Source organism: Acartia tonsa, chromosome 1 (assembly GCF_053477335.1).
Source record: "Acartia tonsa isolate MP-2025a chromosome 1, ASM5347733v1, whole genome shotgun sequence".
Lineage (NCBI taxonomy): Eukaryota > Metazoa > Arthropoda > Copepoda > Calanoida > Acartiidae > Acartia > Acartia tonsa.
This window is the reverse complement of record NC_137260.1, coordinates 44,600,093-44,716,652: the sequence shown is the minus strand read 5'-3', so window position 1 is coordinate 44,716,652 and position 116,560 is coordinate 44,600,093. Positions and strand designations below refer to the sequence as shown.

At 32.7% G+C, this 116,560-nt stretch overlaps 5 protein-coding genes and 2 long non-coding RNA genes across 8 annotated transcripts; 4 read left to right on the top strand and 3 right to left on the bottom strand.

Moving 5' to 3' along the window:
* Window positions 1-7,050: 7,050 nt before the first annotated feature.
* Window positions 7,051-77,922, bottom strand: LOC145321421 (uncharacterized). The gene is made up of 19 exons (XM_080162878.1): window positions 77,889-77,922; window positions 31,738-31,840; window positions 31,149-31,205; window positions 30,788-30,819; window positions 29,757-29,813; window positions 29,368-29,457; window positions 28,952-29,048; window positions 28,576-28,642; window positions 27,231-27,278; window positions 13,633-13,737; window positions 13,249-13,343; window positions 12,886-12,932; window positions 12,584-12,635; window positions 12,014-12,078; window positions 9,632-9,698; window positions 9,405-9,454; window positions 8,562-8,639; window positions 7,893-8,027; window positions 7,051-7,513 (listed from the first exon to the last, which is right to left on the bottom strand). Exons 2-19 carry the CDS (start codon window positions 31,831-31,833, stop codon window positions 7,441-7,443), a joined length of 1,311 nt encoding a protein of 436 aa, XP_080019004.1. The 5' UTR covers window positions 31,834-31,840; window positions 77,889-77,922; the 3' UTR covers window positions 7,051-7,440.
* LOC145328234 (uncharacterized) lies at window positions 35,688-43,908 on the bottom strand. Its single transcript, XM_080172208.1, has 18 exons — window positions 43,847-43,908; window positions 43,540-43,620; window positions 43,202-43,236; window positions 42,780-42,869; window positions 42,351-42,467; window positions 41,980-42,051; window positions 41,332-41,471; window positions 40,841-40,967; window positions 40,455-40,518; window positions 40,129-40,204; window positions 39,762-39,848; window positions 39,153-39,228; window positions 38,811-38,847; window positions 37,729-37,758; window positions 37,261-37,292; window positions 36,995-37,059; window positions 36,237-36,352; window positions 35,688-35,821 (listed from the first exon to the last, which is right to left on the bottom strand). Exons 4-18 carry the CDS (start codon window positions 42,826-42,828, stop codon window positions 35,788-35,790), a joined length of 1,122 nt encoding a protein of 373 aa, XP_080028334.1. The 5' UTR covers window positions 42,829-42,869; window positions 43,202-43,236; window positions 43,540-43,620; window positions 43,847-43,908; the 3' UTR covers window positions 35,688-35,787.
* Window positions 66,061-66,639, top strand: LOC145327677 (uncharacterized). Its single transcript, XR_013882221.1, has 2 exons — window positions 66,061-66,174; window positions 66,487-66,639. It is a non-coding gene; the product is annotated as an uncharacterized LOC145327677 (long non-coding RNA).
* Rint1 (RAD50 interactor 1) lies at window positions 71,357-116,339 on the top strand. Of its 2 annotated transcripts, none has more exons than XM_080162872.1 (21): window positions 71,357-71,388; window positions 104,630-104,720; window positions 104,998-105,092; window positions 105,505-105,571; window positions 105,813-105,897; window positions 106,227-106,304; window positions 106,681-106,737; window positions 107,381-107,515; window positions 107,789-107,930; window positions 108,279-108,400; window positions 110,008-110,085; window positions 110,599-110,695; window positions 111,792-111,882; window positions 112,089-112,177; window positions 112,391-112,521; window positions 112,987-113,252; window positions 113,936-114,053; window positions 114,782-114,904; window positions 115,106-115,173; window positions 115,326-115,434; window positions 115,764-116,339. In XM_080162872.1, exons 2-21 carry the CDS (start codon window positions 104,632-104,634, stop codon window positions 115,941-115,943), a joined length of 2,220 nt encoding a protein of 739 aa, XP_080018998.1. In that variant the 5' UTR covers window positions 71,357-71,388; window positions 104,630-104,631; the 3' UTR covers window positions 115,944-116,339. The 2 variants fall into 2 exon arrangements, with proteins under 2 accessions (XP_080018998.1, XP_080018999.1); XM_080162873.1 differs by having other exon boundaries at window positions 108,279-108,403; window positions 110,011-110,085.
* LOC145320850 (uncharacterized) lies at window positions 81,776-95,863 on the top strand. The gene is made up of 7 exons (XM_080162838.1): window positions 81,776-81,892; window positions 87,177-87,246; window positions 87,443-87,532; window positions 87,663-88,123; window positions 89,241-89,297; window positions 94,217-94,272; window positions 94,500-95,863. Exons 1-7 carry the CDS (start codon window positions 81,881-81,883, stop codon window positions 95,779-95,781), a joined length of 2,028 nt encoding a protein of 675 aa, XP_080018964.1. The 5' UTR covers window positions 81,776-81,880; the 3' UTR covers window positions 95,782-95,863.
* LOC145321438 (tropomodulin-like) lies at window positions 96,563-104,629 on the top strand. The gene is made up of 9 exons (XM_080162880.1): window positions 96,563-96,752; window positions 97,682-97,806; window positions 98,839-98,960; window positions 99,076-99,296; window positions 99,410-99,526; window positions 102,129-102,218; window positions 102,639-102,788; window positions 103,112-103,234; window positions 103,372-104,629. Exons 1-9 carry the CDS (start codon window positions 96,726-96,728, stop codon window positions 103,594-103,596), a joined length of 1,200 nt encoding a protein of 399 aa, XP_080019006.1. The 5' UTR covers window positions 96,563-96,725; the 3' UTR covers window positions 103,597-104,629.
* On the bottom strand, window positions 108,514-109,586 carry LOC145321508 (uncharacterized). Its single transcript, XR_013880268.1, has 5 exons — window positions 109,451-109,586; window positions 109,214-109,269; window positions 108,972-109,029; window positions 108,827-108,888; window positions 108,514-108,652 (listed from the first exon to the last, which is right to left on the bottom strand). It is a non-coding gene; the product is annotated as an uncharacterized LOC145321508 (long non-coding RNA).
* Window positions 116,340-116,560: the final 221 nt, after the last annotated feature.

Below are 116,560 nucleotides of genomic sequence, written 5' to 3'. Positions count from 1 at the left end.
AGTTGTTGAAACTATGTATGGTAATAAAGGACGGCAGATTCTGCTACAATTCGTCCATTGTCTGCTAGAAAAATCTATCCATTTTCTTTTTATTCTTCTTTTTATGTGTATCATTTGATTAGTTAGGTTGGGCAACTTATGTCTACTCTAAGTTTAAATATGGCTTAGACGTACCAATTCAAGTTTTATTTCATTTAAAGACTGAAATATTTTTTAATTACCTACACAAATATTTATTACTAGCAGCTATGCCCCTAGCATCTAGAGACTCTAAAGGACAGAGAGGGACTAGAAAATAACATAAAACCATCCCAAGACTTAGATCTGAAAATAGAATAGCCTTCCTGAAATAGATTATGATGTCCTCTCATAAAGGGAAACTCATAGCTGGCTAAAATGACGAAAACCCCAATCCACCAATAATTTATGTCAAAATAAGCAACCTAAATTGACCACAATGTTCCTCTGTCATAATATCCACGTACATTCTATATCCAAATCCATTCCAATACAGTTTACTAAGATCCATGGATTGGACATTTAACTGATTTTTAAAACCTTCAAAATGTATCCTTTATAATCTCATGTCATTTGGTAATTATTAGACGTAAAATCCCCTCAAGCACCAACAAAAAATAAGTTTATTCAGCTTGTGAAAAAGTATCCCCTCTAATGTAGCATACTATCCTTTTTTACAAATATGAAGTTTATATGAAGACTGGAGACATGGGGACAAATGGAATCAGATAAAGAAGTGATATTACAGATTGTGAAAAGACAAACTGGTGCGTTCCCTCAAAGTACCTACCGGGCACATAAAACCCCCTCCTCTTACATTTTTAAAATAAGTCAAAACCAAATGTGGGGGAGTCCTAACCCTGATTGGATACCTTGTATCCAACGTAAACCAAACTGGAAAACTACCCAACCTTATTTTTAATTTATTTCTGTGCTCTACAAAGCACTTAGATGGGAACCGGTAAAAAGCTTTCTTATTAAAAATGTTTGTCTGTCCGTCTGTCTTTCTTTCTATGTGTCTGTACTAAAAGAAAAGATCCATACTGCTTTACCTATTTACAGCTGCTGGGAAGGTTTTTGTTATTTGTCGAGTACATCCACCATTGAAAGAAATATAACCCTTAAAAAATTAACCCCCCCACCCCCCCGAAAAAAAGTATTCTTTTTATACTAATTTAAAAATCGAGGGTCAATCTGAAACTAATCTTACACATAAATGAAGCTTTCTTGAAATTTAGATTTAAGAAAGAAAATAAATTTAGATAAAGCAATATCTTCCTTTAAATATATTCTTTGACCTAAATGTTTGGAATGTATATTAATATATATGAACACTTTTTTTCTTGACTCTTTGTCTGGGGCAAGATAGATTCAACATCTTCAGCAATTTAACATATCATTAATAAATAAATTAACAGGATGTCTATCTGTCTGTGTGTTTGTGTGTTTGTCTGTATGTTTGTACCGAAGGATCTCTCTAACCCCTGAATCGATCGGGTTCTCCTTTACAGGGTAGCTTCTCAACGCCACCAGAAAAATTTTTTTTTACTTTTTCTTTTTAAAACTAAAATAAAAAAAATTGGTTACTAAATTCAACTCTTTCCTCATGAATAGACCCTAGAGGCCTCTAGGGGCGTAACCGCTAGTTATGTATTAAAGTAACAGGAAGTCTATCTGTCTTTCTGAACATATGTTTTTCAAACAAGATCTTATAAACTGTAGGACTAATTGTAGCACAATTCTGAGGAAAATTTAATATGGCCACAAGAAAACATTTCATAAAATTTTAATTTTCAATAAATTAATGCAAATTGCTTTTATTTATACATTTAACTTAACCATATTTAAACTTTACAAGTCGTGCACCTTTCCACATCTTAATCGTTCGGAGAAGGGGGTGGGGGGAAGCGTTGAACGCGACCCCTTATTATCTCAGCTCCTATTAGAGCTAGAGGGCTCAAATCAGTCTTTATATAAGATTTGAGTTACAACCTAACTAAAAAGATTCTAATTGAATTAACTCTACTTGGTGGTCTACACTTCACGTGTGTGTATATATTTCCATGTAACCCAGATATGACAAGAAAATAAATCCAAACTCAGGGATATTAGGGGATAAGACATTGGATATCCCAATTATTATATCATTTGTATTTTGAAATTGTTTGTGGAAAATGTAAACAAACACTGCCTGCTTGTAACTAACCAATCAAACTTTAATAAAAGTCCCCAAAGTTTCTGAGCGAACGAATAAGATAACGTGGTTATAAAATTTTAGATACCTGTGTAAAATTACTGTCCAATGTGCCCTCCCTCCCTGTTCCCAACTAGATAATTTATATTCATGCTGCCAGCTTGCAACTTTACACTCAGAAAATACTCCAAAGGGCAAAGATAGGAAAATGGTTTTCTCAGACAAAATCTTAGGGGATAAAACAAAAGTCTATAAAGTGATGTACATTGTACAACCCCGATTATGAAAACAAAATTATGAAACTTTATTGGTTGAAAAGATTCGACACAGACTCACAGTAAGCTTGGGCATAAACCAGCAAGGTTCTAGGCTCCCCAAGGCACTAGTCTCTAAAATTTATTTGTAATATTGTCTTATAATGATTTAACTGTTAATCTATAAAGTGTGTTACCTTTTTTATGTTTTATTATTATTTGGCCACAACTTGGTCAAAAATGCTCACAAATCAGACCTTTTTTGACAGAAGATGCTCAAATGGTTCCTTTACAAGCCCAATAAATCAGTTTTAAGATATCTTTATATTTCAAGGAAAATTGATGAAAATACTAAAAAACGGCAAATTTGGGTGTTACCTTTTATATGCACAGATACCATAAAATCAACAGAAAAAATACTTATTTTTACTTTTCTGTCATTTTTAAAGTTTGATTCTGTTAAATTGGCTATTCTTGAAGGGATTTATGCATTGATTATACTGAAACATAATATTGGACAGAAATTAATGTATTTCAAAGAAAGAAATTTTGGAAAATAAGAAATTTGACCTCTATCACTTCAGAGGACAGCTGCCAACCTCCAGTTGACAGGATATAGTTAAATACTTGTTAGCAATAATAATTAGCCCAAAAAGTAAAACAAAATTTTTTTAATATGGTAAAAAAATGATAATCTAAATCTTAATTTTGGGGATGATGATCTTAAAGACGCTCTTGCTGTTGGTGATGATGACCCAGATGGTATCCAAATACATGAGCATTATGACAACTTATCTATTAAACTATGGTCCGGTTTTTGTATTTGTAGCATTCTCCAATCAAGAGAAATCCCAAAACATACAATCATGGTTTTTAAATTCTCCAATTCATAAGGTAAATATAGTAGTTTTTAAAAGATGGTTATATTTCTTGTTACAACTTTTAATTGGAGACTGCTACAAATACAAAAATTGGACTATAGTTCAATAGATGAGTTGTCATAATGCTCATGTACTTGGATACGATCTGGGTCATCATCACCACCAGTAAAAGCGTCCTTCAGATCATCATCCCCAAAATTAAGATTTAGATTATCATTTTTTTACCATATTAAAAAAACTTTTTGTTCTACTTTTTGGGCTAATTATTATTGCTAACAAGTATTTAACTATATCCTGTCAACTGGAGGTTGGCAGCTGTCCTCTGAAGTGATAGAGGTCGAATTTCTTATTTTTAAAATTTTCTTTCTTTGAAATACATTAATTTCTGCAAAATATTATGTTTCAGTATATTTCAATGCATAAATCCCTTCAAGAATAGCCAATTTAACAGAATCAAACTTTAAAAATGACAGAAAAGTAAAAATAAGTATTTTTTCTGTTGATTTTATGGTATCTGTGCATATAAAAGGTAACACCCAAATTTGCTGTTTTTTAGTATTTTCATAAATTTTTCTTGAAACACAAAGATATCTTAAAACTGATTGATTGGGCTTGTAAAGGAACCATTTGAGTATCTTTGGTCGAAAAAGGTCTGATTTGTGAACATTTTTAACCAAGTTGTGACCAAATAATAATAAAACATAAAATAAAGTAACACACTTTATGTTAATTTATATTTTAAAGTTGTTGTACAATTTTATTTATATGTGCAGTTCATCCCAGGGATCTGGAGGTATAGGACAATTTTGGGGGGGTAAATACCCCCCCCCAAAAAAATAAAAAATCTATAACATAAAAATTTAAATTACCCCCCCCCCCCCAAAAAAAAATTTTACCCCATTGTAAACTTAACTAATAAATAAGAATGCTTGTTTACAAAACTTTTGGTACCAGTATAATTTAATGTCCAATGTCCCCTTCCTGCCTAACATGATACAATAACATCCAGATATTTTTAGACGTAAGACTTTTGTATGAATGAATGTTCTTATATTCTATCCTATATTCTTTATTATATTCTTTCTTTCTAGTTTTAGTAGCGAAGCTACTCTATGATTACCTTTATTTATCCGTAATGTTATATGATTATGGAAATGCCGATTTGTTGGTCATTAACACCTTACTAAAAATGAATCAAGTATACAACTTGAATAGTCTATCAGATTATCGGTCATGCTAGAAAATACCTATTTATTCAGATTTCATCATTTTTATTGTCGCACACTTATCTTTCTCAATTTCATCAGTTTTATACCTTTCTTTGTCCATCTATGATTTTTTTGTGCTTCGCTTCTTAAGTTCTTATGGATGCTGTTGTCATCCTTGTTTGTGTGTTACTGTTTAAAGTAGTCTAGAACAATATTGAAAGATCACAAATGCCCGGCCGTAATTTTTTTTTTTGTATTTAATTTATGTCGTTTTCCCTAAAATAATTTTGATTGAGATACAGAAGTTGCTTCTGTTGAGACAGAGATACGTTTGGATGTATGGATATAACCTCTGTGTATGGAGTAGCTGCGTGACCTGAAACCTGGAAGATAACTGTAGCAAAAACACTCGAGGAAGGATTAGAAGAGAGATTATGAGAGCAGCAAAAAGTTTGTTCGTTCTTGTCTGCAAAAAGTCTTTTTTTTAACCAAAAACATCAGATAAATTAACTATAAAAATCAAACACATCCTTTGTTTTATAAACAACAACAAAATTAGGCGAGAATAGTTATTTATTACATCGTATACAGTGGAAAATTGTCTGTTATATGATGTTTTTAGCATAGCTAGGAAGCAGTTCGACACCTGGGGATATTAATCCGTTTCGAAGACATTTCCGAAACTCCTTCAAATAATGTGATATTTAGTACATATTAGTTTGGAGGAAAAACATTTTTAGCAGACGTGATAAAACATCGCAAAAAAGTTAAAAGCTGAAGAAACTGGGTCACACTAATAGACAATAGAGTACACACAGACAAACTATTGGACAATAGAGTAAACACAGACAAACTAATAGACAATAGAGTACACACAGACAAACTAATAAACAATAGAGTACACACAGACAAACTAATAGACAATAGAGTACACACAGACAAACTAATAGACAATAGAGTACACACAGACAAACTATTGGACAATAGAGTACACACAGACAAACTAGTAGACAATAGAGTACACACAGACAAACTAATATACAATAGAGTACACACAGACAAACTATTGGACAATAGAGTAAACACAGACAAACTAATAGACAATAGAGTACACACAGACAAACTAATAGACAATAGAGTACACACAGACAAACTAATAGACAATAGAGTACACACAGACAAACTAATAGACAATAGAGTACACACAGACAAACTTATAGACAATAGAGTACACACAAACAAACTATTGGACAATAGAGTACACACAGACAAACTAGTAGACAATAGAGTACACACAGACAAACTAATAGACAATAGAGTACACACAGACAAACTAATAGACAATAGAGTACACACAAACAAACTAATAGATTTAGAGTACACACAGACAAACTAATAGACAATAGAATACACACAAAAAAAACTAATAGACAATAGAGTACACACAGACAAACTAATGGACAATAGAGTACACACAGACAAACTAATAGACAATAGAATACACACAGACAAACTAATAGACAATAGAGTACACACAGACAAACTAATAGAGAATAAACCAATTTCATCCTTAGAAAGTTTTCTTTATATCTTTAACCTCAAACTTTGGAATCCCTCATTTTACCCCCTTCAAAATTTTAAATTATACAATAGTTTAGCCCCCTCAAACTTTTAAAACCACTCAGTTTTTCCCCTCAAAATAAAAAGCTTGGACGTTACCAGAAATATTGAATCTTTTTTGCTATTATCTTTTCTTGGCAGAATTTTTCTATTTAATTACATAAATCATCAAATTTAAAGTAAAATGTACTTTAGAATATATGCGGTCTATGTTGGTCTAATGCACTGAAAAACCATGTAAAAAAACTTAGAAACTGGGTCATACAAATAGACAAAAGTATACACTGATGAAATTTATGGTAAGGTCAATCTTTTAAAATTTTTTACATTCACTAGCGGCTACGCCCCTTGATAAAGTTAAAACTCCTTATTGTCTACACTCTACTTTCAATTTCACTTTTCAAAAGAAAATTTAAAATATTCGGCGCGGGAGACTTTTTTTGGGGCGATTTTTCTTAAAGAGGTGGACGGTACCCATTACCCTCCCCAAAAGAGTTCACTAAAGAACCATATAAGTTCAGCGGTTAGCGTAATCATTCGCTACACACAAATAGAAAGAACATATTCCTTTTTCTTTTGTATAAGGAAAAATGATGATGAAACGCAATAAAACATTTGAACCCAAACTAATATAAAGTTCAGGTGATTTAAGAGATTTATAGTATAGATGTATAACCAGAAAACTACCTGGATCTTTTTCGTCTGCTAGCGAATTTTTTTCTGCTGTGTTAATATTCCCGACACAATGGGTTGATTTAAAAAGACCCGATTGAGATTCGGCACTAGGTCCATGGGATGGGGACATACAGTTATTCAACCCCATCACCATCTATTATTTTACTCTAACATGCAAATAACAAAATATTGAACACGAGTGAGTAATGAGTATTTATATACTAAGAGTAAACAAATATAATTTCAAACGGGTATAAATAAAATCACATATCATTTATATTTTTCCAAAAAATAAAACTAAGTATGAAGATAATCAAAATTTTTACTTCAAAATGAAAATTTTTTAATTATTATTTATCGCATCATATTATAGACAGCTTTCTGCCCCTAGGGGCTCTTCATTTTATGATTTTTATTTTACTATTCGTGGAAAATTGTCTACAATACGGTGGTTTACATGATTTTTCAGTTTGGCTGAGGGCCGGCTCTAATCCAGCGGATATCAATCAGTTCAGAAGCCATACTGAAAATGAGATTCATAAATTTGATTATCACAATACATATGGGAAGACACACTTAGGAAATAATTTTTATAGCTCATCTTTTTTGTTAAGTTTGCTTTGTCTATACTCTTCCCTGTTGTAGGTATATTCTGGGTCTTTCCTGCAAATAATAAACACATTAAACTGACGGACTAACAAAGGTATAGAGGAGGTGCTCTGCAGATATATAATCTTCACAAAAAAAAATTTTTTGTCAGATCGAAGAAATATCTTGTGTGTGCTCTGAGAGATTGGTGATATTGGACTGGATTTTTTTATGGTACCAAATTTTTTTTTAAATACGCTCTCTCATTTGTTTCCATAAAACGTTGGGTACTTTCATTGAATCTTGAAATGTTGATTCAAACAAGAAGGGTCCAAACTTTTCAATCATTACTTTAAATTTACAGATAGGGTAATGTACATGACTTTTATCCTATCTATTAATATAATTGATACTAGACTTACCTATCTATTAATATAATTGATACTAGACTTACCTATTAAATTCTGAATTTGGTTTATCTGGATAAGATCTGTTCTCCTCGGCGTAAAGCTTCTCCTTCTCCTCCTTGGTCATCTTCAAGGGAATATCCTTTCTCACAAACAGATCGTCATTTGTGGACATAAAAGTTCTACAAAAAAAATAAACTAGGTACATTTGTGGTTGGTTATTTGTGTGCTTTAGACTTTGAAATCGTGTTTGATTGTATTTTTGTTGCTGGACCAAATGTCACAAAAAAATCAGCCTCATGACGTCTTAAAATGAGGGATTATACATCTCTTTTTTTAGAGGTTTTCTTTCCCACTTCTCCTCTCGTCTCTCTCATTTTTATGACGTCACATGGCTGATTTTTTAGACACTTTTCTTAAATTTAGGGTAAAGAGATGGGATCTAATATTCATATATGACACTAAAAAGTTATTCTCCAAACTGACAAGCTTGCTGAACGCCATCAACGCAGATACTAGCAGGCAATAAAGTGCAATAAATTTTATTCAGGTTAAATGCAATCTAAGGGTTACATTAAAGTAAAAGAATTAAGTGGGTATGGTAAACATTTTTGTATCAGCCAATAGCGTCGGAAAGATTAGAGGACCTATAAAAGAACAAAAAGATATTTGCTAACAGAAAAAAAAGTGTATCTGCCAAAAAAAAAAAAAATTACCTTTGCTCATTTGAAATTGTGTGTCCCCAGGGTATGATTTTATAACCAACTTCATCCATAAACTGTATCAGCTCTTCCCTACAAAGTTTTCATCATATTAAAAAAAATATTATGCCATAAAAACCACAAACCGGTAGCTGTCTATTGTGCCCTACATATTCTATTGACGTCAGGAAATACCCTATACCCCATATCTTTTCCAGAAGGTTTCTTTTCCCCTTCCCTTTTTCTTTGCCTATACTATGACGTCAATAGAATAGGTAGGCCAAAAGTAGTGACATCTATGCTATCCCAATTTCCCTGGGGTACTTAACACAGCTACCACAAGCCAAATGACGAAGCCCATTTTGTTCCGAATTTGTATCACTTTTGAAAAGTGCGACTCCAGTTACGTCATATTTTTCTTTCCCGAAAAAAGAAAGGGGGGAAGAAAATCTCTTCAAAAGAGATGGGGAAAACTCCCTTTTCTCTCATCTCTTTTTTCTTCCCCCCTTCCCTTTTTTTTCTTTCCCCCTTCCCTTTTTCGGGAAAGAAAAATATGACGTAACTGGAGTCGCACTTTTCAAAAGTGATACAAATTCGGAACAAAATGGGCTTCGTCAAGCCAAATATTTTAAATGAAACGATGACAGAAAATTAATAAAGCTCATGAAAACTAATGCTTTTTAATAAAATGAAGATCAGTTTTTTTCTAATTGTTATCAATAAGAAACTTCTAGAAACGCAAGCTGATTAGGTTTAAATTTGATAAAGCTATTAATTCAAAAGGACTATGCAGTCATTTTTATTATTTTGACTAACTTGCAGCTATTTGAAAGAATTTTTAAAAATGTTAAATTATACCTTGTTCCTGGAAAAATTCTGTTCAAAAGATGGGTTTCAACACTCAGCGTCTAAAATTGATTAATTATTTCATTAAAAAGGATTAATTTCCAGTAAATTAAAACTTATTTTAGCCTTATCTAAATACACGTATCGTATCGTTTTCTAAACAGTTATCCGCGGATAGTAAAATGAAAAATAATTGTCTTCGGGTCAACAAATCAGAGATTAGTAGCTATTGTATGCACCTGTATGTCAACCTTGTCCCAAGGAATAGTTCGTAGGATAGCAAATTCAGCACCTTCCACGTCCAAGCTGAAAAAAAAGATTCATTTTTCAAATTTGTTCGTCAACACATATCTTAAAAATGTGTGTAACTAAATGTACAGTGTTTTTCTTTAAAGGAACAAAAGTATTATCTAATTTAACCAACTTACCGTTGGCAGAAATCAATAATCAATATCTTATTTTCTTCATTGGGCATTTAAATATTTCGCATTTTCCACCAATTATACCCCAAAAACGGTCCTATGACAAACGTAGAAGTCCTAAACGCAGGAGTGGACACTTAACCTAACCTAACCTATTTTAGACCTTCTTTTAGGTGTTTTAATGCCTAACAACTGCGGGGGGCTTATTTGTACATTCATATCTTAACCTAACCTAATTTGTATAGAAATATTTAATTAAATTGATATTTTAACACTCCTGCGTTTGTCCTGGAACCCCAAAAACATGTTTTTCAATGTATATGATTTTCGAAAAATTAATGGAATGACAACAAATTCTAAAGTATTTGTTCTGACTTTAAATGCAGCCAGCTCCTGGAAGCAGAGTCTCTTAATAAAAAAAAATAAGATATTGATTATAAATTTATGTCAATGGTAAGAGGATTAAATACAATACTTTAAATAAAAGCACACTGTAGTTCTCACTGTCTATCATTCATAATGGATTCTGGTAACTTTATCATGAAACCTAGGGCCCTCCAAGGGGGAGGGTGGGGAAAAGTGTGATTGCCCCCACAAAACAAATTTAGTGGTGTCTTAGTTACCCATCAAATTTTTGAAATTTTAGATTTTACCTTTCCCTCCATAAAAAATATACCTCTTAGTTTAGAGGGGCCATAGGCACCCCCAAAAGTTTTTGGAGAGTTTATTACGATACCCTTTGAAGCCCTTCACAAAAAAAGTTTTGGCGCTACAAGGTTTTAATGTTTTTTTTGTTATTTTTGTTAATGTAAACTCTTTTATAATTGAAAATAATTGTAAGTGAAAGGAAATAACATTGCAATTTTTATTTCACATCATACACACGAATACAATTTTGTTTTCCATTTTCTACAAATTCAATTTACACATTAAATAAGATGATTACATCCATTATTTATCAATTGTAGCCTAAGGTGTTCACATAGGAAAATAAAGAAGGAAGGGGGAGGGGGCTTCATGTTCATTTGTGGGAGATTTATCCCTCTCCCATCCTTCCTAAAAAAGCTCCAGAGGGAATATGTTATCATTCATAATATTTTGGTAGGAATGAAAACCCTCTTCAGAAATCCCCGCGCCATCCTCCTCCTTAACAAATAACAAGAAAGGGGGTGGGGGGGGGGTGGAGTTAGACCACTTGCAAAATATATAATTTTGTTGATAATACATAACGTCAGTTTTACTCAGCAAATATATGTCTTTATACGTATATACGAGCAAAAAATACAATTTAAAGAAGAAATTTCATTCTATTGAAGAAAAAACATTTTTAGAAAAAAATAACCAAAAATACAATATGAGTTAGAAAATTTAATTTTATTGAAAATACTTATTTGAAAAAAAAACAAGAACAAAGATATATAATATAAATAAGAAATTTTTATTCTATTAGAAAATATTAATGCATCAAGGACAATGTTTAACATTGAAACGTGGATCAAATATATAGTTTTGAAATATAGTGGTTAAAATTAAGATAATTATTATGATTTATTGAGTAATTTATGCTCGCTGTGTTTGTTGGGTGGTGTATGTGGGTCTGTAAAAATGCAATTGATTTGCGTTATAGAAAGGGTTGCAAAAAAGAAATAACATAAAGACAGTTTAAAAAAGAACTTTTTTACAACTTTGCGGGGCCAAAAAAATCAAACATTATTTATCTCAATGATCTTTTTATTTATATGTTGCCCTAAAATGATGGTTTTATAATGCATTAACACTTGTTTCTTAACTATAATCCTATTTATGTAGTAAGTTTTTTTTGTCTGAAGCTTAAGATTTCGATAACTACAGAACAGATTTTAGGGAAGGTTTCATAGGCAATGGAATGGTTTCACGCTATTTAATTTTAGATATAAGCCAGGGGATGGTATTAGAATATTTTTTTGCACACATCTTACCTCTTTGAAAATCTAGTTCTTAGATAATAGGGGCGTAGCTGCTAGTAATATATATTCCAATTTAAACTAAAATATCTTCAAATTGTTAGAATATTAATTTAATTAAGTACATATTTCTATAAGCTCCCGCAGGGGTTAGGCATTTAAAAACCTATAAAATAGTTTAAATAGATTAGGTTAAGTTAAGTTTCCACTCCGACGTTTGGGACTCCTGTGTTTGTCCGAGGACCAAACTTTTTACCTGAAGTGATGAACAGTTGGGTTACCCATGGCCATCAGAATTGAGTAAAGAGGCATACACTGCATCTAAAATAATTATAACTAAATTTCAACAATATATATTTATGTATTAATTATTAATTTAAGTATGATAGGTGTTCCAAATATAATATAAATAGGGTAGATATGTTTTAAAATTACAGGTGCATATAAATGAAATTAATATGAGTCTTCGGCTCTCGGGGTTAACAAAAGTGCTTTTAATCTTATAATACTCGCGAAAAGCTGCCTGTAATAAGTTAATAAGTTGCGATAATAGTTATTTCTCGCATCTTATTATAAACAGCTTCCGCGGATATAAATGTTCAATTTAAGATTAAAACCAGTTTTTTTAGCCCCGACATGCAGAATTCAATCTTATGATTGTACTTTTTTATATTTGTAGAAAACTGTATATAATATTATGCGAGACATAATTTTTCAGTATGGCCGGTTTTAAACCACGTGCACCGGATATTAATCGGTTTTAAATGAATACGAGAAATGGCTATTCTGACACATGGGGGTTGCGTGAATAATAACAAGCACTAACCTTTACATAATTGTCATCAATTGGATTTAAAGTAATTCCCATCATGGATTCCCTACATAGAAAAATATCATAATCAGTAAATCTAATCAAAATTCAAATAGAATTAAAGCGTAAAATAAAATTTATTGAAATTTTCATAAAAAATGCATTAAGATTAAATTTGTTATTTTTCTATTTAAAAAAGGATATAAATATCTTTAAGTAGTGAAACTTAAAAATATAAAATCGGTTCAGCGGTTACAGAGAAACTTCGGTCCAGATAGACAGACATAGATCGTATTACTTTTATAAAAGAATTATACCTATGTGTTTCGTTCCTCACACTACCACTCAGATCAAAGTTCACAACCTAAAACAATTTAATAAGAATATAGATATTGCTTCAAAACTAGGAAGTTTCAAAATCAATTAATGCACCAATAAAGCTTGGCTGAAGAAAACACGCGTAAAAAAAATCTTTTTCGCGCGTTTATGTGCGCTGCATGACAACTGAGTGTTACTAATTATTTTGGCAATTCCCGATTATTTTTAGGACTTCTTGTGTTGGTTAAAATTTGTACTAAGACGTTTGACCGCTAGCAGCCTTTAAAGCTCACCGAGTTTTGTAGATAGTCGTTTCCAAGAACATTTTACCATGAACTGTACTAGATTCATTGCATTAATACCTGAGGTTTTGTGTCTGTAGAAAGACAAGTCTGAATAAGCGTAGCATTTCTATTGCGGGCCTTGATTTCACTCATAGCATAAGGATGAGGCTCAACTAAACATATAAACTTTATTATTTCTATTATATAAAGCACTAAGTCTTTTTTGTTTGGTTCTCTCTTTAAGAGGCTCAATAGAGGTCCTAAGATGGTTTTAGTATATTTTATTTTTAATGACAACATGAAAAAATTAAAGGAATGTATGGGAAACATGAATAAGGTTCAACACTTAAATTTACAAATGCCATGATTTAAATGGATTGAAGTTGATCCACATCCGGCCGTTAATTTCTGGCCGTGTTAAAATAAACTAAAAAAATAGTTAAAAACAACATAAAAACGAACCTAACAGACCAGTCCATCCATGATTCATTTCAAAATACAGGGAATCAGAATTAAATTCTCCATCAAAAGCACCGGCCTCCAGGAAAAATCCGTTCTTCAATTCCCCTGAAAAAATCATGATAGTTATTTATCGTATTATATTATAGAAAGTTTTCCGCAGAAAAAGTAAAAATTTTAAGATTAATTCCAGTTTTGTTAGACCCGCGGGGCCGAATTCTCGCGCCAACAAACTGGTGTGATGTATAGTCCCTTTCTTCCTGACTTAAGAGCAATGCATGTATTTTGTATTTTAGCTTTTAGTTCTTGTGTCAACCGTTTCGGAGCAAGACATTGCTCTGCAACACGACACGAACATAAAAGTGAATAGTTGTCTTAATATTTAATATTATAATTGTATGTTTGTCTTGTCTTGAATTAATACACTTTATAGGAATATTTAGCTGTTTGTTCTTGCTATTACTATACGTCATTTTGGCGCAGTAGTGTAGTACGAATCTATAGCTCAGATTTTCTTTTAATTGTATTATTTCTTCACTTTGTTTTTGTTCAGGAATTTTTGTGAGCGATGAAGTTGGACGTTGCTCACTTCAGGAAGCTGTCTCTGGAGGAGAGGCTGGAGTACATCTTCGAGGCGATAGCCTCGTTGCAGGGTGATATATCCTCGATGCAGGGTGATCTTGGGACTAAGCTGGATAATTTGACTGGGCGAGTGGAGCCGTTGGAGGCGAAAGTTCAGGAATTGACGGATAATATTGATACTAATAGTGCTGCGGTTACTGGACTGGCTACTCGGATGGACGATTTGGAAGATCGTCTTAATAAGGTGATGGAGCCTAGTGTTGATAATGATATCAAAACTGAGAATGTGACAGTTGTGGATGAGTTTATGACTGGCCAGCAGCGAATTCTTGATAAGATTGCCCAGCAGAATAGTTTGAATGACCAGCAGAATGGTTCGAATACCCAGCAGAATGGGTCGAATAAACAGCAGAATGGTTTGAATAACTCTATGCCGTGGCAGAGGACGGCTGGTGGATCTGGAGGATTTGGAGGATCAGAGGAGAAGCCTAAATTGTTTGCTAGTGGTTCTCGGCCTATTTTTGGTGGTATGCAGGGAAATGAAGATAAGATCATAAAACTTTGGGAATTGTCTAAGGTTGATGCTGTGGATAATATCTACAATGGAGTTCTCATGTGGTGGCCAGCCCTTTCTGAGGTTAATGCGGAGGATTTTAATACGCTCAATTTTTTTGAAGCTGGACTGAGTGAATCGCAGGTTAGTTGGTGTAAATCTCTTGTTTATGTACCAGATAGATCTTTGTATGTTTCGCAGGGGGAGGAGAATGTTCATAGGTACAATGAAACGTGTGCTAAACTTGATGATCAGTTCAGAAAAAATGCGCCTGAATTTGCGGTTGACGATGATGTGATTTTCTTTGATGATTATTTGGAGAGATTTTGGATGACTACTAGACGTTATCATATGACTAATCATCAAGTGTGTAAGGAAATTTTGTTTGATAGATGTGTGGGTGTAAGAACCGCTTGTGGTTATACACTAAAACCTGCTGATATTGAGAATAGACAATTAACATTAAAGGGGTACTTGTGTAAGATGCGAGAGACATTTTTACCACCCGACATGAAAAATGTGTGCAAAGATGCGTATTTGAGTGTTAAGCAACATGAGAATGATAAGATTGATGCATTTTTTGATAAGATACTATCTTTCTGGAAACGTGCGTATCCGAAACCAACTGATGATATGTTTATGGATTTCTATTCTCAAGTGTGTAATGTGGTCTTATCTCCACTTTTGGCTAATCAGATGCGTCAATTTGCGTTGGATTTGGAGCGTGACGGACAAGTGCGAATGATAACGAAGTTTCGGACAGAGTTAATAGTTAAAGCACAATTGATTGTTAAAGGGCTACAATTTAACCAAATTTCAGGGTCAATGGCTAGAGGATGTACAACAAACCAGATGGCTTTGGCTAAAACGATGGTTGGTGGCGTTGGTTCCAAGTCAAATCCTGTAACTATTGATCAGGTTAGTGATGAAGATAATTTGTCATATGAAATAAATCAATGTGAAATTGATTTAGCTGATGAATTTGGTGGACCAGCTGAACTTATTCCTTTAATTGGCGCAATTCAAGGTGGTTTTATTTGTTATTATTGCAACAGGAAAGGTCACATGATGAGGGATTGTTTTGATATTAGAGATAAAAAGTTGCCTAATCCTAAAGGAAAATACTTTTTGCGGTGGGGAAACAAGCCTTTTGTTCCTTATAAGACGGGGAAAAAGAGTTTTAAAAAGAATGAAAATAGTATTGATAAAAAGAAATTGGTTGGTGAAATTGAAGGAGAGGTGAAAGAAGGGGAGGATACGAAGGAAGTGGCGCATGTCGATGGTTTAGGGGCAAGTGATTATGAAGACGATCTTGTAGCGGAAGTTGAGGCATGGAATAATGCTATTATAGATGACATTTTATGGTATTAATGTTTTGTATGTATTATAATCATTAAAACCTTATTCCATTTTCTACTTGTTACGCGGCATTGTTTTGATTTATGCGCATTGTAAATAAATAACAACAAAACAAAATTAATGATAAAGAGTGAACGAAGCAACTCTAATTTTGTGATAATTTATTTTGATGGTTTATTTTGAATTATGAAAAGATAACATATTGTTTATAAGCGTATATGAAATTATGAGATTATGTTATAATGGAAATCAAAATAATTAATTTAGTTTTTGATTATGTTTTGTTGAAATTAGGAAAATTCATTTTTGTTTCAGACTGTTGTGGGGTCTAACAGAGATAAGAATAATAAAAAGTGAAAATGAAAAACGAATTAGGAATACAATTTTGTAAAATTGCTATTGAAAAATATTAAATTGAATTTTAAATTGAATCAAATTTGATAAAAATGTGAAATTAGATATTTGAAAAGTATTAAATTTTGATGAAATGTGGAAAATTGTTTTAAAAGTTGAGTCAGTTATTGTGGTTTAAAGTATTCGATTTTAAAACAATTATATTGCGATTTAGTAATGTGGATTCAGCAAAATTTTTTATGAAGTTTAGAATTTCATGAAGCAAAATTGTTATAATGCATTAGATATAATCGTGGAGTAGTCTCTCTCTATGAAGGAAGGGAGGGGTTGTCTCTCGGAGTTGGTATGCGCAAATATGGTGGAGCTGTCTCTTTTGTTGGAGGAGAAAGGGGGAGTGAACATATTTGCAAAGAAGTTTGCACTATCTCTCAGAGTTGGTATGCGCAGATATGGTGGAGCTGTCTCTTTTGTTTGAGAAAAAGGGGGAGTGAACATATTTGCAAAGAAAATTTGCACTATCTCTCAGAGCTGGTATGCGCAAAATGGGGTGGTGTAGAGAGGTAGCTGCAATGATTATCAGGCGTGGGGCGCGCCATGCGCAGAAAGTTGAGCTGCGCAGAGAAGCAGAGCTGCGCAAGAAGGTGCTCTCAGGTATTGAGATATATAGTTAGTTGAATTTCGACTTTTAAACCTTTTATACATCTCAGTTTTAATCTGACAATAATAGTTTTGTTAGGTAATATTTTATTGAATCACAAAAGAATTGAACTTATGGTATTTGGAAAGATTAATTTGATTGGTGATTGATAATATTTGATCATGTCATATTTCTTAATACAATTTCTTTTATTGTATTGCAAGTTTATTTGTTCAGTGAAAACATTTAAATATGGCATCTAAAATAATTGTATTTTATTTTAGATTGGCTGAGAAGAGTATTTGTGGTGATTGGGAGATACTGTCATCATTATTTATTTGATGGTGAGTTGTTAAGATTTTGTTTTATGTTGTTAATATTTGATTACCATTATATATATATATTGCTGTTCGAAAAGTAGTCTTGCAAAAATTTGTTATATATATATATATTAATATCGATATTAATTCTTATTTACAGTGATTTATCCATCAATTGGCATCTAAAAGTTTGTAATATTTTAGATTGGCCGGAGAGAAGTTTTACTGATTGTGGATTAAGAGATATTTTGGGATGTTTCTGTTGGCCGGAGAGAAGTTTTGTTGATTGTGGATTAAGAGATATTTTGGACGTTTCTGTTGGTGGATGAAATATTGTCGGTGAGTGATTTGTTTTATTCCGTTATTTTGTTATTTGTTGTAGACAGATAGATAGTTAATTGATAGACAATTGGATAGTTACAACCTCATAACTGCTGGTGTTGGTTAGATAGCTGTTTCTAAGTTTCATGAAGATTCTGAGATGGCGGCTGGAGCGGCTGAAGTCTACGTTCCAACGAAGATTGGTGGCATGGAAATCCTGACCTTAATTGATAGCGGCAATGCACGAGGCTGCCTGATATCTCAAGTGTTGGCTAGAAAGCTTGATTGTATGATTGAAGAAACGGATTCGAAAGCAACAGGCGTGCAGGGTTCCAGCATCAAGATTGATGGTGTTGTTCGGAATGTTGAATTTCAGATTGGAGGACACAGTTTTCAAGAAGATTGCTTTGTTATTTCTGGCATGACTGTACCTATGAATCTAGGCAGTCATTGGCTGAACAAAAATAACGTGAAGACGATATTTGCCAAGGACGGCAACAGGATTGAGATGCATGGAATCAGTGTGAATTTAGTAGCTAAAAGAAAAATTGTAGTGAAGAATTTGGTTCATACGGTTTTGGAGAAACTGGAGAAAGCAAGAACTAAGAAACCTGAGATTAATGTAGCTGAATTACAAGACCAAAAATGGATTTGTTCATTGAAAAATCGAATAGAAATTCCAGCATTAAGTACAGTGGTGGTAGAAGTTTCAACTAAGGGAAATATGCCTGAAGGACAGTTGTGTTATATAGCTCCTAGACAAGGTTACTGTAGCCGAAACAACTTGTTGATAAATGAAGGAATTACTGAGGTGGGAAAAAACGGTAAAATTATGACTAAAATCACGAATTTTGAAACTGTTAAGAAATCTGTTCCTGCTGGTACTTTGGTTGGAAATTTGTTTTTGGCGGAGAAGATAGCGATGTTGCAAGAGAACAGAGTTAAAGAAGATGTGTCAACAACATTAAAGAAGATTCGTTTTATTAAAGATAAATTGAAGTTGGATAAAGTTCCGTTTTTAAAAGATAATGTTTCTTTGAAAGGAAGAATAGTTGGTTTGTTTTTAAAGAATTTCAAGGCGTTATCGATTGACCCTACGGATATTGGATCTTGTACTTTGGAGGAGTATGATATTCAGTTGGTTCCTGGAGCTCAACCTTTCAAAAATAGGATGATTAGACTCAATCCTCATCATGCAGAGAAACTAAAAGAACAGATTGATTTATGGTTGGAAACAGATGTGATAGAAGAATGTAATTCACCGTTTAATTCTGGAATTTTTGCTGTTAAGAAGAAGGTTGGAAATACTAACGAGGTAAAAGTCAGGTTTGTCCTGGACTACCGCTCGTTAAATGAGATAACTGAGAAGATCTGTTACCCTTTGCCTAATATTGGTGAGCTATTTGACAAACTTGGAGGAAAGAAGATTTTTACGTCTATTGACCTTACTTCGGCGTATAATTCAATGCACTTGAAGGAATCTGTCAGGAAATATACAGCGTTTTGTTCTAATGGACGGCAGTATTGCTTCAAGAGGCTTCCGTTCGGATTGACCAATGCTCCAAGTGCATTTGTAAAGTTGATGGATAGAGTAATGGATTTGAGTCCTGAATTAAGGGCATTTTGCCTAGTTTATTTGGACGATGTTCTTGTATATAGTATGAATGTGGAGGAACATCTGGAGCATTTGAATACTCTACTACGAACATTCTGTGAAGCAGGCCTCAAGATTAATCTTGGAAAATGTACATTGTTTGCAGAGGAAGTGAAATTTCTGGGCCATATTATAAATGCAGAAGGCATATTTATGGACCAAGCATATATTGAAAAGATTAAGAATTGGCCAGTACCTGAAACAGGTAAAGATATTCAAAGATTTACTGGTTTCATAAATTATTATGGTTCATATTTCAAGAATTTTTCTGATATTACGGCACCATTGAACAAATTCAGAAACAGTAGTAAAATAGAATGGGATGAAAAAAGTATGGAAGCCTTTACAAAGACTAGAGAATTGTTCTGTGAAGAAATAAGTAAATCATTCCCGGATTGGAGGATGGAGGCTGAACCATTTGTGTTGGATACAGATTGGTCATCTACAGCTATGTCTGCGGTGTTAAGTCAAAAACAAAATGGGCAAGAGAAGATGATATCGTGTTGGTCACGTGTTTGTTCAACTCATGAAGCCAATTATGCAGCGCATAAAGGAGAATTATGTGCATTAGTAAATGCTGTTGAAAGATTTGAATGTTATTTGAGACACAAGAAGTTTATCGTGAGAACTGATTCAGCTGCACTGAAACATCTATCTACTTGGAGGCAGAACGGATATTTTGTTGGTCTCACCATAAGGTGGATAAACTTTTTATCCACCTTCAGTTATGAGGTTGTACATAGGCAGGGCAAGATGCATACTAATGTTGATATATTGTCACGTACTGCATTAGAGGATAGTAAAGATAGGATATCTAAATTATCGACGGACGAACAAGGAGAGTTAATATTGGATACTGTATATCAATTGGAAGATCCTAAATTGTGTCTTATTGCAGGAATTGGAGCAGAGACGGCCAGTCAAATAGCATCCAGATTGAAGGCGAGAGAATTTAGTCGTAGCCTGGAGAAGGATCCTGTTTTAGTTGAGGTGAGGGAATTTATTGTAAATAATGTAAAACCTACGTCCAGAGAATTGTCTCAAATGCCTTATCGTGGTAAACAAATATTAAGATTTTTTGAACATTTGAGTTATAAAGATGGTTTAATTATCTTGACTTCACCTATGCGGCTCCAGAAAGAATTTCAATTTATTGAACGGGTAGTGGTACCTATTGGAATGTACAATAAAGTTTTCTTGTTAGCTCATGCAGATGTTACAGCGGGGCATAGGGGTTATTTGGAAACTTTGAGCAGGATTAATCGTCACTTCATTTTTCCCTATGTGTCTAAATATGTAGCGGCGGCAGTTGCAAATTGTGTCATTTGTTTGAATAGACGTAAAAAACCAAAACATAATCATAATATAGAATTTTCTCCTTTGGCTGGAGAAGCTATGGCAGAGTTGGCCATAGATGCTTTAGGTCCTTTGAATGAGTGTGAATATAATGGAGTCATTTGTAAGCATATTTTAATAGTAGTTGACAGTTGTACTAGATATGTGTGGTTGTTTGCTATTGAGGATGTTAAAGCTGAAACAATTATTGAATGTTTGAAGTTTAATTTATTTTCTGTTTGGGGATTATGCGAGAGAATCAGGACTGACAATGCACAAAGTTTCAAATCAAAAGTTTTTAGGGAAGTTTGTTTAAGGTTGGGAATTGAACAAATATTTATCCCTCCAAGATCAGCAAATTCGAATTATAGTGAAAGATACAACCAATCGGTGTATTCGTTTCTTAAGACTGATTTACGTTTTTAAGATGGAGATTGGGCTCATAAACTTAAAGCTACACAATTTTGTATGAACACTTCTTTCAATCGGAGGTTAGGATGTTCCCCGTATTTCAAGATGTTTCTACGAAACCCTAAGCTTCCGCTTGACTCATTTGATCCTTTAACCCGCTCGAAAATTAAACATATGAATTTTTCAGAGTTATTGGAGTGCCTTGACAGAAATTGGAGAACTGGACAAGAGAGAACTGAGAAGTATTTACAGGTAGAAAATACAGAAAGGATAGGTCGGCCGATAGCTATAAATTCCTATTGTTATATTTACTATGACGTCACAACGATTGGTGTAGCTCGTAAACTCTGCTCACTATGGGTGGGTCCGTGTCTAGTGACAAAAGTAATTTCTGACAGTTTGTTCGAGATTCAACCCCTAGAAAAGTGTAGATTGAAAGACAAAGGGGTAAGAATTGTACCAAGGGATAAAATATATGTTATTGAGAGTACTTTAGACTTGACTCCAGATGAAAAGATTGACTTAGTGATTACAGATGAGTTTTTCTCTGTGGATAATACCTTGAAAGTAAACTATGACTTTCCCAATACTTTAAGAAATTTAACTTGTTCAGGCGTTTCTGAAGAGGAGAATAGCTGTGGCGCTAGTCCAGAGGTGGTTGGAAGGCGGAAGGATGGACAGGTAACACCAGATTTTTTGGAGAAATCTTTTTTGGGTGTTGGGTTGTCACAGCAGAGGTCAAATGTATCTCAGGATAATGAAAATTTAGATGATTTAGTTGAGGATCTTAGTGATACTTTGGAAAGTACTCATATTTCTGACAGTGTAGATACGAATGATACGACTGACAAAACTAAGTTAGACTCTACATATTCTACTATTAGTAAGGATAGTGTTTTTCATGGAGATTATGCCTCTGATAATAGTTTAGTAGACAACAGTTTGGGTGTAGAGGATGTTAACATGGAATCTGCTAGAGAGTTAGAGTCTCGGATGAGTATTTTAGAGGACACTTTTCCAAAACTGCAAAGTAAAATTGTAAACTTGGAACAACGAAGGGGAAGTGTTAAACGAGGTAGGGATGTTGAGGAGGATGAATTAGATAGATCGTTAGATAATGCAAAACTGCAAAAAATGTCTGAGACTATTCCTGTTAAAGGTCGTCCTAAAGGTTCTACAAATGAAGTACAATCACAAAAATTGGAAGAGGATAGACAAAACAGAGATAAAGACAGATTAGAACGTTATTCAGTAGCAGATGTAGTAACTAGGAACCTCGCAAAATTGATTAAAAAATAATATTTGTAATAATTTGTATAATATTTGCAGGAGAAGAGATTACCACGAAAACCGTCGGGAGCGTGATGACAAGAGAGGAAGCGGCGGTGGTGATAGACATGACCGGAATAGACGAGATGGAGATCGTGGTATGCGAAAGAGGTCGCCTGACGCTTGTAGTTCAAAGAGTGGACGTGCTGGACCAGTACCTGTGAAGAAATCCAAGGATGATAGAGGAGTCAGGTACTTGGATATTTTGTTATTTGTTGTTGTGATGCAGACCTATTGTTTGATTATTGTTGGTGGTATGTATACGTCACAGGATCCACGGTTAGCAGCTTATGATTGTTCTCAAATAAGTGATGTTGAACTTAGATCAGCTGCCTGTTTGCATGATAGGATGGAACCGGTCAGATCTGTGGAATTATTGGGGTTAGCAGAAACCGATTTTATACTGTCGGAAGCCATTAGTTGTGAGGTTAGACTAAAATTGGAGCGCTGGTTTTGCGGCACCGCGAGTCATGTGCACGTATTAGACGTGCCACATGAAAAACAGGTAGAGTTGAGTATGGATGAATGTAGAAGGATTTTTCATTCTGGCAAGTATCAGCATGATGGTATTAGTTTTAAAGTAAACATAGACTTGCCAACTGTTCACAGTTTCACGGTTAATGGAACATTGTCACCTTTCTGGGATGTTGGTGGTGAAAATATTCAATGCAAGACACTGGGAATATACGCGCACAATATGTGGTTCAATTTAGGTTTTGCTATTGGGACTTTGCATATTTTAGTAAAAAATACACCCGTTTTGATCAAGGGAAATGTTGTTATGGATTATGATAAAAAGACGATTGTGGCGAATTTTGAAGAAAATCATTTGTGGGCAACATCAACTTCACCATATTTTCCGTATGTAGTACGAAAACCGGCCAGTAATTTTAAGGTAGTTTTTCAAGATACATTTAATTTAACTACGTGGAATGAACAACTTTTTGTTTCTAACTTGGAAAGGAATATTTTAGTTAAAATTATGGGAACAGAGAAACTTACTTTGCAGCATCTGGATTTCAACATTTTTGTAACAGAATTGGAGGGTATCAAGTTTTTAGAGGAACCGAAGGCGGCTGTTAGAAGTTATTTTGGGGATTTGTTAAAACAAGAAGCTAGATTTGAGTTGAATGCTATGTTTTTGGCTAGTAGAGAAAGGAATGAGAGGATGATGGAACTTTTTAGTATTTCTAGATGTGCTCAAACAGAAGTTAGATCAAATGTACAGATGCATCATGGGTTCAGAATTATATACCTGGGAGAAATTGCTAAGTATGAAAAGTGTACAGCGGTTGAAATTCCAGTAAAGTTAGGTGTGGATTATGGATGTGCAGTAGGACATTTGCTGGTGGAATATAAAGGTGAGACAGTTGGAATACAAGAATATAGTAGAATGATTGTTGCAGTAGAGGACATAAAATTGTTAAATTGCTCGCAAAGTCCGGTATTTTTGAAGTTGACAGCCAATTTGTTCCTTGGGAATCAGGGGCAGGGACTCGAACTTCTGCACATTGCCAATGAAAAATCTGAACATGTGGGACAAAAGATTTTTCTGAACGATGAAAAGGTGTTTATTGCTGATTTTAATAAGACTATTAAATATCAGGGGTTAGAGGATTTTGAGGATTTTAATGGACAAGCTTCTAAGTTGGATTTTGTTGATCATAAGTTGTCATTTTTCGAACAGGTTACAGGTCCTTGGTTTGGTTTAGAACATTTGTTCAAAGATATACTACCATTGTTTGCTAAGTTTGTTTTGATTGTGTTAATGTTGTTGTTAGGTATAATTCCTATGTTGGCATTTTTGTATTGTTGTTGTTCATGGTGTTATAAAAAAAGATTTACTGAGGAAGAATTTAATGCTAGATTTTAAATTCTGATGCTGAAATTTAATTATATTGTATTTTTGCAGGTTGGTTACGGCGGCAACAATGAATCAAAAGTTATTGAGCAACGAAGAAGATGGCCGCCACAAACAATCTGTCAATGAAGGAAATCAAGTCAAACCTGGTCTACCGGTGTCTGCATTGGTCAGCAACTCTGCATCTCGGCTGGTGTTGGTAATGTCGCGCGTTGAGCTGCCCACGTTGAGTGTGGGCAGGGCGACGAAGAACATATTTTTGAGCAGTGAGGACATGCCACTGGCAGATTTAGCTCGTCTTATTGATAATGAACCAAGGTTTAAGTTGAATTTAGTAAACATGCTTTCGGTGCAGTTAGAGATGGGGAGATGCATCAACTCCATAGACTGGCCTGTGGACAGGATCCCTATCTTTACCAGCCAGAATTCAAGACACCTCAACCTGATGGCGGCTGGTGAGCATTCTAAAGCTATAAACAGAAAGTTGTCATGGAATGAGACAACTAGTTTGAATAAGTTGAGTGCAACCATATTTCTCTCTAAGCTTGTTTGCGAAATTTTACCAAGTTTGGTGTTGCTTGCTAAGATTGAATACCTGGATGGAGATGAGAGAAAAAGCTGTCAAACGTTGGGCGAATTGTTACCCATAATCAAACATATGGGGGAACTTGATGATTGGCATCAACTTTCAAAAATTGACGTCATACCTGCAGATGGGCGAATGAGCCTTCAGACGGTGTTGAGAACGGTGGGTAATAGCGTTGATCTGAGGTTGAAGACGCAGGTTGTGTCAGCTATCCGGCTCCTGGCACATTGGAAAGACGTCGTGAATAAAGTATCCTTTATTCTGAAGCAGATGCCATCCACAACTTTGTTCGAGTTACAGAAAGATTGGCTTGATGGAAAGTCTGAACAGGATTTGAGTGCTAAAGTGTTTATTGACTCTATTCAGGTGAATGAATACATGAACTTATCGGTCTACATTCCACGCATTGTAAATGTGAATTCGGTGAGTTTAATCACCAGTGGAGAGATGCCAGCTGAGATACGTTATGTTAGATTGGATGGACAAAGAGAAATAATTGATAACCTGGTGAGTGCTACATACGCAGGTAGTCTGGTGAATGATAAAGTAGACGCAAGAGTTTTGACCTGGGAAATGCAGATGCGCTGCAAGCGTCTCCGTCCGACTCTAGCCAAGCAGATATTGTTATGTGATCCAGATACTACTTTAGAGAATGTAGTAAAGGAACTTAGATTGGAGTTGGATGGAAAAGTTTATACAAGTTTGTTGACAACCAATATTGAGTGGAAGTTTAATCCTGAACACAAAGTAAATGAGTGGTTCGAGGGTGATTTCAAATTGGTTACTCGGTTTGGGGATCCTGTTTGTGTTCAGATGGATCAGCCCTTAAATCCGAACATTCCTGTTTGTCTGGACCTTGAATTGTCAGGTCAGCAATGGCGTGTTGATGAACAAGCGAGGGAGGAAATGAGGATGGAACACACGCCTGGAATATTGATGATGCTTGATAAATTTGGGGAGGAGGTTAGTCGTAAGCATCAAAAGATTTTGGATAATCAGGAGGAGGTTGATAACGTTGCAACCTCGATTTCGGTTGCGGTTACTAGTGGATTTGAAAGATGTCTCCATATGCTTGGTGATACTGAGGCAAGGATGTCTCAAGACGGCTTGTGTGATGAGACCGCAAAACTTGGAGTGAATGATGATGAAGCTATCATGCCTATGGATATTGAAGAATCTGGCAAGAAGAGCAGAACGTCTGGAAAAAGAAAGTAATAATTATAGTTTATGTGTATTAATTCATATTTTATTTTATTTTATGTATTTAATATTTGTTGAGGCAGTAGTAGTCTCGAAAAGGTTTAAAATTAATGTTTCATATTAATGCTCTATAATACCATGTTTAAATCTGATGGTTATATGTTAACCAGTGTTATTTTTATATCATGCATTTATGATAACTATGTAATTAATGCATTATGTGTTAATCAATGCATTTTCAATGATTATATGTTAATCAATGTTTTTTTTAAAAAAAATATTAAAAAGAAAAAAAAACACATAAAGAGAAAAGGAATATATAAAAAAAAACACAAAAGAGTTCTAATGAACCAAAATAATAAAAAAAAAATGTATATGAAGTGTTTAAAGATCTGGAAATAAAATATATATAAAAAAAAAAAAATATGGCAGGTGTCATACCAGATCAATTATTATCTATTTAATAAGCGTTCAACGCTACTCATAATATATATATGATAATTAACATGTAAAAACCTATTGTTATATTTAATCTGAAATATTACAGTTTGAAATCCAGGTTCATGTTAAAGCCAGGGAGAAATGTGATGTATAGTCCCTTTCTTCCTGACTTAAGAGCAATGCATGTATTTTGTATTTTAGCTTTTAGTTCTTGTGTCAACCGTTTCGGAGCAAGACATTGCTCTGCAACACGACACGAACATAAAAGTGAATAGTTGTCTTAATATTTAATATTATAATTGTATGTTTGTCTTGTCTTGAATTAATACACTTTATAGGAATATTTAGCTGTTTGTTCTTGCTATTACTATACGTCACTGGTAATAATTTTACGATTTTATTTTCATGGTTGTAAAATAAAATTGTCTGTAATACGATAATATACATGAATTTTCAGTATGGCTTAAAAGCGGTTCTAATCCAGCGGAACCAATACTGGAAAATAGTATCTACATTTTTTTCGACTGTCAAAAACCGCCTGTTTATTTGCTATATCATATGCTTAGATGTCTATTATGATTTATTGAGTAAATGTGTTTCTAACCATTGTCTTATCCCTGCCTATTATCTTATTTCTAGTAAAAAAAAATATATTTACCTCCAAAGACAATTCTATCAACATCAAGTGGTTGACCAACTTCACCATCTAAAATCATTTTTGTAATTGTAAGATAATGTACATTTTGTGGCAGTTTAGGTTAGAAAAATACTTAGAGATAGTAACCAGAGAGGAAGGGAGCGGACAATTAGCAATTAATTCAATTAAGGAGTTTTTGCTAAAAGGTCATGAAAACCAGATTAATCCAGAAAATTTGAAGAAAATTGTAAAGTGTATGGTATGGTCATCTAAATTAGAAAACTCAAAATGAGAAAGAGTTCTAAGAAAAATACATATACTTATAAATTGGGTTACAATTACATCACAATGAAGTAAACATTCTGTTATTAATCACTAGAAAAATCACTCTTAGAACTTCTTCATCCCTTCTCCTATATTATTAACTTCCACCAAAATTCAAGATAACACGAAGGGTTCTTAGATTGTTTATTGCACAAACATGAAATAACAGACAAAAGCCCAAATTGTGTTAAAACTGTATCAAAAATGATCCATGTGACGTAATATAAAAATGAGGGATAATCCATCTCTTTTTTAGGAGTTTTCTTTCCCACTTCTCCTCTCATCTCCCTCATTTTATAATCATATTAGAATTTGCATCTACATGTTTTTTATTATCAACAAGGATGACAACATCGATAAAAGAAAAGCTCTGAAACGGTAGGACAAACGAACATTAACACTTGTAGAGTGTCCGAAAAGAAAAATTAGAACATAAATGTATAAATGTCGAATCAAAATTGCAAGTAGATTTGTTGAAAACTGCTTAAATACAGTATAATGATCAAGGATATAATTACGTTTTTAGTACTTGATTATAGAGATGCTTCGCTTATAGCATTGTACTTTATTGTCCTAGAATTAAGTACCTATTCCAAAAATCAGATCAATCGGATAATTTTATCACATAAAATTTTTTGTTGAAAAAGTTAAAATCAACATGACCCCAATTAAATAAAAGCTTCGCTTATAACAAATATTAGAGCACTTTGAAATTGTAGACGTATATCCAAATGTAATTTTATAACAATATTGGCACTTTAAATGTTTTTTTGTTCAAGTCTCTAGGATACCTCTCTATGTTGCGTTAAAGTCTCCTAAATATTTTCGATTTTTTTGTGATTTCTCTTAGGAGGGTGGTGGTACCCTTCCCCAAAATAGTTATAAACCTTCTCAGGACCTATAATAAGATACCCTGTTAAGGAGAACCCGCTCGGTTCAGCGGTTAGCGAGATCCTTCGGTACAGACACACAGACAAACACACATCCTGTTACTTTATTATAAGTATATTAGAAAATAATCTGATATAAATAAAGATCATACCAATATTGTCCTCTATTGGGTTAGACAACTTTAAATCTTCGCCATTTGGAGATATCAGCATTTCTTCCTAAACAGGTGAAAATTATCAACCCCCTTATTTTTTTATTTTTTTTGGAGGGGGGGGGGGGTTGCCTGTGTATGAGATGTCAAAAATGCACATGTTTCTAAAAGTTAATGGCTTGAATCTATGCGTAAAGTGCGAAACATAATTTATTTTTTTTTTATTAGGGGGGGGGGATGTAACATCTCAAAGTTGTTAAGAGTAAATTTTGTTATGTTGTGGGGGGAGCTAATATAACTTATAAAAACTTGAGGGGGTGGATATTACTCCTTTGAGCCACGCCCCTTTGTGACTGGGGCATTGACAGAAACTTACCTTTATATGGTTAACTAATAGTGGATCATCTTGATTATAACAGTTGAAATGTTTGTGATAGGTTATACGTTCATCTGGTTTTCCTCCCGCTCTTCCACTAGAAAATGAAAGAATAACAAGTTGGGCAACATCCATGAAAGCGAAGCTCTGAAACGGTAGGGACAGACGAACATTAAATCTTTTAGAGTGTCATAACTGAATATGCAAAATATGAATATAAAAGTTATGGCAAAATTATACGTAAATAAAGTGGCCTAACTTTTGTGATATTTTATTAAAACAGCTAGTCAGTGCTTTCAGTGATTAGTAGATGTAAAATGATCCATAGAATTTATATATGCAATCGGGTTTTTTTACAGCCCAATGTCCCCTCCATCCTTGATTTAAACCTCAATTTTAAGTATGAAAAAACTTACGATAAAACAACTCCATCAGTGTCGATGATTACTGTCTTCTGTGTCAGAATTATTCCAACTTGTTCACCATTTCTGTTCTTGGTTATATACCTGCATAAAACTGTCAGTTAACAAGATTAGTTCAGAGCAAATGCCTTTTGTAAATGAAAATAAAGATAACTGGTTTTAATCTTTATCTTTTTTTATATCCGAGGAAAGCTGTCTATTATACGATACAATAGTTAACTATTAAAATCTGATAAAAATTTGCAAAATTTAAAAAAAAATATGAATGGAAAAAAATCCTCAATTGCCACAAAAAAAATAAGGTTGTAAACTACTCCTAGCTCTCTCCTTTTCTTTTTAAGGTTCCCCTTAAAGCCCGCAGCCCTTAGTTGGATAGAAATTACCTATAACCAGTGACTTTAAATCTTCTGTCTTCACACTCTGCATCTACTTCTACATCTCTAAAATAGCAAGAAAAAATAATGAACAACTGCAATGGAACTTTGAAGTTGACATAAACATACAATACGTTGCGTTAATCCCTTCATATTAAGTAGTATGTTAATTTTGTCTGTAACTTATGATTTCGATAAGGGGGGGGGGGGGGGGGGTTAATGCAACCATTTCGTAATCAATAAGTAAATGCCACTTAGAATTCAAATTTCGATCTGAAATTTTGCATGAGTAATCCTTGGTAGGTCTATTTTCCCTAAATCGAAAAAAAGTTGGAAAAGTAACGGCTGGCGGCTCAGACGTTTAGCCGTTTGTTGCCTATTTTCAGGGCAAATTCATCATTAAATACGTAGGAATCAACTTTTTAAAACATATTTTTGGTTTAATTTTAATAACCATTTTTAAAATTTTTAGTACCAACAGCTACCGGCTAGAACCGCTTGATAACGTTTTAAAGTGGCAAAGAGTATTATGTGGAGATAGGTTTCGTGACTAATTTGCCCTACAGATAACCAAAAAATGGCAAAACGGCTGAGCCGCCAGCCGTTAGCCGTTACTTCCCCAAATTTTTGTTCGGTTTAGGGAAAATAGACCTACCAAGGATTACTCATGCAAAATTTCAGATGGAAATTCGAATTCTAAGTGCCATTTACTCATTGATTACGAGATGGTTGCATTAACCCCTCCACCCTCCCCCCCCCCCCCCTACATTTGCTTTCTCTAATTTAGGAAAGATTCATATTAATAATTATGGTTTTAGGCTACTTTAATTCTATATTTCAGTCCTATGAAGGTTTTTAATCTATTTCATCAAATCAAATCAAATGACAAATAATAGGCCAATACACATACTAAATCATCAATGGCAGGCCAGTATACATACAGTTTAATTGATCAATGGTAGGCCAGTATGACGTTATTTTTTAAGGGGACTACTAAAAGCTTCTATTTTAAGGTATTTTCATGAAATGAAGATACTTACTCGAATTCAATGGGAAGATTTGAAAAATCAACCTAAAAATATATAGATAATGTAAATTTTAATTAACCACACAATCCTCCTCTAATTTGAATAAATTGAAAATAAGGGGAGTATTTTGTCAATTCACCTAACCCCTGCGGGTGACCTAACCGTGCGATACTAGCCTAACCTGACCTAAAGTAAAAAAAAAATGAAATTGTGATACCCCCGCCCCCCTCCCCACTTTTCCTCAATTTGAGCGCTTTAAGAGAAAACACTAAATTATCCTTCTTGCGGTTTTTCTTAAGTTTACATATTGAATCAAGTTCATTTCAAAACCATTTTTGTATCATTATTTTCTCTTTTCTAATTGTATACTTACTTTACTAAGATCTTCTTCTATTAATGCCTCTAATTTACTTCCATCATTTCCCAAGTCCTAAAACATAATAAAAACAATCATGACAAAAGCGAAGCTCTGAAACGGTAAAACAAACAAAAATTAACAATTGCAAAGAGTCAGAACTGAATAAGCAAAATATAAATGTGTAAGTCTTAACAAAATTGTAAGTAATTTTTTTGCAAAACTGATTAGATGCAGGATACTGTTTAATGACATACTAACATTTGGTTATAGAAATGCTTCGCTTTTAACATTGTACCTTGTTGTAATCATTCAAATTTTTTTTGTCTAAATTGACGAAAAGATCTTACGAACGTACGGACGGAACGAACCTAATTATGGAAAAGCTTCGCTTTTAAAAAATACAGTTACTGTGCGTATTATATCATTAAGATTAAAACCAGTTTTGTAAGCCCTGAGGGGCCAAAAAAAACCAGGCTAACAAAACAAGAATTAATTTTATGATTTTTATATTAATATTCGTGGAAATATGCAGATTTTTTAGAACCGGTTCTAATACAGCGGTTATTAATCGGTTTTGAGGTCATACTGGAAAATGTAAACAAACCTCAGGTTGAATATAATCACCCCAGTCTATTTTTGACAAAGAAGGTCCAATTAAGCACAAAAGCACTGCAAAAACTCGACATTTTATAACCAACATTTTCACTGAAAAGATAAAACAATAAAATTAACAAATACATAAAAGATTTTATGTAGTTTCGCCCACAGTAACTTTAAGGGGGAGATGGGTACATAGCTTTAAAGCACAAAAATTAATCTAAAACTGAAAATTTGATCATTTAGACAGGGAGAGTTCCATGAAAAATAAATTAAACTTCACTCTTTTCTTTCCATCTATATTTTTTATCTACTAGAAGTAGAATTTCTCGGATATTGATTGGTAAGAGAGGTTTTGTACTGTCTATTTTCCTAACCAAGAAGATAATTATGGTAACGCTATTCTCAAAATGTCATTATTGAAATCACCATGATCATGCTGTTATGAAAACAACAACACACAAGTTTTATAGGGTAACTTTATATGTTATTATATATCTATGTATGGTCTGGCTCCGAGTTATTTTATTTTATAGTGTACAGTTTGCTTTAATCATGAATCATAAGGGATAAGAAAAAGGGTACTTATGAGTTGATGTACATTCCAATTAGAAGAAACAAAAAGTACTACAAATTTCAGACTCTGTTAGTTTGAACCAACCAATCAAGATTTACAGTCCAATGTCGCCTCCCTGCATTTATTGCTTTTATAATAGGTGTAGAAACCAATCGAATGGGCACACAGCAAACACATCCAAGCAATAATAGTTAATTAATTTCTTTTAGAAATGGATATACAAATATACGTGGATATTATGCTAGAAAAAAATTGTCGTCAATTTAGGTTTTGAACAAGCAAATCACTTATTGGTCAGTTCCTTCGTCCAGTAGGAGGGGAGTGGATGGGGTAGGGGGAGACTGGGAAGGAATCGTTATTTTAGCCAGCTATAATTTTCACTTTATTAGAGTAATTGTTAATCTGGTGTAAGATCCAAGGAATAATAAATCCATTGTTACTCCCCCTCCTCCGTCTTCCACAAATCTCTCATCAGGGAGGGAGGGGATATTGGACTATAAATTATAATGCTCCCCAAAGTTTTATAAACACGATTTCTTAAATTCTCATTTTTTGAGTTCATAAAGTTAAGGACTATCAGTAGATCTAATAAGTCAGCTCCGAGCAAATATATGCCATAATAATAATTTGTCAGCCATGAAATATAGTCGACAAATACCAGAGAAAGGGAAAAGTAGGTTGCGGATAAAATCCGTAAAAGTGTGTGTTTTAGGGCTTAAAAATAGTAGTAGAACGATAATATTTACTAAATATGTGTATTTCTTATTGAAAAGAACTATAGACAATTTTTTTAAGTTCAGGTAAATTTTTATCGTTCTACTTATGTTTTTAACTTAAAACACTCAACCATTACGGATTTTACCCGCAACCTACTTTTCCCTTTGTATGTCAGTCACAAATCACAATTAGCTAACGATTGTAGGAAATTTATTCAGTGTTGTAAGTCAACGCTGTTACATTTATACCTACAAAATATTATAATAGTTATTTATTGCATCGTATTATAGCAGAATTCTGCAGATATTCAAATAAAAAGTTATAAGATAAAAACCAGTTTTGTTAGCCCCGAGGGACTGAAGACCCAGGATACAAAACTTGTATCAATATTATCATTTTTAATTTGATATTCGTTGTATGGCTGAGAACCGGCTCTAATCCAGCGGATATTAATCGGTTTGGAAGCCTTACCTACTGGAATAGTTATTTCTCGTATCCTATAATAAAGCTATTCGCGGATATAAAATGTATATTTATAAGATTACAACCAGTTTTTTGGCCCCAAGATGTAAAAGGCACAGGATAATAAAACCGTTTTTTCTTCTTGTGATTTCACATTTTTATATTCGTAGAAAAATGGCTATTATATGATGCTATACATGATTTTTCAGTATGGCTGAGTACCAGCTTTAATCCAGCGGATATTAATCAGTTAATCGAAGCCATACTGGAAAAAAACGTTGTCATTAAGGACGATTATATATATTGCACTTATTAAGGAGCCGTGACAATAATGATGATTTTAAAAAATAAAAAGCGAGTTTCACTTTTTCACTTTATATTGTCTATTATTTTATAACAATACTAGCGGATTCGCTCCTAGCCTCTAAGAGCTTTGCCCAAAGAGGTAATTTATTTTTTAAATTAAGTATTTCTGGTGCTGCCTAAACAAATTTTTTTTTTTTTTTGGGGGGGGGGGGGTTTGGGTGTCCCACCCTCCAAGAAAATAGCTTAAAATCACCACAGGACCAGTAGGTATATTCCCTGAAGAGTAGAGCCCAATCGGTTCAGTGGTTACTGAGATCTTAAGCTTCAGACGGACAGACAGACATAGTTCTACTTTGTATTATAGATATAAATTAACCAATTTTGTATAACCTATTCACCCTCCTCCACAAACAATGATTTATAATTTAAAATTATTATTCTTTTTTTATTTAAAATTCATTTATATAAACTTTAACTTATATGAATATTAACATTTCATTAATATGATAAAACACAATATAACAGAAGAAATCACATACGACTACCAAGTATCAGAGAAAACAGTCAAAATTGCAAAATGCCTTGTCATGGTATACTTACAATGTAGCTAAGAAAACCATTTATTTGTTGAATATTTGTTTATTTAATTCAAGCTTAAATGTAACAATTTTGTTATAAAGCAAGCAATTATTTAAATTTTTTATATATTTTTTCTGTTTTTTAATGATAAACGATAATCATAAATTATATAATTCGTGGGTTTTATATGCACATTCATAATACCCTTCCCCCACTACCCTTCATTAGAGTTCGACCATATACATTTGGTTTCTCCCATACGTGTTTGTGTGCGTGCGTGCGTGCGTGCGTGCGCGTAGTGGTTCACTGGTCACTGATTTTCCCCACTTTCCCTTTTGCGCCAACCTCCCCTCCCCCTCCCCTCTTCTTTTTTTTTCATTTTTTAGAGCATAGATTTGTATACGTTTAGGTTGCAAACGGATGGCTCTTTTGAACCTGGAATATTGATTCCTCACTAATAGAGGCATTTTTGAAATCCTCGCAAATCTGTACCATATAATACGTACGTTTATCTTAGACATTTTTTATATTTGGCTCTGAATGGCTTTTTTGAATAACTAAAGCGAATAAGCTCATAACATCTTTGTGAGGGAGGGGATAACAAAATAGTCTAAAGCTATCCAAAGACTTAAATTCAAAAACAAATATCCTAAAATCAAATCAGAGCCTCTATGAATCTAAAATGAAGAACTTAATTGGTTCAGTTGTTTGTGATATTTGAACAGACCAACAAACAAAAAAAATAATTCTTTATATAATAGTAGTTTTATGTTTTTTTTGATTAATTAAAATTTTAATCTATGCTATTGTGTATATTATCACCCTTGCTTATCCTTAATTTTTTGCGTGGCTTTCTACTTACCATGATTTTCAAATTTTAAATATTTGTTACTAGCCGCTGCGCCCCTAATGTCTGAAGACTCTGTATTTGAAGTATAGGAAAAGCAGAAAAAATGGTTTTAAACCATCCCAAGACTTATTTAAAAATCACTAGCTTGTAACCATTTCGGGACCTTTGTGGAGGTTCTATTGAATGAATAAATCAGTTCAGTTGCTATCGAAATCTTAAGCTACCGACTAAAAAACCTTACTACGTTATTTAATAGGATACACATATATGTTAAGATCTTGTTAACCACTGCACTGATTTAGTTTTCCATTTTAGGGGGGCTAAACATAGATCTCTTGATGATTTTAGGCTTTCATATTGGAAATTGAAGTCTAGGGGTGTTTTTAGGCCATTTCTTTTCCCTTCCTCTATCTTTACAAAGCCCCTAAATGCTATGGGCGCGTAGCTGCAAGTATATGTTGAGTTATTTCTTTAAGATTTATTAAAATACAAGATAAATAGATTAAACAAATTTATATTTTTTAACAATATCAAAATAGAATAATAATAAATTTTTTTAAAAGTCTTTAAACTTTGCAACTGCTTGAAGTCTGTGTGTACCTGAAGATAAATTTTGAAATTATTTCCAGTTTGCCTTCGAGACCGATTAATAACCGCTGGATTAAAACCAGTCTTCAACTATACTGAAAATCATGTATAGAATCGTATTACAGACAATACAACGAATATTAAAATAAGAAAACATAAAATCAATTTTTCATTGCAGAAAGCTGTCTATAATACAATGCGATAAATAATTATTAAAGAAAAGCTTTTCTATTTTACGGATTTAACTTAGTTACAATTATCATCCGTAATAACATTTTTGTGTAATTTTAAGACCTTTTAACACTGTATTTCTGTTTTGCTAATACTAAATCTTTCATCTGGATGTTGTTTTCCTTGTTTTTTAACACATTTTAAGTGAATCAAGAACACATATGTACAATATACATCCAAAAAAGTGATTAATTACCTTATTTTAAATCCAGGTTTATGATGCTCTGGTATATATTTTCCAAGAGTATTTTCAGAATGAAATTCCAGAGATATTATACTTCCAGTTATGGAGGCCACCAAACCTCGACTTTCCTGAACAAAATAACATAAAGCAAAAAGTACGATAATACTTCACCTCTATATTTATAGCTCAACTGACCGCCACAGAATCTATCTATCTATATAGTATCTGTATCTATCTATCTAAGTTTCCTGTACCTTATCTCCATGTTTATAGCTCAAATGACCACCACAGTATCTATCTATATAGTATCTGTATCTATCTATCCAAGTTTCCTGTACCTTATCTCCATGTTTATAGCTCAACTGTCTGCCACAGAATCTATCTATCTATATAGTATCTGTATCTATCTATCCAAGTTTCCTGTACCTTATCTCCATGTTTATAGCTCAAATGACCACCACAGTATCTATCTATATAGTATCTGTATCTATCTATCCAAGTTTCCTGTACCTCATCTCCATGTTTATAGCTCAACTGACCGCCACAGAATCTATCTATCTATATAGTATCTGTATCTATCTATCCAAGTTTCCTGTACCTTATCTCCATGTTTATAGCTCAACTGACCGCCACAGAATCTATCTATCTATATAGTATCTGTATCTATCTATCCAAGTTTCCTGTACCTTATCTCCATGTTTATAGCTCAACTGACCACCACAGTATCTATCTATTTAGTATATGTATCTATCTATCTAAGTTCCCTGTACCTTATCTCCATGTTTATAGCTCAACTGACCACCACAGTATCTATCATGGGTTACAGAACTAAAATCTATATAAAAAAAATATATTGACTTATAATTACGGAAATCGATCTACATACCTGTCTTCCCCACCCCCCAAAAAAAAAAATATTAATAAGGTTAAGACAAGAATTAGTTAAATTTATAAAACTTAATTTTTACATTTAAAAATAGAATATTTTTATAGTATTGTTAAAAAATGCTATATTAAAAAAAAAATTGAATCTTACCCTGTCTCGCACAAGGTATTAACAGGAAATCTCTAAAAAAAATCATACAAATAAAATAATGCCATTAATTTTGTAAAATTTAAATGAAAGTAGGTTGTGCGTAAAAACCAAGATGACAATATCCATTTCACGTTTTGACATAAAAAAAACAGCCTTTAATCTTTAATATTTAAAAGAGAAAAAACTCATTCTCCCCTATAAAAAGACTTCTAATGCAGTACAGACATACTGATGAATTAGTGAATTAGATAAGATGCTCATTGGTCTGGAGTATTCTTTAATATAAAGAAATTAGCAATCAATAATAAAAGCCGAAAATAATATAACCGTCAGAGCAATAGCAACCGAAAAACCACGTTTCCCCCCTAAACGTATCTTACAGACAAACGGGCGGACATACTTACATTTGCAATGAAAGAGTAGCTTCGCTACTATAAAAATCTGATTGATTACATTAATGTATTTTACCTTACACAGTAACTTGAAGTCACCCCAGCTCTAAAATTAAGAATTGTATAGATGTAATTTTTTTAGTGTTTAATAGTTATTTTTCGCATCGTATTATAGGCAGCTTTCCGTGGATATCAAAATTAAAAGATTTAAAACAGTTGTGTTAGCCGCGAAAGGCCGAAGGCAAGGGTTTACATACCTGGTATTAGTTTTTTCAAATTTATTTTAATATTCGTGGAAAAATGTCAGTAATTCGATGCCATACATGATCCAAAAGATATTAATCCGTTTAGAAGCCAAACTGTAAAAAGTACTTTTTACAGTGTATGAAAAAGGAAAATTGAATTGTATAGGAATTGTAAACTTTTCTAATAAATACCAAAACTTCCATTGCTAATTAATAATATACATATATGTATGTATCATGTATTGGATAGGAATAAGACACAGAAAATAAATGTTTTGTCTCAAACTTTGCCACCGATCAAAAAAGTAAAGCTTTGGTTAATAGGTTATCATGTTGATAAATCGGCAATTCGACGAATGCAGCAATATAGTAACTATGTTTTAACAATGAACCACCCTAAGAGTCACAGTAATTGTATTTTTGCTCGTTGTAGAAATGGCAATAGCCCTTGTAGAATCATATTTGTGTGCTGTAATGAACTGTTATTTAAATCTAGGAAAATAATTGTATTTAGGTGTTATATCTCTGTCCCCTATATTTCAATATTAACATGGATGCTAATATTACATAGCTGCAAAATCTAGTTTAACAAGGACAAGTTGAGTATAGTGTGGAAATAAAAGAAAAAAAAAGAAAATAAAAAAATCTAAAATTCACGAAAACGTTGGCGGCTTGTAATACGTAAGTGTACAAACACACTCTATTTATAATGTAGTTGTGTCACCTTTAAAAAGCTTGGACGCCCCTGGTCCTAACGTCTGTCTCAAGTTTACTTAAATGCTCTCTATTTGAAGGTAGATTAGAAATAATTAATTTTGAAGCTTAATTAGTCGACGATGTTATTCCTTCTTGCAGTATGACCGATATCCAAACACATAATTGCATCAGATAAAATAGAATATGAAAGATTTACCTCGTGAAAGGAAAAGTTTTGAAATTGCCAAACTTTTCTGAAAAATATACATAAATATTTACAATTTTTATACATTAATGTTAAAAAGCAACAATTAAAACAATTATAAGTAGCGAAAAAAGTTATGGACAGACTTAAGGCCAAAGTGATTTAAAAAGCAGATGTTTAGTGGTCAAAATTCGAACATATTTTGATGTAGAAAAGCACGAAACATTTCACTTATGTTTATAAATGCTTTGAGTATCTACACCAAAAAATAGCTGTCTCTCTTAAAAAGCAGACAATAGTCTTTAGCATCTTTAGTATTATACAAATAAGTCATACTATTAATAAAAAACCTACCTATCATAAACGGGCCATCGGCAATGAAAACAACATCACAAGCACTTTCAGCTGATTTTATACAGATTCGGTAATGCTAAAAAAAATATCAATACATAATCTGCCATGAATATTGTAAAACAACTTATTAAAATACTTAAAACAACCACTAGGTGTCAACCTGTTATATATTGTACATTATGTCAATACGCTATGAAGAATTGCGCCAATACTGACTATCTAATACTTAAAACAAACAACAGGTGTCACTGTCTAACCAATCTACATAGAATAATCTGCCAATACACTAAGAATGGCTTCAAAACTACCTGTATTTAATACTGAATACTACCACTAGGTTTCTACCTGATCTACATGGTATAATGTGTTATAACACTAAGAAGAATGGCGCCAAACCTGTCTTTGTGAAGTACAGAAAACAACCAATATGAGTCTACCTGTTCCACATAGAACTAAGCTGAATGGCGCCAAAAGTAGGCTTTATAGGGCTTAAAAATCACTAGGTGTCTACCTGAACTACATAAAATAATTTCTATAACACTAAGACTAATGGCCAATAGCGCCAAAACTGTCTGTGCATAGTACTGAATACAACCACTAGATGTCTACCTGATCTACATAGTATAGTCCTCCATAATTAAAAGATGAAATAGCGCCATAACTGCTAGGATAGTACTGGAAACAGCCGCTAGGTGCCTAAAAGAAAAACTGTTTACAAACAATCTTTAGAAGATGATCTTATATTTCAGTAACAGTGCTTTAAAAAAATTAAATAGCAACAATTTTAAGTCAGCAAATGTTATGTTTCCCCAGTTGTAATTCTACTAAAAATGAATTGAAATTATACAAAGTAATTATGTAAATTATCAAAAGACATTTGGAAGCTTCAAGAAAAATAACTAAACTAGTACAGATATTTCAGATATCTTGTTAAACAGACAGCCAGTAATCCTGTTACTTAAAATGAATATCTAACCTGATACCTTGATGATCCATCACATTTGATCTGTGTAATCCAAAGACCAAATTTAAAAGGTACAGTCGACGATGACCTTAAAGCATACAACGATGTTCGTTTTTAAAGAATAAAAATATTCTTAAAGACAAATATAATGATGCATTATTTAGAAGGTTTTTTTTTATCAGTAATCAGATATATTTTGTTATTTCTACTCTTCACATCCTCCTCTCATTAGAGTTTTAACCCGATTTAACCCCCAATGGATGACCAAAGTTTGGCCAATTTCGAATTGAAATCAATTGTTGAATCATATTGCCTGGGAGAAAAGGTAAAATTACTACCTTACAACAAAATAAACTCTTCTGCTTGCTTGTGATTCTTTCATTTCAATATAGAAGTGTTGTCCTAAAAATAAAATTTCACAATATCTTTAATATTTTGTATAAATTCTGAATTTGTTAAACAAGGCTGCAGATTGTCCATAGATGCATCAGGCACACGGCTCTAGTTATCCAGTAACCCTATTATTGTCAAAAAAAACTTAAAAATAAGAAAGACTAAACAAACACTGGACCTATATGAAACCCTAAATGAAGAACTAAATCAATTTATTTGTTATCTGGATTTTAACATACAAACAAACATAAAAACTTACTTAAAAGATGAATATGATTCATGGTCAAATCTTTAAGTATGAAAAATTTCTTCTTGTTCCATCCATTATTACCTGAATTGTTACCACAAAAGCTTTTGACCCCCATGGGCCAAATATCCCCTCCAACAATAAGTCTTTGATCATTACACACACCATTCACAGGCTGGGATAACTCGGTGTCTACAAAATCTACACGAACCTGATAAAAGAGGTCTGAATCTTTTTATGTTAATTAGCAATTAATTTTACATTTATCTACCTATATCATTATTCAATTACTCAGGATTTTTTTTAAAAAACCTTACCATCGAATTATCTATCTAAACATTGATTGATTCATTTTTCTATCGATATATCTATTTACTTACCTGGAAAACGACAGTATAATCCTTAAAAGTATACAATCCCCTTGTTGGCTTGTATGTGATAGATAATCAGGATTCATACAGTTGTTGTAAATCCTTTTTATCAAATATCCATCTCTATTTAGTTTTGACTTGTAAGGGATCAATAATCATGATTTATAAAGTTGATGTTGGTCCTATCTACCAAGTATCCTTTACCTGACAAACACCAGTCTGAACCTCAAGAGTCAGTATACAATCCCCTTGTTGACTTGTATGTGATGGATAATCAGGATTTATAAAGTTGATAGTTGTTTGTCCTGAAGTATCGCCACAAGATGTCACTCCTGTTGTTTGTCCTAAAAATAACCCGTAATTAGTTATTCTCGTATTCATTTAAATCCGGTGGATAGGAACCGGTTTTCATGAATACGAAAAAACTATGTCTAGCATCGTATTATATCCAGTTTTCTACGAATATAGAAATGTACAATCATAAGATTCTATATCCGCGGAAAGCCGTTCATAATACGATAAGAGAAATAACTATGATTGAATTCAAATGAGAAATATTTTTGAGACCTCCATTAATATTATAAACTTCTATATCTATGTAATGTATTGATATTTATTAGCAAAGCTACTATTTAATTGTTTTTGTCTGTGTTGTGCAAAAAATGAAATCTTGGTCCGATTTTTATGAAACTTTACCACTTGATTATTTGTTATTGTTATTGGACTAGCTGGTGAGTTATTTAAATAAAAAAGCATCACTTCCCTGGATGGCCTTGATTTTTATGAAAATGAAACTGAGAGCAAAGCCACAAGTGTAAGCATTAACAAAAAACTAAATATAGTTTAGCTTACTGTTACTTGTTGAATCAGGATTATTTACTGGGTCAATTGGTGTTTCTAGGGTTGTTGTAGTGGACTGCTGGCCTAAATAAATAGATATATAAATAAATTTAGACACGTCTAAATAATCTACCACTTTTATTCTGACCAATATGAACACAGTGTAGGAACAATACGACGAGACTATTGGTTACAAAGTGTAAAAATTGTCAGTTTTATTCAGACAGACAAAAGAGAAGTGGAAAATCTGCAGATAACTAGATATATATACATATATATCATGTAGTCATAAAATTAAATAGATATATTTGAATTTAGAGAAAATAGTTAGATGTAAGGATAGATAGATACATAGAAACGTCATAGATAGATTGAATGGTTACCTGTCTGTTCCTGAGTACCAGAGTTAGGAGGTACTGGATCTATGGGAGGTAGTGTAGTAGCCGGGGTAGTAGTTCTTTTGGGTGGTGACGTGGGGGCACTTGTTGTCAAACTTATACCTTAAAATCGTCAAAAGATTATTTGTTACCCAGATCATGCCCTAATAATACAACTTTTTTAGCAGCTTTTGTACACAACTTTGAAATTAGAAGCTTAGTAGGCAGATAAATATCCTAGACTAGACTTAAGAAATAAAATAGCCCAAATCCATCACCAAACTTTTAAAGTTTTCATATAATTGATAACTTAATGGATTGGTGTTTAGCAAGATCTTAACTAACAACAAAAAATACCTCACTACTTTATATATTAGGATGTTTAATTTCAGTAAGTTTTCATTTAATTTATGAGATCTCAGGTATCAGTAGTACCTTCAGCTAGTTGATTATCTCCACCATACATGCCTGAACTTCCAGTCATTGCTCCTGGTAGGCTAGGGCTAGCTGTTGTAGTGCTGCTAACTAAATAAGCAAAAAATTTAAATCTGAAAGGATTATTACATAGAACAATTCATGAAAATACTATCAATAATATTATCTATCACGTCGTATTATAGACAGCTTTCTGCAAATATTAAAATGAAATATTAAAGATTAAAATCAGTTAGCCCCGAGAGATAGAAGGCCCGGGTTAACAAAACTGGTATTAATTTTATTATTTTTATTTTTATATTTATGAAATATTGTCTGTAATTCCATTCCATACATTATTTTTCAGTATGGCTTAAAAACAGCAGATATTAATCGGTTTCGAAGCCATACTGAAAAATTTGATACCAGAAAAAGTTTTATACCTTGTTCTCCATTATTTGTTACTGGCGGACACGTCCTATAAAAGATAGAAATGGATGATATGAAATAAAGCAGGGATAAAGGGATAAGACAAAATTGCTTTATTTAATTTACACCCATATCTTTCTCCTAATATTAATTTGCTACCAAAATTAAAACTCGTATTAAAAAGGTAGGGATTCTAAGATGAATAAAATACGCGTGAAAAAAAGGATGTACCAATGCAATGGAATTTTAAATCTGTAAGGTTTCGTGATTTTATATGGATATTTCTTCATAAAAAAAAACTATTTTTTGATATATTTTGATTAATATAATATATAATTCAACAAATTTTTACTGTGTTTGATTGTTTGTAGATGGCGCAACTGTGGCCAAAAGTTCAGGATTCAGAGACAATAACTCCAGAAATCCTTGTATACTAAAACAAATAAATGTTAATTTTAATGAAAACCCTTTATGTTCATTAAAAGCGAAAATTAAATTTTTTAAGCGAGGATTCAATTGAAATTGTAGCTATAATTGTCTATTTCTGTTTACCTATCGTTAATGTCAATATCTATAAGAAGTAAAAATTTATTAGATGGAATAAAGTTACAGACATGATTGTATGCATATATTTATATCTATCTATCTATCTATCTAACCTGTCTATAGGTAGCAAAGATTTATTTGATGGAATAAAGATATAGACATGATTGTGGGCATGTATTTCTATCTATCTATCTGTCTATCTAACCTGTCTATAGGTAGCAAAGATTTATTTGATGGAATAAAGATATAGACATGATTGTGGGCATGTATTTCAGCAGCAAAACTTTGGGTCTAAAATGAAATACAAAAATTAGCAATTCTTATATAAGCTGAAGTCAAATGTAGGCCGTTTGACAGCCCCCCTTCACTACACTTGTGAATGTGATAAGAAATACGTTTTATTCTGTTTAGCTCACTAGTAGCTTTACCCTTGGTTTCTTTGGGCTTCGCCTCAAGAGGTGAGTGTGGAGTTTTCCACCCCCTCCCCATAATTTTTTTGTGTGCTTTTGATAAAAGAAAAAAAAATAAGAATGTTGAATGATCTGTCCAACTGTTCACGAGATCTTGGCCGACAAAAATACATACAGGCAGCTTTTTTAAAAAAGAATTTTTTAACCTGTTCTTGTGTTTGACTTTGATCTTCTTCAATGTCTAAATATTCAAGCAGCTCAGGTCCTATCTCTTCTGATATATCCTAAATAGTTTAAATTTTGTTACTTTTTAAAAGCGAAGCTATTCCTTAATTAGGGTTGGTCTGTCTTCCGTAACAGATAGCTCTTATCGTTAATTTAGGCATGTTAGATTATGTAGTGCTTTTCAAGTGATGACACTCTAATGTTTGTTAGTCTTACCATCTGATTTTGAAGTTTCTCTTTATGGATGCTTTCATCCTTGTTTCGTCTAGAAATGAGGTGCGTGTACAGAATATTACGGGTGGAGAACCTTTAGGTTGTAAGAAAAGGGAGAAAGCAACTATTCCGAGTTTTTGTCCTTAAATGGTGAAGACACCCGTCTTCACCTTGCTATCGCACGCCCCTGTCACTATATTTATTAATTAGGTACAAATCATTTATTTATCAAATATAAGTCGGTCAGATATAGATATTATTTACTTATTTAAAGGATAACTAGCGGCTTCGCCCCTAGCCTCCCTTTTCTTTGCCCCAAGAGGTATAATTACATCTTTACTACCTGGAGATGCCCCCACTCCACCACTATTTAAATAATTTTTTTTTTTTAATTGGTGGGGGTATTTTTTGTTTTTTGGGGGGTTGGGGGTGTCCCAACCCCCAAGGAAATAGCCTAAAACCCCCACAGGACCAGTAGGTATATTCCCTGAAGAGTAGAATCCAATCGGTTCTGTGGTTACCGAGATCTTAAGGCACAGACGGACAGACATCATTCTACTTTGTATTATAGATAAAAAAGGAGGAGAACATACATAAGTAGCAAAGCAAAATAACATAGATGGTCAAATGGACAAAGTAAGTTATAGAGCAGATGTTCAGTGGTTACAGAGGGAGAACAATAAAAAACAGAGAAAATGGAATAAAACCTCAGTTTTATTGAACAGAAGTTGCTCTAAGTATTCATAATCATCCACGTCTAGTATTGTGTTCTCCTCCTAAATTAACAAATATTATTATTTTTCTAAAATTCAATGATCTTGTATTTTTCTCATTTCTAAATGCATTTTCGAAAGGTAGCATGACTTTAAACGGATCTGGACCACTGCACTGTCAACCACCGTAGTTTTTTTAAAAGACGATTTTTTATGCATATTTTAGGTTAGGTAAAGGTTAGAAGATCCCCTCAGGGATAGTATCCCGAAGTACAGGGCACCTAAAAATAAGGTGTGTTGGGGTCTGGTGGTAAGAAAGTAGATGAGTGAAAGTACCAATTGTTTTATGAAATTAATTTAAAAATGTTCACAATATTACCTCATTCTCCAAAGCCGCCAAGAGTTTTTCAAGCTCTGACTCACTTTAGTTAAAATTAATTTTATTCATTTCCTTTGATTCGATTTAACTTTTTACTATTTTTATCCGTGATGAAAGCAAAAGTAATGGATATAGAATGTACATGGATATAATAACAGGGGAAAAATTGTCGTCAATTTAAGGTTACTTACAAGGAACTCATTTATTGTTCAGTACGTTCAACCAGTAGGAGTGGGTAAATTTGGGGGATCGTTATTTTAGCCAGCTATAAGTTTAATTTTATTAGAATATATATGATAATCTGGTGTAAGATCCAAGTTATAATAAATCCATTTATTACATATAGCAAATTTAATTTTTGCCGTTTATTTGACAAAAACATTAAAACTACTGGAAAAATATATTTTACAAAATAAGGTTAATGTCAGTTTTACATTCAAGACTGACAAAAACACATACAATTGTCGGCCAAATTTACAACCAATACTGGCATTTTTTACAAATGTGTTTTTTATCTTGTTTTCAATATTTAATTAAACAAATTTTCCTCAGATCTTGTAACAGAGCTAGATCAACTGAAAAAAGAAATATAAATATTTTTTGTAAGATTGGAGTAGAGAAGCTACTCTATAAAAAGGGAGGAATTTTAAATATAGACCCGTCCGTCTGAGCATTGGCATGTTCAAACTTGCAGTTTACATACTTATCGAACAATTTGAAACTACAGAATGGGTAAATTTAATTACCATCATTGGAATGTACATCCATTTTTCGTTCATTATCTTATCCCTTAAGATCCCTTGGTAGTGGACCTTAGACTGAGCAATGAGCATACGTCATAATGGTACCCAAAGTTTTATAAATACTTACACATATCGTTGGGTTAAAAACTATAGGCACGATTATTAAATCTTGATTAGTTGGTTCAAACTATCAGTATCCAAACTTTTCGACTAATAGTTTAACCTACAGAAGGGGTAACTTTGTTTATCATTATTTAAATGTACATCTATTTATCGTCCATTGTCTAATCCCTGTTTTAAAAAATGCTACTTACTGTTTTCTTTTAAAATTTTAGTTTCTCTAGGTCCCAGTGAAACAACTGAGAACTTTTCATTGCTACTTGCATCAACAAGCCATGCAGTTGTACATAGTAGAATTAGAAAATTAGAAATAGTTAGCCACATGCTTGCTTCCAGTTTACGTGGATTTTTTACGCTTTTTCTCTATTCAGACTTCATCTCTCTATCACTCTATCTATCTATTATAACTCTATTATTTCACTTTCGTTCACAACTTCAAACTGTTTTATTAAAGGTATGATCTTTGATTTTAACTTATTTGCTTATTAATTTAAATTAATTTAACTTAATTTAACTTAAAAACTATAGATATATTATGATTAAATATAAAATTTAGAAATAATTCTAATCATTATACAAAACCCTATACTAGAAAACGCTTACCCTCGGCCCCATATTTTCAAAATGATTTTTTTACATTGGGGTACTTTTTCCTATGGCCAATCCTGAGAACTATTTTTCCGCAACACTTCACTCGAAACACCCAGCCCCTCAAAAAAATTTAAATAATAAGCTTGAACGCCAATTATACCCAGTTCCCAATAGAAGTTATAAAAATTTAAGTAATGGAAGGATGGGGCGGGTTCTGTAAATTAACCCGTGTGCAATATATCATAACATAGAAATATACTAATTTTGGAGAACAACGAATTAAGCAAATAAATTAAAAGTCAAGTGTTCCCTTTTCACAGTATGTAGTATATTAGTAAGTAATAACTAAGGTTTTCACACTTTCCCGGTTTTGTTTTTACTAATAATGATTTCACTAGCCCAGCCTATGCTATAATAATTCTGGCAAAACTATATACATGTATGTTTATACAATATTGCGGAGTTTTAAAGGAATTATAATATAATATTCTCCCCTCCCAATCTTTAGGATTATTATCACATGAAGACGGGATAACATATATATTATATACATATTTAATTAGGGTCGGTCAGTCCGTCCGTCTGTACGTCCGATCATCCTTAACGGATAGCACTGATCAGTATTTAATGCATATTCGAATTGACCTATCGATTTCAAACTAGGCCTGTGGATTCCTATAGCAAGCGTAACAAATCTATAATCTAAATATTTTGACAATACTTTTTTACATGACAAAGTTTTCCTGCTATCATTATTTTTTAAATGATGATTCCTAGGACGATTAGATCCATGTAATAAACGATACAAATCAAATATTTGCGATTTTAAATAAACTCTAACATAGATAATTTAACAGGGTTATATAATTACAAATTTAATTATCTTCTAACTAACTTTAAAATTGATAGGGCATTTCAACTATTTTACTGCTATATATTACAAATATATCAAGATTGTAACAAGGATTATTTGGTCCATTAGTATCTCAGTAACGGTACAGTAAACAGATTTTTATAACTAATTACTGATTAAACTTTTAGAAGCAGCTTTTCAGTGGTTATTACCCTTGCACTTTTTAAAACTTGCGTACATTCTCGGTCTAATTAGTGTTTGTTATACTGTGATTTAATGTGAGATTATTGCGTACTCAGTTAATTTGGAGTACATTCTTAGATGTGAAATTGCGTAGACTACGTACAATATACAGATAGTATATATTATATTCTTGTGACGGGTCTACTGTAGAACGTACTGACTTACAGATATAGAGCAGCCACGCATCTAAAATTAATGATTGGTTTTTTAAGCCAACAGAGTTTTGTTCTAATTTCATAATTTAAATGATTACACTCTAAACTAAAATATTTTTGTTTAAGTTTTAACTAATTTAGCGACTGAAAAAAAGATATATCCTTTTAAATTATATAAGCAGTAAGTATAGTTTTTTGTCCTTTTTTTAGGGAAGCTTTACATAGGTCCTAAATTGTTCTTGGCTGTATATTCAATATAGAAGTCTTGAGATAGTATTCGGCTATTTTACTGCCCTCGCACCTCCTGCATGTTATTTTTTAATTTCATGACAGAGAAACCTCAAATGGTAGTGATCATATACATTAATTTACATCATATTATAAACAAGGATAACAAAATTCCTATATGCCAGGCTCAACAGATTTCATAAAAACATTCTTATGCATATAAAGATAACAGGATGGCTGTTTGTCTAAACAAGGTAACTCGCTGCTTGTTTGAAAATTAAGCTCTCAGAAGGCGTATTTTTTTTGGAGGGGGGGGGTTACTTCTCTTCTCTCCCCTTCCCCGCTGTATAGATTAAAATCTTTGCTGGACCAATGGAAAACTTCACTGAAAAATATATATATAATTGTAACTGCAAACTTTAGTATAAACCAGAAGCTTATAGTAAGACTAACGGATGGTCACACTTTTATTGTAGAAAAGCTTCACTTTTAATAAATAAAATGTCCATATAAGTAATTCATGTAAAATGTTGCTTATTCTAAAGCCAAATATGGAAAGAAATTGATCAAATTTTAATAATATGAAATAATATCAAGTGCTATGAGCATCAGTTTACTAAATGCGAAGATTTTCTATAATTACGGTTGGTCTGTCCGTACATCCGTAAAAGTAAGCTCTGATCGTTAATTTAATTATGTATGAATTGTCCCGTCAACTTTAAACTTGGTATGTCTATTCCTATTTCTAGCAATATAAAAATTTACAAACTGTATCGGCCATATTTTAAAATATGACTTCAATATTGAATAAGGAAATCTGATACTTTTTTGGGGGATATGATACATTTATTTGCAATATCAATACAATAAAACAAGGATGAAATCATACATAAATTTCGTTTCTGTGTAAGATTGAGTAAAACTGTAAAACGAATCAAAGATTTTTAAAAAAAAATTAAATTTTTTTTATAATTTTGATAAATCAAGGATGACAACGACCACAAAACGAAGGTTAACATATTAGCAAAGTTGCTTATATTTTTAGCTGAACAAATGAACATACAGTCAATCTGATAAACAATATTGAATAGCTACGCTTTCTTATATATTTTTAGCTGAACAAATAAACATACAGTCAATCTGATAAACAATATTGTATAGCTACGCTTTCTTAGTTTTATCAAACTGTTATAGGAATCGTTTGAAATCAATAGGACATTTCTAACATGTCAAAATTTAAAAAATGAGCTATTACGAACGGACACTCCAAAAAAGTAGGAAAAAACAATCTATTAGAGGCGAAATAGTTTTTATGGCAAAGAATATAAGCTCATCTTTAGTTCTGGGGTCAATTTTCAAGGGGAAGTTTAAAAAAATAAAAAAAATTCATTGTTACCGTTATTTATGTTGCAAGTGTTTTTAAAATGTTGCTGATTTTAATCAACTATTTTATAATTTTTTTTCTATGATTAGGGTCAGTCCGTCCGTACGTCCGAAGCGAAATGGCATTTTTTCGTTAATTTAGGCATGTTAGAATTGTCTTATCAATTTCAACCTTGCTTGGTGATTCCTGACGTCCGAAGCGAAATGTTTTTTTTTCGTTGATTTAGGCATGTTAGAATTGTCTTATCAATTTCAACCTTGCTTGGTGATTCCTGAAGTAGTTAAATTATTCAGTTCTGACACTATACAAGTGTTGATGTTCGTTTGTCTGATAGCAACATGTTTTGTTTTCTTTATATATTATTTAGGTAATTATAATCATTATTATCAATGGCGGAAAATTTTTAGCAATTCACATTTGCCATTACAGCCATTCTCCGATTTTGAATTTACCTCCAAGAATTTGTTACGATAATAGAATCGTAACAACACTATTATTTACATTTTTGCTTCTTTTCAGGGACGCTACCGTTATGTTATGTTCTGGTTGGTTGAGGACAATTTATGTTGTGTTTGAAACTGCCGAAAATTTGAGTTGGGATGGCTGACTTACATTTATTCCACTTGGTCACTTGACAAACATTAGAGTTAACTTAGAAAATCAAAAGAAGGATTTTTGGTTTATCCCATTATATATATAGAGATATGTGGATGGTTTTGTGCTATCTCTAGCCCAATATCTTCCACTCTATGTTTCAAGGCTCTGTAGAAAGCAAATGACATAAAAAAATCTTCCCAAAAGTCTAAAGAAATTTTTCCCTTATTTAAAAACTGATTAGTAAAAAAAAGATTACCTGGGTCTATAAAGTAAAAAAAAAACTGTTTAATGATTGGTCTATAATAATTATGTGGTACAAAGTCAGGTCACTCTTTCCCCTTATCTCATACCAATAATCAACAAGGGCATAGGCAGGATATTAAAACAAGGTCCATAATAAGGATAGCATCGATTTTGTAATCAGAATGAAGAGAAAAAAATTAAGGTAATTTTTTTATAATAATAACACACCCTCCTGGGAAATAAAGTAAAAACCCAACCAAACCAATTTAATGATCGTCTAAAAACAGCAAAATACTTAACTATAGTCTTTTTAAATCACAGTCAGACAGATAAAACACATATATCCTATATTTGGAATATAAGATTCCCCTATATGCTAAACCCGCAGCCCCTAGTTTTAATATACAGGAGCAAATCTTTAAGGGGTATTTTTAACATACTTAAGATAAAAATTTTGCTAAAACAATTAGGAATTCCTTTTCTTATCATATAGGGGCTATCTTAATAACGTAAATTAGGTTAGGTCATTAGTAGCACTACTATTATATATGTCAATCGTCCGTCGGTCTGTTGAAAGAGGCTCAAAGATAGCTAGTAAATTTGACCGTAACTTTTTTTTGAATCTGTATCTCTTCCAAAAGTTATAAGGCCATTACATTTTTTATGAAACTTAAAGTATAACCCTTTTTCTCACAGTAAATCTAACGTCAAATTTTTCTAAATATTCAAAAATTTTACATTTCCTTAATAGGTGATGAAATTTAACTATATAATTAAACAACAGCCAAAAATCTTAAATACTGTTAAACAGGGCTCGGCAGCCAGGAATGTCCAAGCATATTATTTTAATGTGGGTAAACATCGCATCAACCCAAACCTCGGACGTCTATGTCGGCACCCGTAACTTCAACCGCGCGGCTGCAGCTGTTTTAAATTTTGTGGCTGAGGCTTGTTATAATTTAGGCGGCTGAGATTGATGGTGGCTGTGACTGTGACTGTGGCTGCCGAGCCCCGCTTTTGAAAATGCAAATTTGCTTGTCTATAGAATGTAAGAACGTAAAACAGAAAAAAGTAGGCGAAACGAATTTTGACCTGAAATTAAAGAAAAGACTTATACAGTTACGTCAATAGATTTATTATTTCTTGGACGTTGCACCAGATTTTCATGTACTCTGATAAATAAAGTAATACTCGCAGCTGACTAAAATAACGATACCCCCATCCACTCCCTTTACTCCACCCCCTCCCCTCTTACTCGATGAACGAACTGACCAAAAGATAATGTACACATTAGCAAGCTAAATTGTCGACAAATTTTCCATGTCAATATATCCATGCATTCTTTATCTATTATTAAGTCGTTGATAACATTTCTGATCAAAGCATTTCTACAATTAACCTAGTTGATACTCATATGGTTTCAAATGGCGATATTTTGGTTCATACAAATAAAAGACATTTTGTATTGTATATGAATTTCAATTATTGCAACAATAATAAAATTATCATTCTATTTTGTGAAAGAAAAAAATAAGAAAAATGATATTCATGCACTTTAGTTTTATATACACGACTTCAAGTAATATTGAGGAACAAGAGCAATTATGTTCATGAGTAGCGCAGCTTTAACAAGCATACAAATATGGACAGTAATTACGTTATATTGGTGCTTTCACTTAAACCATTATTTGGACCACTGAAACTAACTCCTGATCAATTATTTAAAATCTTTAACCCTATTTCTAACCATGCAGAGCTCTTCTATATTACTTAACCTAACCTAAAAAAGGCATCAAAAAAGTTATTTTCTTCTATAAAAATTCGGTTGTGGTTCTTATACTTAAGAGGGGAATCGCCCTTATATTCGAATTTAAAATAGTTTAAAGTTGTCTGGCATATGAAAATCTACTCTATGCACGACATGGTTTACATGTACAATAGCTCCGATACTAATAACTCAGCCACTTAGCTTTTGAATTTCTATGTATATGAAAAGAATATTTAATGATATTTGCCTATAATAATATTCTTAGCTTAATACATTTTCAATGCCAAATAGCTACTAGTGAATGTATTATATGCAAAGTGACACTCTAAGAAATGTATCTAAATTTTTAATTAGATATTTTTAAAAATAAGACCTATTACCTACAGCTTTAACACAAATATATGCTTTATTTTCCTTTATATGTTTCTTGTATATTTTTTTATTACTTTAATTTTTCAAATTAAGATATAACTATTTAAAAATTAAAGTAATACTCTAAAAAATGGCTAAAACTTACCGATAAATTGATGTACATCCTCGATGATGATTCACAAAATTGCCTCGTTTAGGATTACAATTAGGGGTTTGGACACTTAATCTATCAACCAAATTCAATTAAGTCCCCAAAGTTGAGAAGACAAAGAAAAAGACAAGGTTATTATAAAACTTTGGGGACTAGTATGATAAACAGCCAAATGTCCCCTCCCTCCCTGCTCTAACTTAACTTTCAATTTTTTTTTTTTTATAGTATCTCAAAGTGTCCATCCTCGTAAAGTTAGAAGCCTTGCTGTCTATGCTCGTCTGAGTCTGGTTAATGGATAAATATAAGCATGAATGTAGAGTTTAATAGCATATATTCAATTTTCTTCAATTCAAATATCTTTTTGAACAGTGAGCAATACATTTAGTCGTAAGATTTTCTTAATTACTTCCCAATCATACCTATTTATATTATTAGGCTTCACTATTTTTGCATTTTAATATCCTTGCTTATTTACCAAATTCTTGAAGTGCTTTATCCATCTTATATTTGCAACCATTTATTGTAAAGTTCCATGTGCTAATGTTGTTTCATTTTATTACTTTTTCTTACCCCCATTTTTATGCTTAGGGTTTCCTTAAAATGGTCACTTTTATTGTGTTGCTTTGCCTATGCTCTTCTAATACTACTAAAAAGTAGAATAGCACAATCATTTTTAGTAGCAAAGCTACTCTATAATTCGAAATGTCTTGGGGAAGACATGATTTTTTGGCTTCTATTGAATATACATGGCTCATTATTTATATTTACATTCCCTTCATTATGGAGCATTTTGAGACCTATAAAATATCTATGGCGGTCCGACTGCTTTTGAGCAGCTTTTGTCTTTTACAACTTTTACTTTTGGATGTTGTTTGAAAAACAATAAAAACCTAAACAGAACCTATAAAAGCTTTACTAAAGGATTACATGTAGTTTGTTAGATTTTGGCGGTCAAGTGTAACCTTATATAGAAGTATTACTCATCTTTTAAAGTGGTAAGCTTTATTAGATAAGAGGAGCTTTCACTAAAATCTTTATCTTGACCTCTGACCTACCTCCCTTGTTATAGAAAAAAAATATTATAACCCTGCTGAGCCCTTTTTCTATGGGGCTCTTAAATAACCTTTAAATAACTTAACTTAACTTAACCTAACTTAACCTTAAAATGAGCGTCAAAATATGTTTTTATTAGAATATTTGTTTTTGGTCGGATGCAATATAAGCTAAACTGCTACATTGCATTTTTTACTTTTCAGTAATAATGTAATTCTAAAAGCACTTAGTTTTTTTTTACAATTATCCTTTTTATGAAAACTTCAAATATGCATTATTTTGCCTTGTAAATGAATCAATAATAAAAACTTTTCAGCTAAAGCGTTCATATGGTCTTATATCCTAATACTATATTGAACATTTAATCGTCCTTTTAAAAATTTAAAAAGGAACAGTTAGCTGTAATAAGTTGTACTTTTGCTATGTATGTTTTGGTTAGATACTAAGATATGTCTTAATGGATATTCTAAAACTTGTCTTCAAAAACCCATAACACATAAGGTGATTCATAACAGGACTTATAGAAAGTCTAAACATTCTTTCATTATTAGTAATGTTTCTTAAATAAATCAACCCATGAAAAACCTTGGAATTATAATCCGTTAGTCGTAATAAAACAACAAGAACAATTTTATTAATTAGAAGCGCAGCAGCAATAAATAAAAATACTCAATGCCTATAACAAGTAAATAAGGCCTAAAGGAAAAAACAAGAACAAGGTAATGCAATAGATGTATTATTACTTTGATCTTACACCGGATTTTCATGTTCTCTTATAAAGTGAAACAGCGGGCTAAGATAACGATTCCTCCTTGCTCTCTCTTTACCCCACCCCTTGTCCTCCTAGTAAATAATTAACGGACTGACCAATGAATAAGTTCTAAGTCAGCAAGTTAAATTGACGAAAATTTCTTCCCTGTCATATTACCACGTATATTCTACATCCATTGTAAATGTTTGAGCTTCTGGTGGTATGTAAATTATTGTTAAACCAGAAAAGTTGCGCTATATTTTATTTTAAAAAGTCTTTCCGATATGCTTGTAAAGAACCAGGGTTCGGAAGCCGCGCTATCAGCCGCGCGGCTGCGGCTGAATCCTAATTTGCGGCTGCGGCTGCGGCTGATGTGGCTGAGGCTTATAGTTCTGGAAGTGGCTGAGAGTGGCTGAGGCTTAGTGCGGCTGAGAGTGGCTGCGGCTGAATGCGGCTGAGGCTTAATAAGAATTGGGGTGGCTGAGGCTTACAGTGGCTGAATTGGAATTTTGTGGCTGAGGCTTCGAGCGGCTGAGGCTTACAGTGGCTGAGGGTGGCTGAGGCTTACAGTGGCTGAAGGATTTGTGGCTGAGGCTGCGGCTTACTGAAAGCCGCGCGGCTCATAGCGGCTGCGGCTTACAGTGGCTGATTGGAAAATTAAGCCGCGCGGCTGAGTGAGGCTGAGGCTGAGAGTGGCTGATAACATAATTAAGCCTCGCGGCTGATTCTGAGGCTGCGGCTTACTGAAAGCCGTGCGGCTGAGGCTGTGGCTGAATTAAATTCAGCCGCGCAGCTGAATGCGGCTGCGGCTGAATACAATATTAAGCCTTGCGGCTGATCTTATGGCTGATTACAAAATAAGCTTTGCAGCTGAGGCTTCGGCTAAATTGAATTTTTTAAATGCATTCTAGGACATTTTTGGAGAGTTGAGGGTGGTTAGGGGTTGTGAGAATAGGAGTGGAGGGAAGAGGGGGGAGGACAGCAGGATTTTTTCAAATGTTTGATTCAGAATTAGTACCCAAATTTTATACTGGTACCCAAAGTTTTATACTGGTACACAAAGTTTATTCTGGTACCCAAAGTTTTATTCTAGTACCCAAAGTTTTATACTGGTACCCAAAATTATATACTAGTACTCAAATTTTATTCTGGTACCCAAAGTTTTATTCTAGTACCCAAAGTTTTATACTGGTACTCAAAGTTTTATACTGGTACCCAAAGTTTTAGTCTGGTACCCAAAGTTTTATAATGGTACCCAAAGTTTTAGACTAGTACTCAAATTTTATTCTGGTACCCAAAGTTTTATACTGGTACCAAAAGTTTTATACTAGAACCCAAAGTTTTATACTGGTACCCAAAGTTTTAAACTGGTACCCAAAGTTTTATACTGGTACTAAAAATTTATACTGGTACCCAAAGTTTTTTACTGGTACCCAAAGTTTTATACTAGAACCCAAAGTTTTATACTGGTACCCAAAGTTTTATACTGGTACCCAAAGTTTTAAACTGGTTACCAAAGTTTTATACTGGTACTAAAAATTTATACTGGTACCCAAAGTTTTATACAGTTACCCAAATTTTATACTGGTACCCAAAGTTTTCTACTGGTACCCAAAGTTTTATACAGTTACCCAAATTTTATACTGGTACCCAAATTTTATACTGGTACCCAAAGTTTTATACTGGTACCCAAAGTTTTATACTGGTACCCAAAATTTTATACTAATGCCTAAAATTTTGTTTTAATATTGGTACCCAAAGTTTTATACTGGTACCCAAATTTTATATTGGTACCCAAAGTTTTATACTGGTACCCAAAGTTTTATACTGGTACACAAAATTTTATACTAATAGCCAAAAATTTATTCTGGTACCCAAAGTTTTATAATGGTACCCAAAGTTTCATACTGGTACCCAAAGTTTTATACTAATAGACAAAAATTTATTCTGATACCCAAAGTTTTATACTGGTACCCAAAGTTTTATACAAGTTTTTTAGCAGTAGGAATTTATTTCAACATCTTTAGTTATGATGCAGTACAAAGCCTATCAACTCCCAGACGACGAGCCAATGCGCTACATGTTGAGCCACGGTCGAGGGTTTCTATGACATTAACTCAAGGTCCAACAACCCTGGATAACTAAGGGGAATTATATCTTTCCTTTGCGCCTGTTTATGAACCGAGGAACTTTTCATGTTGCACACCTAGCACCTAGGAACCATTTAATGTCTTCAGTTATAACGCAGTGTCTGGACGAGATTCGAACCTATTACATGATGCGCTACTTGTTGAACCTTGGGGAACCAATTCTTTCCTTTTCTGTATTAGTTTAAGTAACATCTATCCAGCAACCAACTTTTTTTTTATTGAACTACCTGCCTGAAAGTTTTATGGTAATGAGTTACGCCTGTTTATGAGCCAAGGAAATCCTCCTACTCCAACTTTACATGTTGCACACCTGCCATAGCAGCAGTACGAACCATTTAATGTCTTCAGTTATAACGCAGTGTCTGGCCGAGATTCGAACCTATTACCTCCCTGATGACAAGCAGATGCGCTTCTTGTTGAGCCATGGTACGCAGGTTACATTTGTCTTAAAAATAATCGTCTTTAAAATGCTTATCATATGTACACTTGCAATAAATGTATTACTAATTTACCTCTTATGAAAAATGTTTTTTTTTACAAAAGTGCTTTTTATTACAATTATTCATGGGTATAATTTTTATGACAAACTTTTTATGTCACATAATCTTAATGACAAATGTAATTATGAAGTTATTACAAAAAATACTAAACAATAGGTACTGGAAAAAGAAGAACTGAATTAAAATAATATTTTGGGGGGTAGGGTGATTTTTATTGGGTGGGGAGGGCCGGGGCGAGTAAATCCCATTTTTAATTTTGGGGTGATGTTTAATTTTTTTTCTAAGGCAATTTTTTTCTGGTAGTGTGATGGTACCCTCCCCCACAATAGTTGTAAACCTTCCCAGTACCTATAAGAAACTACCCTGAATAGGAGCACCATATAGGTTTAGTAGTTAGCGAGATCCTGTAGTACAAACAGATAGACAGACAAACAAACAGACATCATAATACTTAATGATCTAAAAATAAGACAAATTTTCATCTTGAAATATTTGAGCTCTGATAGCTTTTTGGTATGGTAACATCTTTGAACCATCTATCATCCGGGTTCGAATCCCAGAAGAAAAAAAAATTGGGGGGGATGAAGGGTGACTTTTATTAATTTTTTATGGGAAAATAGGGGGGAGTTTGGTTGATTTTTTTTTTTTAAATTCAAAAACTTGGAAAAGGCAATTTAAAAAGTTTTCATTAGTTCAGTAGTTATCGAATTCTTAATCTACAGACAAAATAACTTAAAAGATTATTGGACCCGGCCAGCTGCTAGCAAGAATATGACTGCCCCTTTTTATTCTGTTTATTTCCCTTGCCCCTACCTCTCTCCTCCCTTCTCCCCGTCTGCTACATTCCAAACTAACACAACGAGTGTTTATTTCCCTTGCCCCCACTTTCCTTATCCCTTCTCCCCGTCTGCAATATTCAAAACATACATAACGAGTAGCGGCATTTCATGCGCAAGTCCCCAAACTCAGTCAGAAACTGCTAAATTCTTGCACATTCCCTTTAAGCCAGTCCCCAAAGTCTGAGACTCCTAAAAATTGAATATTTGATCCATTGTCCCCTCCCTTACTCCCTGTGCACTAACCCTTAGAACATAGGTGTAAAGCAATTTTATATTAAAATTTAGTTAATAATATTACAATTAATGTAAGTTTACCTAGAACAAATCTCCTCTAATCTTTTTTTACACATTATATCCACCCTCCTTTTATAATTTTTTTTCAACTTGAGAGGAAAATAACTAAATATAAATGAGAGGAAACAAAAATTATTGTCCATTGTCCATAGCAGAATAAAAACTTTAATCACATTCAATTCTTGGTGGAATTGAACCAAGAACCTTTCCAACACACGACTGCCACACTAACCCCTAGACCAAAGATGACAGAAATTTTGAAGAAAAATTTAGGTCTAAATATCACAATTATAATAAATTATTGGGTGCTAAATTTCATAGGTATAACTCTTATGTACATACTTTTAAAACCTGTTTTAATATGTAATGAGTTAATGGTTAAAGGATACTAGTGGCTGCGCCCCTAAAACCTCTAGGAATACTTAAGGGAAACAAAAATAATTTATTTTGAGGGTCATCTTTTTTTGGGAGAGAAAAGATACATTCCCCAAAAAAATTATAAACCTTCCCTGGATCAATAAGAAGCTTCACATTACCACTTACATTACAGGTTCAAACTTTTTGTAGTTGTTCGAGATGGTAGTTTCTATGTTGTAATTTAAAAAAAAAATTAAGATAAAATTTTTATAAAAGAATATAAAAAAATTTAAAAGTATAACATTTAAAAAAAAATACATTTAAAAAAATTATTTTTGGGCGATGGAAATGTCTGACCCCCACCCCAAAATTAGCTCAAAACCATCCAATGTCAATATATATATAACTAGCGGCTACGCCCCTAGAGGCCTCTAGGGGGCACTTGAGGAAGAGAGAGTCAAATTTAATAACCCAATTTCTTATTTTAAATTTTTAAAGAAAAGTAAAAAAAAAAATTTTTTTGGGGGGGGGTGCCTCCCCCCTCATTTTTAATTTTAGTTTAAAAAATTTAAAATTTTTTTTCTTTTGGGGTCGGGGACACAAAGACATCCTGTTACTTTAGTAAAAGGATTCCTGAGAAGGACAACATTGTCAGTTCAGTGGTTGCTGAGATCTTAAGCTTCAGACGGACAAAATTAAATGAAAATTAAGCCCCGCGGCTGAATTGACGGCTGAGGCTTGTACTAATTTAGCACCTGCGGCTGCGGCTGGGGCTTACAATATCTCAGCCGCGCGGCTGTGTCAAAGCTGCGGCTGAATTTAAAAAATTAAGCTGCGGCTGAGGCTGCGGCTGAGGCTGCGGCTTACAAATATCAAGCCGCGCGGCTGCGGCATAATCATAACTTTGCAGCTGCGGCTGAGGCTTTCTTGAAGCCGCGCGGCTGAGTGCGGCTGCGGCTTCAACTTATTAACAGCTGCGCGGCTGAGTGTGGCTGAGGCTTCCCCAACTATAAGCCGCGCGGCTGATTGCGGCTGAGGCTTAGAGGGGTGTTGGCTGAATGAGGCTTAGTGCGGCTGAGGCTTAATGTGGCTGAATTGGAGTTTTGTGGCTGAGGCTTACAGTGGCTGAGGCTTACAGTGGCTGAATACGGCTGAGGCTTACAGTGGCTTATGTTTTCTTTAAGCTGCGCGGCTGCGACTAAGGCTGAGGCTTATTGGGTGGCTGAGGAAGCCGCGCGGCTCATTTTGAGGCTTCTCGTAAGCCGCACGGCTGATGGTGGCTGAGGCTGAGGCTGCGGCTGCGGCTTCCGAACCCTGTAAAGAACATACGGACATTCTATACTATTATTTTCAAAATTTCCTCTGAAGTTGAGAAATGAATCATATTTGTCTACTTCTTTAATTACTTTTGAGTTACAGATACAAATTATTTTAATTTTACATATACAAATTATCACTTGAGGCTAAAAAGGTCAAAATATGAAGGGTAGAAGGATTTTTTTTGTTATTAAAAATTAATTAATAGTCTTTTCTACAACTTGCCTGTTGAGCACTGTCCAACTCCCCCTCCCCTATTGTGTATTTTCAAAATAGATTTGAAATAGGGGGAGGGTGGTTTTTTTCCAAATTGACCAAATTCTGTGGTGTCCCCTAACCCTGCTAGGCCTATAGAAAGAAACCTTTTTTTAAAAAAAACCCTTCCCATCATTTTGTATATTACACCCCTCAACCCACTAATAAAATGTATTAAAAACCTTGGTGGAGATGGTCCATAGGAAACTGCCACACAAGGTCAATTTGTTCATCTAATTGGTACAAAGCAGTTTTATCCGCCTGGTTGGTTTCCAGTTGAATACGCATTTGAGCATCAGTTCTGTTTTCAGCAACATCATGAACTAAAACTTAAAACGTAAGCAATGCATGCACAATTACAAATACAATAAACTGAATTTTCCAATTTTCTGATGCAACAAGAAGGAATACAGAAAAAATAAGGGGGGGGGGGAGTTCTGACACTTTTGCGTAAACAGTGATTATAGACTTTGTCTTTGGACTGAGAAGATAGGTTATTAGGGATAAAATCATTCTTATATGATGAATTTCCCCCAGATTTAAGATTTTTTGGATAGGCCTCCAGGTTCCGGAGCTCCAGGCCTCCAGGTGGTCTCTGTACAGGTAAAAATAAAAAAAAAAATTTTTTTTTTTGAAGAGTTAGAGGTTAACTTATGAAACAAAATATGCTTTTTTTTGATTGTTATTCACAAATTTGAAGAAAAAACATACATATTTTGTCTCATAAGCTGACATCTCACTCTTAAATTTTTTTTTTTTTTCATTTTTACCTGTACAGAGACCACCTGGAGGCCTGGAGCTCCAGAACCTGGAGGCCTATCCAAAAATTCTAAAGGGGAAATTCATCATATAAGAACGATTTTATCCCTAATAACCTATCCTCTAAGTCCAAAGACAAAGCCTATAATTACTGTTTACGCAAAAGTGTCAGAACTCCCCCCCCCCTTATTTGTTTGTTAATAGGATGATAATGAGATACTAGTGCAGTTTTTTTATTGAAAAAACACTAAGCAGCCGTATACAGAGGCAACAAAGCAATGGAAGTAAATTTTTCCTGTTTGAGAACAAGCCATACCTGGTTCAGGAAAATCAAAATTTTGATAATGAAACAGTCTTAGCACAATGTATCCAAACTTGGTTAGATGTCTATAACCAACCTGAGCCATCAAGGTAAGACTAAGTGTAAACTACTGAGTCGATCACTCCATTGGACAGTGCGAGGATGTTTTTTTGTAGCCAGTAATGAAAGATCTCGGTTTTCGGTCATATGCCTAAGGATTCTTATTGTCTTGTCCTCTTTTCGAGGAAGCTTAGTTTTTCAACCACAAATCAATACCTAATCTTATTTACTTATTCTCCTTACAGAAAATTACATTAATGCTGGGGGGAGGGGGAATGTGTTAGCACTACAAATCATTATAATCAGACTACTACAATTGTTTTCTTAGGAACATTGGTGTAGGTATTGTGGATATAGAAAATCTTGGACCTCCTGAAATCCTGAATGTAAAAGATTTGAGAATTAAACTCATATTTTTCAATGTGTACATTGAAGATTATGAAGGGGGCAGTAAATAATTTAATGCCCACAAATGCAATATAATTATGAATACTTAAGTACTTTAAAAATCTTGATCTTATGAATAAACTAAATGGTGTGCTGAAAAAAACGGGCCTTTTGAATTAGTACAATTCATGTGCTATATGTAATTGAAATTAAAGTATTAAAGTTTGAAGTCAGTTTAAAGATTTTACCACCTAGTTCTTAAAATATTTGCAGCACCCTTTAGTAAGCTTTTTGTCTGTAAAGAAGGATCTTGCTAACTGCTGAACCGATATGGTTCTCCTTTACATTGAGGCTTATCATAAGTTTGTTTTGGGACATTACTTTTAAAAAATTAAGTCTTGTTAGGTAATAAGACTAATTTTCAGACCTTTCATTTCCTTCCCATGGGTGCAAATGATAGTATTGAACATATGAGAATAAATGTATAGTTATTCTGTCAAAATATTTTAATGGTTCCTATTTTGTTTGTAATTTTGATAAATCTTGTTTGGCAGCTAAAAGTAATAATCAAAATTAAAAGTTGAAAAAAATTATTTACTTAATTGTTTTTGTAATGACATGTATTAATATTTTAATCATATTGGAAATATATTCCAAATATGATTGATATTATATTTACATTTCCAGATTAAATGCATTAAGAGGACTAAATGAACACCCCAACAAACGCCAAAAATGAAAATCTCAATTATGAGACTTATTTTTCTGCCAAAAGAGCACTACAACCAAGCAAAAGCATATCTGGACCATCCACACAACAAAAGAAAGCTATTGTAAATCGGAAATTAGATTTTCAGATTGCCCAGGTAGGAATACATAGAAAGGATAGTTGCAGGTAGTGCATTGAACAAGTTGGAAGTATTAGTTAAAGTGAACCTTTAAATGTTTTTGTAGGATATGATAGAAATACTGGTTAGCCATGACAATATTCAGACTAAAGTAGGCTTTTAGCAGGCAGTTTTTGTGAAAATTATAGAACAGGAAAAAAATATGATGTTCGTTAAATTCAAGTTTAAAGGCATTACATCTTTTTCAACTTTACAATTAACTTATATTATTAATGGCATCGTAAAAACCTGTGGGGGGGGGGGGGTAATGCAACCATCTTGCAATCAATGCATAAATGGCAACTAAAATCCAAATTTTGTTAAGAAAACTGGCGTTGATTACAAGATGGTTCCATTACCCCCCCCCCTCCCCCCTTTTTTACAGGAACTAAAAACATTGCATATCAATAAACATAACTTAAATATTAAGGAAGTAAGGAAGAGTTTGCCTATGACTCAATTGGAAGACAAGATTACTAAGGTACAAAAAGTTTACAATTGTCTACTGCCATATGGACGGGTAGCCACTATTTTTGGAAGCATTTTTGAGCTCAGCACCCTTAAAAACCTACCCCTAGACACATCACAAGCCCTATGTACTCATTCTACTCTTGGCCTCTGGCAGCTGCCATATGGATGGGCCGCCACTATAAGAAACTTGGCGTTGATTATGAGATGGTTCCATTACCTCCCTTCCCCCTTATTTACAGGAACTAATAACATTGCATATCAATAAACATAACTTAAATATTAAGGAAGTAAGAAAGAGTTTGCCTACGCCCCAATTGGAAGACAAGATTACTAAGGTACATAAAGTTTACAATATGGACGGGTCGCCACTATATTTGGAAGCATTTTTGATCTCAGCACCCATAAAAACTTACCTCTAGACCCGTCACAAGCCCTATATACTGTTCATACTCTTGGCCGCTGGCAGCCATTTTTAGTCAGTTCAAGCCGTTTAGGAGCTGGTACTAGAAATTTTAAAAATGGTTATTGCTATCATTTACCATGAATTAAACCAAAAATACGTTTTAAAAAGTTGATTACTACCTAATTAATGATGAATTTGCCCTAAATAGACAAAAAACGGCTAAACGGCTGAGCTGCCAGCTGTTACTTTTCCAACTTTTTGTTCGATTTAGGGAAAATAGACCTACCAAGGAATACTCATGCAAAATTTCAGATCGAAATTCGAACTCTTAGTGCCATTTGCTCACTGATTACGAGATGGTTGCATTAAAAATCCCCATTTTATGTAACTTTATCTTTAAATTAGGAAAATTCTTAAAATTCACTGAATTAGGTAATACTTATTTCTTGTATTGCATTGTAATAGTTTTTTTCGTGTGGTTGAGAACTGTTTCTAATCCCCTGGATTAGAATTGGATTCGAATGAATACGAAAGAGAAGGTTTCCATAGATAATAAATTGGATATAGTATTCTACACAAATTTTAATTGTTTTAGATAATTAACAGTGCTGTAGACATTTGGAGGAAGAAGATGAAAATAAATGTACCATTCTGCGATTAAAAGCAGTTTGTTTTTAACCCCACATTACTGAAGGTACTGGATAAAAATTGGTTCAGGGGTGTTTATTCTGCACAAGATTTATTTTTTTTCCTCTGCTGCAAAATTTTTTTAGTTTTTTTCCCGCTTCAAGTTTTTCCCAGCAAGGAAGGGCATAAAATGGAAAAATATTTTCAAAACTCTTTATTTTATTCATATTATCTCCCCTCTCACATATTCTTATATTTTTTTCTTTCACCAAAGAGGGGTGAAAAGTGGGAATAAAATACTTTCATTCCTCTTAATTTTTACATTTTTTTCCCCCAACCACATATTTTTTTTTATTTTTTACCCCCCAAATAAAGGTACTAAGAAAGAGAGGTAATGTCTGATTGAGCCAATAAATGAATCGCATCGGAGCCTACATGAAATCTCATTGGTTGAATTAAACTGAAGTTTTCTAGTTTTTCATTAGAGTTAATTAGAGCTGTTCTTTCAACTTTTACTCGAATCAAGTCCATCACATGAAGTACTGCCTTCATATTGTTGTTTCACATCTATGTTTTATCTGTGCATTACTAATAAATATGCTTCATCTATTGCAATCGTTGTAAAATAATAAAAATCCTTTTATGAATTTAAGTTAATAAAATCATATTTTTTTCTTGAGTTTCTGTTAAAACAAAAAAATAATATCTCGGACTTCAAATGTACTTGATTTATAATCTTTAGTTCGTAATTCGTATCTATTATAAACATTTAAAATACATAAATTCATAGTTTGTTTCATGTTTACCTCGAAATAAATTATATAAAAACAAAATAACAACAAATAGCAATACAACAGTACGTTCGTTACGTTTTCAACAGGACCTGTACACATATGGGTAAGAGGAAAGGGATAATTTTTTCATTTTGTTAATATGAAGAGTCAGCTGTATATAGTTGCATTTCTTAAGATAAAGCTTTTCTCGCGTGAATTATATTGTGTTAAAATTTATTGTTTAGTATAGTGTAAAGCATATTACAAATCCTTTAATAAGTTAGCTATGAATTGTTGAATTCCTTAATATAAAGTTAGCTTTCTAGAAATTATATACTTGAAAAATTTTAAAGTTTTTTTTCAGCTGGAGGAGTTCCTTTGTCAGATTTATGAAAAAGGGGTTAACACTACAGTTCTTCTCTCCTATTTCTATTACCCCTCACCCCCTCAGCCAGGTCAAATTTGCAGAATATACACTCCTGAATGGGTTTTGATCTTATTAATCGGTTTTTAAGCAATACTTGAATGAATATTCTAGACTAGATAATTTGGCAATGTTTGAAAAGTGCTGCGAAATTCTTTTTATTCATGTCTCCACTTGTTGTTAAAGTAATGGATATTGCAATCAAAATTTTAAAAAAGTAATAGGTACATTGCAGCATTGATTACAATAAGAAATTATGTTTTTGGTGAGTGTTCCAATCAAAAAATAATGAATTTATTGTTTTATTATTTCTTAAGCCTCCCTGCTTCGTTACCAAACAGAAATGGTGGAAAGCATAACCTCAGTCTCTAACAACAGACGAAATGATATTAAAGAAGAAATGACAAACTTGAAGACAAACTTAGACGATTTATGTCTTGATATGGTAAGTTATAAAAAAGTTTCTAGGTAAGAATTAGGGTCCAAGGTGATGAAATCTAATGTTGTCTAAAATAAGGTGAAGGTTGTTAGGTAATTTAATCTATTGTAATTACAACACTATTTTTGTTCTAAATATTATTTCATATATTTAGGTATCTTATTAGGAAATAGGTAGCCTAAAAATAATAATTACCATGGCCGCAGAATGGCCTCATAGCATGCCTAACCGCTGGCACTTAGCCTCCTAGCCTAACCTAACCTAATGGAAAAAAATTGGTATTAGTATATTGTTGTAACGTCCATTATTATTTTTTAGAGTACAATGAAGGAGATGTTTGGTGAAAATTTTAAAGAAGCACGGGAAATACATTCAACAGAGAAAAAGGAAGAAGTAAAGTACATAGATGAGAAGGAGGATATTAACATGAGAGAAAAGTGGCTGTATCTCCTACAAAACATTGAGAAATGAGAATGCGTGGTATGTATTGACTACCCTTTTTAGTAGTAAAGCTACTCTATAATTCAAAATATCCGTTCATCCGTTAGAGAAGGGGAAACATTTTTACTATGGATTAAGTAAATTTTTATGTGTTTTAATGTATAATAGACATGAAACATTTTTATGGTAATTCATAGATATATTGTAAAGAATTAATTTTTAATTAGTTTTGATAGATAAAATCAAAAAACCTAACTTTACTGTATACTAGCATACAATATTTATGAAGCAATATACTCTAAAAGCTGAGTATTTTATCCACAAAGGAAAGAAACATCACGATTCAGTAAAATTGATTTAATTCATAGTAAAAAATAAACTTTAAAATCCTAATAAAAATCGATGTGTTCTCATTTTTGGCTTTGCAGTTTGATTCTACAAGTGTCAGAGTATATTTTTGATATACCTTTCTAAAATAGGTTAAAAACAGTTTAAAGGATTTAGCAGGTTCTGAGCGCACATTTGCCGCGTAACAAGTTATTATCCTGGCAGACAAAAATCAATGAAAATAATTCATAACCAACGAAAAAGTAAAAAAATTGTTATAATAAAACTTAACTAATCGTCAGCTTATTTATGTTTTTACTTCTCTACACCCCTGTGTCTTCAATTATTCTGAAAAAATTTGGATTAAATATTGGATGTACATTTTAGCATGAATCCTGGATAACAAAATTAATAACCAAACAGATGAATGTGGACTCCTTAGTGCGAGAAACTCTCTACAGTGATGGAAGTAAGAGCAGATTTCAATTAGACTCCTGGCTTGAAGACATTGAACATGAAGGTAAATAAATGTAAGCTGGCGATGCAGCTGACTAGCTGTGTTTGGGCTCTTTTAAAGCAAAATTAGGGATAATGATAATAATACACTTGTTAAAAAGAGAGAGGGTGGTTGTGACCCTTTTTGATACCAAAACTCATTCTAAGTGCCAATTGCACACTGATTACCAGATGATTGCAATAACCCCCTCCCCTCTATTGTTATTTTTGTCTGAAAAATGTGGAAGTTACTCTAAAAACCTTGACATACAATCACTGCTCAAAGGAATCAGACCAGAAAAGCATCACATAGCCAAAGATCTGTGTCAACATGAAGAAGCTGCAATGAAACTAAAAGCAAATAATTTACCCAGCAACATTCGGCTAAAAATCCAGGGAAATTTGTTGACCCACGAAAGTGTGTACAATATTTTAATTTGGAAAATGAAATCCCACAACAAGCGCAATCATAGAGTTAGGTAAGTGTTAGTTAGTGTATTATATTGACAAAATATGTGGACATTAAATACACATAAGCTTCATAAGGGATAAGACAATGGCTTATAGATTGATGTACATCACCATTGATGACATCCAAAATTACCCCTTCTGTAGACTAAAATTAGTGGTTGAAATGCTTAAACACTCAAAAAACAATCAAAATTCACTGAAGTGTAGAAAGTTATTAGGCCAACAAATAAGGAAAGGTTATAAATAAAAACTTTGGGATCTACTGTAGTTCACGGTAAAATATTGCTGGTAACGAATATTGCTAAAAATCTATGAATTTTAAAGGCTTCTAGCTGCCAAACGGCTGAACATACAGATTATACCCGCACACTATTTTAAGCGGTATAAGAAGCCTACAAATAATCTGGAATAGCCAAGATCCAATGATGCACATGGAAAGCTTCACTGAAGAAAAAAACGCGTAAAATAGGCCTTTTATGCGCATTTCTCTGCACTGCAAGATAGTTATGCATTATTGATTTATGGCTATTCCAGATTATTTGTAGGCCTTCTTATGCTGCTTAAAACAGTGTGCTGGCATGATCTATACGTTCAGCCATTTGGCATCTAGCAGTCTTTAAAATTCATAGATTTTTGGCAATATTCGTTACCAGCAATATTTTACCGTGAACTGCAGTAGATCCAAACTTTGGGTACTAGTGTAATAAAAAATCCTTTGTCCCCTATCTCTGTGAATATTTACCCTTGAATAAATTCTAGGGCTAGAAGATCTAGGGAGAGCACTAAAAGAACATATGAACAAACAGATGAGGCTGATTCTAGCAAGCGAGTGCTGGCGACACTAGAGTCAAACTTCTTAAATAAACAATACGTGAAATTCTACAATGATCATGTGAAAGCACCAAAGCTCAACAAAAAGCCTTGGTATTCTGACACGAATACTACTGCTAAATCTTCAGGTATTTTAAACTTATTGTTTTCTTTCACTAAGGAATGGTTTCCAGTGCCAAGGCATGCTAAACAAAATTGCTGCATCTCCTTTTTTAAAATTGAGTACCTCTGACTTTTAGTTTTGGTAGCAAAAAGTGTCACATCTGCTATCTGTCACATCCCTATTGTTCAGAAAATATCTTTGACAGTGATGAGTAATTAAATTGTTTATCTTGTAATACATAACTTTTTTATTCTAGTCCAGACACAATCTTTAGGAGAATAGATTTTAATTGAATTCTTAGTTGACAAAGATGGAAGAACTACAAGTGTATCCCTGTATGACTTGCATGGTAAGAAGGGGGTGGGGGGAGGAAAGAAATGATATTTTAGTATAATATTTAGGACTGAATTATGTTTCAACTTTCATTTAGGCACATTACTTATAGGGGCTTTTAAGCTCAGAAGTTGTAATTTTTATAGTGTTTTGGGGGGAGGGGGGATTTAATAATATTATCCTCTTAGGATATTTTTTCTCAATTTCTTTTAAATTAATACCCCATCCAGACCCCGACAGAACTATGAACTCTGGACGCTGCGCTCAGCACTATTGCCTGTCTAGCTGCAGCGCTCGGCCCTCTAGCATGCCTAGCTGCTGGTTCTCATCCCCCTAGCCTATAACCTAACCTAATTTTAAAAAATTTTGTTCTCTGCCAGAGTCATAAATTTTTTTTTAAGAGTTAGAAGTCAAATTATAAAACAAAATATGTATCCTTTTGAATGTTATTTACTTATTTTAAGATAAAAGATGCATATTTTGTTTTATAAGTTGAACCCTAACTCTTTAAAAAAAAAAATTTCATCTTGTCCAGAGACAATCTGGAGGCCTGCAGTACCTGAAAATAGGAAAACTACATCCAAAAAATAAACTTTATTGTTAAATGATCTATCCTTTGACTCCAAAGACAAAGCCTATGATCACTGTTTACGCAAAAGTGTCAGAACTTAATCCCCCCCCCCCCTTGATATTCAATTGCAATTTTGCGTGTTCCTGGCATAATACATTGTTGCATGTATTCTAGTAATATGTGTACTAAATTAAGAATGTACAGGATGACATTGAATTTGTTTTGTTCCAGATTCAAGTATTGTGGACACGGATCAAGGTGTCATGGACTGTAGTACAATATACTCCACTCAACTTACTGGAAGTACAGAATCCATCAATTTATTAGCAGGTGTGTATATTCTGCACATTTTCCCCATTTTTCCCCATCCAGCAAAAAAATATTTCAGCCCCCCAACCTTGTTTCTCCCTCAATGATTAGTTAAAAATGAAAATATGTTTTCAATACTCTTTTTCTTATTCATTTTTTCCACCACACACATATTTTTCTTCTTTATTCCCCCTGAGGAGGGGAAAGAGAAGGAAAAAATGTTTTCAGGACTGTTTATTTCTCCATTTTTTCCCCCTTCTGCAGATAGTTTTATTTCCCCCTCCCCCCTTTAGCCAGAGATCTCGTGCAGAATATATACCACTGTATGTTAGAAGAGGAGAGAATGGAAGTGGATGTTGGGAAGGGTGTGGGACAACATGTTCAGCTTGTGCAAAAGTTCTTCCATCTAAATAAATAGAGAAACACTACAAGAAAGAACATCCTGGCATAGAATTAATCGGTTAGTAATTTTATAACTTTGCTTTACATAGTAGTTTAAGTTTTCCTTAGCATAATCTCATAGTTTAGTGTTAATGAGTGTTTTGTTAGGACCCAATAACCTTATTTTTTTTTATCCATATTCAGTTGCAAAAGTTGAAATATTTGATATCCTCAAATTACCTTGCATTTTTTAGATGCTCAAAGTCAATATGGTCCAACAATGGATTTTTTTCAAGATAGAGAAAAAGGTATTGATCTTAACTTTTAACATTTTAATGTTTGGTCGTTGTTGATCTCTAACTTAGTAACCCTTATACCCAGGTTTTGAATATGACCAAGAGTTTTTAATTTGTTTTACCCCATGACAACGGGCTTTTATATTGTAAGTTTTAACCACAACCACAGGGTTTAAAAAGTAAGAGTACTTGAAATTTTATTCTGAATCTTGAGGTAATCCCATCATATGGCAAAAGTCAAGCCACAAGTTCAATAACAAACAAGTACCAGAACGGGAAGTTGAAAGAAGAGTCAGAATTCTAAACTAGCTTCCATCAAGATTTAAAGGCTGGGTGAACCATGTCAGCCAGCTAGAATAGAGGTCTAGCTATATCAGGGTGGAGAGAGGTACCCTGTTTAGTGGACAGTATTATGAGGCATACTTGTTAAAGTTGAAGGGTAGGGATGGTAACTTCAACGTCTTGAAACTGGATCAAGAAGTTTAACAGGTGGATTGACAGGAGAGAAAGTTTTAGTGAAAGAAATTTGAGGGCTAAAACATAATATTGCTTAGTCAAAGGCAAAGTCAGATAGATTGAATCATGTTGAAGCCAGGTGAAAGCCTATGAAGGCCAGTCTAAAACGACCAAGCTAATATTGCTTGATTCACTTCTACAAGAGAGTTACCCTGCCCAAAGCATCAACCTCCCTGGTATTAGGGAAGGCCCTAAACTTTGTGGACGTCAGCTGGCTGCACGGGTCCTGGTACACGAGCCATCACTCGCCTGGCCCGTCACTGTACCCTGCTGCTGAGTGCATCCTTGAAAAGTGCGGTTATAAGGCTGGTTTCGGCGGTGGATCCGGTTTAACCTCGGGGCAAACAACGGCAGTAATGGTTTCAACAACGGTGGCGGAATTGGCGGTCAAGCAAGCCAGATTGAAAATCTGGATTGAGTCCGAAGCAAAATACCACTGGAGACGGACGGGGTGGCAGCTCCAGCTGCGGATCCGGAGCCATAAGGTTGCAGGCACAGACTGGGACTGGCAGTACTTTCTCAGATTACATGAACAATGAACAATGCAGCACAGTCAGTGTTGCATAGAAAGAAAACAAGATTTATGAGAAGGAAATTGACATATGTCGAAGTAAACAAATTTATTCAGACAATGTTTTGGATATGCTAGAAGAGTCCAGGGAGTAAGGGAGGGGACAATGGATCGAATATTCAATTTTTAGGAGTCCCAGACTTTGGGGACTGGCTTAAAGGGAACATGCAAGAATTTAGCAGTTTCTAACCAATCTTGGGGACCAATTATGAATGACGTCACGCAAAATCATGCATAATCTCGCGGCAAACTAGCGCGTCAACAAAAAGATAAACAATAACAAGCAGACAGAATATTTTGATTTTGAAAATTATTTTGTAAATTGAATCATTACATTTTTTATATCTAATTCTTGTTTAATGTTAATTCATTCCGATTAGTGCGTTGTAGAAAGAAATTATATTAAGATTATTAGTTATTATGAGCAAAGCCTTCCTATAATTAGGTCCCGCACATTTGTACGTCCGTAACGGTTAGCTCTTTTCGTTACTTTAGACATGTTAGATGTTTCTTATTGATTTAATGTTTTTTGTCTTCAGCTTAATATTTCTGTAATTAATGATCCGATTAATTTCAAAATTTTAGGGAAAATTCACGAAGTCCTGAGTTGTTCAAGGTTTGTTTATCATTAAAATCTCAAGATGGTGTTATTTTATTTTCCTGTCCTGGATGCTAGGAGCGCAGCTACCAGTTATCCTAAGATATGTTACTTAAACCTTAAGATCTTTCAAATTAAGATGTACTTATGTTCTCAACTTTTTTATTTATGTAGTATCAAATTTTGTCGCAAGGTATCTCTTTTTTATTTCGTTAAATGAAATAACTTGAGTTAAAAGTTCTGTAGGAAGGTAATTGTTTTAGTAAGTTTTGTAATATAATTATTTAAAGGCTTTTTCATGTCTAAGCTTTTTAATAAATACAATAAAAAATTAATAAAATGGTATGTTTTCTTAATTTTCCGAAGTTTAGATAATAACAATTATGGAAATGAATTGTAAACAAGGGTTTTGATATCTAGAATCAAAGGCTTGTAGTAAAGCATCAGTTTAAGGATGGTGCATTTCGAATTAAAAACAATTCAAAAAGTCAAAAATTTCCACTGAAGGTTGCTATATTGCAAATACTTGTTTTATCTGGAAATATCTGGGTTTTCAACCTGAAAGGGTCACAACTATAAAATTGAATTAACTGCCCATTGTCCCCTCCCTTACTCCCTGAGAAGAGTCCCAAAGCCTATTCACACAGGAGATTGTCAATGGGACAGACTGTACTCTTTGTGACAAGAGGATACAACCTAACCGTATAGAGGATCACTATGAAGAGGAGCATCCCAATTTTAACATATATGATGAGCAGGAAGTGTATGCCCAAACAATGAAAGAAACTTCTGAATACAAACCAAATAATTCCAGTGCACATTGGGGCAAATCAACCAAAAAGGGGATTTAATTATTTAGTACCCTTAAAATTCATCTCACAAAAATTTCATTTTATACTTTTTTGTAAGTAATTTAACAACAAACAAATTTGCTTTTATGTTTTTTTCTGTCATTTGAAAGGAACATGGAGATAAAGGTCATTTTATGAAGGTAGATAGAAAATTACCAGATTAACCCGTCCCGAAAATAGTCTCCCCTTACCCTATCCATCTATCTATCCATCAATCTATCCATCTATCTATCCATGTATCAATCCATCTGTCTATCCATCTATCTATCCATCTATCTATCCATCTATCTATCCATCTATCTATCCATCTATCTATCCATCTATCTATCCATCTATCTATCCATATATCTATCCATCTATCTATCCATATATCTATTCATCTGTCTATCCATCTATCTATCCATCTATCTATCCATCTATCTATCCATCTATCTATCCATCTATCTATCCATCTATCTATCTATCCATCTATCTATCCATCTATCTATCCATCTCTCTATCCATCTCTCTATCCATCTGTATATCGATCCATCTATCTATCCATCAACTATTCATCTCTTTATCCATCAACTATCAATTTATCCATCCATCAATCTATCCCTCTATCTATCCATCCATCTATCCATCTGTCTATCCATTTACTTATCCATCTATCTATCCATATATCTATTCATCTACCTATCCATCTATCTATCCATCAACTATCTTGAATTTCGTGTTTAAAATGTCTAATTAGGGGTTTTGGTTATCAGAGCAATATGAGATTTTTTTAGTAGCGCAGCTACCCTATCACTAGCTTTTTGGGCCCTTTAAAGTGTAACTAGGTTAATTGAAGTCCGATTTTAGTGTTCAAAGTGTCAAATTTGGGGTCATGGAATTCATTTCAGTAGGAGGGGAGGGGATGGTGTAAATGGGGGTGGATGGGGATCCTTATTTTAGCAAGCTACAAGTTTCACTTTATTTTTATGTTTAATAAATCCATTATAAATGTGGGCATGATTAACATAAATTTTTATTAACTAATATCTATATTCATAATGATATTATGATTCTTGTTTACTGTTTATATGTACACTAGCGGCTTCGCCTCTAGGGGATTTGCCCCAAGAGATAATTAAACAAGGATGACAACATCCATGAAAGAAGCGAAGCTCTGAAATGGAAGGACAAAGGAAATTTAACACTTGTGAAGTGTCAGAACTGAATATTAATGCATGTCTATACAAAATTGTAATTAAAACTGATTAAATACATGTTACTGTTTAAGGACATACTGACGTTTTTAGGACTTGATTATAGAGATGCTTCGCTTATAACAATAGACGTTATTGAAATAGGAATCAGTATTCAAAAAATCAGATGAATAGGATATTTTTAACATTCAAAACCATTATTTGTTGTCAAAAAAGTAAAAATCAACTTGTTATAAATGGATGTACGAACTTTCTGGTAACGATTATAGAGTTGCTGTGCTTTCTAAGTCGTACCTAACTGTTGTAGAAATCAACATGAAAAGTTTGAGATCGATAGGACAATTCTAGCCTGTTTAAGTTAAGTAAAAGAGCTAACTGTACTAGACGTACGGACGGACCGACCCTAATTATAGAAATATGAAAAAATTGAGGGGGATTTTTATTTTTTTTAAAGATCTTTAAACAACCACATGACCAGTAGATATATTCCCTGAAGAGTAGAATTCAATCAGTTTAGTGGTTAGCGAGATCTTAAGGGATGGGCGGACAGACAAACGGACATCAAGCTACTTTGTATTGTATATTAACACCTAGGGATCTAAGGAACAAAACAATAACCGATTAATATGTACATCCCCAATATTGATACATATTTAATAAATACATATTTAATAAATTATATTACAAAATTATTTGTCTGTAGATGACAATTAGTGGTTGAAAAGTTTTGACACTCATCTTAATGAACCAACCAATCAATTAAATTTCCTGAAGTTCTTATGCTAACGAATATAAAAACGTTATTATAAAACTTTGAAGTTTGGGGACTAGTGTAATTAACAGTCCCCTCCCTTTCTAAATAAAACTGCTGACTTTAAACATGAATACCCTGTAACTACATAATTTAAAAACAAAGCATTACCAATAGACAGACAGAAGACTACTTGCTAATTCCAATTTAGAATGATTATAAGAACCTCACGTTATTTGCATAATAACTTTATCTTTCCGCAGTGAGGTAGGGGACATTGGGCTGTTTATAACACTAGTCCCCAAAGTTTTACAGTTGTGTGTTCAAACGTTTTAACTACTAACTTTAATCTACACAAGGGGTAATTTTGTGTATTATCATTGGGGATGTACAATTTATTGACCTTTGTCTTATCCTTTTAGATCCCTGATATTTGTAATAATCTATAGAAACGATTATTTAGTTACATTAAAACATCAAACATAAAGAGGTTTAGATTTAGGTTTAGCCCCCCCCCCCCTCTCCTCTCCATCATTTAGTGCAATAGAACTTGAAAATATTTATTATTAACTTTAATTCTAAGTCATAATAAATATTTCCCAATATGTCTATGTTTTTGTGTCTTTTATTTATTTGAATTATATCTTAAGTTTTGACTTTAAAAGCGCATTTAAACGCCTTTTCTTACAAGCTTTTCGTGCACCAACGTTCAGAAAACGGGCTAAAAACCCCTACGGGGGCGCGGGGGGGTAAATAAAACCAGTACTGGCGATTAAAATATGTCTTTGGGTAATCAAATATCGTTATTTTAGCCGGTGGCAACCGGTGAAAACATGTTTCCTCTTACTGATTTCTTAAATGTTGATTAAAAAACAAACAAATAAAAACTAAAATCTTGACTTCAACTAGAATTATTTAGGACTAATTTCTTCAATTTGTGTTTTTTTCTTTTATACTGTCAAAATATATGTAATGTATGACTCATCAGAAGTTATTTTGTCTAATTACGTTAATTCTAAGAGATTTTATAATACTTTTAAAATTGTTGGTGAAACACAAAAAGTATGCCTTTTTCTGTAAGAAAATTTTTGCATTTCTTGACTTCCATGCATTAGAATGCTTACTTAAAAAGCGTATTTTTACGATTCCTTTGAAATCTGATGTACATTGGGTATGATAATACTCATAGAATGTTTAAAACTTGATTTGGGGGTGGTGAATTGTTGCCCCTTGTTGCCCCTATGTGCAGTGGCAAAAAAAAAAGAGGAAGACTTGCTGGTTCCAAAAATAGATTGCCAAAGAAACAAAAAATTAACAACAAGGTTGAAAGAGCTGCTAAAGGGCTGGCAACCTTCACCATCAATGAGCAATATGCCTTAGAAAGTGTTTAGTTGCAGAATTTTTAGAAAGTATTGCTAATGTCTGTTATATGTTTGAATGTCCATCTGTCTGTCACATATCTTCTGTATTTATTGTCTTCCATGTCAATTATTGTCAAAACCTTGAAAAAAAAAAAGAAGCAGTTCTGACGTGCATATTTATTGTTGAACATTAAATCAAAGTAAATAACTCTTACTCAATTTCCGACTACTAATCTTATTCCATTAAAAGATCTTGTTATAGGTGATAGCCCAATCTTCAGTACAGCTGTTACTTATACTTTTCTTGCCTAAATTTAGCCTAACTAAGCAGCAAATGTAAGAAAATTGAGATTTTTTGGGGGGGAAAACTAAGAAATTTTGGGTAAAAAAGTAATTTTCAAAAAAATCCAATAAAATGATTAGCTGTAATTTAACGAAAGTCATGTACTGAACCATCATCATCTCCCGGTCATGACTACATAGGTCTTGTGAGGCGTATGTCAAAAAAAACCTGTTTCCTATCCAGGACACCGGTGCCAGAGCTCAATACCAGCTGAGTATCCACGAATTCCCTAATAGTAGCTGAGTATCCACGCATTATTCCCAAGAGTAGTTGAATATCTACACTTTTCCCCTATGGTAGTTGAATATCCACAAAAGTTTCCTATTGGTATTTACATTATATACTTTTGTAATGCTTCTCATGACAATAAAGCAAATTAATGCAAGCAATTTACATTTTTCATTACATTCAAATTAGATATCTTCAAACTTATAACAAATAAATATCTTTTAGATATAAATCAATCCATGTATGTTTTTGTCTTGAACTTATTATGTATAAAGAAGCCGAAAAATATCCACCCACTTAATGCACATTGCACAAGGATGACAAAATCATTAAAACATTAAATCATTTTAAACATGTTTAAAATGGACGTACGGACATTTTGATAATGATTATAGAGTTGCTACGCTTTCTAAATCGTACTTAACTACTACATGAGGAATCACCATGCAAAGTTTGAAATCGAAGGGACAATTCTAACATGCTTAAATTAACGAAAAAAGCTATCCGTTACAGGCGTACGGACGGATTGACCCTAATTATAGAAAAGCTTTGCTTTTAAACAAGGATGACAACATCAATAAAAGCGAAGCACTGAAACGGTAGGACAAACGGACATTAACACTTATATATTGTCAGAACTAAATATTTTAAAGTTAGTATGTTTTTCAACCTATTTTTAAAAAAATTACACTATTCTAAGACATGAAGATATATTTCGATTTTAGCAATCATTTTCAATTCATTTTGTCTCTTGTAGAAGTGAATCAAGCAATATTAGCTTGGTCGTTTTAGACAGAACTAAATAATCAGAATATCTACATATAATACAAAGTAGCTTGATGTCTGTCCGTCTGTCTGTCCCTTAAGATCTCGGTAACCACTGAACCGATCAGATTCTACTCTTCAGGGAATATACCTACTGGTCCTGTGGTGGTTTTAGGCTATTTTCCTGGGGGGTGGGACACCCCCAACCCCACCAAAAATTAAAAAACCCAACCCCCCAAAATTTTTTTTTACATTTTTTGTAAAATCTCAGTAACTGCTGATCAAATTGGGCTCTACCCTTCTGGGAATATACCTACTGGTCCTCTGGTGGTTTTAAGCTATTTTCTTGGGAGGTGGGACACCCCAACCCCCCCAAAAATATAAAAATCCCCACTTCCAAAATTTTTATTTTTTTAAATTTTTGTAAACAAAAACCAGTAATTGGGGTGGTGGAACCCCACTGCAACATGGGGCGAAGCCCCCATGAATCCCCCCCCCCCCAAAAAAAAAAAAAAAAAAATATTTTTTTTTAATTTAAATTTTTGTGTATGCGAACAACCTAGGTTTAATTTTTACGAATTGAAATTTTTGTGTATTCGGCAAACAAATTGGGTTAAATTTGTACAAATCAAAATTTTTGTACATAAAGCGCACAAGCTGGGTTTGATTTTACCACAGAGTAATTAAACAAAGAATAATTTTTTGGAATATTTCTATTAAGAAGGATTGACTTCCCATAACTTTATAGGGCGAAGCCCCTAGAGGCTAGGGGCAAAGCCGCTAGTAAATATATAAGACTCGAAGCAAAATTCTAAGTAAATTTGTTGAAAAACTGCTTTATACATAATAATTTTTATGGACATACCTACATTTTTAGGACTTGATTATAGAGTTGCTTCGCTTATAACATTATACTTTGTTCTCCCAGGAATCAATATACCAAAAATCAGACCAATCGGATGATTTGATCACATAAAAATTTGTTGTTAAAAAAGTTACAAAAATCAACATGTTTAAAACGGACGTACGGACATTTTGTTAATGATTATAGAGTTGCTACGCTTTCAAAATCGTACCTAACTATTAAAGGAATCACCATGCAAAATTTGAAATCGATAGGACAATTCTAACATGCCTAAATTAACGAAAAAAGCTATCCGTTACGGACGTACGTACCGACGGACCGACCCTAAATATAGAAAAGCTTCGCTTTTAAAAAGGTACAATAGACTAGGACATCTCTAAAATAAGAAAAGGATAATAACTAGGATACTGACTAAGAATCAGGGAAAGAATAGTAGGTAAACTTGCAATCAAATTTTTTGTTTATAAATTTAGTAAATAATCTTCTATTTAAAATGACATATTTTTATACACTATTAAAAAAAATAAAGTTTTATTAATAAAATAATTTCTTAATTGGATTAAACTGAAGTAAAAAAAAAACATACAAATTCTTATCTATAAAAAATACAATTTTAAGCAACGAAAAAATTTTACATTATAAAATAGTTTGTTTTTCTTCTGTTGTAATACCTTTTATAAAAATATTTAAGCTTAAAATTATTGGTAACTCTTATTTACTAAGTATATCTGCAATAACTTTTATTTAATGAAATCTTCCAATTTTTAACATGTACAAAACGGCCTGCTTAATTGCTTCAAGATCCATGTCAGATCTATATAGGAAATAAATGTCTATAATCGAGCTCAAATTTTAATCCATAATTAACTCTCATTGCCCAGAACGATAAGACCCATTATTTTACTTTATTAAAAATAAATTCATTTTTTTCATTTCATGTTGCTATTTACATTATACTGAAGTATTTAATTTCTAATCATAAAAAAGAAAATTTAAATTTATAATATAATAAATTTAAGAAAACTCTGTTTTAAAAGAATTCGATAGTGGCGACACTTTGTGTGTTCAAATATTAAACTAAAATTGTAATCATATTAACCCTTTGGCGATGGTAATGTAAAAAAATATGATTTAAAAAATCTTTTTTAAAATCATTTAAATTATTAAACATTTACTTTCTTTTAGATAGTAATGCCGGGTGAGGAAAATAGGTTTATTGAGAAATATATATGCATATAGAAAACTAGCCAATTGGGAGATAGTTATATCGAGCCAACTCTAGTTATGCATATAACCATCAATTCTTGCCTGAGTAATAGAATAAATATAGTAGATCTAGATCCCTAATCAGTAAAAAATTAGACCAACAAGAATAAAGTAAAGGAACAATCTGGCCATACAGTGGCGTGCGGTAGAAGGTGTTGACGCCCCATTAGAATTAAAATTGGAAAGGTCTTTCTTCTTTTTTTAACCTTAATGATTTTATAACCACCTGGTGGGCAAAGCCCCTAAGGGCTAGGGGCGAAGCCGCTAGTTTATTATAAGTCAGTTATAAATCGTGTAAAGCTTAATTTCGGGAAATTATATCATCCATAAATAAATCTTCACCTGCTAGAAATTCCTTGGAAAGTTGGATAGGGTATTGGGTCTGATAGCCCATCTAGAGTAATAAATCTAATGTTCACAATGTGTGGGCTAGAAATAAAACTGTGACCATCTAAACATTCATCTTCTTTTTTCCAAAAAAAAGTGACTAATCATTAAATCACATCTTTTACATCTAGAATCTTTTTTTTTTCTTCCTCATAAAGGTTATGAACATTGACCATTTGTATTTAAATACAATTTTAGATATAGTTTTTTATCCTTAATACTTTTAAATACTACAGCCGCAACCGCAATCATCTGATCTACTGTCTCAGCTGCAACGGCAGCCATTCCATTATTTTCTCTTCTTCAATACACATAATTATTTCTTTCTTTTTCTACTTTTATTTTGTTATTCCCTTTCTTACTGTCCTGTGTATTTAACAATTTTTGTCATTAATTAAATCATATCAAATTTTCTAAATTTTAATATTAATCCTTTGTAAATGTTCTACACGTGTACAGGTTCCCTCTCGATTATTAGCATTCACTTTTCATATCTTTACCCAGGGAGGGCGAGGACATAGTCCCTTAAGTTTTTTAAGAGTAACTTTGGGGATTTTTTTGAATTTGGATTGGTTGGTGGTTCATTAAGCTGGGTGTCCAAACGTTTTAACAACTTATTCTAATAAGCAAAAGGGGAAATTTTGTGTATTCTCAATGATGATGATCAATTTATCGGACATTTTCTTATCCCTTTAGATCCCTTATATTTACCATATAGCATTCCTAAAATTTCTTATTAAACACACACACATACACACACCTCACACACACACACACACACGCACATACCGTATAAACCATTAAAATGTCTCCGACTTGACCTGCGTTGTGGGCCGTTTACAAAATTTGCGTCCATAACTCCCCCATTTCCCCTTATTTTGTGTCTCTTTAATTCATACTTCCCTTTTCCTACATATATGTGCTGTTGTCCCTTTAAAGCATAGATTCAGGGATGGATAATTGGAAGATAAACTAAGCAATGAATCATTCATCCGCCCTTCCCCCGAAAAAAAGTAGATTTTTTTTCTAAGATAAAATTAGTATTATTTATTATATTGGGTTAGATAATTGATTTATCCAACCTTTGCCTATCCCTGCTTCCCTGAATAAAAGCAACAGCAATAATAGAACATCTTCCCCCCGCCCACCCGGCCCCCCTCTTCTGTTATCAGCGGACAATTGAGGCCAACAACAATACTGTTGTAGTAGCTGTTGCTGTCGTGAAAAGAGGGTTGTTGGGGCATTGAAAAGGGTAGTTTTGGGAGTGATAAAAAGTTGGGGAAGGTAGGAGAAGAAAATAGCGGGAGTAGATAACTCAAAGAAGAGGTCATCTCCGCAAGAATACCACCACTGCAGTTGAATTTTATTCGTTGACGCCAGCAGACGTATGCTAAATTGATTACTGTTGACTTTTTCCGTATTTTTTTGGTGTTTTGTCAGTTGTTAAATTGCACAAAAAATGATTTTGAAGGTAAGAAAAATAAGAACATACAAAAATTAAGTCTTCGATGAAATTTTGAAAATTTACGTGGATATTTTATTTGATATAAATGTAAAGGACATAACAAAGTGTACAAATTTTTTCAAAAAATATTTATACAAAGTATAAATATGTATATAAGTATTTTTTTGATAAATAATATATGGAAGGGAGACAGTTTTTAACTTATTTGCTTATTTTTTTAGGTTAAGTTAGGTAAATTGGGCACTTAGTAGCCATGGGGGATCAGTTAAGGGTTAAGGGGTAATGCATAAGGGAAAAAACTAACCCTCCCCTATTTTTCAATTTATTACAAAAATTAGAAGTGAAAGCACCAATATCAATATTCTTATTCCAGAAAAAATTATTTTGATGAAAAATTTTGAGGCAAAAAGTTTTTAAAAAGATAAAATGTCCCGCATTAAGAAAAGGAATTTTTGATTTATGATTTGGGTCAGTAAAACATAGTTTAAAAGCCTATAATCATTTGTAATAACCCTATATTTCAAATCTGTGTTCTGTATAAATTAATATTTTGTATTACTTTAGCCCTGGGGCATTCAAAACAAATTAACCCTATTAGTTTTTAATTTTCAACATATATGTTTTTTTTTACAGTTAAGTAACTGACATAGAATAGATGGACAAACTAGATTTAAAAGTTTCATAGATATGTTATTTGAATTATTCTGCTTTTTGAATTTTTTTATTAATTTTTTTAAAGTTTTTTTCCTCAATGTGCCTAGTCGGATACAGACCAAATCCCCCCCTTCCCTTGTTTCGAAATAAATTTAAATTTAATATCTCAAATAAAAAAAATGATTTAAATGAATTAATATAAGTTTTCCTTCTTTGGACATAGAAAAAATATAAACTTAACATTCTTTTTGGTATTTTTGGCCCGAACCTTTAATTTTCTCTTATATTTAACGTGGAACAGCCCTCTAATTTGTGTAGATATCAAACTCACAGTTTTTTTAACTTCGCCATTGCATTGTTTGTGAATATTATCATCCTTGTTATGTTGATTGTATAAAAATAAATATTTCTTTACAATATGTATTGTAAAATAATAATATACAAGTTCAAGGCAGCTAGTAATATCAAAATATTAAAACAAACAAGAACAATTACTTTCATAGCTGGGTTGTCAATTCTTTAGATAATTAATTACAATGTTTTTAAGGTAAAGGTTATGCACATGTAGTATATAATAATACAGACTATCTGATAATGAATATAAATATAAAATTGTACCTATCCGTTACAGGTATCATCATGTCAAGTTTGAAATCGATTTTAACATGCCTTAATAAACGAAAAAAGATATGAAAATACGATTGTATTGACCATTTTGAGAAAAGATTCACTGTTAAAAAAATGTGTCAAATTGAATATATCAAATTATTGGTAGTGAGAAACATTGACAGATTATAACATGATATAGAGCCGCGAGCTATTGGAATTTTATTTTGGGCTGCCTGTCCCATAGTGTTTGTCAAATCAAACGCATGTTTATTGTCCACCACCAATTGTAACAATCAAAAATTAATTGTGTTCGTTAAGATCTCGCTAACCACGGGACCAATTATTTTTTTCTTTTAAGTAAGCCTCTCATAGTTTTGAGTTGGTTTTGGGCTATTTTTCTGACCCTTCCCAACCCAGTTGAACCCTATATGCTAGGGAAGAGCCGCTGGTTTCATTAAAAAATACTTCAATATTTTAAATTTAAAAATATGAATTTAACTATGTTAACTAGAATTCTGCTATTGCAAATGTCAAACAAATTTATTAAAAATTACAACAAAAAGTTATTTTTTTCATTCGGCTATAAGACTTTTTAAGCATAAGTTTTAAGAGAAGAGCTCAAATAAATCCTTATTTTATCAAAATTAAGACTTGTATTTTTATACGAACACTTTATTATGCAAGTCTAATCAAAATGATATAATTATCATCAATTTTGCGATACAGTCATTTAGGAGATGCCTGCAATTTTTTGTTGCAAAATAGAAGTCATCTAGAGTAGCAAACTGTCATAGACTTTGCCACCTGTAACAATAAGAAGAAATGTAGTTTTTTTTGCCTGTCAGATTTTTTCTTTAAACTAAAGGCTGCATTAAAAAAATATTTTTTGATGTTCAGTAGAATTATCCTTTTTTTCAAAGGAAGAAAGGGTATGAAAAATTATATGTCTTTTTTCTAGATATATATTACACTTTTAGATATGTTTCGCGACAAAGCCCAAATTGTGTTAAAATTGTGTCAAAAATGAGCCATGTGACGTAATAAAAATGAGGGATTATCCATCTCTTTTTTAGGGGTTTTCTTTCCCACTTCTCCTCTCATCTCCCTCATTTTATTACGTCACATGGATCATTTTTGACATAATTTTAATACAATTTGGGCTTTGTCATGTTTTGCTATCTTTCGACTTGATATCTCTTATGCTATTATTAAATAATTCCAATTTTTTGCACATTATTAAAAGAAGTTTACTGGGATATAGATCATTATACAGCCCGCTATAATCAAAAATCGTTCGTCTTCCCTGTATTTATATACGTTTCAATATTTTAATAGTTATTTCTCGCATCGTATTGTAAACGGCTTTCCGCGGATATAGAATGTACAATTATGAGATTAAAACTAGTTTTTTTTTAGCCCCGAAGGCACCGGCTAAAAAACTGGTTTTAATCTTATGATTGTACATTTTTATGGATATAATACGATGCTAGACATAGTTTTTTGACACATGGATGAGAACCGGTTCCTGTCCACCGGATTCACATGAATACGAGAAAAATGTTTCTTCATTGTTATTTTTCGTTTTAGCCAAGCTTTTCTATATTTATATGTCAGTCTGTCAGTATTTTCTCAGCTGCTAAAATAGATTTTTGTTGTAAGTTTTTTTGAGCAATAAGCATCTACTCTATATATATTCAAAAACTTTGAGGAAATATGCCATTTGTCTTCTATATTGTGGCGTGCACAATTATTTGCTAGTAGAGAAGTGAGCCTGAGGAGGTAGAGAATCCCCCTACACCCTCCTTCCGCAGGCTACTGCTTCTATTATTATTACATGTTGCCTTGTGATGACAGCAGAATAAATGTTTTGGATTTATAACAAGAATTTATGGTTTAATTGAGAAATTCACACATTTTAAATTGGATGACAATTAACAGACGACGCTTTGTAAAATTTTCAGCGAAGATTTTTTACCTAAGGGTCGGTTCGTATGTCCGTTCGTACGTCTGATTGGAAAGGTCGTATCGAGTTAACTTATGCAGAATAAGATTTTTAAAAAGTTTTTTTTATGATATCTTTTAAAAATTGATTACTGGGAATTTTAGTTACTTAATGTTTAATTGTGAGTAAATCATATTTATAAAATTTTGAAATAGAATTACGCTAAATTTTCGTTTACACTTCTAAATAATGTTGAAGGTTATATGCATTGTTGTTACTATACATTTGCTAAATGCTCGTGCGTCTGCATGTCTTATTTGTATAGCTTCGCTTTTTATGTATGCTGTCATCCTTGTTAAATTGGCTATTATTGGCGCCTTTGTAGAGACACATGGAATTTTATGGGAATACACAATAAAAATCAATTACAATATCAAAATTTATATTGCCAAAAATAAATTCTTAGATGAGAATTTGAGAAAAGGCAATTTTATTAAAAACATTTTTGTTAATCCTAGTAGATAAGCTACTCTATAAAGTGTTCGTGTCTGTACTACTGATTGTAAAGCAACATGTGTAACATTGTATAACAGACAATTTTCTACGAATAATAAAATAAAAATAATAAAATTTATAAATAACTATTCTTGATCTTGAATCAAATCCTATAAAATTTTCCTTATCCTAACTAGACATAAAGGACTAGGGAAATATAACTAATAGGCAAACCTAAGAAATTTTATTGATTTAGCCTTATAAGGCTCAAATTTAACAGCGAACCAAATATAATTTTAGTATGTATGTATATCAAAAGTGAATTTATATGATAATGAAAATAATTACAATAATGAACACATATAGATTGAAAATGTCTAAACATATAGTGAAGTTAAAAATTTGACCTTTTAATGGCATCCAAATAATTCAAAATGCGAAGATGCCAAATTTTCTCTCTATACATATCAATGAAAAGTCAGAATCGTCCTTTTTCAAGAATGTTATATTTTTTCAGTAAAATCATTTTTTTATTTATTTCTTTTAAAAATCTATAATATAAATGTTTTGTTTATTTTATAAATGTTTCCCCGTCATCAGTTTTTTCATTTTTTGCTGTTGGAGGTGATTGTCGTTACCCCTTTTAAACTATGATATGACCAATAGGTTATTTTTTTTAAAACTGAGCCTAATCGTTTTAGCGGACATCGCGCGAGATTTTAGACTTCATTCAGACTGACACCTTTTTACTAAAATTAAATTAAGCGGATTGCTTATACTTATTTATTGGCAAAATAAAAAAGAATTTTGTATTTATAGAAATCTTTCCCTTATAAAAATAAAAATCCATGAATTAGAGAGCTTGCATATAAAAATAACAAACTAAAATTGATAGTATACAGTATATATATGTCTTTTCAAATAATTTTGGTCAGTTTTGGGTGTTTCCTCTTTTTCAAAACATCCAAGGTAACTGATTCAAATCATACATCTTCATTTTCCTACTTTTTAGCAGGACTGAGCAGCCGCGCGTCAGCCTCAAATTTAAACTCGTTTGAATGCTTTAATTTTTTTCCTTAAAGAGGCATTGCCATATTGAGGCCAGGTTTAGAATTCCAGCTGATTCATAAAATTTAAAATCATGATTTCCTTGAGGCTTATAGGTGGCAGACGCGCGGCTGCCGAGCCCTGAGTTTTAGTCATTTTGTACTCTGTTTTAGCCAGGGATCTTCAGGGAAAAGACAACGGACGGTAAATTAGTACAGATCCCAAATTATGATAAACAAAATTACTCCTTCTATAGATTGGAGGAACTTTCGCTTTTATTTTTATTTTTTAAATTTATTTTAGAGGTTTTTTCAGGTACGATTCCTATTGGGAGGGTGAAGGTACTTAAAACAGTTATAAACCTTCCCTGGGCCTAAAAGGAGATACATATCGGTCCAGCACAGACACAGAGACAGACTGACATCCTGTTGATTTTACATATGGATTATATTGCTTTATCCTAAAATAACATATTCCACAAAGACACAAATCAACAGGACGATTCTTTTACAAAATATATATAAGAGAAAATTTTCTTTTCAGGTATGGTGTGTGGGTGTGGTAACCTTATGTCTGGCAGCCAGCGCTTTTTCTGATCTTCCTAGCCATCCAGGTATGATTTTAAAACTTAAATTGGTAAAGATTATACATATATATATAACTCCCCTAGAGACCTCGATGGAAAATTGAAGGGTGGAATATACAATACTAGTAGTGGAAGTCGGATAATGCAAACAGCATTGTAAATGAGTTGCTGCGCTACCAACAATATTTTATGATGACTCGCTTAATATTCTTGTATAATTTAGATCATTCTTCTGCTGCTGCTATTGAGGGTGATGATGTTATTGACCAACTTTTTCAATCTGAAATTGACATCTACAATCTTGGAAAGTTAGGTAAAAAGTTTTTCTTCCTGTTTATTATTTAAAGTAATTGAATGCTCGTCTGTTATAGACTATCTGAGAAATCTGTTTTAACAATGTTTACTTTTTTAAATTCTGAGTTATTTTAAATCCTCTGTTTCAGATGAGAACAGGGGAAGTAGATCCCTTCTTCCGGGTGACAATGGACATCACCATGGTCATGATCATGGACATGAAGGTGAACATCATCACGAAGAACATCATGCTGATGGTCATGAGCACGATGCTCATCATGACCATGAAGAAGTGTCACAAGAACATCAAATTGCTGATGCTGGCCGTGTCTCTCCAGATTCTGGTTTCCAGCAACGCCGAGCACCCGCTGACGGACTTGGACTAGCCGCTGTGTCAACACAGAGTGCCGCCAGCCCGAGAGTAGCAACAAGTGCAGCCGTTGTGCCGGTTCAAGAAGCTGCTCCGGTGCAACAGCCTAGTGGCGGCCTGGGAGTTGCGCAGCAGCCTAGATCAGGAAGAAGGCTACAGGCCGGCAGTGGAGCCAACTTGAATGGAAATGGACTTGACAATGATGGTAACCAACCTAGATCTTATCAGTTTGAATACAAGGTAGAGTAAAAGTGTATTTTAGTAGCGAAGCTACTCTATGATTGTCTCTTTGTCTTTGTCTTTCCGTCCGTCATTACATTTCCAGTTCGTAGCGCTATGGGAAAATTTAAAGGATGCTATTCCAGATAGATGGTTGAACTTTTGGGAAAATTCTTTTTAACATTGAGCATTTGATTACATGGTCCGTCAGCCATGCTAAAAAATGTAAATTTAAAGCATAAAGAATATATAAAAAAAAGATTTCGTGTATTTTTCTTTTTTATTCTTGATTTTTTACTACTGAATACCTTCTCTAAAAAATCACATTATCCGAATTTCCATAATCATTTTTAAAAGCGAAGCTTTTCTATAATTAGGGTCGGTCCGTCCGTCCGTACGTCCGTCCGTCCGTACGTCCGTCCGTACGTCCGTCCGTCCGTCACGGATAGCTTTTTTCGTTAATTTAGACATGTTAGAATTGTCCTATCGCTTTCAAATTTTGCATGGTGATTCCTTTAGTAGTTAGGTACGATTTAGAAAGCGTAGCAACTCTATAATCATTACCAAAATGTCCGTACGTCCATTTTAAACATGTTGATTTTTTTACTTTTTTAAATAGCTTTTTTCGTTTATTTAGGCATGTTAGAATTGTCCTATCGATTTCAAATTTTGCATGGTAGTTCCTGTAATAGTTAGGTACGATTTAGAAAGCGTAGCAACTCTATAATCATCACCAAAGTGTCCGTACGTCCATTTTAAACATGTTGATTTTTACATTTTTAACAACAAATTTGTATGTGACCTAATTATCCGATTGGTCTGATTTTTGGTATACTGATTCCTGGGACAACAAAGTACAATATTATAAGCGAAGCAACTCTATAATCAAGTCCTAAAAATGTAAGTATGTCCATAATCATTATCCTGTATCAAGCAGTTTTTCAACAAATTTACTTACAATTTTGATTTGACTCTTATACATTCGCATTCTGATTATTCAGTTCTGACATTATACAAGTGATAATGTCCGTTTGTCCTACCGTTTCAGAGCTTCGCTTTTATGGATGTTGTCATCCTTGTTTTGTACTTCGCTACTTATAGATGATGTCGTCCTTGTTCAATAACTATTTTGTTATAGGTATCAGATGATAAAGAACAAGTATACCAAAAACACACACAAAACTCAAATAACCAAGTAAGTGATATAACTCTAGGCTAACCCTTTTATAAAGTAATAGGATGTATGTATGTCTATATGTTTGTCTGACTGTGTATCTATTCCGACAGGTCTTGCTAACTGCTGTACAGACATTGCTCTTCTTTACAGTGAAGATTCTTATAGGACCTAGCAAGGTTTTAATTATTTTTGACACTATAAAATTCATATAATTTTCAAATCCTAAGAGTCATAGGTACCAAAAAATAATTATGACAAATGTTAATTGAATGGAGGATTTTTTGGATTGAATGAGCAAGAAAGGGGCAATTTTACTTTTTATAGAATCACCAAAATGCCTTATTTGTATAATTGTCATTTCACCTTAATTTTATATAAGGTAAAAGTATTGTAATGTTTGTTTGATGAAGCTACTCTATAATTAACTTTGTCTGTCTGTCAGTCAGTCTATAACGACATAGGTAAAATCTGATTTTCTCGGCTGATATTAAAGGTAGACAACTGAAATTTTCAGTGAAGATTCATATGATATTTTATATCTAGTCTATACCTTGTTTTGTCCGTCAGTATGTCGATCATGCTTCAAATGAAAGTAGACCTTATTTTTTAAGGTTTTTGTGATTTTCTTTGAGTTTTTTTCTCTTTCTTTACTTTGTTATTACAACTGAACATCTGCTCTATAACACACTTTGTCCGTATGTCCATTATTATTTTAAATACAATTAAGATAGGAATAACACACAATAACTCCAAAAATAATTTACTAACTTTTTTTGAAGGTAAAAGATTTTAAATTAAAAAAAGATACATATCTATAATCATTTACTTGCATTTTTTCTACAATACCAAAAGAGTATTTGAAGTTTATATCTAAAAGGCATAACCTCATGCTACATTAACAAAAGAAGTTGATTTATATTTAGCAAGAGTAATTTTAGCTGCTATTCAAGAGAAAAAAAAAACCTTACAAAATTACATAGAAATTACGAAATCATGTTTCAAGAATCAAAATTTTTTTTAAAAACTAGTTTTTATTTTTTAAAACCTGTTGAATTAAGGGAACATCTTATATCGTAGGACAATAGTTAGTAGACAATGACTTATAAGTAGCAATCCCACTAATATGTATATAAGCTCAGTTTTTATAAATTTTTCTTGAAAATATTGTTAAATGCAGTTGCGCTCCTAAAGTTTAGGGCTCTACATTGCAACTGACAAAACAAAAAAATATTGCAGGATAAGTTGTGAGATGAAAAATGTAGATTTTAAAACTTTTTATAAATCAAAACATTATAAAATATGGGCATTAAAAGAGGATGTTAAAACCCCGTTAAAAATTTAAATCTATATGGCCTACTTCCCCTTTTTTCACACCCTTTAGGTTTACACCTTCCTTGCAATACCCTGTGCCTCTGCACTGGTATGAAATATGAACACTAAATCTAAAACACTAAAATAATTTTCAGCTAATTTAATAAAAGTAATTTGATTAACATGTGTATTTTTAGTAGCGAAGCTACTCTATAACTTGTTAGTAGCGAAGCTACTCTATAACTTGAAATTTCCGTCTGTCCGTCTGTCCGTCTTAGTTAGGGGGAAACGTGATTTTCTCGGCTCCTATAAAAGATAAAAGGCTGAATTTTTTTGACAACATTCCCATTATTAAGGAGCACAATTAACTATAAAACATCAATGGCGATAGGACCGCTTTTTAGCAGGTTTTAGGCTATTTTTGTATTTTTCACATTTTTCTCCATATCTTTGGTGTTTATGGTCCGATTTCAAAAATGTTTTCAGTTATAGTATCTAAATTAAATTTCCTGTCGTTTCAAGAAAACAACTATGACGGTCAGACTGCCTTTAAGCAGGTTTTAGGCTATTTTTGTATTTTTCACATTTTTCTCCATATCTTTGGTGTTTATGGCCCGATTTCTGAAGTTTTTCATTTAAAGATATCAAAATTAAATTTTCTGTCGTTTCAAGAAAACATCAATGGCGGTCAGACTGCCTTTTTGCAGGTTTTTGGCTATTATGGTCCGTTTTTTAATTTTTTGTAGTTAGAAATATCAAAATAAAATTTCCTGTTGTTTTGAGCGTCCAGTATGTAATTTACTTTGACTGTCGGTCTGCTTTTGACAACTAATATCTAAATTCTTATTTAATTGCTGTGCTTCGCTACTTATGGATGTTGTCATCCTTGTTTTGTATATAATTAGCAAATTATATATCAAGAGGACCCTTTTTTTAAACATTTTTTTATATAAAAACTGATCAAAATTTGTGTAAAACACAATGAATTGTATAAAGATATCTTGTCATCAAAATCTTTTAAACATTTATCTTAAAAAGAATCTTACTCTCTTGTTTATTTTTGATACTTCATATTGACATATTTTATTTACTAAAGTAGTTTGGCTTGTATGCGTTAATAAGATCTCTTCGACGGATATATATCCTGTAAAAAAAGCAGTATAGGATCACGTATTACAGACAATTTTCCACAAAGATTAAAATAAAAAAAAACATAAACTTAATACCACTCCCGGGAAAACAAAACTTGGTCTTATTTTTCATCCAAATAATAAGGTCAAAATTATGAAAAGGATCGATAAAGAACTTGTATAGTTTTTTAAAACTTGATAAATACATAATCTGATTAGAAATATTTAAATAAAGTCTTTCTTATTAAAGCTTTCTTATTGTATGAACATTTAAAGCTATTTCTTCATACAAAATCTAAGTTATGCATGGTTTACTCTAGACTACAATGAAAAGTAATTATGTATATATGGCATAGATTATTAAAGTTAAGTTTTAGATCTATAGTACAGATAAATGTAACTGGCAATTCAAACATTTGTTTAAGACAAAATCTTTAAAGATTGTTGGTTGAAGTACGTTAAAGAAATACTCGCCCCCATATAATATTAACCCCTAAGTTTGGGGTGCCAAAAATCTTCTAAATACCATCTAATGCATTTTAGGGTAAATACTCGCCCCAATACCAAATAAATCCCCAAGTTAGGGGTGCAAAAAAATATTATAAATACAATCAATGCCTGTTTCATGTTCCAATTTATAATGCGCTTTCAGCCGCTAGCAGCCTTTGAAGTTCTTTTTTATAATGTTCTAGCAACATTTTACTATGAACTATACCAAATTCTACGATTTTGGCATGATCATATTGAAAATATTGATATTAATAACTTAAGCTAGAGTTTATTGAAAACCATTAGCGTGATCAGGGGGGTTATAAATTTTAGGGGGGGGGGGGGGGCGGGGGGGGAGTTGTCTACATCTCTCTGCACCCCCGTTCCTAACGCCATAATTGAACTTTTTTAGATATTTTTATTTTTGCATAGATTTAAACAGACTAATTTTTCTTTGAATATCACTTTTTCATGCTGTTTTAGTAAATCATTCATGAAACCAAAAAGGTGACATAATTTTGTATAAAAGAATGCATAACAGATTTTTAAAAAAATACTTTTGCATTCTATTTCAGCTACTTTGTAATTTAAATTTAAATATAAATTACAAAAAAAAAAACTAGCAGTCGAGAATCACAGACGAAGATCCACTAATATAAAATGAGCATAAGTAGGAATTGTCTATTTCAGTGAAGTAATTGTTCTTGACAATTTTGTAGAATTACTGTATTCAATTGTTTGCCATTGTTTCATCCCTTTAGTTTTTCTTGTGTGGTCAATTTTTGTTAACAGGGATTTGTGTGGATAACTCTTCAGAATTTTTCATGGATATTCTAAAAGTATATTGTCACAAATATTTTCTTTAGATAATCAATTTTCTCGTATTCATTTGAATCCGGTGGAAAGGAACCGGTTCTCACCATACGAAAAAACTATGTCCATTGTCCAGCATCGTATTATATCTCACTGACAAAATTATTTTTTTTCTCAAAGTTTTACATTAAATATAGAAATCAATTAGGTAGCCTTTGGTAGTTTTTCTATAAAATTGATGAAAAATTTAGTTTTACTTATGAAATTTAGAAAACAATTACCATTGGTTTATTAAGTATTTTTACAAAAATTTACCCTGCCAATGAGAAAAATTGTAGCGCCAAAAAAAGCAATTCAAAAAGCATTATCACTTAAATCCCTGGCTACTATGCTATTCAACAGCAAAATACAAATACCTTGCAATTTAAAAACAATATCTGCCCAAGTTAAATCTCCAGATATAAATCAATGTTGTTGTTGAAATATACAACAACTGTGGATGGATGGATGGATAGATAGTTATATACAATGGCTGTTGATAGATTATGTTAGAATTCTAGGAATGTTTCTTATGTCAAGAAATGTATTTTCAATTTATTATTTCGAAGCTTATCAATGATTCAGTTGGTCTGTCCGTAACAATATGGCGGAAATGTGATTTTCTCGGCTGCTTTCTTATTTAGACAGCTAAAATTTTGGTAAAGATTTCCTGTATGGATAAACATCTATTATATAATTTACTTGGTCTGCCAGTATGTCGGCCATGCTCCAAAAGAAATAGATACTTTACTTTTGTGATTTTTATGATTTATCGCATATTATCTCTCTCCATTTTTCTTCTTTATGACAACTTACCATCTGCTATATAACTCACTTTGTCTGTTTGTCCATCCATGATATTTGTTTTTTGCTAGTTATAATTATTATCGTTCTTGTTATTCTTACATTTTGTGTTTGTGAGCATAGCTTATCTTTAAATCTTTCATTCTTTGTTTGATTTTAATGTAATCAAAAATGAATAGCTCAATTAGATTTGAACTATTCATACAGGCATTTTTTCATAATCTTTGAAATTTTAAAGTCAAATTTAGAGGGACAAACCAATTACTTTCTTTAAATTCATTGTAACGAAATTGTAATCTTGTGATAATTATCATCTTAAATTCAGATGACTTTTATTTGATTAATGTTTAGGTTGTGAGTGGAGAGTATAGTTGGGTTGATCCTTTTGGCACTCTCCATATTATCAGGTTAAAAACTTCACTCCTTTTTAATGGGGGGGAAGGTGTTGGATTCTTCTTTAATTTATCTCATTTTTACTGTATAACGGTTTAAAGTGAACTTAATATAAATTTTTATTTCTTTATTTTTTGTTTTGTCAGGTAAGAAAATTATATCAAGGAAAGATGTGGCAAATGTATTTTATGCTCTGATAAATCTTCATAGAAGTTTAAATAATCCAAAAATTATTTTTCAGGTATAGGGCTGATGACACTGGCTACCATATCTTAGACAACATTGAAAAGGCCAACTTTGTTGAGATTGTACCCCATGAACCAGTGAAGAAGCAAGTTAGAAAAGTTAGAAAACTTGTCCGCCCAAGACTAGCAGATCCCAGAAGACCCACAGTTTTTAAGACTTCTCCAGTCCAGAATAGAATTGATAATGAAGCCGATTATATAGATAATTCGGCCAGTCAAATTATTCAAGAGACTCAAAGATCCCAATCAGCTGGTGTAAGACAACAACAAAATATTTCACCAGCTTCAACTATCAAGCTTTCAAATGCTGCTATTAACAACTTGCCATCCCCAGCTCCTTCAATTGTGAAATTATCCCAAACAGCAGCTCCCATTATAGTCTCTTCTGCCGCTCCTGTTGCTCCATTGATTGCTGCTTCACCAACTCCAAGTGTGCAGCTGTCATCCTCACCTGCCCCAGTTTCTCCACCATCTCCCCAGCCAGCTGCTTTTGTTAGGCTTCGACAAAACCCATCACCACGACCATCAGCAGTGCTTATGTCTTCAATTCCTTCCAACTCACCAAGACCTGTTCTTGTAAATAAGATCAAAGGTCCTTTGAGAAGAATCAGGCTGAGACATCCAAAACGCCCCCAAATTCTATCAGCAATTCCCTTGGAGACACAAAGAAATGAAGCTGATCAACAAAATTCTAATGATTCATCAGAAACAAAAATATCCCAAGAAACTGTAAACCAAGCGGAGATTCAAACTGCATCAGTTCAAGTTCCAATCTTTTCTTTGCAAAACAATATTCAACCAATCACTCTCAATAATGCGCCTGCCCCATCAGTTACTCCCATCCGCCTTAGCCGACCAACTGTTCTTATTTCAAGGCCTAACTTTATTCAACCAGCCCCCATTCAACGTGTTCCTGCTCCCATAGCAAGTCCAGTGCCTATTGCTAACCCTGTCATCGCCCCTGTGCCTTTCACTCGCCCTGTAGCTGCTCCTGTACCTTTAAGACCTGTAACATTGAAGGCTAGCCTGGATCCTGTAGTTTCATCCAATGTACAAACTCTAAATACTGTAGCACCCAAGGTTATCCAGCCCAGTGCTGTTCCTTTGCTTCCCGCCCTGCCAGCTCCACCCGCACCAAACTCTATTCCAACAGTCAGCAATAATGAGAAGAAGCCATTCCAAGCCCATCCGGACCCTGACCTGACTAAGAGAATTTTCGGAGGATCTGGCAAGGTTATTTTCAATGCACCATCACATAATTATGAATACAGAGCTTGAACTATAATATATTGCTCCATGTTACATTGTAATCTATACATATATGATTAATATTATATTGAATAAAAGTATTAAGTTTCAATTTCATTTTTTGTAATTAAAGCTTTCAGGAATCAATTTGTATAAAGGTTATTTCATAATATGCAGTTTTTACAAATAGAGCCCAATCATAAAACACCGCTGCAGACTCGATTTACACAGGGACCTAAAGGGACAATGACCAATGAATTGATGTACCTTCCAATTGATTATACATAAAATTATCCTTTCTGTAGATTGCAATTATTTGTTAGAACGTTTGGACACTGAAACTACTGAACCAACAAATCAAAATTCCTTTATAGTCCCCAAAGTTGTAAAGCTAATGTATAAGAAATTGTTATGATAAAACTTTCCAGACATGTGTAATAAAAGTCTTCTGTTCCCTCCCTCCCTGCGATTTACATGATTATATTAAGCAATTAATTGATAAAGTTTCTTCATAATTGCTCTAATTGATAAAGTCTACCTTTCAGAAATAGTTTTATATTTATAATAACTCCCCTTTTGCCACTTTGGAATAAGAGTAGGAAAGTAGAAACTTTGACTAGCCAACCGATTTTATATTATACCAAAATTTATACATATTTTTATATTCTAAAATATTTAAAATGCTTTTTATTTTCATAACATTTTTGGTAATTTTAACATGACTTGAAATTAGAAGTATAAAATTTTGTGAAAGAAAACTAAAATAAAATGTTCAATTCGTGTTTATTGCCATTTTTACATTATGAATGTTGGCAACTTGGCTTGTCCATAATTAGTTGCGGCAAACGCGCAGATTGAGTCCAAAATTAAACATACACAGACAAAAATTTATTTATGTAAAAAAAGAAAGCCATATTAAAACTATTTCTAGTCTTATTACTAAAAATAATATATTACATTTTTTATTACTAAAAATGACGTCAACTGCCACTACTGGAAAGGTAAAAATTAAAAGATAATACTGAATACACAAGAGCTAGTAACCTAAAAAAAAAATAAAAAAAAAAACACAAAAACAAGTAAAAGGACAGTTCCACGTATATGGAGTATTGATTTAATATTTATATATTGACAATTACGAAGTGTTGCGCCCTTAGTATCTAGGGGTTCCTTATTAGGGGTATAAAAATAGCCTGAAACCATTCCTAGACATAACGGCGCGCCTAAAACCTTCCTATATAAAACGTACATGATAAAATCTTAAAACATAACGGCCTAAAATCTTCCTGGGACCTATGTGAATCTTTACCAAAAAGAAAACTCAATCAGTTATATAATGATGATAAAAATAGCTTAGTAGTCAAGATATCAAAAAGAAATATTGATTTTTTTTGCACGTAGTCAATGAGTCATATATGCTCAAAATTGTCTAGTTTGTAAATGTTACAATTAATTTTGGTAAAACATTTGCAAGCCTAAATATCAATTCGTATATAATTAACAATATTAACCCACAATTAGGTATAATATAACTATAATTAAATTATTTTTATGATTTTGTGAAAATAGTACACACGTCGATCTAAGCTGAAAAAAACAAGAATCCTTATTTTTAATTAAATTTTTTAGACTTCGACCTACCCACTTAATTTTTGGTTCCAAAAATATAAGCAAAATTCTTTTTGTAGACATTCTTAAAAGGGGCATTAGTTTTAGGAGGGTGGTGATATACCCTCTCCCAAAATAGTTATAAACCTTCCCAGGACTTATGAGAATCTTTTTACACTGCACTGTACGTAAAGGAGAACCTTATCGGTTCAGAGGTAAGTAAGATCCTTCGCTACAATAGACAAACAGACACAGATCCTGTTATTTTCAAATAAGGATTCTTTGGTTTAAAAATCATATTAAGATATTTACATAATCAAAGGTGAACGATGCTCCTCTTACTGACGAGGAGATTGAGGAGCTGCTTACTAAACTTACCAGTGAGGAAATTGAGAAGCTTCTTGAGGATACAGATCCTGATGATGCACATATGCCACCCAGTTCCAGGTAATTTTACCTAGGAATAAGGTCGTTTAGCCAATAAGCTAATTAAATCTAAAATAATATATGGGTTGCAGACAAAAAGATCGTGTTTACTACGAAGCGTTGTCCCCTAAAATCACGAAAAAATCTGCTGAAATTACCAAGTATTTTTTTAATTGATTCCGTTGTTGGTTACAGCTGACTTGTATCAATAAAAATAAATATTCCAGCAAATATAAATTAAATAAGCATAAGAATGAGATACTATAAATATAGCATTTATCGAGCATATTTCAATTTATGTTATTAGAAAGACTTTGAACATGTGTCCAAGATTAGATATACAAAATTGTTTGAATTAAAATTATAAACAAGGGGGGGGGGGGGTTTTAATGCAACCATCTCGTAATCAGTGAGCAAATGGCACTTAGAATTCGAATTTCCATCTATAATTTTGCATGAGTAATCCTTGGTAGATCTATTTTCCCTAAATCGAACTAAAAGTTGGAAAAGTAACGGCTAACGGCTGGCGGCTCATCTGTTTTGCCATTTGTTTGATATCTATATTGCAAATTAGTCACGAAACCTCTCTCAACATAATACTCTTTTCTACTCTAAAACGCTATCAAACGGTTCTAGACGGTAGCTGTTGGTACTAGAAGTTTTAAAATTGGTTATTGCTATCATTTAACATGAATTAAACCAAAAAGATGTTTTAAAAAGTTGATTCCTACGTAATTGATGATGGATTTACCCTGAAAATAGGCAAAAAACGGCTGAACGGCTGAGCCGCTAGCCGTTACTTTTCCAACTTTTTGTTCGATTTAGGGAAAATAGACCTACCAAAGATTATTCAGGCAAAAGTTCAGATCGAAATTCGAATTCTAAGTGTCATTTGCTCACTGATTACGAGATGGTTGCATTAAAAAACCCCCCCTTTATTAGAAGTTACGACAACTATATGGTTTAAAAATGAATCTCCTATTAGTTCTTACAAGTTTTACTTGAACTAAACACATTCCAAATATATATTCGTTTTTTTTTTTATTAAAATAGGTGCACCTATGTTTGTGAGAAAGCTCCTACTGGTCCCTTGAACAGGAAAGCGCTGTTGAACTACATCTACGACCAAGCTAAAAAGACTCCAGACCGTGTGGATCATGTACCTCATGTCCCAGGTATGAAAGCTAAAGGGAATTTTAAATGGTATTTATAATTTGTTTCCTATTTTAAACACTTTTTTTCAACGAGCATATAATCAAATATCAATGTTTATTATTAAAATTCTTGCAGGCACTATTCGTGGTAAGAAGTGGGAGGCCCCCAAAAGAGAGGGAGAGGACGAAGACACAGCTGACTTTGAGCTGGACATTGACCTTGGAGAGGAAATTGAGCTGGCTCTGAACGAGGCCTCCACACAGGATATGATTGATCTGGCTGGTATTATGGGACTACATTCTATGATTAATCAGGAGCAGTATCATCATGCTGTCAATGATAAGTTTGACAACGAGGTAAAATATTCCCCAATAGCTGTTCTGCTTTTCTTTTTTAACAATCGTTCTTGTTACACCAGCGTATATATTTTGTGAACAACAAAGTGTCTTCAACTCATTTTTATAATTAGGTTGATGAGGATTTAGGTTGGGATGGAATAACAAAGGCTACACCTTTAAAAGTTTATCCACCTGAAGAGCCCAATCCAACAAATCCTGACGAAGTCCTGGAAAAGATTAAAACACAGGTACACATTTCTTCACATTGTTCTAAAATCTTAAGTGCACAGAATCCTTATTAGTATCCGTTTCCCTCACTGACTGACTCATTTCTTTTAAAAAAAAGGTAGTATACCGCTATTAGAGTGACTGTAGTTTTTATGCTATTAGATTATATTAGTGTATTAGGGAGATAAATAAATACCCCTATTATTTTAAATTAACCCATTTCAGTATTTTTCAAATTTTGCAGGAGGGGTAGGACAATGAAAATCAAATTGACATGTAAACCTAATCCCTCCATAATTCTCTTCTTTTCTCCATTTATAGTAATCATATTTATTCTACTAGCCTACAGCTCACGTTGTTCACTGGTCTGTAATGTTCTTGAGAATATTAAATATCCGTACTGGAAAGGTAGAAGGCTGATGCAAATATAAAGGTATAAAATCCGATGTATTAAGAATTTGTAGAGGGCCCCCGATCTTTCAGGGTTAAGACAGAAGGCTTATTTTATGTTTGCTGACCAAAGCATGTATACTCTAAGAATAATATTGTCTGTCGGTCTATCGGTAATGCTCTTAAATAATTTTCCCAGCTTTTATCGAAGATATTTTTTTGTGTAAAGATTCAAATACCACTAAGTATCATTACTCAGTATGTCTGTCTTTTGTGCACCCTTTTTGCTATCATTTGCTTTGCCTTTTATTTTTTTAATTCAAGAGCTTCTATAGTTATGGATTTTGTCATCGTTATTTATCTGTTAAATGTTAGTAGCGAAGTCAATAAATTTAAATTTAAAAAGTTTTACTTTCTGTCTTAAGTGCTCTGAAATAAATAAAATTACTGTAGGAGAAATGTTTATTTTCCCTTCTGCTATTTAATATAGAAGGTTTAATTTTTTGGAAACCAATGCACTTCTGTCTGCCTATAGCTAAAATATTTGTACGTTTTTTCAGCTGCTATTAAAATTAGATGGCTTTAATTTTTTATCAAGATTATAATGAAACATTTGCAAAATTTATTTTCCGCTGTTATTTAGTAGCGAATCTCATTTATAATTCAAAATGTCTGTCCGTTCGTCTGTTGGCTAGGATTAGGAGAAAATGTGACTTTCTCATTTACTAATCAATGGCTGAAAAATTGTGTAAATATTCCCAACATAGCATTTCCAGTATGCACCTCATTTATTGGTCAGTTTGAAAAGGGATTGTATAATGTTAATGATCTATTTCTTGTTAAAAGTAAAACTTTTCTACAGTGGGGGTTGGTCTGTCCATCCGAATATCCCTAACAGATGGTTCTGATTGTTAATTTAGGCATATTAGAATTGTCCTATTGAATTCAAACTCGACAATAAAATTTTTGAAACTGTTATGTCCTTCAATGAAGTCAAAGTCAAAATCTTTATTTTTTACCATTGCTTTACATAGCTGCTCTATCACATTAGTATGTCCAAATAAAATATTTTGTATTTAAGCTGTTTAATGATATATTTACTCAAATTTTATTTTATACAAAAATTCAATATGTACCCCCCCCCCTTTCTCTCTCTCTATCCCCCCGTTCTCTCTCTCTCTCTCTCTCTCTATCCCCTAATTCTCTCTCGTTCTCTCTCGTTCTCTCTCGTTCTCTCTCGTTCTCTCTCGTTCTCTCTCGTTCTCTCTCGTTCTCTCTCTCTCTCTCTCTCTCTCTCTCTCTCTCTCTCTCTCTCTCTCTCTCTCTCTCTCTCTCTCTCTCTCTCTCTCTCTCTCTCTCTCTCTCTCTCTCTCTTGCTCTCTAAATCTCTCTCTCTCTCTATTCTCTATCCCCTCGTTCTCTCTCTCTCCCTCTCTCTCGATCCACCCGTTCTCTCTCTTTCTTTTAAAAATATTAAGTTGCACATAAAGATTATGCCTTTAACGTCTTATTTTATAATATCTGTTTAACTGATTTATTCAGTTTTATCTATATTTAATGTAACAATACACGATTTAACGTTTTGCTTCATTTTTTTTAACATTTAAAAAAAATATACTCCTAATATTTTTCATCTCAAATTTTCTTCCTGAAAGGGTTAAAATGTTTAGTTTAATATCAGACCACATTACGGGAGTGTCGCACGAATCAATTTATATTAAAACTAAGTTTTCTTAGATTTACTATATTATAAATTTAAGTTTTCTGTGTTATGAATAGAAATCAAATACTTCAATGTTATTCAAATAGCAACATGAATTTAAAAAACTGAATTAATGATGCTAAAAGTAGAATAATGGGTCTTATCGTTCTGGTCAATGAGAATTTAATAGAGATTATTGGAGCACTATGAGTTTTTAACATTCTTTACTTGGAGAATTCGAGCTCATATATAGACGTTTATTTCCTATATAGATCTGTCATGGATCTTGATGTAATACAGCAGGCCGTTTTGTACATGTTAAAAATTAGAAGATTTCATTAAATAAAAGTAATCGCAAATATACTTAGTAAATGACATACATCTACGCATCTTTTACCATTTTTTGTCTTATTATTAATATTCTATTGAAATGCATTGATGTATTTATAAAGTAAGGTAATAAGCATTTTGGTCTAAAATATTAACAATCCTATAAAATAAAATATTACCTACAGTATATTATTTGCTAGGATGAAGAACAAACTGAGGTGAATCTGAACAATGTTTCTGTGCCAGAGAAAACTTTCCTAGAGATTTTCCATGCCCTGGCTGATAATAAGGTTATTATATAATTAAAATCCATTATTCCATCTACTATAGATATTAGAGTTCTTCTCATTTAGGTATGAAAATTGGTAACAAAAAGGATATATCTAAATTAATCTTATCCCAGAAACTTTTCCTTATTCTCAAGATATTGCCTACTTTTCCTTTTTTAAGATTATTTATCTTTTTTAGCATCAATAAAATAAAATTTATAAATGCCCGAGCCAACAAAACTGGGATTCATCTTAAATATTTTTTTCTTTACACAGAATAAAGCTTTCTATAATACCATGCGATAAATGACTATTTTTTTCTTGTACTGAACCCTAGGTAAGTATTACTTTTTAAAATGAATCCATTGGGAATAGATTCTTTATGAAAAATAACAGAACTGATGCAATTATTATTGAAACCTGTGATTTCTAATTGTTCAGGTATTGACTGAGCTGTCAGTATCCAATACAGGATTGACTGACTGGGCCGCTGCCAACTTGGCCCACACTCTGGAGTGTAATGACACCATTGAGAAACTCAACCTCTCATCCAATTGCATCACACCAAAAACTCTATCCAAGCTTTTAGAGGTAATAAAATATTAGTGAAGGAGGGGACATTGGATTGTAAATGACATTGTTACCTAGTTAATTACCTACCTTGTCTCAAAACTTTGGGTACTTTAAATGAATTTTGATTGGTTGGTTACAAACTAACAAAGTCTAAACTTTTCAACCAATAAATTTTATCGTTTGGGGTTGGCTTCAATTTATTGTCTTATCCCTTAGATCTCTATAAAATATATTTACTTATTCTAAAAAAAATGCGAGTTTTAAAGTTACTCTAGAAGAGATATTGTTGTTATGATTTCTTCAAATATGTTGTTTTTTGTTGTAAATTAAGTTATTTTTAGTCTTGTAATATCAAAGAGTCTGTGAAAGAACTGTCAGCTCACAACCAGGCAGCCCAAGTCTTAGGAAATAGAGTTGAAATGGAGATAACCAAGTCTATTGAGAAGAATAAGACTTTACTAAAGGTATACAGATTGATAATTTACCAAAACAAAAATAAATTTACTTAACTTTAAAGAACATGAAAAGTTACATAATAAGATTAGTATTATACAAACAAATGCATTTTTTCATGATATTGTTTCAAGCCTTGTTTTACTAGGTTGGAATTCACTTCGAATTTAACGAATGTCGCAATCGTGTGGCCGTTCATCTACAGAAGAATCTGGACCGTATCCGCCTTAAGAGGATCGCCGACCGCCTGGCCAATCGCGGCAATGTTACCGCCGGCTATTTCGCGCCGCCTCCTGGTTCTATTCTCAGTTGGACCAAGGCCACTACGCCAGAATCTGAATATGAATATTATTATTCTGATGAAGAGGAATAAACTAAACGCCAGGTTTATATCTTCACAAGTCATTTTGTGGCTTTAAAATACGGGACGTTGTTTATAACCAGGTAGGGAGAGAGAGGTCTACAGCGAAAAAAAACATAAGTGCCAAAGTTAATTTTGTGACCTAAATCCCATACCTGGTTAATTTGAATTTTTACAAACATAGGGAATTTAAGTATTTTCAATTTTATTATCCTCTTGAATCTCAAATATTATTACCTTAAAACCATTCCCTTTCAATATGGTTTACAAATATTATGTTAAAATTATTATAAACTAATCTAGTCAACCCATGTGCCAATTTATCTATCTATTTCAAAAACTTTTGATTTAACCTATGTCAATGCCAAATATTGAAAACCAAAGAGTTGATTTACTTTCTACCTATTTCTATAGGATACTATTATTAGATAAATGTTAATGAAATTTACAATCTACATTATATTATACATATGTACGTGTCTTCCACATAATATTGTATTTTTTTTGTTTTCTCAGTTTTTGCCAATATTGTTTTTGTCTGCTGGCCTCTGAGAAACATTATTATTTTTTTCCATTATTATATGTGCATAGTTTTAGACATTTTATATGTAATTCATCATCTGTATAATGCTCAATATTTTAGACATTTCAGTATTTAACTAAAAAGATTTTACATATTATACAATGAAGAACATTTTAAAAAGTAGCATTATACAAACCTATTTTATAAAATCCAAAAAGTAAGTATTTACCCTTAAAAAAATGTTGATGATTGGAATGTTAATGGGACAGACATTTAGTAATTTTGTCAATTTTAAATCTACATTAAGCATAATTCAATTGGTTTAAAATATTTTATGTATGTCCCCTTTTTTTAGAATTGCATTGTCGTATAAATGTTTTAGACAATGATTGTTAAAACCTAAACTGTGTGTGCCTTATTATTTATATTTATTATATATGTGAAATCAATGGTTCTAAATAATTGTAAATCAATGGTGCTTAGAATATTATTATTATTTACCTACCTATGTAAATTTTCAGATAATGGATAATGATTTGAGTTTAAGGGTGATCCAGGCTATTAATAATGAGTTCAGTGATATATCTTCTCTTGGTAAACTAGACAAATACAGGTGGGTTCAAACAGAGATAATGTCCTTTATTTTTCAAAATTGCAGTATGTAGTAGAAGTGCGTTTTTATTTAAATTGCCCAACGAGCATAGAAACCCCCCCCCCCTTTTTATTTTTAAACATAAGTAAAATTATGGGGTATTTTAACCCCTGATGGAGTTTTCAGTGGTCGATCAGGCACTTTGAGAGAAACCACTATTTCCTGCAATAGAATTGTGCAATAATTTTTTTTTTAATCAAACGCTATTTTAGTTATAAGCCTTTATTGTTCTTTATAGGGAAGGCCTACTAGAGAAACAGAGTAGCATAGAAGAAAAGCTAGACCATGCTAACTCGTCTATTTCACACGAACTACAAGACTTACTCAACTCAGGTAGAAAAAAATCTAAATCATTAATTTTATGTTTGTACAGGGATCTTAAGGGATAAAAAAATGGACGACAAATTCATGTATTTATATTCTGAACGATGATAGACCAGATTGTAAATTGATATTATTGGAAGAAACATTTGAACACTGCATAGTTATGAACTAATCCATCAAAATTCAGTAAAAATACCTTTTTTTAAGGTAACTAATAAGTTACCGTGATTAAAAAACTTTGGATACCAGTGTAATTAACAGTCTTCTGTAATTTACTTTGTCAGTCCGTCCGTATTGCATATTCTCCATCTTCTTGTTCTTTTTTTATGACAATTAAATATCTGCTCTATAAATCACTTTGATTTGTGCGTCGCTACTCATGGATGTTGTCATCCTAGGTATAAAATTATGCTTTTTTTAGGAGATGAGCTTGATAAGAGAGTAGGTCAGATTTCAGATCAAAATCAGACTGTAATTGATAAAGCCAGGTATATTAAAATCATTGGCTGTTTCCCTCAAGTATTTTGTCGAGAACCTACTCCCATCCACACTTTTTATAAATAAAATTGGGTTGTTTTTCTCTTCTTTGTTTTTTTTTATTTTAAGAGAGGTTAGATTAGGTTACTTCAGGGAGATCGTCATTTTCGTTAGCTACAAGTTTCACGTTATCAGAGTACACCAATAATAATCTGGTGTAAGATCCAAGTAATAATAAATCCATTGTTTTAGGGAGTGCATGGAAGAATGTGATAATTTTCAGCATGATAATAAACAAATTTTAAATGATATCTCTATCGTGCGAGGAGTTACCCAGGTTAGAATTTAGTTTCTAATACAAAAAAAGTAGTTTAAATCATATTTATTATCAATGTCATATTTTTTATGTTTCCTAGCTGTTATACTTTCCTTATATCAAGAAATTTGGGAGATCTTCATTTTATGTTTTACTTTTGTTTCTTCTTTTTAGTACCTATCTATGTATACCCTAAAAATATAGAACATTTTATTTTTTAGTACACCCTTCGTCTTCCATTAATGAAATATTTGTCTCTTTAGACCACGCAATGCCATCTTTAAATATCACATCATGTCTTTTTGTTACACCCTATGACCTTGATTTGAAGAACATATTTTTATTTTCAGTACACCCTATGGCTTCGATTAATAGAACAGATTAGTCTGGATATTTCTGTTTCCTTAGAGACTCAAGATAAAGAACAGGTTTATTTAATAATTTATATATTATCCTTGTATAAAAAAAAAACTGGGTGTTTGTTTCTATTTTTGTAGCGAAGGATCTCGCCTTTCCACTGATATTTCTCATAGGTCCAGGGAAGGTGTATTAATATTTTGGGAAGAATACCTCCACCCTCCAAAGAGAAATAGCCTTTAGAAAAAAAAAACTATTTCATCCCCTTAAATCTTTCCTTATAAACACTACAATGAAAGTGGGGAGCCCATTCTGCCCTCTATACTCAAGTGCCCCTATAGCCCTGTAGTGGCGTAGCTGCTAGTAAAATGATACATTAGTAATTCTATTGGACTATAAACTATTCTTATAACATTAATATGAATATTATAATATTGTTACTTTAAGATAATAAATGCATATAAAAGAATTGTAGAAGTTTCAACATCTCTCAAAGATTCAAAAGTAAGTATTTCATTTAAATAGAATGTAAGACATCCAGGGATCTTAAGGGATAAGACATAGAACGATTTTTTATTCATACCCCAAAAGTACACATTCTATAGATTTATTTATATTGGTTGAAAAGTTAGGTATTGTTTTGAACCAACCAATCAAAATTCAAAAAAAGCACTAAAAGTTTTTGAGCAAACGATTAAGATAACGTAAGTATAAAATTTTGGATACCAGTGTTATCTAAAGTCCTGCCCCACCTTTCTATGAACTAGTAAAACTAGAAAAACTATTTCTGAATCAAAAAAGAGTTTTTCCTTTTCATGGGTTTTCCTGGCTTATTTAATTCTAATGTATCTACGTTCCTCTCTCTTTTCTCTATTTTACTTTGAATTTGAAAACGCAATTAATGCAGTGATCTAAAGGTCTAACACAATGGTCGATAAATTGATTTAAAGCCCCAATTATGATTTTAAAAAATACCCTTTCTGTAGATTATAAATAATGTTAAAAACTTTTGGACACTCAACTAAATGAACCAACCAATCAAAATTCAATAAAAGTCCCCAAGGTTGTATGGCCAAAAAAAAAGAAAACATCATTAGGTATAAGACTTTGGGGACTAATGTAGTAAAGTTTTAACTTATTTTTTCAGTGTTCCAACTTGTGTACTTACGTGGAATCTACAAAAAGCCATTGGTACAACATTCTTACAGAAAAATATATCACAAAACTACAAGAAGCATTGAAGGTTTTCAACTGTCCTTTCATTGACAGCTTAGACAATAAGGTAAGAATGTTTCAAAAAGTTTTAGATATTTTAATCATCGAACAAATAGAAATTTAGCCCATCCTATATATATATAAAGTAATTAGGATCTTTGTCTAAAGATTAAGATTTCAATAACACCTGTACCTAGCTTTACATAGGTCTTGGGATGGATTAAGGCTATTTTTCTGCTTTTCCTATTCAATCTTATAGAGAACTCTTAGATGCTAGGGGCGCACTAGCTACTTTATATAAAAATAAGATGTAATTTTGATAAAATTCAATTTTTCTTAGACGACAAGCGGGTTGGACTGTATGAGAATTGGACGGGAGGAGGTTAACAATTTGCAGGACGCCGTAGAAATTCTGTTGTCAATTGAAACACCACCACAAAACAAAGACGACATACAGAACCACCTCTGGTTGCCAATTAAAGGTAAGCGTACAATATGAATGACAAATGTTCAACAATTACATAAACACCAACTTCATTGAAAGTGAAAATAAAGTACACCTTTTTTTGAAAATATAATTTTTCTGGTATTTGATCATACATACCAAAAAAATTTCCTGCAATATATTAAGTAGGTAAGTTTACATAATGTTTGTTTTTGCCAGACATAATCGTCTAATTTTAATACTTTTAAGTGCCATTAATAATAATTAAAGTTAAAGTTATAATAGTTAAAGGGAGATGTAAATAACAGTAATAGGTTCTTATTTTACCATAAAGAATTAATTTAATTAAATTGGCTTATCATTAAGACATTTTACTTTTTTTTAGTTTTGATGAAACCTTTAAGAAAAAGGTTCAAGTTCCATTTCCTGGGAACAAAGACGACAAATAATCCAATGAAGCCAGAGTGGTTTTTCTCTCAGTTATCTGCATGGGCTATATCTCATAGGAATGTGTTTTATATTAATTTTTGAATTCGTCGTATTTTTAAAATGGCTTTTTATAGGTTAGGTTAGGTTATATTATATATGTGATTGTCCCACAGGGTTAGGTATGCGCTGCCCCAGTCTGATGGCGGATATACTGGGATTCTTTACAGGTCAGCGTACCTGGGGAGCCTCATATGATGACTTGAAGAACTTAATTCTTATGGACATTTTCATTCTTCTGAAGTATTAATTTATCCATAATCGGTTAATTTCCTGAATAGAGTATCTAATTAACTATGGAAAGATAAAATCTTGCAATTAAATATTTTATAGGTACTCATTGCTCAGTTATAATATTTCAGAGTTTATAGTTTAACAAACGACATATATACAAGGAATAACTTTGCCCATACTACATATTTCATAATTAAATAACATAAAACTTACTAAAGAGTGGCTATATGAGGCTTTTTTGATGCTATTTGCTTTGATCGTTGCTGATGAATGTGCTGAAACAAATAAAATTTCGTTACATGAGTTGCTAATTGAAATTCTCAATTTAAAAGAAAATATTTCAAATAAATTTGTGTACCTCTGTTGGATTTTGATTACAGTTACAATTGGCGATGGATTGAACAGTAAGATACAATCTACAAATAATTCATTATTATATACAATATAATTATCCTTTAAGTGATAAAATTGAATTTGAAATGAAATTTGTTTGATCAGGACTTTTAACTTTTCAATTTTTTTTTTTTTTTTTTATAAATACTTGATTGCTATGGTATTTTTGGAATAGTTGATCTTTTATTTTGCTAAATAACAATTTACCTTAGTTTATTTTTTTGGATGCAAACTTAGTAGGTGCTCAATCGGCAGTTTACATTCTAAACAATAACAAACTATATATATACTATCATGGATTTTTATTCTTTATCAAAATTTTGAAACTGCATGGATTTATTGTTAACAAATATTTCGACACTAGTAATCTCAGATAGTTAGGTCTTTTGTTTCTTTTGGCAATTTTTGATACAACAAATGATGAATAACAAAATAAGGGTTTACCTAGAGTTTACTTCCACAAAGCCTTCTCCTTGATTTGGCGGTCGCCTCGGAGTAGGTGGTTTTAACTCTTTTATTGGTTTTATTCTGCAAGAAAGTATAATTTTTGAGTATTTGATTTGATTTTGTTTGAATTTGGCAAAAATGAAATAAATTTAAAGAAAAGTAAATAAACTATTGCATCACATTGAGTTAATAAAATGGCGAGGTAGATGGGCATGGTTGTCCGCTTGGCTACTGTGTCTCAGGTTTGCCCCTAAATTAAACAGGTTTAACAAGGTAATTGGCCTCGCCGGGTTAGAGCCCCCCGCGGGGGCTAGAAATAGAAAAGCTACTGTGAAAAATACGAAGAATCGCCCCATAAAGTGCGATGTTACGATAAGGAACTAAACCCATTTTTGTTTTACAATTAGGTACCTAAGTGATTTCTAGCGCTTTTTATGTACTGAACAAACATGTTACAACTATAAAAAGGTTCTAAATCTCCAAGAAATATATAAGGTTTATGCTTTAGTTTTGATTTTATTGAAAATACAGAAATACTTGTTTCTGTGAGTAGGCAGTTCCTGAATGAATATGTTCAACCAGCCTATGATAGAGTTGGCATCAACGATCTAGCTGTTCTAGATTTTGCAAAGGTAATCATTTTTTGTTTGTGTTGTCAATGATGATCCTAGCCAGGCATAGATTGGTCTTTTTTTTACATTACTAGGACAACATGTTCTTCCTTACAAAGTTTTTTGTTATAGCTGATAAAAGGGGATTGGAAAGAAAAAAATAAGAAATGTACCTATTGATTTTACTAAGCGCAGAATTCATATTTTTATTGGCGAAGCTACTCTATAATATTTTTCTGTTTGTCGGACCATCAGTCAGTCTGAAACGCCAAGAGTGAAATGTGATTTTCTCGGCTGCTATTCAATATAGACGGCTGAAATTTGTTGTGAAGATTATCTATGACAATGAGCATCCTGTGCTCTATTAATTATGCTATAAAATATTATAACCTATATAAAACAAATGAGAAAAGTTTGTTTACTTTAAATGTTTTTTTTTTAAATCATGATCACTAAACATCAGCTCTTTAAATCACTTTGTCTGTGTATATCTATTCATGATATTTTTGCTTTGCTACTCATGTATATATTAAGGGTTTGGTTTTAATGGCTATAGAAAAGTTAGAAGTAGATGTTCCACTTGTGTTGGATGATGATGTTCTATTTGCTCACACTATAGATGAAGTTATAGGTAAGGATATTAATGGTATGGTTGTTGTACCTCTTGTGTTGGATGATGATGTTCTATTTGCTCATACTATAGATGAAGTTATAGGTAAGGATATTAATGGTATGGTTGTTGTACCTCTTGTGTTGGATGATGATGTTCTATTTGCTCACACTATAGATGAAGTCATAGGTAAGGATATTAATGGTATGGTTGTTGTACCTCTTGTGTTGGATGATGATGTTCTATTTGCTCATACTATAGATGAAGTTATAGGTAAGGATATTAATGGTAAGCTGATGTACCACTTAAGTTGCATTATGATGTTCTATTTGCTCATACTATAGATGAAGTCATAGGTAAAGATATTAATGGTATGGTTGTTGTACCTCTTGTGTTAGATGATGATGTTCTATTTGCTCACACTATAGATGAAGTTATAGGTAAGGATATTCATAGTATTGTTGATGTACCTCTTGTGTTAGATGATGATGTTCTATTTGCTTACACTATAGATGAAGTCATAGGTAAGGATATTAATGATATTGTTGATGTACCTCTTGTGTTAGATGATGATGTTCTATTTGCTTACACTATAGATGAAGTTGTAGGTAAGGATATTAATGGAATCCTACTTTGTTATTAAGATCTGTTTGTATGTTAAGCCGTTTTCTTTAATAAGAAAAGGAGGAATTGTTTCATATGCTCAGGAATCTAAAGGGATAAGACAATGGTCGATAAATTGTTGTACATCCTCAATGATTATACACAAAACTAGCCCTTATTTTTACAATTAGTTGTTGAACCGTTAGGTAGGACACTCAATGTAATGAACCATCCAATCAAAATTCATTGAAGGTCCCCAATTGTTTTGAGCCAACGAATAAGATAAGTTATAAAGTTATCATAAAACTTTGGGGACTAGTGTGATAAACGGCACAATGTTCCCTCCCTCCCTGCTATGCTAGGTAACTTTAAAAAATCAATACTTAAAAAATTATGGTTACGTAAAGTTGACTTTTATACAATTTATACCTACCTACATAAACAATAATAATAACTTAAACAAAGATACAAAACCAAACCTGTATCACAAATATACAAAATATAAAATTTTTAGGGTTTTCTGGAGACCTTGGTAAGACCATGCAGTATACAGCAACAGAACCCAGTATTTTACAACCTCTTACAGAAAATAATGTTTTTAACAGGTAGAACGTTTTTCTTTTGTTTGCTCGTCGACAATGCAATTTTTATTAAAATATATATCAAATAGTACCTATGGCCTTTTTCTGTTTTTTTGCCATTTATCTAAAGATTTTTAATTTAACAGCATTGTTTATATACAAACGATGGTCCGTGTTTTTAACTACTTTAGCATATTTTGTCTCAATAGACATGATTATCTTATTTGTAGATGGCTATCAATGGAACGAAAATTTGCATTTGAGAAAGTGGACAATCTATTCATGGAAACTGGCTCCAGTGTCTGGGAAAGTGAAGTCGGTAAGATTATCTTTAATATTTAAAAGTAAATCCTATAATATTATAGTCACAGACTAAATGTATTCTGTGAAGTAATAATATTATTAAAATCACTTGCTTGAATGAGGAAATCAAATAGTTTACAAGAAGTTCCAATATTCATAACTATTGTATAGAATAGAGATTAAAATCACAAAAAAATGTATGACTTTTTTCCTTATCTTTAATTCCTAGGTGGAAGTTTTACCCCGCGAGCTGGTGAGATGTTCCTGGCTCTGCTATTATCAGTTACAGAAAGATACAAGCTTCTCACATCTTCCAGTCATAGATTACAATTTTTGGATTTACAAACTAGCTTAGTTGAGGTAAGTAGGAACATTTCCTCCCCCCATTATTTTTTTTAAAAATTTCAAATAAAGGGGAGGATAGCAGTTTTTCATGCGTTATGCCACTGTAGGTATGGGCAGGGTTTGGCATAATGAAGAAAAAACTAACCCCACCCCCTATATTTTTAACCTATTTAGTTTTAAAATGAGGGTGTTTTTTACTCACTAGACACTTTCAGACAACAAAAAAAAACAAGGGGGGGGGGGGGGGGGAAGTTATGACACATTTGCGTAAACAGTGAGTATAGGCTTTATCTTTGGACTGAGAAGATAGGTTATTAGGGATAAAATCATTCTTATATTATGAATTTTCCCAAGTTTAAACATAATAACCTATCTTCTCAGTCCAAAGATAAAGCCTATACTCACTGTTTACGCAAATGTGTCAAAACTCCCCCCCCCCCTTTCTTCAAGTAGAATAAAAAATCATTTTTATTTATTAAGGATTTCCGAGTACGTCTGGTGCAAATAGTCCGCCATGAAAAGGAATCCCCGCTAAGCTCGAACCTGTGTCCTATTCTAAACACATTGGACCACCTCATGTTAGTCTTAGCTAATTGGGCGGAGACACCATTCTTCCTGAAGCTGGCGCTAGATTTGAGCCAGGCTAAAAAATCTACTAATAATGGAGAAGATACTGATAACCATGAAGAAGAAAAGGAGGGTGAAAGGAGAATGGAGGAGTATGTAACAGTACCTGAATTTGACAGGTTTGTTATACTTTTAATTAGAATATTATTATATTTTTTAGGACTATGAAAAGAAAACGAAGTAGCTGGATTCGTCGTATTTTCACAGTAGCCTTTCTCCTATTTTTAGTCACTGTGGGGGCTCTAACCCTGCGGGTCCAATTTCTTAAACCTGCGGGGCAATCATTAACATTTACCTAACCTAACCTAAAATAACCTATCAAAAGCTACTGTGAAAATACAATGAAATCCGCTACTTCGTTTTCTTTCCATGATCCAAAAATTATCTAATTATGATCATTGAAAATGTGAAATAATCAAGGATCTTATACCTAGTATATTACAATGAGCGATGAATTTATTTACACCCCATATTACTTATAACAATATAATAATAGAACTACTTGTGGAATAAATTAGACATCGTTAGATGGAAGAAACAACCAATAAAGATTTAATAAAAGTCCCTAAAGTTTTGTAGTCAACGAATTAGAGAATGTGTTTTGAAAACTTTGGGGACCAGTATAATTTATAGTCCAATGTCCCCTTTCTCACGGGGTAATAAACGCGTGAATACACTGCTTTAATCATTAACATTTCAAAAGAAGACTTAATAACATACCTACCTATTATTTAACTGATTATTTATAGAGCTAAAACATTAGAAGTAAGGATATTTTTTAAAAACAAAATATGATTTTTAGGACAGTGTTTCAGAGTGAAATAGAAGGTCTGAAGTTTGTTCGAGATCAGCTGATCAATGAAGTTGTCGAGTGTATCTATTATACAGTCACTGCTAGATCTGTCAAATATAGATCAGAGGTAAACACAAATTTCAAAATTGACATTGGGGTGTTTATTACACTGGTACCCAAAGTTTTATAACGTTTTGATAGCGTTCTTGATCTTTAAACTACTTTGGATATTTTGATTGGTAGGTTCATTAAGCTGAGTGCCCATACGTTTCTACAACTAATTGTAATCTACAGAAGGGGTAATTTTGTGTTTTATCATTGGTGATGTACATCAATTGATCGGCCATTGTCTTATCTCTTTAGATCCCTGTCTATTACTACTAAAGTCTCAACTTACACGAAATAATATTCTCAGATTTTAATCAGTAGGACAATTCTATCATTCATAGGAAAATTTATCCTGCATAATGAAATATAATCATAAGTAGCGTTTTCCCTCGATGTGCTTAGTCCTGCATAAAGACCTCTCCTCCCTTATTTAAAAATATATTGAAAATCATGGGGAATGTGAAGTTTTTCGTCTGTTAGTGTTTTACTTTAGCTTAGGTTAGGTTATATTTAATACTGAGGAAGCCCCAGAGGGGTTAGGTATAACCCTCCACTCCACACCCCACCCCTTTTTTCAATTAAGGTTCTGTGCTCGTTGGGAACTGTGAGGGTTAAAGGACCACTTTTTACATACAGACTCTAAAAAATAATTAACAACCATTGAAAATGATGACACTTTATTGTCTTCTTTCTGTCATATAAGTTGGGACAATATTTTTCAGTTTAAAAAGACATTCTGTTTTGTAGACTAAATGGTTTATAGAAGATCTACCAGTGGAAAGTGTAAGTCCTGCAGCCTGTGAGATGCTCCAGACCTTGGCATTTGGTCTAGATTCTGCTAGGAAAAGGATTAATCCTGATTCATTCCAGGTAAAACTATGCAACTTAAACAGTAAGGCTTTGAAACCGATTATTATCCACTGGATTAGGACAGGTTCTGGCCCATTCTGAAAAATAATATTTCATGTAATTGGAATTAATCTTACAATTTTTATTTTATTATCTGCAGAATGCTGTCTATAATAAGGTGCCATTAAAAACTATTTCAATACTTTCTTGTATTTTTCTTAGGATGTTTGGAGACAGCTTGCTGCAAAAATACACACCTTCCTTATTGAAGAAGTTGTTCTTCATAATAAGTAAGTTATTTGCTTCCTTTTGTCAGTCAGTCCGTAATGCCACTAGGAAAAAGGTGAAGTTCTCAGCTGCTATTTTCATGAAAGCTAATTTTGTTTCAATATGATTTTATTTTTTAAACAAATAATGAACATTATTGTTCTTGTTTTTTTAGATTTGCCTTAGCTGGAGGCCAACAGTTAGAATATGACGTTGTTACTGGTTTCTTCCCAATATTTGGAGAGTTTACAAATACTCCAAGAGCATACTTTCACCATTTAATGGTAAATAGTTTAGTTATCTCAATGGTAATTTGAAGTATGCTTGTATACTAGCAAAAATGAATATAATTATTACTTGGATGTTACACCAAATTTTTATGTTTTCTAATAAGTGAAACTCGCAGTGGGCACAAGGAATCACTTTTGCCCCATGCCCACCCTTCCTACTGGATGAACGAACTGACCAATAAATGAGTTCCATGTTAGTAACCTAAATTGACTACAATTTTACTCCTGCAACAATATCCACGTATATTCCATATCCAATACTATCACTGCACTGCAAAGATAATTACATTGTTTTGTAGTCAACAAAAAAAATCTTTTTACAGGATGTTCTGATACTATTGAAGCTTCCAACAAGCATGGTGAGCCTGACCTTAACTGGACTGCTGGATACCTGTGACCAGGGAGCTGCCAACATCCTGGCAGAACTAAAGATCAGGACCCTGAATAAGGATAGGGCTGTCAAAGTGCTCAAATGCAGGATTGACCGTCAGGAGATTATTTAAATTAACCTTAAGTTGTAAATTTAATTTGCCTTGATAAAATGTTTATTTTCGTTTTTAGAGGTTTTTTAGATTGTAATTTAGTTGAATAGAGGTTATTTAAGATTGTAATTTAGTTGAATGTTTTTGTATTTTATAAATACTGGTGATATTTCATCATTTGTGTACCTATACAATTTGCATTTAAAGAAAATTAATTTTTTGAAAGCTTAGGTATGAAATGAAAAACTTCAGGCAAAAATATGATGTTATATTGAAATGTTGATAATTTGAAACCAGTGCAGTGGATTGTAACTTAAGATTCTAATTTTTATAATGGATTGTTAAAAAAATTTTAGATCATGATTATGAAATTAATTTATTTATATTTTTACCTTATTTGTTTTTATAATTTTCAGATGGAATGTAGGAGTGAATTATTAATTATCTGTTCTGAAAAACTTTGGCTGTGATATTCAATAGTTTTGACAATATTTTTTAACAACACACACACACAATACATAATTACAATGGCAAGGAAAATAGCAAGGTTCAAGTCTGCAATAGTCCAGTTCTTTACAGGTAATATAATTTAAAATTCAAACATGATGATCCTTGTAACACTGAGTGTTTTGTAGTTT

Coding starts and splice junctions, on each gene's coding strand:
- Rint1 (XM_080162872.1), top strand. CDS start 104,632: ATGGATAATGATTTGAGTTTAAGGGTGATCCAGGCTATTAATAATGAG. Junction 110,086..110,598: donor CTGTTCTAGATTTTGCAAAG/GTAATCATTTTT, acceptor GTATATATTAAG/GGTTTGGTTTTAATGGCTAT. Junction 113,253..113,935: donor ACAGTACCTGAATTTGACAG/GTTTGTTATACT, acceptor TATGATTTTTAG/GACAGTGTTTCAGAGTGAAA.
- LOC145321421 (XM_080162878.1), bottom strand. CDS start 31,833: ATGTTGGTTATAAAATGTCGAGTTTTTGCAGTGCTTTTGTGCTTAATT. Junction 28,643..28,951: donor TATTAGTTAACCATATAAAG/GTAAGTTTCTGT, acceptor TCACCTGTTTAG/GAAGAAATGCTGATATCTCC. Junction 12,933..13,248: donor CTACAGACACAAAACCTCAG/GTATTAATGCAA, acceptor AAATTGTTTTAG/GTTGTGAACTTTGATCTGAG.
- LOC145328234 (XM_080172208.1), bottom strand. CDS start 42,828: ATGACTGGAAGTTCAGGCATGTATGGTGGAGATAATCAACTAGCTGAA. Junction 41,472..41,979: donor TCCTGATTCAACAAGTAACA/GTAAGCTAAACT, acceptor GGTTATTTTTAG/GACAAACAACAGGAGTGACA. Junction 37,293..37,728: donor ACTTCAAGTTACTGTGTAAG/GTAAAATACATT, acceptor GATTTTTTTTAG/AGATTTCCTGTTAATACCTT.
- LOC145321438 (XM_080162880.1), top strand. CDS start 96,726: ATGACGTCAACTGCCACTACTGGAAAG. Junction 97,807..98,838: donor CATATGCCACCCAGTTCCAG/GTAATTTTACCT, acceptor TTATTAAAATAG/GTGCACCTATGTTTGTGAGA. Junction 103,235..103,371: donor AGAATAAGACTTTACTAAAG/GTATACAGATTG, acceptor TTGTTTTACTAG/GTTGGAATTCACTTCGAATT.
- LOC145320850 (XM_080162838.1), top strand. Junction 87,533..87,662: donor CTACAATCTTGGAAAGTTAG/GTAAAAAGTTTT, acceptor CCTCTGTTTCAG/ATGAGAACAGGGGAAGTAGA. Junction 89,298..94,216: donor CACAAAACTCAAATAACCAA/GTAAGTGATATA, acceptor ATTAATGTTTAG/GTTGTGAGTGGAGAGTATAG.